The 112,644-nt window shown below is 39.0% G+C and overlaps 2 protein-coding genes across 5 annotated transcripts; both read left to right on the top strand.

Moving 5' to 3' along the window:
• Nucleotides 1-9,651: 9,651 nt before the first annotated feature.
• TBC1D15 (TBC1 domain family member 15) lies at nt 9,652-45,365 on the top strand. 4 transcript variants are annotated; one of them, XM_058804512.1, is made up of 17 exons: nt 9,654-9,711; nt 20,638-20,736; nt 20,978-21,052; nt 21,781-21,919; nt 23,700-23,910; nt 27,964-28,063; nt 29,065-29,262; nt 30,726-30,854; nt 32,349-32,452; nt 32,724-32,818; nt 34,217-34,333; nt 37,108-37,208; nt 37,889-37,988; nt 38,330-38,427; nt 42,489-42,605; nt 43,233-43,319; nt 43,994-45,365. In XM_058804512.1, the coding sequence occupies exons 1-17, from the start codon at nt 9,688-9,690 to the stop codon at nt 44,198-44,200; spliced, it is 2,001 nt and encodes a 666-aa protein (XP_058660495.1). In that variant the 5' UTR covers nt 9,654-9,687; the 3' UTR covers nt 44,201-45,365. The 4 variants fall into 4 exon arrangements, with proteins under 4 accessions (XP_058660496.1, XP_058660497.1, XP_058660495.1 ...); XM_058804515.1 differs by lacking the exon at nt 9,654-9,711 and adding an exon at nt 10,323-10,820; XM_058804513.1 differs by lacking the exon at nt 30,726-30,854 and having other exon boundaries at nt 9,652-9,711.
• Nucleotides 45,366-54,614: 9,249 nt separating this feature from the next.
• Nucleotides 54,615-104,400, top strand: TPH2 (tryptophan hydroxylase 2). The gene is made up of 11 exons (XM_058805426.1): nt 54,615-54,719; nt 57,524-57,676; nt 59,849-60,032; nt 60,141-60,241; nt 63,127-63,194; nt 69,423-69,619; nt 71,358-71,493; nt 75,948-76,074; nt 95,675-95,770; nt 103,825-103,958; nt 104,051-104,400. The coding sequence occupies exons 1-11, from the start codon at nt 54,615-54,617 to the stop codon at nt 104,223-104,225; spliced, it is 1,476 nt and encodes a 491-aa protein (XP_058661409.1). The 3' UTR covers nt 104,226-104,400.
• The last annotated feature ends 8,244 nt before the right edge of the window (nt 104,401-112,644 follow it).

The following is a 112,644-nucleotide window of genomic DNA, read 5'->3' as shown; positions in this document are numbered from 1 at the left end:
ATCGTACTCAGGACTTCTGATAGCACTTCTTGGGTTGTTCCTACTTCTGTGAAATACTGTTCTTCCTTCATTAAAGAGAATGCAACTAACTTTGAGCAGGCTTTCAGGCACAATACTAACCTGCTTAAAATATTTTTAATTAGAATATGCTAATTTATTAACTATTTACATTTCACTGACTTTGTTAATCTTAGTCTGCATCGTATCCTAGGAGTTTTTCTTGAGAAGTTGGGAAGTACATCATGCCATGAGGATAACTTTCACTGCAGTTGTGTCAAGGAGTTGCAGATGATGACCAAGATCCTTTGCACTACTTGCTGTGCAAGCTCAACAAGGTCCTCAAACTAGCTCACTAGCTCTTAACAGTGCTAGGCACTTGCTTCTGATATTCTTTGGAGGATTCTGCTCAACACCAGGTTTTTCCTTCCATACAGGCTGAGCCTGTGCATCTCAATGATGTAGCTGTCTAATAAATTTAGGCTTTTTCTATCAAATAACAATGTATACTCTGCTCCTGCGTTTTTTGGGGCTGTCATTGGCCCCTGTATTGAGCAGAATGAGATGGAAATGATTTTGAGAGTTGTAGAGAATATGTAATGTTTCTTGTCTTGAGATGGCTTGAAAAGTGAGAGTCCATGAAAAATTCAACATTATGACAAAGTATTATTCTGCCCAAGATAACAGAAAATAGTTTGACTCAGATAAATTTTTGCTGTAATATGTTCAAAATGATAAATTGCTCTACTTCTAAAGTGAAAACTTATTTCAAGCTGATCTCTCTAGTCTTAATTTTTTTTTTAGGTTTACTTAACTTGGCCAAAGCCTTAAATTGAGTGCCATTTATACAGCCGTAAACTAAACTTTGATTGTTGGGAAGAACAGCATACTTGTTCATATTCCGCTGGCCGGTTTAGATCTAAGATTGTGTTTATTCAATACCAGGTGTTAAAAGATAGATTAAAACTATTTTTCAGTCTATTTCCACTGCTTTGTGCATTCAGGCAAGTAACATGGATGTGATGCAGCTGCAGGGTCACTGTGAAAAGGGGACTTCTCTTTCTTTTCCTGCTTCTTGGCTGCATTGATCTGTGTTGCTAAATTCCTCCTACAGGAAACAGTGCTGTGCAAGAAAGGAAGTGCACGTTTGCTCCTTGCTTCTCTAGCTCCTGAAGACAGGCACTATAGCAGTAATACCCAGTACCTCTCACTTTGATGACCCTTTTTTTCCCTCAAGTGGAGCTTTTCTTACATCTTGACAAATCATTCTTTTTGTGTATCTAGTCTCACCGAGCCCTTCAAAGGATTTTAATACTTTATTGTCGTTTACCTAAAAGATGTTTAATTTGAAAGCATGACAAGGAAGGATAATGAGTAGCAATTTTGCAGCAGTCTTCCCTGACAATTGGCCATATCCCATCTCTAAAACAACGAAGAGAGAATATTCAAAGTTTAATAGTGAGTCCTTGCTCTGTATCTGACTCCTGATTCTTGAATATTAGAAGTGACTTATAAGAAATCTCAGTTGAGAGGATTTGAGAGAGCAAGGACTTCCTCATGAGATGCAAATTATTGATACCATGATTCAAACTCATGGTTTTTTTTGAACTGTTGAAATTGTTAAATTGCAGATCCTTCTTCAGGTTAACCATCACTCCATTCTGAAAAGTCAACAAATTTGGGACTTGCAGTGGAAGAGAACCAAGTATTTTCTTTTTCAGAACAGGAAACTTTAAACTGACTAATCAAGCCTGTATTAGTAAAAAGAGAAAAACCATTTGATACCTAAATCTATAAGTGCTGTCAGTGCTATTTGACCATACAGGCATTATAATCATTGTCTTACTAGATTTTTCTCATCAGATAAGCTCATTAAGCTTATCAGTCATACTCAAATAGAAGCAAAACATTAGCAGGGCAAATCCAATGCTGAAAAGGATGCAGCATTTTTAAAGTTGAGTAACTTAACATTGTCAAATGTTACAAGAATAATCTATTTGGCATTTGTGGATAAAAGAAATTTTGTTAAAACATACTAAAAATATCTTGCAGAGGCTTCACGAATGTTAACTTTCCCAGTGCATTTCTGCATTTCTGGAGTTCTTAAATACATCTTGATATATTTTATATACCAGTGCATTTACAAGAAGATAGTCCTGTGATAAATTAATGCCAAATGGTCAATTAACTATAAAAACAAGGTTTCTTTTGTTATGACTGCTGCTTGATCAATGCTCATATTGAAAGTGAAAATGCATAGAAATGGATCAATAGGGGGGAAAAAGTGTACTGAAAATCAATGCAGAAAGAAAATATTGTCACTTCTTACATTTACAGAATGTTACAGAATTTGAAATTTGATGACAGTGTATAATAAAGCGGCACTGAAAGTTATTGGAAATTGGGGGCAGTGACTGAGACCAGAGGTTTTTTTATGTTATATGTTATATAATATTTCTGAACTCACCTGAGCATGATGTGTCAAAAGATGGCTTTAAGATGTCAAACCAGGCTCACTGAGGTTACTGTAAATTATCCTGGCATATACCCCAGAGATTGTAGTGTGAGCATATCCCAGTAAAATAAAGCTTTGACTCTCAACACTGGTCTTTGGCATCTCAGAACAGAGGAAGGAGCAGTTGCTGTTGAACCACATTTATGTTTAATACTAGCCTCAGGGATGCTGCCTCTGTGCAGCAAAACAAAGTCAAACATGGAACCAAGGCTAGGGTGGGGATTTTCCACTGTAACGTGCTGCTGTCCTGTCTCCACCATGAGTGCTCGTTCATGCTTCCCTAGTGAAAACTGCTAGCTGGCTGATGCTGTGGATTTGAAGTGGGTGGACAATGTGAGTGAGAACAGCAAGCAACAGGAAAAGCACAGCAAGATGACAGCAATTGGCATGTTTCTGCTTTAGCTGTTCTTAGCCCTTTCACTTGCAGTTCTAAGAAGTCAGCAATTACATCCTACTGTCTTCTTGTCACAGAATCACTGAATCGGTCAGGTTGGAAGGGACCACAGTGGGTCATCTGGTCCAGCCTCCCTGCTCAAGCAGGATCATACTAGAGTACATTACAGGGAATTGTCCAGCCAGTTCTTTAGTATCTCCAGTAAGGGAGTCTCCACAACCTCTCTCAAAAAAGGTGTATTTTCTAGTAAGTGGGAATTTTTTTGTTGTTGTTCAAGAAACTAAAATCCAGAGTTTTTTAGAATAAATGTAATTCCTTCACAATTTGTTTTTCAAAATATGTCAGCATTTCTCTAAAGGGGCTATATTAAGTAGTGAAGAGCAAGTGTACTTGTAGTTACACCCTGTAATCAGAGTCCTAGGGTCAGTATTTCAAATAGCAAGAGGCAGCACAGTATCTGATATACCTCTGAAGTCCATCTACTCTCCCACTGTTTTGTGATGTAGAGTAATTGCAAAACAATCCTCAGCTGTAAACTGTGTCCATCCTGAAGTTGGATTGGGGCTTAAAATGGCTCCAATCAATGGCCTGCAAGGAATCCTTTCAGCATGTGAAAACTGCAGTGTTTAGCACTATGTGCACCTTTTCTTTTTCAGATACTTAGGGATTTCAGCCTGTATGGGAAATTAAGTGATCTCTGAAGATGATAATGGTAGCAAATTAAGATCAAGAAGTAAACATTGACTGCCCTTACACTAAAACAATTGTTCTCTTACTTATCTGCTCTTTCCAGGAAATGTTGTTTGTTGCTATTATGATGTATATGTAGAAGTGACCCGTGCTGCATTCCTAGGTCTGGCAATACTGGTGTGCCAATGGCAAACAACAGATCAGTTTCTGTTTAGTCATCGCTGTCGGATAGCTTCCAGCTACCCTCTGTGGAGGCTGATGCAATCATGAATTTCTCATTGCATGACAAATGCAGAGCATTCATGTTAGTATCTGCTCTGCTTCTTTTGTATTTACAAGCCCCACAGTTTTATACCCCACTGAGAGAAAAAAGCTATTGTAAAGTGATGGTTGGTTACACCAACCACAATGTTTTCTTATGTGACAACATAAGAAAACATTTCTATATGTTTTGGGTTGATTCATATTCTGGAATTGTATCGATACACAGATAAAAAATCAGGTTCACAAACATGAACTCAGTGCTGTGCTTAAGGATATTCAAAATGTGATGCTGCAAATGCTTCAAGAAATCTCATCACCCAGCATACATGCCTTCATGTCTTGTTACATCTCCATGCCTTCACACTGTAAATACAAATAAATGCCACTGGGGTATGGTATTTCCTTCCTTTTAATTTTGGTCTCTGTATACTTAGTCTCCATTCTTGTCTAACGTTGTTGCAGAAGGTAGCTAAGCATGGAACAGTGCTCTATCTTCATGCTCTACTTGTTCAGGTTAGTGGGCTTTTTATGTTTTCTTTGAGGAACAGGTTAGAAAGGCTATCCTATCTTTAGCTCTCAGTTTCTGCTTTGAGGTAGAAACAATTGGTAAGTAGAGAAGGTCCTAAGTGGTCCCAGAGGCTACATTTTCTGGCAAATAAATTAGGCCAGAGTGCATAAGGAGCTCTGGCCTTGAGAGCAGATGGCACAATGCAGCTTTAATCCAGGTGCTTTAGTCCTCTTCTGCCCTTTAAATCATATTTACATGCTGCCAGCTTGCAGTGGCTGTGCTGTCCCCACCCCATCTCTATGTATTAGCCTGAGAAACCGTAAGTGGTATGGTCCATAATTACATAAAAGAGCAAACTAATAATAAAGTGCAAAGGCTGACTCTACCCCAGGGGCTTTCTTGGTTGACCTGTATGGATGTGGTCAGGGACTGATCTCTTTCCTTCTCTCCTAATTGTGGAATAGAATGGGAGGAATTTTTAAAAATCTTTTCCTCTTGCATGGGGAAAATAAGAGCATTTCACAGGTAAATCCTTGGATATTTCATTTATTGTCTACAGTACAACTAATGCTGAGGAAGGGTACCTCTTGAAATATGAGGAACTTGAAAAGCCTAGTCTGCAGCTCTTTCCTGGGTGACTTGCTGCATCCAGAGTCCAGGACAGCACCCCATTCACTATCTCATTGTGGTCTGTGATAAACTGGAATAGCCTAGAAAAATTGTGGGTTGCATCTGTCCATGCAAGGCTTGGAATACATCCATTTCCTATGAGAAGAAATAAAGATCAAAGGGAAAGATATTTTTGGTACTGTTTTTCTTTGTTCCTCTGCTGAGGGGTTGTTTGTACAAATTAAGCCTGTGATGGAAGGACTTGACAGAATCCGCACTTGTCTTGTGTGGGCCAGGTTTTCATGTGGTTGAGCATGTGGGCAGCTGACACTTCTGAATACAGCAAAGTATCTTGGAACTCTGCTGAAATAGCTGTGTGAACAACAACAATAGCAGCTGCTGCAGCTTTTGGCACAGCAGTAATAGCTATGCTTGCAGCTGTGACAGCAACAGAAGCCACGGGAAAGCCAGGAACACTCTGGCTGCACACTCAGTGCTGGCTGCTGTGCTGTGACCACCTTTTATGTGACAGAAGTGTTAGAGCAGATGGTTAATTAAAATCCAACAAAGAGTGGGCCCCCAGGCTACAGATACCCTCCTCCTTAGACTCCCATCTGTGTAGTGTGTGAAAGGTTGGACTTCAGCACAGAGCTACAGAGTGTCCCATTATTTCCTTAAGGGGCTTATGGAGGAGGGAGAGGGAACTGCTAGCACCATGTCAGCCCATGGAACTTGCTGTTGTGTATCATTCAGGTTTGCAAAGTACAATAATGTAACTCACCAATAATGTAGGCTGGGAAGCAGCCTTGCACAAAGGTATCTGAGTGTCAAAAACTCTGCACAACAAATCAATCTTGAGCCAGAAAATAAAGCCATCCTGGGCTCCTTCAGGAAGAATACTGCCAGCAAGGTGAGGGGTGATGATACTTCCTCAGCCCTCATGAGAGAGTTCTGGAATGCTGGGTCTAGTGCTGGATTCCCTGGTAGAATGGAGACACTGACAGTCTGGAGTGAGACCTTTGAAGGGCAATCAAAGGCAATTAGGAGACTGGACCATCTGTCATACAAAGAGACGCTGACAGATGTGAGACTGTTGTCTCTAGAAGGCTCAGAGGATCTTTTCAATATCTAAATATAGATTATGAGAGGAAATAAAGAAGGCACTGGTATCTTTAGTGGTATTCAATGACAAAATGGACTCAAACCAAAATACAAGAAATTCCATTTAAGCATAAGAAAAACCTTTGGCATTCCAAAAGCAACCAAACACTGATGAAAGAGCTTGACCGAGGAGGCTGTGGTTATGTATATTCTTGAAGATTCTCAAACCTCAAACTTTATAAAGCTCTGAGCAATCATTTGGGGTTTGCTCTGGGCAGAAGGGTTGGATTAGATGAACTCTAAAGATTCCTGCCAACTTCAACCTTTCAGCAGTCCTTTGATAGAGCAGCCTGATAACAAAGAGAAATTTTGCTCAAGTAACAATATACACATTGTTATACAATGAAAATTTGCTACAAGGGAGAAGGCCCAAGATGGATGTCTAGAAGATTGGGTAAGTAGCTAGAAGATGGTCATATATATCTCATGGAGTTGATTGGTCTGTGGGACTGATTTATCTGAAACATACTGGCCTTCTTGACACTGAGGTAATGGTGACTGGCACGCTAAGAGCAGCACAAATGGGATTTATCTTTTAATTTTTTACTTAGTTGACAGCTCCAGGAACGTCAGCTTGAGGAAAAAGCCTTTCACACAACTTGTTCGCAAATTTTACAAATAATAGGCAAAGTCTAGCACTGAGCTGACTTGACAGAAGCAGGACCTTTGGCAGTGAGTGAGAGTGGGTGGCAATTGCCCTCAAAATGAATAATGGCATTTTATCTTGGGCCCTGTAGAAGGGTGGGAGTGGGTAGATGAACAGGAGGAATTAAGATGAGAGGGTTAAAATAATATGGGCTGGATGAATGACTAAGACATTCTGCAGAAGTCTGGATGTATCAAAATGGCATGAGTCACTGTCAGCAAACAGAATGTTACAAGAGAAAATATTTAGCTGTGTGGATAGATGGGGAAAGCTGTGATTTAGTGCTGTTGTACTAGAAAATGCCAGCAAGGGAGTTGGGTAAAGCATGTAAAGACAGAGTTCAGAGAGTTCTCTAAGACTAAGGCATCAACCAAGCTGTGGGCCCTGGAGACATATGGTTATTGATATTGAAGAGGGAGATGACTGCCAAGAGAATCTGGAGGAAAATAAAACCATTTTGTCTGTTAGCTATCTGCAATGATAAAAAGAGATTTTAATTTGGATCAGAATTAATGGCTATGGTAGAAATATGGCAATGAGTCATGAGATAAATATGTATTTATTGATGCAATTTCCTACCAAGAAACAAAGGCTTTGATTCAATATGCTAATGATCAAGTTCAAGAGACAGGAGAACTAGAAACTGGCAATCATGCTAGTAAAGAGAGCAGACCTCAAGGAGTCATTGTAGACTGTGGCTTGACTAACAGAGTTGAAATCTGAATCTCAATTTTGAGCTTCTCCTAGGAAAGAAACCTTGACAAAGCGGTTTCATTGAAGAGGCAGAACAAGGGGATGCAATGGAACCAATCAAAGGAAGTCCTCAGTGTTCATTGCAAATTTCAGGGAGGTTAGAGATGAAAAGGAAGTGCAGAGGGAACAGGATTACAGATGGTGTGAAAGTAATGTATGGTTATATTGCAAGGAGTAAGAAATAAAGGGTAGGAAAAGGAAAGGATGAAAAGGAACACATGGGATACCAAGTGTTCCAACCAAATGAGATTAAACCAATATGGAAGATAGGTAAAACACTTGCACCCCTCAAAGCAATTAATTTATGGTGATGTGTGATGCATTTTTAGTGTAGCCTTCTCCCTTGTACTCATCATGACATTGTGTTCTTAAACAAAAGGACCCCCAAAGTTAGGTGTCCGTTTTTGCTACACTTTCCAGACCTAGAGATTACTACAAGAACTTGTGATCTGTGTTTTTATTCAATTTTCTCATCTTTATGCATGTTTATATACAGAGAGTCACAACAGGCTTTTCCAGCTTTGAAGCAGATCAGTATTTGTCTTGAAATTTGGAAATCTGGTTTTCCAAGGTAAGTAGGGTATGGGTATTAATCTAACTAAATGGGGTTTTAATTCAAAAAGTCAGAAGGGAATTATAATGCCACTTTATGACAGAAATAAAACCCCCCAACCAACCCACTCCAAAACTCAAATTACCTTTGCTCCTTCAGAGAAGCAAATCACTTCCCTGCACACATCTCAAATAAACACTATTTGGGGATATACTGTTTGCTCAAAATGTTTTATGATATTGTTGGAATATAACCAATGTGTTAAAAACCATCTTTATTATGTTTCAGACATTATGTGAAAGCCAATTTTTTAAAAGTAATACCACACATAATATACTTTTCCAGATAAAGAAGACCAATCAAAATCCATTTACTTTTGCAGAATTCTTTCAGGCTTTATAAATTTGTACATGTATGAGAGCTGAATATTTGCTAAGATGGATGAGATTGTAATTAAGATCTACTTTTGTAGAACCTTCTAGAACCTTCCAGTACCTAAAGGGGGTCTGCAAGATAGCTGGAGAGAGACTGTTTGCAAGGGAATGGACCAGTAAGACAAGGGGGAACGGCTTCAAGCAGGCAGAGGGTGTGTTCAGAACAGATATTAGAGAGAAATTCTTCGCTGTGTGGGTGGTGAGGTGCTGGGACAAGTTGTAAAGAGGAGTTCTGGATGTCCATCCCTGGCAGTGCTCAAGGCCAGGCTGGATGGGGCTTTGAGCAACCTGGTCCAGTGGAAGGTGTCCCTGGCCATGAGAGGGTTGGAACTAGATGATGTTTAAGGTCCCTTCCAACCCAAACTATTCTATGATTCTGTGACTGGACAACAGCGTAAAGAGAAAGAAAATAGTTTGAGAGAGTATGATGTGTGCTTTATATCAACTATATAACGTTGCTCAAATTACAATTGCAATCTCAGGGAGCTCTGAAAAAGGGTGAGAGTGGAAAAAAGAAAAAAAAAAATAAAAAGAGCAACAATCCCCTTTCCTCCTCGCCGCGCTGTGGAGCGGTCACCGCTGCCCCGGCCGCCGCGGGGCCCGCGGCTGCACACTGGGCAACCTCCCGGAGGGCTGCGGCCGGGACAGGGATTCAACAGGAGCGACGAGACCGCGGCCACCGTCGGGAACAGCACAGCGCAGCCAGCCCTCGCTCCCTGTCCCGGCCGCAGCCTTTGGCACGGCACGGCACGGCGCAGCACAGCGCCAGCCCTCGCTCCCTGTCCCGGCCGCAGCCTGTGACACAGCGCAGCCCCAGCCCTCGCTCCCTGTCCCGGGCCGCAGCCTGTGACACAGCGCAGCCCCAGCCCTCGCTCCCTGTCCGGGCCGCAGCCTGTGACACAGCGCAGCCCCAGCCCTCGCTCCCTGTCCCGGCCGCAGCCTGTGACACAGCACGACGCAGCCCCAGCCCTCGCTCCCTGTCCCGGGCCGCAGCCTGTGACACAGCGCAGCCCCAGCCCTCGCTCCCTGTCCCGCCCGCAGCCTTTCCCGGGTCTGGGCTCCGCGCCGTGCGCATGCGCGGCTCGCAGCAGTGACGCTGTTGTTGTGGCGCGGCGGGGAAGCACGTGAGGAGTGCGACGTCACCATAAACACTCGTGGGCAACATGGCGGCGCCGCCGAGCGGCAAGGTAACGGGGGCGGGCGGTGGCGGGGCCGGCCTCTCCCCCCGCGGGACGCGCCGTGTCGGGCGCTGGGTCGTCCCAGCTGGCGGGAGTCGCGGGGGAGGGGGGGTTGGGCCGCTGAATGGCCGGGCGCCTTTTCCCCTGCCTGTGGGTGTCGCCTCCCGGGGCCGCGTCTCCGGGTGCCGTCCTGGCCCCGGGCGGACCCAGCCGGGCGCTGGCAGCGGCCGCGGACCCTCTGCGCCGGAGGCGGTCGCGGCCTCGGGCGGGACTCGGGCCCTTCCCGCACCTGCCGGCCGGGCAGCGCCCCGCGCCTCCGCGGCAGCTCGGCCCCGGCCCTGGCCCCGGGGTGGCGGGAGGCCGCTCTCCGCAGGACAGGGCAGCCCCGCGGCCGCGCTGGCTCCCCGCCTGAGGCTGAGGAACGCCGCTTGTCCCGTCTACGTGTCCGAGCGTCCCGGAGGCGCTCAGGGACGGTAGCGGCCTTTTCCCCGGCCTGCGCGCTGGTAGCGGGTGGGAAGCTGCCCCCGGCGTGCGTACAAAGCCCTGTCAGTCCCATAGTTTAGTAGTTTAAAAATTTTGGTGCGCCGCGGATTCTTGCCGAGCGTTCTGGAGCGAAACATTATTGCTTGACAGGGACTGAGCTCGCGGGAGGGGGAGGTACAAGCAACACCCACTGTTTCCCTCCGCCCCCGCCAACACATACGAATTGTGTCTGTATTGGTTTTTTTGTAAAAATAGTTTTATTTCATTACTCTTTCTTATGAAAGCGTTGCTTTGCAGCGCGGTGTTCTCGAGCACGTGGATCCTTTCTTTAGGATTTAAAATCTCGGTGCGGTGTCCGATTGTATGTAGCAGCCATGGTGAGCGTGTGATAGTGTGCGGTTTCACTGTTCCAGCCCGGGCCAGAAGATGATGGTTTCAGTTCACGCTGATCTCGGCGCAAGAGAACACCCGTAATTAGCCACGTCTGCGCTTCCCCGCGGGTGCTGAGGAGTGCCCTTCGCTATAGCACCAAAATTCCGTCCGGGTGTTGAAAGCAGATCCGTTTCAATCAGAATTGTTGGAGCAGGCAATTTGTGCAGCTCGAATTTTTTTTAAATGTTCTTTACTGCTGTTAGGTGTGTAAATATAAAGATAGCCGTAGTGTTCTCCCAGCTGTTTCTAGCTATGCACATCCACTTTTTATGTATACAGAAAAGTTCCTTTTTTAGTTTTACCCATTTTAATATCAATACAGAAGTTTATTGGATGAAGGGAAATATTTTAATTTTTTTGGTAAATATTTAAATGTTTTAATTTTTCAGGTTGTTTTTGGTTTTCCACTTAGGCTTTTATCGGGATCTTCTTCAGGATGTCTCTCGTGAAAGCAGCTGTATTGTGATGGATTATATGAGATGCTAGAATGATTGTGGATTAGTTGTTTATAAATTTGCTGTGTATTCATTGTTCCTTTCCAAGAGCCATGTTTGCCTGAGATTAAATCTCCAAGATGTTGCAAAACTGTTTTAGTTATGCCACGTCCACAGTCCTAATGCAATTTGTTAATGCAACTCTAATTCAGTAACATTCTTTGCTGTGTCTCTTTTAACACAGAGGAAAAATGACAGTTGTGTTTTCTCAAATTTCATGAAGTGGCTGGGCTGGTTTGACATTTCACTGCTCTCAGGAGCAGTTCCATCCTTCTCTGTATTTCCCCACCTGTGTGTTGCACTGTTGCTTTCTTGGATACTGTACTCATTTGATCTGTCAGTAATTAGATGTAGCAAGCTGAAATAATACATACAACTGTGCTTACTTTTGTCTGGGTTAGTTTTCTGTTGGGAGCACATTGGACCACAAATTGTTCCTTTGAGTGGCTGCAGGATTTTGGGAGGGCTTACAAACTAATGAAATTTCACTCCAGGTAGAATAAATGCAGTGTAGGTTGGTACAGACCCAGCATTCTCACTTCAGGCCTTTTGCACTTCAGTGTCTGCACAAGCTGTGGATGTCATAAGTTAACTGCAGTGTTCCTTCTGGCTCTGCAATATGTTATAATGGGGTGTTTCAGGTGGTGGCCTTCTCAAGGATTAGTAGGCATTAGTTTGTGGAGTACTTTATTCTCATGTGGCAGATCTTATCACATGAAAGTAATGTATTTTAATGAATGTGCTCTTTTCTGCAAAATATTACACAAAGTGGTTCCCATGGAAAGCTCATGCCATGCCAGTGGATTAAGCAGCTGGGATAACCTGCATTGTTTCAGCTTTCACAAAAACTTGTTTCAGCAAGCCATAAAAGATTGTGGTTTCTATTGCATTTTTACCCTGTTTGCCTTTCTCTTCTCTATTTTTTGGGCTTGGGGGGGGGGGGGGGGCTTTTGTTTGTTTTTTTGTTTTCTTTGTTTTTATTTTTAATTTTATTTCCCAGACCTTATTAATATCAGTAGATTCAGAATCCTGCTGTTTCATGTAGTCTCTGGTTTCTGCTCCATACAATAATGGGATATGAATTATAAATGTGATTATCTCATGTACTACTTTACTTGGACTTTTGTCCTGTGATTTTTTTTTCTTGCTGGAACTTCTCATGAGGTTCTTATCAGTGTTTTTCTTTATATGGATAGTTAACTCTGTTCAGGAAAAGTTACTGCTGTTGAATTCTGGAGTCATGACTCATTCTTTATAAATGACTGTCTGCCCTAGAACAGTGTGAACTTCAGTTTTTTGCCCTTTCTTAGAGTTGCCAGTTTTTTTCTGGAAGTAACTTGGTAATAAGGTCATTTGTTTTCAGAGCTTTTGGCTTTATGCAAACAGGTATATTTATATATTATACTTTATGAAAACAGGTACATTTTCTCTCTTTTTGTTGCTTAGCAAATGGCAGTTTATTGTATTCAGAGAACCTATTCTGGATTCACCCTTATAACAGAAAACCACGTCAGAAAATGAGCTAAAAAGTTGAGAAGTGCAAGCTTCAATTTCAGTCTGTCAGTATACAGCTGACTATTGCAGCTGATCTAAAGACAGTAATGATACTTTTTTAATGTTCTTGGAGTTCAGAGTATCTTCAGCACATGGGCGATTAAATCTTTCTCAGGTTACCAATTGACACATGGGCTGTCAGATAAGTTATTTTTCACTTGCTTGTGCTCTTGCTCTTGGAGTTAAAGTTTCAGAGTGTTAACTGGCCAAACATCTGAGCTTTGTCTCTAAGCTCAGATGTCTGGCCAGTTCAGCAACTAGAAGTGTCCAAGGAGCACTGCAGCTATTGCTAAATAGTGGTGTTAGTGCTGTATGTTTGGGGAGGGGATTTGTGTTTACTGTGGAAGTTTTTTTGGTTTTTTTTTTTTTTTTTAAATTTGGAATGTTCAAACTAACTTTGCATCTTTTAGGTATTTTGTTGACAAAGACACAGTGAGTTATTTTAGGTGTATACCTATTCTGTGGGATAGGCAATGTCTTGCTCCACCTTCTACTAGTTAAATGTGAGTGCACAAAACTCCTGTACTGTGCATTGTTGTGCCACTTTATTAAACATTTGATTTAAACATTTGTTATATCTTTTTCAGCCTTTATAATTTACAATGAATACAATCATAATTCTTTTTTATTATACTGTACTTTGTGGGTTTTCTTTGTGAACAGAAGACTATCTCTCTTGAATTTATTTAAGGCTTTATTATGCTTGAATGTATAGCAGTTCAGTGATATTTCTGAAATTTCTATATTTTCTTTCTTTTTTCTATTCATTAAGGATTTCTCTTTGCAGAACTGCTTACAATGGGACCCGTGGGTTACTACCTGAAGCTCTTGCTCTCTCAGACTTATATTTTCACTGAACAGACTTATATTTTCACTGATACCCTGCTGTTGTTGCATGAGTAGCAGAAATACTTGTGGTTCAAGAAATCTTCAGAGCACGAGGCAGAGCTTGAAATATGTAGTGTGGTCAAGTAGGAGACTTTTCTTATGTAGTTCCTGGTGTTGAGAGCTTTCTCGTATTTGTCACAACATGAGCAACATTTGTGGGGCTCTGTCCCTCACCACCCCTTCCCTACTTAGAAATTGGGCATCTTTAAGACTAGCAGGTGTGAAATTTTACTTTCTTGGGAAAAAAGTTGAGCCACAGGCTCAGCAAACAAAAGGCATGCAAGATTCAACAAGGCCAAATGTGGGGCAGTCCCAAGCACAAGTACAGTCTGGGTGACGAATGGATTGAGGTGAGCTCAGGGAGAAAAACTTGAGGGTGTTTGTGGGTGAAGAGCTCAGTATCATTCAAATGTCCACCTGCAGCTCGGCCAACTGTGTTTTGGGCCATATCAAAGGCAGTGTGGTCAGCAGATCATGGGAGAGGATTTTCCCCCTCTCCTGTGCCCTCATAGGACACCACGTGGACGCTGTGTCCATCTCTGGAGTCCCCACCATAGGCATAGATCCAGTGTAATAAAGAGGGCTATGAAGATGGTCAGAGAGCTGGAGCACCTCTCCTATGAAGGAAGGCTGAGAGAGTGGGGGTTTTTCAGTCTGGAGAAGAGGAGGCTCCGGGGACACCCTGGAGCACCCTCCAGTACATAAAGGGGGCTTACAAGAGAGCTGGAGAGGGATTTTTTCCAGAGGAATGTAGTGATAGGATGAGGGGTCATAGCCTTCAGCTGAAGGGGGAGCATAGGTTTACATTGGGTATCAGGAAGAAGTTCTTTGCTCTGAGTGTGGTGAGACCCTGAAGCAGATTGCCCAGAGAGGTTGCCTGCTCCCTATATCTGGAAGTATTCAAGACCAGGCTGGATGGGGCTGTGAGTAACCTGGTCTAGTGGAATGTTGCCTGCCCATTGTGGGGGTCTTGCAGCTAGGTGATCTTTAGGGTCCCTTCCAACGCAAACCATTCTGTGATTTGCATTTTATTACAAGCTGAATGCCAGATATTGTAGCATGTCTTCTGTGGAGCAGAAGAGTAAGTTGACCAAGTTAATGTTGCCTGGATGCTTTGTAGGACACTCTAATGTGTTGGCACCTAGTCCTTGGAAACAGACTCCACATGCAGCAGGTACATCACTGTGCCCAGTGACACCTTAGCAGTGGATATGTGAGTAAGCTTTGGGCAAACATCAGCTTTTCCAAAGAGGAAGATGGAAATTCAAGCAGTATAATTATATTATATTCAATATCATGTAATTTATATTGAATTATATTTCTTTTTACTTAATGCACAGTTCTAAACTAAGATGCTTTCTTTTGTGGGTGTGATGTCACTTAGGCCAACCATTCTCTGAATTGAATTAATTTTATTGGCCTGTAATTGTTTCCTTACAGTGTAACATTTTTTGTTTGTTTTCTTTCCATCAGAATCTGAAAATAAGGTGCTGCACAGCTGCTGTATCTGTTGTTGATGTTTGTGGACAGAGCCATTTTTCCTTAATTTGAAGTTTGCAGAACATTGAGACTTTTCTGCTCAGTCACTTTCTATGAGCATTCCCATTTGCTGTTTCAGCTGTTGAACCCTTGGTGAGGTCCTCTACCTGATTCCCTAACATGAGGCAAAAAATGAAGTAACTGCTATTGAAAAGTTGTTAATACCAGTATTTACACTGTGCCATAATTAGTTACTCCAGAGCAGTGGCTCATTGACTATGTAAGAGCTTCAAACTGTGTCTGTTATGAGATGCTGGATGGCATTTTGGCAGAGTAGTGCTGGCCTTGAGCTGTACTTGGTGGCAGAAAAGGGGAGTGAGTGGAACACACTCTCCAAGAACACAGGGTGAGAATATGAAGTGTCTGAGACATGGGACAAACTGGCTGGGAGAGTTGCAGCTTCTCCTTCTGTCAACTGTTCTGTGTTTGACAGGTTGTTGGCATGTTACAGACCTAGGAACAGGAGATACAACAATCAGTACAGGTGGTGACAGCCAATACTTAGGTGCTCAGCACAGGGAGGGTGGAAAATACATGGGTGAGGATGGCAGGACCATCCTGTTCTGTGGCAGCCCCAGATCTTAGCTCTCCTTTTATTTGTTGTCTGTACTTCATTGTCTTAGGGTGCAATGTTGTCATCTTTCACTAGCGGGTAGCACAGGGCTGTAAATTGCTATCAAATGGCAAGCATTAAATCACAAGGCTTTGCTTGTATTCTCTCATATATTGTTGGTGGTGCTGTAGCATCCCAAGGCCTTCTGCTCATACAGGTTTTTAGCAATAAAAATGCTACAGACATTGCCTGTTTGCTGCTCAGTGTAAACAGAACAAAAAAAATATGGAGATATGCATTGTCCATGCTGTGTCCTTATGTTATTAAGAATGATACCATTTATTTCTCAGAAAATGTTACTGGGGCAATGGTGGGACTTCAGAAACCTATTTTTTGCTGGACACAGACTATAAATACTTGAAGAGTTTTCCAGAACCTTAACTAGCATATGCCATGACATGTAAACTGAGCCTACATCCTGCTGCTTCCATCTGTTTTTTTTTAATAGTAGGTGGGTAGGCAGCTATTGCTTTGTGCAGCTTTCCTGAATTTTCTGCTGTGGTTCCCTGTTTCTATAGACCCTCACTCAGGATACGAGTTGGAATAGCTGTTGTCTCTGTGTGGAACAGTGCTTTCAATGACTGATCAGATGAATTGTGAATTTGCCTTTAACCTCTGTAGCACCCATGGAAAAAAAGAATCAGGTGAAAGTGGCTCACTAGCATTTGGAAACTTGCATCAACTTTCAGCTTTTGGTGGGATTCTGAAACAGACAGGCAATGGGTGTAGTTTTCGTTCAGTAGAACTGGACAAATAAATATGCTGTGAATTGTGCTTGTACGCTGCCAGCATGGACTGCTTTATAAGCAGGAAAGACTTATGCTCATAAGCTTCTCGGGTACATCTTATTTCAAACTTGAAACTTTAGGATTATTAAAAAGTGATACTTAAATCACACTAACTTTTTTCCTACTGTCTCCATGATTTTCTTAGAGAAAAAAGTTGCCAGCTGAATGCTTTTACAGTCTTAAGTTGCCTGAAGTAATGCTTATGATTTGAAGTATTTTAGGAACTTAAGGATACCAAGGATGGATAAATCTGGTCTGCACAGAACTAGCTTTAAGCTAGTAAAATGTCTGAAAATCTTTCAGTAATTTCAGTGTATAGCCACAAGATATAATTAAAATTTGTTTGAAATCAAGTTATTTTCAAAGTTGTGTAGCTCCTGTCACATTACATCTTCATTTGCTTTGGTTGCATTGGTGTGTGCTTTTGATAAGCACTCTTCTTTTTTTCACTTGTGTTTTTGTTGTGGAACCAACAGAGTCTGGCTTTCATGTAGGTAATAACATCTAAACCTGTGACATATGCTTCTCTGTGGGCAGTTCAGTAGATGTTTGCAAACAGGTACAGAAGAGAACAGAACAATCACTGTTTAAATCTGTAGTGAGGTCTGTCATTGGTGGACAGCTGTTTTGGCCTCGAGCATTTGAGCAACACAAGCGGCTTTTCTTCCCTGAGGTTCTGTTTCAGTGGATGGACTGCAGAACACAGAATTCTTATTAGCTGCATGGGTGGAAGGGCTGTAATTCTGGGGAATCCTAGGAACATGTCAACTTATCTAGTGACCTGTGGTATGCACTTATTAACATCAACTTGTCTTTTTTTTATGATGATGGGCTTAGTGATTTTGTGTAGATTTAGGGGAAGAGTGATGGCTCTAATCATATGAAAACGAACCAAAAGATTGAGTCTCCACCTTCTTCTTACCTCTGTAAAGGAGCCCATGTGAAATATGGAAGAGCCCATATGTAAAATAATAAATAGTGCAAAACCAAGGTGAGCCAGCAGTGTGTTTTCCTGTCTTGTAATACAAAAAGCATAATGGACTAACTGAGCAGATAATATTCTTTAAAATTGAATTCTCTTGAATTCTTTCACACAGTGGGTAATGAGGCCTTCCTAGTTCACTAAAGGCTAAAGATTATCAAGATTTCATGCAGTTAAGGTTGCTTTCCTGCGCCGAGGGCATTGACAGGTAGTACTGAAGCAGATTTGGGTTGGGTTTGGAGGGGTTATAGTTACTTCAACAGCTAATGAGGGGCATCAGTCTCATTATCTTGCCCTGCCTGTATATAGTTCCTTCTGTTCTCTCCATACGTAGCAGGATCTCACTATGCAGTTGTTGCATGCAGACCTTACACAAGTCCCTGGTATTTTACTGATGCTTCAGGTAATCCTCTAACATCTGCTGCCTTTTTGCATGTTCTGCAGTAACCTACTGCTTAGGCAAGAGTCAGTGTGTGAAGCCATTAGTTACTTTTGAAATCTGTTTTCCTGAATGCTTAAGAGGTCCACGTGTGCTGACTCACCAGGCGTTTCCCTGAGCATTGGGCTGCAGAGGCCCTGGGCAAAAACCTTTGTAGGCTACATGGTGTGTGAGATTGAGCTGCTAAGTGTAGTAGTGGTTGTCTGCTGGTGGATGGGGTTTTAGTCAAATCTAGCTATTGGTATACTGTCTTTCAGTTTGATACTTTCCTTAGTACTAATTACTTGTACCTGTAGATTAACATTACTTTTCCTCTTTAAATTGATTTTGAATAGCTTGTCAGTGTTGCAGTACCAGAAAACAAAAATCTGTAACAAACTGTAAAGTACTGTAAGAATACTTAATGGCATTTTTGAATTTTCAGCTTGCTAAGAACACTGTGTGAAATATAGCCACTCAATGTAGCTAATTTTCAGGTGCTGCCACTATAGAATTACATTCCCAAACTCAGTTTGTTCAAATGCATTTATGGAGTTACCTTACAAAGTAGTGCTGAATAGAGTGGCTCAGGATTTTGAAGAATTCAATATGGTAACTCCCAAAATGTTTTGCAGAGGGATTAACTGAAAAAACGTCTAGATACTCTTTTGTACAATAATGTTATCTCTTTCTTCAAATTAGTTACAGTTCTAGTTAGCAGTTGGAAAAAGTCAGTAAGTACATCATACTTGTGATTGGAAAAGAAGAATCTCAGCAGCTTGGCCTTCTGGCCTTTCAAACTTGTAGAAGATTTTCTCTTAAATAATAGTATGAGGGGAATAAGGTGCTTTGTGACAAGTCCTCTGTTTTACAGACACAGTCTGAAATTCTGAGCGTGTGCTTTGGGTTTTTTGGTGGAGCATGGCACAGGGAGCTGGAGCTGTTACAAAGAGCAGTGTAAGATTTTTCAGTTGCATGACAACTGTAGCATTAGAAACACATTTTCTTTTTCCATGAAAGGAAGTGTTTGTCCTTCTGAGAGATTAATGGACAAAAGAATAATAAAACCAGTTATTAGATGGCATACCTTCTAGACTGAGAAGGTATACTTTATGATACATTTTTGGCAGAAGTGCACTGCTACCAGTATAACTCTGATACAAATAGATTTTATTTTTTCTTTCTGGAGCAGCTGTCCAAAGGGTTGATGACTGATTCATATTTCTGACTAGTTTTCATGATAGATCAGGTCCAAATAGCTAGAAGGTAAAATTTAAATAAACATCGAGGTTGCCTTGTTTGAACAGAACTGAATTTGAAAACAGATAATTGCACCAGTGATGATCTGCATTTTGTTTTATTCTTTGCAGAATTCTGGTTATTTCTTTTGTATCATGTTGGACAGTAATTAGGGTGGGGTTTTTTGATAGAAAAGAGAAAAAAACTGTAATGGAGAACAGGAAGGAAGACTTCCAATATTTGAAAGGCAATGATGTTAATAGTCCTTCAAGCAGGAGATGTGCTAAGTGACCTTTAGAGATTTCTTCCAAGTGATATTTCTGCTTTACTAGAGCACTTCTGAAATTTCTTGCTTGTGTTAAAGGTAGAGAAATTGCAGCAAAACTAAAACAGAAAGGATGAATTAGGTAAATTTTATGGCTCTTTTTAAGCCATGTTTTCTCATCTAGCTAGTTAAGCTTGCACACCTAACCTTTTGAAACAGACAGGCAAAAATAACCTTTTAGTTTACTGGCCTGACTACAAGTGTCATGATTTTAGAAAGCAGATAAATGAGAAAAATAGCTCCTGTTATTTTAGAACCAAAGAAATACATTATCTGTCTCTGAATAGTTTAAAATTTCTAAGCTTTGCCTTTAAAAATATGTTTCTGAAGGCAGTGTTTGGAGTTTGGTGTGAAAATGAAAATGGTTCTCAAACAATTACTGTTACTGTTTGATTTATTTCACTTTCACAAAATTGAAGGGACTTTTCACTCTTAGACCTGTGTAAAATAGGATCCATTTACAGTCATTATAGAGCTTTTAAGAGTATGTGTATGTAGCTTTCAAAAGGCTGCTAAATTTTGACAGCCAAGTGTTCTTTGATTTTCTTTTAATTTTTTTTTTTGAGAGCATGATCAGAATACTGTGAAGGGTTTTGCAAATGCTTGAATGCAAAAGTTATGTGGGCCATGTGCACTCCTACAAGCCCTTCTTATCCAACTGTTACATATTCTGCCTTTCAGATAGAATCTTTGCCACTGGCCCTGAATTTAATTTCAGGGTATATTTTTTTATTTCTCTGGAGTTCATATTTTTACAGTATTTTGCACTAATTTAAATTAGTTTTATAATTTCAACATGCTTAATGGCAGGTGGCAGAAAGGCAGGCTATATAAGAAAGCCTTTTAATGTTTTAAAAACTGTATAGGACTTTCACTGAACCTGTACCTGCTGATTTAAAAATAATTAGGTATTGAATACATTTTCTTGTGGTGTTTTAACAAAGTAGTACTAGTCAGTATGTTGCTTAGGGAGTAAGTTTGATCAGTTTATTGTTTCTTGATTTAGGTAAGTGAAAGACTGGGATCTTGGACTCTTTGTAACAAAATCCCTAACAAGACAGAAGTGTTTATTTCAACTTCTCTCAGCGAGTCAAAATGATAATGAGTACAATAGGGGGATAAACAATTTAAAGGATTTTAAAACATTGTTTTTTAAATTTCATTACTCATTTTGTTATAGGTTGTATATGAGCAAGAAGGAGTTTTCATTCACTCCTCCTGTGGAAAAAATGATGACCAGGACAACTTGATAGCAGGAATACTGCGTGTCATAGAAAAGGTATGTACATAATACACTTAATGAACTGTTGTATTTGTTGGCAAAACACATATAACAAGTTTGGCAAATCTTAAATGCCTTTTTAAAGTGTAGGATTTTGTACATGAACAAACATCACATTGTGTTTGACATTGTCATCATCTCTATGTATATGTAAATTCTAACGTAGACACACGGTGACTATATATGCCAATAAATACTTTGCTGTGTGGTGTTGAATTTTTTGTGATTTGTATTGTAGGAAAATGAAGTGGTAGTGGACTGGAGACCACTGGATGAGACTTTGGATACTTCTAATATCCTCTGTGCTGGAAAGGTTTGTTTGTTAGCTATCAGTGTTCTTCATTATGTTTCTCTAGGGATTTTATTTTGTGTTAACTAATGTATAGGTGATTTCATAACTGGAAGCAAAGCTTATTTATTATTGGTAGTAATAGCTATATGTAGGAATCTTATTTGCAGACTGCTGGCCAGTTCAGGTTATTAGAATATATGTGTAGGTTGACTGTGTTTAGTTTTTACTTGGTTCACAAATAAAATAGTAGAGGACTAACTATGAATAGTGAAGACCAAATGAGTGTAAATATATCACCACCAGTCCCTCTGCATCTACTGTGTTGTAGTTTGGTGATTCACTCTTCATAGTTAGACACAAAAGTGAGAGGTGCTGTTCTAATGCAAAATAAAAATAGAAGTCTGTGGGGGTTCCAAGATACAGTGATATGTGGTATTTAATCAGTATTAAGAGTATGAGACTAAAAAAGATTCAAGTTTTACACTTAAATGAATAATTTGTTATGCTCATAAAGTCTGCAAGAGAGGCAAAGATATTTTAGGATGTTGGAATTTACTAAGTAAAACCACATAGTCTTAGTCATAAGTCCAAATTTCCTGTGTTGAACTGTATTATGTTTCTGAGGATTTCAATAAATTTTCTTTTAATCTACAAAATAGAGATGCTGATTCTTCAGGTTGAATCAGAGAAACCAGTTCAATTTTCATGTCTTGTGTTTTTTGATAGTTGCTTTTGTTGTTTTATCTCAGGATTCCAGTTCTGTTGTGGAGTGGACTCAAACTCCGAAGGAAAAATGTTCCCGAGGAGCAGATCGTCCGAGTAGTTATGAAGCAGAATGGGACATGGTCACCACAGTCTCTTTTAAGAAGAAACCTCATTCAAATGGAGGTACTTAAAAACAATATGGAGGGTATTTTTATGTGTACAGTGTTTTAGTTTTCTTCCATGATGGTAACTTGTAACTAAAGAATTGCCTTTAAGAATAGCCTTTTTGAAAGGCTGGGATTCATTTGTGGGAAGAGATGAATCTCTGGGTGTGGAAAAAAATTCACAAGTGGAATAGCTGTCATCAGCCTCTGTTTTTTTCCTTAATTTGGTAGAGAATTGTATTGAAAAAGAACATTAAATCTAACTTCTTGCTTCATCATTAGATGTAGTAGCAGTTTTATCTGCACTTGCATTCTTTAAAACAAGTGGAATTCAAACTAGGTGTCATGATAGAAATGAAAATGGAAAAATAAGTGGTTTGCTACTCAAATGCCTTTCCATACTGCAGCAGCAGGGGGAGATGGAATGTGCAGTTATGACATTCATGGGTCTTTAATATGGTCTTTTTTACGTGGGCAAAATAATTCTATAGCTACAACATTTTTGTTATAGTGTCTCAGTAGACATGTTGAAAAACAAGTTGTGATGAAAGAACAGTGATTCTTGAGTAATCTTTTTTTCTCTGATTCTCACATAGTGTTTCTTCTTTAATAATACTTGTTTTCCATGTAGTATTTCACATCCTGTAACTGGGGATTATTGTGCTTGTTTTACCATCTTTATAATGGTTTTAAATGTCATATCTGTCATCTACAGGGTTTGGATGTCAGATTATGAATGCTTTTGAGTAAAACACAGTCCTTGGCTTTTATATATACACACACATACACACACACACAGCATCTCTGTTGGGTAAATATGGTTTACCACATCACTAGTTTGTATTGAATTTTCATCTCCAGTCAGCAGGGCATGCCTTCATCCATAGTGACTGTCACTGAGGATTACTTTGATTATGCTCTTTGCCACTTCTTGCTTATTTCCAATTGCCGTAATTTGATGGGAGCAGGCCAGGGGGTGTCCCAAATTCCTTCTGGACATGCTGGCAATTTTGTGCCCTCTGGTAAAGTACACTTTAATCCCATCTCCTTGAATATATGGAGTTTTGCACAGCATGTATGCAAGTTTGCACACTACTGGAGGAAAGGGTGAGGGGGAGATTTCCAAATCCTTTACCCTTACTTCAGCAGTAGCCTTACATGGCATGTGGCTAGTAACTGTGGGTAATATATAGGTTACAGGATTGTAGCACATATGATGTTTAGTTTGGGTAAGTAGTCCTACCTGGTGGAGGTGCAGGTTGGATTTAGCTTACTGCTGGAATTTGATACAGCAGATGTACATTTAACTGCTTGATCACTTCTGTTGTAGTATCACAGAGTATCTTGAGTTGCAGGTAACCCACAGGGATCATTAAAGTCCAGCTCTTGGCCCTGCACAGGCCAACCCCAAGAATCCCACCATGTACCTGAGAGTGTTGTCAAAAATGCTTCTTGAACTCTTGTTAAGTTTAAGCATTAAACTTAAACATTAAACTTCCCTGGGAGCTTGTTCCGGTGCCCAACCATCCTCTGGGTGAAAAACCTTTTTCTATAAACTGTAGGTACAGTTTTAGAGGAGTAGCCTGATGGACTTGGTCACTGTTTTACAAGTCCGTAGAAGACAAGGAGGCTCAAAGGAAAATGCAGAAATAGTAGTTACAGTGTGTATTTTATTATTAGAACCAGTGCTGGTGTTTATGTTTTGAGTTTGTTTTTTAGGAACAGTGACAGATATCATGTATTTATAGTTGCTAACACTGAAAGTCAAACTGAAATAATGTGCTAATTTTGTTTTTAAGATGCTACAACTCATGCAAACAGAGAAAGCAAGTGGTCGTTCCTGTTCAGTTTGACAGATCTGAAATCAATCAAACAAAACAAAGAAGGCATGGGATGGTCTTATTTGGTGTTCTGTCTGAAGGATGATGTGAAACTTCCAGCTCTTCATTTTCATCATGGAGATAGCAAATCATTGATTAAATGTCTTGAAAAGCATGTTGCACTGAATGAGTAAGTATCAGACAACTCTTAGTTCTGTAAAATACAGATTATTGGTTTACTTAAACCACGTAATGAATTTCAGAGTAATACTTCCTGATTGTTATTCCATTCCTTTTTTATTAGTAGAAATAGTTTTCAACATGACTGAAACTGTGGTTTCACATATGCATTTGGGATGTAAGCTGAAGTTTAAAAATTATTGGATTGATTTATGAAGTATTTTAGAATCTGAAGTGTTACTAGCTCCGAATGCCTCAGTTGCTCCCTCTAGTGGATGCAGAAGCTTGTTACGAACATGCAGTGTAAAAGTTAAATCCTTCATGAGCTACTCTATAAAATGGGATAATTTGTGTTGCAATTTGACATGCTCTCCTTTGTGCAAAATATGCACGAGTATTAATGTGAATGTGCAAGGTAAGTTACAGTACTGTCAGCTAAATCAATTAGTATATAAATGTTTTCCCCCACAGTTCTGTTCCCTTGTAATTTCTTGCCTGGTCAGTGTTTCACTTTTCACTCTTGATCTTTACCACACAAATCCACTATCTGGGTGTAAATATAGTTAAGATCCTATCGTTCTGTTAAATAATTTGGTGTTGTTATGTAGTTATATTGTGCTACCACCCAAGGTTTTTACTAGGATAGCCTTTTTGATCAGTATGCATGAGTGTAGAATAAAATAAAATTTTCTGCGCTCACCATGTAGGCATAAATATAGTTGAAGCAGCCAACAGGTAAATAAGGTTAGATAGAATATGAAGAAAAAAATGTGCTATAACACGATACCTATAACAGCTGTAATATTAGTGTAGCATGTAATCTGTTTTAACAGTGTTTTGCTGTTGTGACTTGCAGCATAATAGTGTGATGACAGATTTGAAGGTGGATAGTGAAATGGCTGTAAGAATTCTTACAGAGGGCTCTTCTTACATTAGTAGCATCACTGGGGCCAGAGATGCCTTCAACAACTAGAGCAGGCTGATGCTGAGTAATACTAAGGAAAATTTTGCTGGAGAGCAAGTCAGTAGGACATGAGTGGTTGTATATTTATGGAATTGATTTGTGAGAGGCTTTGTGATAATCAGAAATTTTCAGCTGCTTGGAGAAGGTAGCATGGTCAGTGTGTCCAGTTGGTGGAATGCCACTGGCTGTAGCATTGTATGTGAGCTTTGTAAAGGGAAAAGTCAGGAAGAGCAAAGGAGGGGCTAGTAGGGGGACAAGATGAACTTGTAAATAGGAATATTCTCTGTAAAACTATAGATAAGAAAATCCTGAATCAAAACGTCATCTTAAATCCTGAAGGTTTTTTTTCTCTAGGTTCCCTTCCTTAAACATCCTCATTTAATTTCATAATTTCCTAGCCTCTGCAGGAATAGGGAAACATTGTTGTCCTGCCATCCCACTCTTCCTTTTTCCCCAAGGAAACTGTTCCTTTTTGAGCATACTGTGTTTAGTTATTTGCGGATACCTTCTGACTGGTAAGCTGGAGCAGGTTTTTAGGAGCAACTGATGTAGCAAACTCTGGAAAAAGACTGTGTTCTATGGTGAGTTACAGAAAGCTTTATATCAGATCTATGTAATCTGTTACCTGTGGACTGCAGCAACATATTTGAAATTTTCTAACTGATTTCTAGGATAAAACAGCAAAACTTGAGATGATGTTCAAGCTTGGAGGATGAGCTGTACTGCTGTATTGTATTGCCACCTTGAACAGTTGTAAGCATTAACGAATGCAAGAGCAGATACTTCAGGGACTTTGAAATAAAAAGCGATAATAGCTACAGAAATTCAGTTTGGATGGCCTTAAGCATTGACCTGAGCAGGAATATTGAGTTTTAGTTTTCTTATTCAGTTAAGATGTCTTCTGTCACCAAATTCTCTCCTGTTGCTTGGTCATGAATTATGACCATTATTGTTTTCTAAGGAAAGAGAAAAGAACAAATAGGCCATCCAAGTTATGGAAATGACAGAGTCAGTCTGTATGTTTCTGTTGTTTCCTAATGGTTATTCATTCTTTAGTACATAATGTATCTCAGCTCACAACCTCATTTAGTAAAAGATGTTTACTCAGCTGTCTGGATGCCACAAGCAAATATTTGTCAGTGTAATTACTTGTTATCACAACTTGTATTTCATAAACATGGGATATTGATATTGATATTAAGGCAGAAATTTTAGCTTATGTATGTATTATCTTTATGTTATTGGCATTTTTTTATGTTCCTATTACCTCAAAAGATTTTGTTCTTCTCTAACACCATTCTTTATAAATACCATGTCATTGCTGAAATCAGCATGAAGCAGCTAAATTTATACAAAATAGTTGTACTTTGTTGTCCTTAGGATTAGGTGCCTTCTAGTTTAATTACACTAGTCTAATATTGAGAAAATATCATGTGCACAGATGACACTTTCTAAGTCACAGGACTATGAGGAAGTTTCAGAAAATGTGTAGCTCGCAAATTTTTGAACATTACCTAATATGTTGATACACATCAGGTAATGTTCAAAAATTACATATCAGTCCCCCTGACTGTCCAGAAAGTGTGTTTAATTAAAAGGGAGGTGTGGTACAAAGTTTTAATTATTTTAGTTAAGAGAAACATAATGCATGACTCAGCCTTTGTCCCTGTGCTGCTCTTTAGAAAAAGCCAGTTGAGTTTCATTAACTGTTGGTGCCTCAGAACTATGACTGTGAGGTCTGGCTGTCTCAAAAGAAGATCTCATGTTGCATTTCATATCCGTCAGTGTTTACAGTGTCCTGTCCTGTTGGAATGGGAAGGAGATAAGGCTTATTAAATTTCTTATCTTTGACTTTAATAACATGGCAGATGATGCAGGTGCTAATAAAAAGAAAAGTAATTTTTCTTTCAAAAACTAGAAATAGTGGATTTAAACTTTGTGAGAGAGCAATAGAGAGGTATTTTATAAATGTAAGTCTGTGCAATGAATTAGGGTCAGTTGGCAAAGTGCTTGGCTTTCTCTTGCCTGGATACAAACTCTGAGGCTTGAATGTCAGCCTGCTTTCTGAGCTGTTCTCTCTTCTGTCACCTACTGAGCAGTAAATTGGTGATTCAGCAGCTGCTTAAGGAAGTAATGGGGTGCCTGTGCTGAAGAAGGGGGCAAAATGGGATGTTGCAGGGGGAGTAGGTGTTAGAGCAAAAGAACAGATTCATTACTGGGAGCAGCATGGTTTCAGTGCCTTTGTTGTTCACTATTTTCATCTGCCTGTGGAACCCTATTGAGTAGCAAATGTGTTGAGCAGGAGTGTACAAATACAGTGAGTTAGACCAAGTCAGGTTTGTATTCATTGAGCTTCTGGAGTCTACACAGAAATATATTTGCAGGGCTGTACTGAGATGGTTCTGTTTTGCAGTACAATGGCTCTGGTGTCTTTTAAGCTCCTATCAGTATGAATCTTAGAATAATTCTGACAGGATCTCTTGTAGTACTATTGATTAGAAATTTGTTGATGTACTTTCATACATTGAAAAGCACTTTGTATTCCTTAATGTAATGTTTTACAGGGTGCTACAATGTAAGATTTAGTGACTGGTAGAAAGAATTCCTTAACTGTATGGGTGACATAGGCTCTTTTCACTTCCTCTATTATGTTAAGGGAGTTTCAGCATATATTGTGTTGAGGCTGGCTATGTCTCACTACATTTCCTGTGTCACATTTTTTTGTCCATTGTCAAAACTAGAAAAATGTACTGAAGAAAATTTTGTCACCTACATACATGTAAATGGAGTTATCTTCCAGAGTAATTTCTCAAAAAGTTTTCTAAAGCTTCATTTTTCAGGGAATGAAATAGTACAATTCAGAATTAATATGAAAATAACACAGTCTTTTGAAAAATGAAGGTTCTGTTTTATGTAGAGTTAGATGTCTACGTTGTGCCAAGGACTGATCTTGCATCATATGAATGATCTTGCATAATAAAAAATCTTTTTATTTTTTGCACAAAGCCTGAAATGTGACTTCATAAAACCAGTAAATGTTCTGAGGACTTAACAGAAAAAACATTTGCACCCAGACACCCTTTTTAAATTTTATTGCAGATCTCCACATGATGAACGGGTTCTTCTTGTGAAGACTCAGAAGTCACTGTCTCAGTCTTTTGAAAATCTCTTTGATGAACCATCATATGGCTTATTACAAGTATGTATTATCTTCACATTTTTTATTCTGAAGACATGTATTGAAAAAATGCACCCTTCCATGTCACAGGAACATTTGCTGAGTAATGATTTAATGCCATTGTAGAAGCATTAACTATATCCTAAACCAAATGCTTACTATAGAAAGTACACTTAATTGTATGTTGTTTTCTGTGATGTAATAACTTCTTAACTTTCCTGTGGAGTTATTTCAAACCTATTCAAGTTCATGTTCTCTGTGATTCAGACATTTGCCTTAGTATTAGTGAGGAAAGGAAATACTTTAGGAGTTATCACAACATATTAATGATAATTTTCTAAGTTTTCCTTGACTAAGTATTCTTTTTATTGATATTTTCTGAGGCTTTTGAAAAGATAATAGAAATACAGCAGCAAAGAGAACAGTGTTGGCTAAAAATATGGGGTTTTTTAATACTACAGTGGCTTATCATTTGGTGGAGCTTATGGACTTGTGAAAGTCAGGAGCAAAACTTGGGTGACTAAAATGAGGCCAGAGGGTTGATCCACTGATGTGTTGAATTAAAGAAATTCTTCATTAATTAATTGCGTTAGTTTCTGGATTTAGTTGTCAAATAAAAATTTGTGTGAAATTCCTAGCAGAGTACATGATTGTTCAGACTGTTTTTTCTGTGAGGATGGAGAAATTGGGTGTAAGGTTTCTGTTTTGTGCCATGAATCACTGACAGCAAACAGTGGATCTGATCCACTTCTACGTGTAGGTCAGGCTTACTGAGAACACTGCTATCCAATCTTTCACATCAATTAGCAGTATTATCTTCATACTTAAGATGTGTTTTTTGATCATGTGATGACTGTTCTGTATTACTACCAATACATGAAACTTAAATAATTTTGAGATCTACAGTACCTTTCCTGATGTTTTTCTTTGAGTACAAGAATTACAAGTATATGTATATATATAAAACAAATATATTAATAACACAGATGTTTGTGTTTTTCTTGTTTTCCATGTTCTAACAGAAATGGAAGAAAGATCCATACGTAGTCACAATGGGAAAATTTTCCAAAGTCACAAACTATATCGTTGGTACTTTACGTTCAAGCGATCAGTCAAATCAGAGGCGACCACCATCAGAAATGGCAGACTTTTTCAATGACACCATTCCAGGGCTGAAGATAAATCAGCAGGAAGAGCCAGGATTTGAAGTCATTACACGAGTGAGTCTATAAATTAATGATATGGATGCGCTGTTTGTTTTTATGCGCTCCTTTAAAAGAATGGTAGGACTTGAAGCATGATGAGTTATACTGTTTATGCAATTGTGGCATATTACCATTTATTCTCAGGAGTTAAGATCATCATCAGTTACTTTTGAATATTTCATTTTTATGCCTGCAAATGCGAGTTTTCTTTGAAGGGAAGTTTGTAATTAATGAAATGGTGACTATAGTTATGTTAGAGGCACTACCTTAAAAGGTGACTGATTTTATGTTCAGTGTTTCCTCTGAGGTCAATTAGACCTCCGTTAAGTAAAATTGGAGCATGCAGGCTAATAACCAACTTTCTTGGCTAATCGCTCCTAACATCTCAGTTTCTTTTGAGATTAAAAAAAAAATTTAATTGGATGATTAATGTCTAGGGTGTTTAAATTACAGATATATGCATGATTTGAATGAAAGCTAGAATGAACTTATAATTGGATCATGAATCACTGTGGACACCTTTTGGAGTCTTTTACAGATATATGGAAAAGGTTTATTTTTAAATGCTTGTGATTATTATTTGAGAAGCTTACAAATTTTTAAAACATTAAACTGTTTTATATGGGGGATTTTTTGAGTTCAAGCTAGTGTTAATATCTCAGCAGTAGCTGCATGAACAATATAATTCTAAGAAGTTGCTGCCTAGCACTTAATTTGTCAATGAGAAAAAGTGTAACCAATGCTATATATGGAAATTGACATTGACCTATATGTCTTAATCTGACAAATGCCTTGGACTTATAAAGAGTTGAAATACAAATTGATTTGGGGGTTCCTATCATAAAAATGTTTTTAGAAAGTAACAATTTGCTTTCTGCTGAATTCTCTTGTACATAGAATTTCGGAACTGAGAGACTAAGCACAAACTGAAACTTTTCATGGGTGTTATAAATTCTGAAAGTTCATACATCCTTGGTATTTTTAAGAGGCTGTGTACCAAAACTGATCTTTCCAGTCACATTGTGCAGTCTATGTAGGGATAGCATCTCTAAACCCAAGCTGGTTGTCAGGTCTCTTGTAAGATGCACTCGTGTATCAGGAATGTGTTTTTGAGGTGAAGCTCCCAATTGTCCTTGTTTGCTGTGTTGCATTAGTTCATGGGATGCTAGCTCAGAGGTGTTTGTGGAATTAGAAGGTTATTTAAAATACACATACATCCTCCAAAATCTGAAATATTAACATGTATAGTCAGGTCCTCAGCACTGAGTGTTTTACTCTAAAGATCTGCTTGTGTTGGCCCACTCTGCTTGCTCACGTGGATGCAGCCTTAGATCCTTAGAGGTGCTGAGGTATGTGCATGTGGAAATGCAATTGCACTGACTATTAGAAACTGGCAGGCTTAGTACCATTTGTGCAGTTGTTTGCAACTACTGAAGCACTTCATTGGGATTCATATAAGGCCTTTGTGTGTGTTTCAGATCGACCTAGGGAAACAGCCTGAAGTTAGTAGAAGAGAGCCTGTGTCAGCTGAAGAATGGGCTAAGAATATGGACTCTGAAGGAAGAATTTTAGATGTTGACTACATAAAACGATTGATATTCAAAGGGGTAACTAGTTTTTCTAAATTCAGCAAGACCGGTGGCTTGATTCTGGCTTTTTCTTTCCTTCCCAAACTGTGGATATGCTGTTTTCATTAACTTGTAATGTTTCATGCAGAACTTTGAGCATGACCCAGACTGTCTTTATTGGGAGACTTCATAAAGCATGGTTTCATGCCAGTCAAATCCCTCAGCAGTCTTGCAGCTATATGAAGTGCTCTACAAGGAGAGAGATCTTGTTGTGGCTGACTAAAGGAAATGAGTTGGAAATACAGAAGCTTAAGTGATAAAACAAATGAAAGTGACTTTCAGGAAAAGACCAGTATTTCAGTGTTAGGATATTTGGTTTATTCTTTTCTCTTAGCATGTTTTTTCCAATCCTTCTCTAGCAGAAGCTTCTGGTTTTGCCCAGCTGTTTGCTGGGATTTGACCCTGTTTAGCAGAGCAGTGCTAAATACTTTTGCTGGTATTTTTAATTGAACTGAGGGGTTTTGCAATATGAATGTGAATTTAGTCTCAGGGATGGAAATATTGAAAACTAATTTTGTCCTGTAGTTTTTCTGCCTAATGTTACTTCAGTATTTCTATATTTTGGTGGGAATGCAGCTGCCTTCATGCATTCATTTTGTGCCTGCTGATGTATGTTTCTTAGTGCAAGCAGAAGTAGAGTATGATAGCACTGTTCCTTAATGTTTTTGTGCCCGATGTGCTCAATTAAGGACCCTTCCACAATAATGAAAATTACTACAAACCTTTTCTTCTGTAGCCCACTTTCCTATCAATCTCTGCCCATTAACAGGGGACTGAGTGCCCTATTTTATTTATGACTCAAGATCCCCAAAGTGGGGACTCTCATAGCAAAAGTTCCTTATTCTTATGACTGTACTACAGGAGTTACAAGAAACTCTTGATGAGAGCAGGATATGACTCAGCTCCATATATTTTTGTCATCTGAAAATGTTGAGCATTACTTGGGAATATTTCTGACAAGCAGGCTTTTTGAATGGATACTAGTATTTTTGACTGAAAGATTAATTGAAGGTTGGCTATGTGAGATGAAAATATTTCTTTAAAAAAAATAAATGGAGGACTAGTCCTCAAGGTCACTTTATGGCAAGACCAGAAATTTTGCAACTGTGACCAGAACCAGCATTATATTTTTATACATTTTTATAGGTACTTTTTTTACTTCTTAAAGTTTGTGATGCCTTGTAAGTTCTTTATTTTTAGCAGTGAAGCAAAAATATAGGAAGAAAATTATTTTCTAAAGTTTCTTTTCTTACCTAAGTGTGGATCCAGTGCTTCCACAGTATTCTGTGTAGTCATTCTCTTTTCCTCCTGCTTCCTCCCAGTGTGAGACCTAGGTAGCACGTGAGACTTGGCTACAATGTAAAAAGAAACCAACTTGAAGTTGCTACTTTGGGAAGTGTTATATCAATCTAGGAATATTTCCTCACAGTATGATAATAGTTTTGTTGATGCATCATACCCATTTTTCCCTAGGGTCTCTGCCATACTTTAAGAAAAGAGGCATGGAAATTTCTTTTGGGATATTTTCCTTGGAATAGCACTAAAGAAGAGAGAGCAAATCTGCAAAAAAGGAAAACGTGAGTACAGTGACTTTTTTCTTACAAAAGAAATTTTAAAGGTGCATCTTTTTTAAGACATAGTGATGGTAGAAAGCCGTTTGAAAGACAGCTGCTAAAACTGTTGAATGCAAGAACCTGTGACATTTTCTTAAAAATTGTTTTACTAAAAACATTACATAAACAGTGTTGTTATTCCATTTATCTCAAAGAAGACATGGAATGAATGAATGCTTAAATTAAAAAAAAGGAAATGTGGATGTTTGGTTTCAAAATTGTCGTTCTTCTTCAGGGATGAATATTTCAGGATGAAACTGCAGTGGAAATCTGTCAGTGAGGAACAGGAAAAGCGAAACTCAAGATTAAGAGATTACCGGAGTCTTATAGGTAAATTCATGTTTAGACACATACCTAAATGCACACACACTTTTAAAAGCTTATGTGAAATTGAAGAGCCTGCATGAAGAGGCACTAAAAATGAAATGTTACTCTTTTCAGAGGTGTCTAAACTTGGTTATATACTTAATATTAAAACTTTCTCAAGTAGAGTGACTCAGAGCTTTACATATTAGTGTTACAAACTGATTTTTGGCTGGATTTTTAAACTTCCTTTACTCAATAACAAAAGACTCTTCATTTTGTGTTATATCATAATGTGTTTCTGCTGGAAATGTTTTTAAAATAAGGACATACAATAAGAATGTGAAAATGTGTCTGTTCATATTTTATAATTTCTTATAGGGATTTGTGTATGTGGATTCTCATTTGTGGGGTTTTACACCTACTTCTAAAAATTTCATCAAATTATGTTGAGTATTAGCAGTTTGTATTCTCATTTCTCTTTGGTAGTGAGATTTGGGCACCAGTGTTGTGGATTACTAAATATTTTTTCAGGAGTCAGGCCAAGATTTCTTTGTTATTCTGAGAGAAAGACTAAACTTATTTCAGGCAGTTATTCAACAAGCAAGCTGAAAGGGTCAAAGTAGTCTTTTTCTTGGTAGACTAATAAACTATATTTTTAGAGAATGATAACAGAAAAAAATGTATTCTGAGTTTAAAAAAGGCCAGGTGTTTGTTTCTGTTGAGACAATTATTTTAATTTTTAAGCATTTGAAATGTATGTGACAGTATTAGAGTTATGTAGTAAAATAGATTAAAATCTACAAAATACTCCTTTTATCAAATTGCATTCAAAAATTTTGCAAAATTTCAAAATATATTGGTCTTGAATATCACCTTATTATGGAGTATGCTGTGTGCTTGGTGTGTTTCAGACATCAAAACTACCTGATGAAAGAGGCAGTTTCATCTGCTCTGAGTTACAGGAGCTTGTTACACAGTATTTATAAAATGCTGTTATGAACTGTCACAGTGTCTTTGAGATGATCATGTGGGAACGTTCCAGCTATGGATTATGCTGTCGCATCAGTATTCATAAATGGCATTGTAGAGTTAGCTCACATAAAATTGTTTTTAATCCTCTTAAATCTAAAACATTTTTGCTGAATTATAATCAGGATTTTTTCCATAAAATGTATTATCAAAGAAGAGGCAGAAAGCTTTAAAATTTGTTTGTAAGCAAATACTTTCATTGGAGATAGGAAGGATTTTATTTATTTTAAAACATTCTTTATTTTGAAATGACATTCAGTTATGCTAAACACTTCAAAGCTTTGCAACAGTGTTTGAGGAAGAAATCATCAGCTTAGATATTCTGAATTAATTTGATACTGTCTTTGTACAACTGGTTTTGAAAGTGTTTTTAAATCTGGACTGTTTTCTTAGAAAAAGATGTTAACAGGACAGATCGAACAAATAAGTTCTATGAAGGTGAAGATAATCCAGGACTGATTTTACTTCATGATATTTTGATGACCTATTGCATGTATGACTTTGACTTAGGTAAGTTGTGTCCCTCTGAATGTAAAAGCCTTCTTGGCTTGTGACATGCAGCTTTGCTTATGCAAAGTCCTGTTAATAGAATTGAACTTGTATTGATTGTGGTGCTTTTTGTACATGTTTTAAAAAAGATGTAATAGTTTGTAGTGTTCAATAATGTAGATAACTTTGTTCAGTTTTTCTTTCTCTTTTCAATTTGGTGTCTGTCTTAGGCATCTGAACTCATCAATTGTGGTGGGATTGGAAATTAAGTGGTAGTTTGTCTTCACCACAGACCTACTGTTGTGGGGCTCTTTTGCTGTTTTTGGGGTTTTTGTGGTTTAGTTTTTTGGGACTTAACTTTTTAAAAAGAATTGAAGCAGTCTTGCTTTTCAGAGTTTTAAATGGGTTTGGGTCTTTGGAGCTTGAGTGTTATATATGTTTTTAAGACTGATAATATCATAAAAATGATAAGCCAGCTGCCACTGCTGTAATTAAAGCTCAGCGTGCTGAACCAGCTGTTTGTAAACATGGTGTTCTTGTGAATGCTGGTTCTTGAGAAGTGCACTTAGCAGTTTGTCAAAAATTACATTTTAGTGCATGCATCTGCTGCAGAGAGAAGAGCATATAACATCTTTCTTTAATTGCACTGTTAATGTGATGGCTAAGTCTTGGTTTCTGGTTAATTGTCTTGGGAGGGAGGGAAAAGATACTTGCAGTTGGTACCCCCTTCACCCCTGGCAGGACATTTGGCTGTTGTATACTTCGGAGGTTTTTTGTGTATTCTGTATCAGAAAAGTTTTGGGATTCTAAAAGCCCACTTTGTGCCAGATTTTGAAAACAAAACGTAAGATTAAAATTTTAACCTGTAGTAAACATGCTGCAGGGCTGTAGTTCTTGTCAGTTTTCATTCTCTCTGAAAGAGAGTCTTGATCTTTGGCTTGAAAAAAGAGAAAATTGAAACTGATAGTTAAAACATGTAGCTCTGTTTCATCTCTTTCCACATTTCAACAGTCATTAATGCACAGTGACATTATAGGTGACCGTAAACCAGATTCACCACCCACTCTGTTAAAAACATGGTTGGGATGGCTTAAATGCGCATGCTGCATAAGTCTTTTGTTTTATAAACAAGCAGGAATAATGGAAATACAGTAAATTTGACATAGTACTGTCCAAGGCTTCAACACATTGGTGCAGTGCTGCTCTTAATCTTTTGACAGCAGCTTTAGAGGGGTCTGAATAATGCCACAAGCTGCTATATAGGGGAGGGGACAGAACAGCTGTTAATAGAATATTTTTCTCAATTAATTCCTTAAGTCTGCATTAATGAAATTTGCTTTATCATTAAATGGACTTTTAAAGTGTCTTAGAATTTTCTCTGCATTTATTCTTGGCTAGCTGTAGTATTTCATATGTGGGAACAAATCTTTTTTCTTTTGACCTTTTAATTATTTACCTGTTTGTTATTACTTACTCTATTTTTCTTCTCACACCTGCTCCATATTTTCAGTTACTGACTCTAAACCTCTTTTCAGTTACAGAGTTGTAATTACATCATTAAGAAATAAAGTCAGCCAACTGAGAAATGTTATGTTGAACCAATCATTGATGATAGATACACACATTAATTGTGTTCTCTTATTGAGGGAGGTCAGCAGCAATGGGGCAATAGATAAGCTAACACTAGCATCAGTGGTAATTGGAAGAGTTGGGAAGAAGGGGAAAAAACTACCTGTAGAAATCATTATGCTCTACTTAAATGGACTGTCAATTACAAACAAGAAAGCTGGAAGAACTATTTAAAACCTAAAAATTTGAAAAACTTTTTTTATAAAACTAAAATTGTATAGCTGTTTGTAAAAATGATATGCTTTAGTAGGCATTTCATTCTCCAGTTAAATGAAAGCTTTTCTTGAAATCGTGTGAGTACTTTTTAGGTGGTATGAACTTTTTTCACCAGTTCTAGGCACAAAACATAAAAGCATGTCCTTGAATCAGATCTAGACATGTGTTGCTTTTGTGCTTCTTGCAAGCAATACTTGACTAATTAATTACTATTAGTTCTCACTTTGATAGGTTAAATTCTTCATTGTTGTCTGCTTGGTTACACAGATGGTCTTAGGCTTGGGTGTATTTAAAGTACTGTCCAAGCAGAACAGTCCCAACTTCCTTAAATAAAGGAATCTTTAAAGCATATTCAGTGGCAGAAAAAAAAGAAGTGTAAAATGCAAATTGTCGTCATAAGGACTGTTGCATTATGTTTTTCTGGAGTTGCAACTCAATATCTCTTTAAATGAATTTGAGTAGAAAATCTTCATTAAGGGAGTGGGTGGGGCAGTGCAAAGATACTCAAAATTTTTAAATGTGTAGACGAAAGTAATCAAGTACAAATAGAAAGGAAATCATATACAAGTTTGTATTTGTGATAGTGCAAGGTAGAGACTTAATCTTAAAAATATCTATATATGCTCCTGAATTCTAAATAGGAGCATTTTTACTAAAAATATGTTGTGTACAAACTCAGTTTGTACATCTTTTAACAGCTATTGGAACAATGTGTTTGCTTTATGTTCTCTTTAGTTTGGCAGAAATGGCTTGTAGATCTTATCAGATCTACAGGATGTTGGTGCCTATTAATACAAATTTATCTTTACTGGTTGAATTGGAGAATTATAGTATCTGCATGTGCTAGTATTTGTTTCACTCAGTCATTCATCACACTTGAAAAATTACTGTTTAAATGCTGAGTTGAAATTTCTTTTTGCTTTTCCCCCCTCTGATTTTTCTCCATCAAGGTTATGTGCAGGGGATGAGCGACTTGCTGTCACCTGTCTTGTATGTTATGGAGAATGAAGTAGATGCCTTTTGGTGCTTTGTATCATACATGGATCAAATGGTAAAATAAGGCTTTTTTTAGCTCACATAAACAGATAAGCTACAGATAGTATTTGGGGTTAATTTTACTTTATAAACTTCACTGGGTTTTTTGAATTCTTATAAAGCAGTCATTTTATGTTTTAAGTCAATATGCTTTTGTTGATTGATGTTGTGGTGGGTTTGCAATAGTATTGTTGTACAGTACAGGCATATTTGGCTCCTTAAGAATTCCAGAGTTACCATCACAGACAAATTTGTATTTATCAGGAGTCCTCAAGCATGATTTTGTTCACAATAATGATTTCATTATATACCTGCCTTTTGGGTTTTGTTAAATGCAGTTTAGACTTCCCACAATCTGAAGCTTTTATGAGTTGTGCATGTGGCAAAAGACTGTGTGACTGATAGGAAAGTAAAAGAGAATATTTTTTTGTTAATTTGTTAACAGAGCTTAATCAGATTTAAACTATCATTTACTGCATACGAAAATGTTAGCAAAGAAATACAGTTCAGTGCTTCAGTTAAACTTCTCAGTAAAAGGCAGACATTTCATTAGACAGAAGTACAGTTAAATATCTATATATTAAATACCTAAAGGGAGAGAACCACTGTTGCAATAACAAAACTTCTTTTGAAATAGCTTCAAATCTCAAAATTGAGTTAATAAAAGTGACAGTGCTAATGTTTTATTCCATACAGCATCAGAATTTTGAAGAACAGATGCAGGGTATGAAGACACAACTTATTCAGCTGAGTCACTTGCTTCGTTTACTAGACAGTGGATTTTGCAGTTATTTAGGTAGGTGTATTATTTATGCACAGTAACTGAAACAGCTTCCTGCATTCTGTTCCTCACAAGTGTAAATATAATTCCAATACTATGTGAATATATAATGAATATAACTTTATAATGCCTAAAATTTTTAAATAATTACTCCATGCTTATTGAAAAGACAGGGTCATCCTGTTACCAATTTTAAAAATATGCTGTACTCTTACAAATATCTTGATTCTAAAAAGGTCCCGCCATCTTAAAAATTAGTGGTGTAAGCATGTACCTGTAAAGTGTAGGGGTTTTTTTTTTCACCTGTTGTCTGAACCAAATTTGATGCTTCTGAAATGTCACATTCTTATTCCTAGAATCTCAAGACTCAGGCTACCTTTATTTTTGCTTCCGGTGGCTTCTTATCAGATTTAAAAGGGAATTTAGTTTTCAAGATATTCTTCGACTCTGGGAGGTAAGGAAATATTTCATCATACAAACTCCAGCAGTTTTGGACTTTAGAACAAAAAGCATGGATCATTTTGGAAAATGTTTACTACTCTGATAAATTAAAAAAAAAAATAAATAAAGGATTTAGTACAATGACCTGAGGACAAATGAGCATTTCTTATCTTTTTAACCTAAAAACAACTTGTGAAATTTATGAAAAAATACTTATTGGAGCTGGTTTGGATAAATTGGCTGTAAAAAAATTCTAGGACAGGAGCCCTCAACTGATACTCTTAAGTGAAAGTAGTAAGTGGAGGGTAGCAGTTAACTGTTAATGGAAAACAACTCACGATAAAAGAAAGAGCATTTGTTTGATTAATTCGTGGTATTGGTGATTCTTTATAGATTAGGTTGAATGAAGCACTGTCAGGGTAGTTTTTAGTTAGCCAAAAGCCATGAAGAGGATGATGTCAGAAGATTATTAATCTTGATGATAAGGCCTTGTGATGCCACACAACATTATGTAAAACATCAAAATGTTGAAGTTCTGAATATTGTGGGTTAATGAGATGTTTTTTTGATTTAGGTGATCTTGGGATCAGATGAAATAATTAAGATTTACCAATAGTTTATATTTAATTTTTCATTCTGGGAAAATTGAGAAGTCTGTCAACAGTTCAGGTTTATTGTTGAAAATGTGGGCACAATAGTCACTGAGAACTCAGAGGAACAGAATAAATGTTCAGATGAATGGAGGGAGTATTTTATAGGACATAACAGCATATGTACTGAGGAACAGAGGGGTAATGAAAAGAACAGGGCTGAGATGCATAAAGTTTGTACTGTAATGAAAAATAATGTTGTTTCTGGTGTGATGAAAAATAATGTTGATACTTTTATTCACTTTTTCCACTAATGAAAAAGGAGTCACATAAAGAGGAGGACCAGTATTTAAACTGTCTAAAGTAAATCTTTTTAGCTTTTTTATCATCAGTTGGTGGAATTTACTAGCATAGAGTATTGAGGTGGTATTTCAACCAGAGGACAAAAAAGTTTATGGATAATGTTCATAAAGAAGGAAACCAATATGTAAAAAATAGAAGAATTCTCTTATTCAAAGGTATAAATGATAATGATTTGGGAGGGGAGATGCACTCATCGCTTCTCCCCAGTATTATGTTGTTTTCTCAGTATTATTTAGAGACTAATTTTTCTTTTTAAGTAGATGACAACAGTATTTTTATTTACAGTTTATAGTCCCAGGCTAGCATGTTTTTATCACCTCTGCTTTAAGGCATATATATGTGTACATTCAGGAAAGAAACACACTATATTTCTCTCTCAAGTATTTTTTTTCCTCTCTTAGGAAGATGGTGGAAACTTTTTGATATATGATAGTCTTGTAGGTTTCTTATCGCACATCATAATGTAAGTTTACTACAAGTATTCAATTTCCTTGCTAGGAGATAGGGAATGGGAAAGGGAGTATCTTGTTTTCCTTTTTAAAACAAAGTAATTAAGGCATTATTTTAATGTTTTTATGTGCAGGCTAGAGTCACCTTTGATCAGTCCATCTTACAGTGGGTTGTTTTTTCTCCAGTGCATAGCCATGCAGCTCCACTGGTATCAATGAAGTATGTGGGATTTGCAAAGGCAAGCTATAGACAGAGGAGGCCTTTTCCCTTTATAGAGAAATTAACTACTTTTTTTGGTATTTGGCTGAGCAGACCTCATGTCCAGTTTTGTAATAGCACATGAATTGAGGGAATCCATTTGAAGGCAACGTTATCCTATAACATACTCTTGCAGACCGTAGGATGGGATGAAGGAGAGGTACCATCTGAGATTCCAGTCCAAGGTTCCAGGACTTCTGGGGCTTTTTCTGTCTAATCTGCTAATTTCAGGATTCTTCTGGATCTCTATTTCTGTCCTGTGACTCGTATGAACCACTTAGTAAGCATCAGACACTTTTTCCCTGTCCCCACTGGCTTCATGACTTGTAGTGTTTTATCACAAAAAAAAAGGAATGAAAAAGATTCTTCACTTGTCTGGTTTCTCCCATCTCCATTCACCTTGGAAATGAGAGATATTGGTTCTTATAATCTGGAGTAGAGGCTAACTCCCAGCCTTTGCATTTCCTGAGCAAGAGTCATAACCATTGTGGTAGAAAACGTGATTGTTTCATTGCTGTGTGACAGAGTTGTGTGTGATAGAGAGGTGACATTCCACCATGTGTGGATAAGCTGAGACATGTTATGTGAGTGCAGTTATTTCCTATGTTACATGCAATGCCTTTTGTGTGTGGGTTAAACTGCTCTGGGTTAACTTTAGCACATTTTAGTAGAGCCTCTCAAACACAACCCAGATAGCCTATTGACCCACTTCCTAGCTGTCCCAAAATTGAAAGTAGGTCAGTCCCTCCTTGACACTGGAGAGACAGGCAATATCATCTGGTAATTCCAGCCAGTTCTTCATCTTTTGTTTGCACAGTGGGTGGTTTAGAAGGAACCCAGAAGAAAGGTTTTGTAACAAAATTACAACTAATTCATATCTAGCTTTAGTGTTATTCTAGTATCAGTTGCTAACATAAAGCCAGAATGAGTTGGTAATAAGTTACTTTACATACTTTGGTTACAATTCATGGCTGCTGAGGTAGTGCTGGGACAAACGAGTCATTAATTGTGTAGCTGTATCAGAAAGAAAAAAGGAAAAAAAGTTACTGCTCTTTATTTTTATATTTTTAGTTTCATACTTATAGTTTAAATGCCACTTTTTCTTCCATCCTTGCAGCATGTTGTGATGCTGCTGTTACACATTTACATATGTAACCTTCAGTGCATGCTCTGCTCCAGACTTTGGAAGGTTTATCAGAAACGGTAGCAAACTGTATTGATTTTTTTTGGCAGCAACTTGATATTAAAGCAAATCAATGCACAACTGTGTAGGCAGACTGTGTTTGGTAGATTACAGGCATTTTCATTCAATTTTTTATCAGCTTCCTTGCATTCTAATCTTTCTACTGGAGTGAGAGAATGCTTTAACATAATATTTAACATAATAAGATGCGAAATTTAATTTATGAACTGGATCTTAATTGAAAGAGTCAAGTTTAATTGCACTCTATTTTGGGTGAACTTTCTCTTTGGATATCTTTGGTATTTATGCAACTTGGTTTACAGGTTACATGTACTAGTAATGAAAGTTCTAGTATAAGCTCTTGCTCAGCTATAAGGCTTTATTCCATCAATAATGATGAAAAAAGTTTTTTGCTAATGAAGTAAAAAATTTTCAGCAGTCTGATTTCTTACCTGCCTTTTTTGAGAGTAAATACATTGTTTTAAATCCATTTATCTCTCAGGGCATTTGTGCAAGCAGACTTTTGCTTCTTTCTGGTTTTGTTCACAAAATTGTTCTCCTACTTTCTGCCCACCATACATGTTCTTTTCAAATACTTTTTAAAAAGGTTTTTGTGAATGTACTAAAATAGGGTATTAGTACTGAGATTACGCATATCAGTCCCAGTGAACTCAGGAATAATTGTGTCCTCCATGGGACCAAAAGCTGATGTGTCTTCAGCTGGAAGGGAATACCCCCCCCCCGCCCAGTACCTGTATGTACATGTCTTCAGGAGTGGAAACAACTTTAGTACCCTATTTATAAACATTACAGCCTTTTTAGCTGTTGCTGGGCATGACACTCTTCTACCAATTCACACTTAATGCAGATACTTTGCATTAAAAAAACTAATTATTGCAGATACTCTAAGCAAATAATTTGTTAGCTTCACTTACTTCTCTTTCACATGAGCAGAGGCAGAGCCCACATTCACAAGACCACAAGCTCAAGCAGTTTAGTAGGATATAGTGGACAATGGCTTAAGAAGCAGATAAGCATTTAGTGACTCAGACTTGCAGTTACCTCTAAAGGGCCAAAAGTAAAATTCCAAATAATTTTACAAATACTTAGTTGCTTTCAAAACCAGCTTATTCTTAGTTAAATGATTTCACTGGAGGATTTATATTCTAAGAACTACTCTTCAGCAGAAAAGTATGAGCATTTCAAATGTGGGGTTTTATATTTTAACAGGTCATGTGGACGGAATTGCCTTGTCAGAATTTTCATCTTCTCCTTTGTTGTGCTATCCTAGAATCTGAAAAACAGCAAATAATGGACAAGCACTATGGCTTTAATGAAATATTAAAGGTACGAAATTCTTATGCATTATTGTGCTGGTTTTGGCTGCAGTAGAATTGTCTTCCCAGTGGCTAGTATGGGGCTCTCTTTTGGGTACTAAGTTAAAATATTACTTAACTTTTTAGTTAACTGTGCGGTATGATTGTGGTTTGTACTGGGGGAGGGAAAGGTGCATACCATTTTCTGAAGGGTTAAGTGTCTATCCTGCAGGCTTTCAAAATGGTTTATTGGATGTCTGTGTTTAGTGATAAGATCATTAATAGATCAGAAATGGTTCTGTCCTCAGATGAGTTATTATATTTAATACTAACCTTTGCTTTATCTTCTATGATCTACTTTATCATCTCTGAAAATGTGGGCTGCAGGGGGAAGTATGTAGGAGGGCCAGATAGTTTGTCACATTTATAGGCAGTATGGATTCCTCTTGCAGACCTTGGATGCTGGTGAAAAGCAGCTGTCCCATACTGTATCTTTGAGTAGCCATTTCTCAAAGCTTATAGACTATGTCTAGCATTTCATAGCTTGAGAGGCAGGTTAATAAGGTGATACTTACTAGCAGTGCAGTGCAGTATTAATGTATTTTGGGTGAAACAAAGTTATAATTTATCTCACTATAACTTGTGAATCTATTTTTAGCATATCAATGAACTGTCTATGAAAATCGATGTGGAATATATACTCTGCAAAGCAGAAGCAATTTCTATGCAGATGATGAATTGCAAGGTAAAGATATCTATCTACTGTGAATGTTTATAGACAGGAAAAGTATGTAGTTAGCTGTAAGTGTTCATGTATGACCTGTGAAAGAACTGAATGTCGGGGTACAGTAAAGCATGTTGGGTAGCTGTGCAGTGCCTATGTTTGAGAAGTCTGTAAGTAAGAATAATTGATTTTATAGAGTAATACTGTTCACTGGGAGAAAGTTGAATTGTGGTTTTTGGTTGTGATTTCTCAACTCTCACTAGGTAACCTCACTCCAAGAAATCTGATGTTTGGTGAGCTTGAGAAAAACTAGTTGAAAGGTGCATTGCATTGAAAGCATGCCAGACTTGTTAGGCAAAAACTAGTGGATCATTCAATAAAACTAATTTCAATAACATGAAGTGTAATTGTAATAGTTGATTAGACTTCAACTTTTGTAATGAAGATTGTATTAATCAGGAATCAATTCCTGAGTGTTTTCCCTTTGCTGTCTTCTTGAAAAGCAGCTACAGAAAATGTTAACTCTAATGGAAGTATTGCTGAGAGAGATGCTTTCAGTGCAGTTAAATTCAGATGAATGATTTCTCACATGAATGAGTCCTGGGAATGAAGGATGGACAGAGGGGACTTTGTTGTTAACTTTTTGCATTTAATTACAGTGATTTTTAGTATTTCCCCTGTCGCTTCCTTTCTAGGAATTGCCTCAAACAGTCAGTGAGATCCTGGGGATAGAGAACAGTTCGGTAACACCGGATTCAGATACTGGAGAGGATGAAAGCGCAGCTGAGTTGAGTTGTCCCCCGTCACTCTATCAGAGTATCTCAACCCCTGTGATTGCTGCCAACGGGACGAGGGACGGCGCTCAACAGGCGGCTGAGACCCAGGGCCTGGCACCTGCCTAATTACCCTTGGTCCCCTTGGAGAGAGACTTTCACTGAGCACATTTTGTTCAAGCACTTGAGAGATGGATATTTAAATTTGGTGTTGATTAAGCTTTAAGGTTGTAAAGAAAATCTGTACTGTAATGCTTTTGCATTAAAGCTTTACAACATGACTCAACTATTTTTGTAGTTTCTTCTACCAAAATAGCCTTTTGTTTTCAATAACATTCCTTAATATTTTTGTAGCCAAGTGCATTTTCTTTTTGCTGGTAAACTGGAAATGGATGGTGATTAAGAATGAAAGAAATTTCTGTATTTACTGAGCTTTCACACATATTGATTTAAGACAGTGTGAGCTCTTTGATTTAAGCAGATTCACAATATGCCAGCTGAAGCTGCTGTACAAAATTTTCAAGCTGAAGTGATGCTGATGTGCTAAAGGAGGATTCTTTTGTAAATGGATTTTCCCTATCTCAAATGTTTACAAAATACTTCTAAGTATTTGTTGCTGGTTGAATGTAGATTTGAAATGGACATTCATACTTGCACAGTTTAATGTCCAAATACTGAATTTTGTGTAATTGGGAGTGGATGAACAGTATATTTTTACATTAACATATCTTCACTTTATATATACATATATATATTTACACACATACACACACTATATACACAATTGTTTGTGAATACTAAAAAGGATAGTTGTATTTTCAATATCTAAATAAACTTGACTGTTCATTCATATGAATCAGTTTGACCAAATTAATGCACAGCTCCAACCTGGGCTCTTTTTCAAAACTTTTCTAACTGAAGCTAACTTTCATGTGAATACATTCTGTCCTACGCTCGATGTAATTTTGCAATTGATACCTTGCAAACTTTACTAATGTTCATACTTGTTAATATATTAACTGATCAATTAACCACTTACACTGTTTTTATGGCAACATTATTTGGAGAATTGATAAGCAGGTTATAAAAAAGCCAACCAACAAACCACACACCAAAATAGTAATCACAATTAACATGAATGCATTTTTTTGTATCTGCAAAAGGCAGTGAGTTTATTCCATGCCATGCTGATGTCCTTTGACGTTATGTGAAATTTAACATAACTGATTAAGTGTATTCATTATTTGGTAACTATTGTACATATATATAATAAAAGTCAAAGCTGATTTAGTGTTTTTAATTAAATCATATTTAGAGAAAAAAATCTAGTTGTCTGGTTGTTAATGTAAGAACATGAGACAGAGGGGAGAGCTAGTGCTTAGTCCATGGATATGACATATTTTGTTGGTAATGGAGGGCTGTGGGGTTTCTGCTTGTTAGTACAGAGCAAAACACGCCTTTCCTCTCTAGGTAGTTGAAGTGTGGGGTATAGCAAGGCTTTCTTTTCTTGTGGAGCAGTTTACTTTTACAAATGTTATTTGTGCCATCTTAAGCAAATACAAGTAGTACAATAGGCTTTCATAGATAAATCAAGTTGTTAAAATAATTTGGAAGTTGATTCAACTTCTCTCACCAGTTGTCAGCAAACACTGGACAGCTGAATCAGTTCAGATTTTGGTTTTAATATCGTCAATGTGCTATCTCTCATCAGTTAATAAGAACTTGAGTCCTATGCCATGAAAGTCAAGGATGCACAGCTCAGTGTTATCTGTAGCCTTTCATTTCCTGCCCAGGAAATTACTGTGAAGCATCATGCCTTTGTTCCTTGGTGAGCATTGTACTTCTTGGCAGTTAATTTAATGTGACATAGAATACAGAAAGGCATTAGAACTTAGATATTCAACACTTTGGTTCAAAGATATTAAGCAAGTTAGTTTCAGTATTTTTTGGAGCACCTAGTTCACTTTGAAGTGTACTTGCAAAATGTTTTTCATCAAAAATTATGTTCAGTGCAGCTACGGTAGGAGGAGAGAAATGTCTATGACAGGAATGCAGTGGGCAAGCTGTCAGTTAACTGTGCATGGTTCTTAGTTATTTAGGATGTGCATCCACAAGAAAACTATTCAAGATACTAAGATCTTGAAGAATGCCATAACTGACTGAACACGAATAGTCAAAGGTTTGGGAAAGACATATTTAAGTGGAATTCTGTGGTTTCTTAGAATTATAGCTATGGCTGCTAAGAAAATCTACCAGCCCATAAAGTAAAGTTTGCCTTTCCTTTTTGGGTATAATTGTTCATCTTTTCCCTTTGTATTCAGCAGTTAGATGTCAAAGATGAGAAGGTTGCTTGTGAGCTAACAGTGAGCAGCTGCTGTGGAGGGCACAGGGTAGGTAGGCTTGCTCAGCTTCCCAGCAATAAGATAAAAGGCCTCTTGCAGTATTCATTATCTGTAGTTTCCTTCCTGCTGACAGGCAGCCTTGCAAAGAGTTGCAGGAGGAACCTCATCCTTCACCAAGCTATTCCTGATTGTTTTAGTCTCAGTGGAGACTTCAAAAACACTGTGAGAAACTTTAATCAGGATCATGATGGCTAAAATGCTTTGGGTTGACAGTTCAGAATGTTTAAATTTATTTTGTATTTGAATAACTTAGATTGCTTAGAATTAATAAATGTGAACTAAACCAGAACACAGTTTGGCCACAGTTGTCAGACCATAAAAGACGCAATACTGGTTTAATTCTTGCAAACCTGTTTTGTTTTTTAATACTTGACACTTGAAGATAATTATCTTCAGTGGATGAGGTTTAAAACTTGATATTTTTTAGTCACAGCAGTTTTCCAGTGTTATCTGTTCCAAGGTAAAATTATATTGATGAAGTTCTTTCAAATACATTTTTTTCTTATTTCACCTTTTTGGGAAATCTTATTAGTTTTGAAATTACATTCTTGAAGTTATTTTCTACTATTTGTGGGAAAGATGGTAGCTTACAAAACAGAGAAATGGTAATAGCTCACAAAATGGAGGTGGAAGTTTCTTGGAAATGTGGACTAATGTGAATGTTTATGAAATGGTTTTGATACTGGGAAGTTATAAACTGTAAAAAGATGACCCTAAGTTACCCACAGTTATCACTTAAAGCTTCAGTTAGATTGAATAGTGCCTGTCCTGTTCAGCTAGTGACTGTGTTGGCACCCAGTGAATGTTGTAACCATTGGCCTTCAGTCCTGTCTTGGGTTTGGAGGTTTTGTGTTGGTTGTTGCAGGCAATCTTCATAAGGAATTCAAGGCTATATATATGTTACAACAGGTCCTGATTGCTTTGAGAATCAGATGTAGAAATACTGTAATAATTTAGCTACAGATCAAAACAAAACCACTGCTAATACATTGTATTAGCAATGTTTTTGTTTTGATCTGTAGTTTAATTCAAATTAAGGTGTTAGTGTTCAATGGAGCCCAGTTTTGTTGCTAATAAGATTTTTCTTAAAACCTTTAAATTTTTATAGTGGCCAGTTTTAAAATGCTGCTGGTGCCTCATTAATTATTCTCTTTAGTTTTTCCTTACACATTACTTGACAAAATTCCTTGGCCCCAGTCAGCCAAACAGTGAGGAACTGGTTTCCTCATTACTTTCAAATACATTCTTGAATGCCAAATTAAAGCTCCACTGTTGAAACTTTTCAGAAACCTGTAAGTGTTCTTCTAGCTTCAACTTGTTGAGATAATATTTTCGTTCAAAATATGTGAGGCACTTGTTCCTCACTTGTCTAAATCATTTTTTGTTACAAGACAGTTGCCTAACTTGAAAAGAATATTTTATTTTAAATAATTTAGCATTAAGAATTTGGATTATGAACTAGTTTTGGTATGACTAGCATGATTTGTGCATACTGCTGTGATGCTAATGAAGCCATACCAAGTATGGACCTGAATTTCTGTAGGTGGAAGCTATGTTTTCCTCAAAACATTCGCTGTTGGACAGCAGAGATGACAATGCTGAAGAGGTTAGCAATGTTTTAAAAGTGCATCTGTGAATTGATTAATGTTACAAATATAATTGGAAAAAAGCAATTAAGTGGGCTGAGTAAGGATTAATAATTTGCTTATGTGTTAAATGTTCCTCTGACTTGATTTTAGTAATTGCATTGATGCAACATAAAATTGAAGTTTGGGCTGCAGAAGAGTGACTGATAAAAGTTTTAGCTGTGGCTGGCTAAATATCTTAAAATATAATTTTCAAATTTTTTTTTTTTTCTGAGTATTTGTTCAGTGGCCGGTGCCATCTCTGTGTGAAAGAAGCATGGTGACAGAAGTCAGTGCTTGTTCTTACAAGAAAAATTTAATGAGCTGCTGTATGGTAGCTGAGTTTAAAGCTGGAAATCCTAACCCTTGGTTCTATCTGTGCAATTACGTCTAGCTTGGTAGTTGGTGTGACCATGAGCTTTGTATGTGAGCGCTGATAAGGTGATGAGACACAGATACATAACTGAGCACTTAACAGACAGATTCCATATATGTGTGATACTATATTTGATTTAAAGAAGCTTTCAAATGGTTTTGGGTTTTTTTATGGTGTTAAAAGATAAGATGTGCTTCATGTTTAGTGGGACTTCAAAATGTGCTATTCAAATAAGTGATATTATTGCAATGCAGGCCTTGTATAAACTAAGCTTGAAATTAAATTTTCATTCAACTGAGGATTTTATTCTTAAACATTTTTAGAGAATGTGCTATTTTTTCATGTTAAATCACAATATCTTTGGCCGAAATTGAATTTTTCTGATGAATTGCAAACAAAAGATATATTGTAGGATGTCAATTTTTACCTCATCCAAAATCAATTTCACAGTTGAATCAAATATATATTTCAGACTTTCTGTGTAATTCAAATAGATGAATTCTAGTAATTCCATTCTTCTAGATGGGGTTCTTTTTTGAAAGAATTCAATTATAGTATATATTTTGATTATACAGGCTCATGCCTCATACCCTACCTTAACATTGGCTCTTAGACTGTTTCTGCAGGTGTTTCTTGTTATTAACCAACCCCTGCAGAGCCCTGTGTGCAGGGCTGAAACTGCTGCCCAGGCTAGAGCAGTTCAGCAAAAGGTGGTCACTTGTGTCCTCTCAGAGTGTTGCAGCTGACCCTGGCCAGCCGCCATGCACTCACCCAGCCCCTTGCCTTGTCCCCTCTTCAATGGGATGGGGAGAAAATAAAAGGAAGGCAGGAAGGCTCATGGACTGAGGCAATGAAAGTGTAACAGGAAAAGCAAATGCTGCTCCCACAAGGAAAGCACAAAGAGGATTTCATGCACTACTGGCCATCAGCAGGCAGGTGTTGATGCACCTCCTGGAGAGCAAGATCTCACCACAGGTTCCTTGGAAAGATAAAGGCCATGATCATGAATGAAATACCATGACCTGCTTCCTCCTCCCTTCCCTGAGCTGTTATTACAGAGCACAATGGCATGTGATGTGGGATGTGCCTTTGGGTCAGCTGTCCTGGCTGTGACTGCTCTGGGGCTCGTGCCCACCCCTGGGAAGCAGCCAGAGAACCTCAGCACTGTGCAGTGGTCAGCAGCAGCTAAACCCTGCTGTGTTACCACACTGACCCAGGCACAAACCAAACACATCACCATACAGGCTGCTATGAGGAGACTGAACTCCATCCCGGCCTGACCCCTTGGGTGTGATGATTCTTGATGATGAGTGAGATCAGGTTAGGAAAAACTCCTTGCTATATTGAAGAGGACACTTTTTAAGCACCCATCCAGATCTGGTGCAAAAAAGTCGTACTACATACAACTGGTGTGGAGATGTTCTGTTTTGCTTGCCAAAACTCAGTGAGATGCAACACTAGATTTTTTCCAAAGCACTCTTGGTGTATGAATTGGTCCAGATGACCTTTAGGTTCCAACAGTACATGCTACTTTTGGGCATTGGTCTGGAGAGCTTCTACCCACTCCTCTGGCTTTACTGCTCCAGTAAGTGATGCAGGAGAACAAGGAAGTCTTTAAAGTCCAAAATATTGGGTTCAGGGACTTAATAATTCCTCAAGCAACAAACAGTACTACTATTGCGACCAAAAGTGGCAATCCCAGCTCTTTGTGCTCTGCCCTGGGCTGCTGCACCTTTTATGCCATTGTGATTAACTTGTGCAGCATATGGTGAACCACATAAAGGAGCTGATAAATTTCAGGCCAAAATTATCTTAGCCAGATAGATCATACCACGTTTTATCATCATGTGGTGAATGCCTTGAATGCCTGTATATATGCATACAACAAGTTTGTTAAAATTCCAGATTTGTCATATTGCAAGGCATTTTTAAAAACTTGTCAATAATTGACTAGCTACAGTATCTCCTGTTGGAAGGTATGTCTTGTGCTGGATGCCTGTCTAATCCATTTGCAGGATACCTTTGGAGATCCTGCACTCTATCATGCAAACAAGTTTCAGGTGTTTGTGGATTTCCAGCGCAGATAGAGTGATTGCATGCAGCTGGAGACTTTCTGTAACTTCTGACTTCCCTCACATGAGGTCAGCCTTCCCTGGGATTGTGCAGCTGCTTATCTGCAAGCAGCCCTCTCTGCCACAGCATTTGTTTAAATTTTGTAACCATTACAGCATTTGTGAGGTAGGTACAGTCTGGGACTTTACAGCTGGACTCTAAGTGCTCTACTAAATAGTTTAGGTGTGAAGGCAGGTACTTGAGGCTCTCCTGTTCTCTGCACCCTTTCATTTAACTGAACCCACCCCTTTGTATGATTTGTTACTTTCATCTGCACCTGTTTTCCTTATCTCTCTTGTGAGAATGAGAAATTATGCCAAAGGCTGCACTACCATCAAGATGAATGACGTGCATTGTTTTGCCTTGGTCTACAGGACTGTCATAAGAGGAAATGAAATTTACTTGACTCAATTTGTTCTCATCAAATCTGTCCTGACTGTTTAATCATCTGTTATCTTCTGGATCGTTACAAATAATTTTGGTACTTCTGTTTTCTCAAACAAATGAAATTAGACTGGTCTGTAATTCTTCAGCCCTTCTTCCTCCCCATCATCTTCTTGGAGATTGACATAATTTTGGCCTTTTCCCAGTCTTTTGTCGCTTGTTCTTCCCCATAGTTCTTAAAACAGTTATTGATGGCAGAGGTTTAATGAGTCTCCTCTGTAAGTGGTTTCTGTGCTCTCATTTGCTATGATCAGACTCATCATGAGTATTCTTCAACATTGTTTCATGCTGTTAAAAGCAAAGAGCTTATCTCTCTGCCCTTGCTATTAGTTATGATAGACATCTGGCCACAGTTGATTCTTTACCAAAGACTGATGTAAAAAAAGTACCTTGAATACCTAGCTAATTTTAAGGGCTTTCTTTGTTTTGTCCTTTCATTGTGTTCACTGGTCTGATAGTTCACTTCTTATAGCTGTTGCTGCAGTAAATTTTTTTAAAGTTGCTTTTGATGTCCTATATTAATGACTTTGAATTTTGTACCACAGCTTTCATCTATGTGCTATTCTACCTGTATTTGGTAGCTTGGTCCTTGTTTGCATCTCCTATAAGCTCCTCTTCTGAATTGAAGCTAATGATGAACTAAGGACTTATGCTACTACTAGTAAAAGTGTAGTAGAAGATGGCACTTCCTCTGTAATGAAATAGTTTCCTGATTAAACTATGTTTTCACTGGAACAGGGAAAGAACTGTCTTTCTGCTCTAGGTTCCCTCTTCTTGGTTCTTGTAATAACTGAATTTATTGAAATCCTTTTCCTTTTTTCTCCTGAAGTAGTTTCTGCCTTTTTCTCAGAACCTTTTTTTGCTGAAAATTGTGAATTTGCTTCATGTTCATTATATCATCTATGTTCCCAGGTATTCCTCGCCAGTTTATCTTTTGGTAGATATCCTTGCCCAATGGTTGATAGTTGGTTAAAATCCCCTCAGTGTTAAAAGAGGATAGTTTTGATGGTTGCTTGAAAATCCATATCTTCATGACTTAAAAATTAAGTGTACATCGTCATCATAGATTTTTCAGCAGACCTAGATTGCTCAGAGAGTTGGACTTAGGAGTGTGTGTGTGTGTGTATCTCTAGTAAACAGAAAGAGGCTGTACATCTTTCTTTGTTGAAAAGTCTCCTTTGGTTAGTCCACTTGTCAGTTGTTTCACAAAGTCCTTGTTTTACTAACAAAATTGTGATTTGAAAGGTATTGGGACTTCTATTTTCTGCTTGTGTCAACATCTCTTACATTAATAATCAGCACATCTGTTCTCTGCCCTGCCTTTTTGATCTGAGAGTGAATAATGGTGGTTACATTTTAGATCCTTGTGGAGGCCATCTTTCTCTATGCTTTTTTGATACCTTTTCATAACTTCATTTCTTTCTCTGTTCTGCCCCATGATGACTTGAGAGTTCTTTTTCCTGCTGTAGTGTGCCTTGAGACAAAGACTTGGTGATCTGGGAGAGCCAGGGCTAAATTTGAATCGGTTTTTGGGCAATACTAGCTTCTCTTCCCTGTTAATTTCACCTTCCAGTTAATCAAGCTATGGTAAATGGTACAGTTATTTTTAAGGAAAATATGCTGAAATATGGCAGTTGATATCTCTGGTGGGGATAAAATGACGCAAACATTGAAAACATCTCACGGACTTTCTTCAGATTTCAATTTTCACTTGAGAATTCTGCAAATTTTTAAGCTTAAAAAGTGCATAGCTGAGGACTTCAGGCAACAGTGACTCTGCTATCTCATGAGAGAGAAAAAAAGAAAGTGTGTGTAAAGTAAAGAGGACCTTGCAGTTTCTGAATTCTGATTATAGGTGATGAGGTACCTTTTAGTAACAAGAGAAAGTTTATCCATTTCTTACTGTCAGCATTAACTCTGTTTCCCAAGATGAAATAGCACTGCTGAGTGACACTACATGCTCTAGAGCAGGTACTTTTGAATAGTTGCTTTAACAAAATTTCTAGTTTAGCAATATACCCAGAGCCATATACCAGAACAAAGAAGAAATAAACATTTTCAGTCCATAAATGTTTTTTAATCTGGTGCTGATATGGCAAAGTCCACCTACCAAGTACAAGTTGCCAAAAAAGAGCTCCCTTCTAGGGGGAAGAATCTCTCTGTGGAACACATGGGCAGACAGCATGGGTAAAACAGCTGGAGTCCTCCTACCTGTTATTAACAGATATTAACACAATGCACCTTTGGTTGTTTTGCATTCAGGAGTCTTGCTGAAGAGGTTGTGGGGGACAAAACCTTTGCTGTGCTCTGGTTACTGCACGGAGGGGCAACAATAACAAGGCTCCAGAGCAGCAGGGTCATTGATTCGTGTGACGCCCCAGCTGCAGAGCCAGGATCTAACATCAGATAAAATCATGCTCGGTCCTGCCCGTAGGTGGAAAGGCAGCCCAGTCATGTTTGGTTTTGTCACTGGGGCATTCAGAAAGTGCTAAGCAACCTCCCTCATAAATTGTTCAACTGCAAGAACTGTGTCTGTGTATCTCACGCACAGCAGATAGGAATATCAAAGTCCAAAGACACCAGCTTGCTCTCCTATCATCAAAAGTAATGAGAAAACAGGACAGGGAACATCTCTTGATAACTTAGGATATGAGACTGAGCTAATAATACGTGTGGCCATGTGCAGCCAGCTGTTGCATTCAGCTAGTTTGCCTCTCTTTTGGGAGGCTCAGGGCAAGTCACCGATGGTGCTTTCCAAGGGGAAGTGGTAAGTTTCCCCTGCCTGGCATGTTGGAACTGAGAAAACTGAGCAGGTATTTGAGGGAAACTGACATAGTTCTCCCAATTCAGACGTGCTGTTCAGTGCTACATGCTGTTAGGTAACCTCTGTATTCTAAGGATGTCGTGGAGAGGTTTTGGAAGATGAAAGAAATGAGGAGGAGCTGGGATGGCAGGTGACGGTGGCACGTCACAAAATTAATGTTACAATGAAAGAGAAGTTAGAAATCCTAAATTTTGCAAGTAAATTTGGGAGATAGGGTTCCTTTAACCCTGCAGTCAAGTTATAGTTTCAGCTGTTGCCTTCTGCTCACTTAAACGGAGCGAGATGGATTTCTACACCAGAGCATTTCTCGCTATCTCCGCACAACTCCGCTGTGCTGAAGCTCAGCTCCGGCAGTTCTCTGCCGTGCTGTCCCCACTCTCTCGAACCTGTTGCTCCCGGGGCCGTGAGCCGTGCCGTGCCTTGGTGCCGCGGCGGAGGCGCAGGCCGGCCCGGCAGGCGCAGGTGTGAGGGGAGGGCGCAGGAGCAGCCCCAGGGCGGGTGGGGACGGCGGCTCCGCTGGGACCTGCCCGAGCCGCTGCCGGCGTGAGGCGGCGGGGTCGCTCCCCGCGCTGCGCTGTCCCGCCGTCCCGCCCCGGCTGCTGAGGTGAGCGGGGACCGTGGGCGTCCGCCTGCCGGCGGCTCTCGTCACCCGGAGACGGGTCCCCATATCGTGCTTCCATCAGCCCGGCGGGGGCGTATAAAGGCAGCGGGCGCGGCGAGGCGGGCAGAGCGCGGCGCTGCCCCCGCCGCCGCCGGCCCCATGCAGCCCGCCATGATGATGTTCTCCAGCAAGTACTGGGCGCGCCGGGGCTTCTCGCTGGACTCGGCCCTGCCGGAGGAGCGCCCCGCCGCCGGCAGCCTCGCCGTAAGTGCCGGGGCCGGGACGGGCGGGTCGGGTTCCGCCGGGGGCCGGGTTCCGCCGGGGGCCGGGTTCCGCCGGGGCCGCTGCTGGGCGGGCAGCCGTGCGTGCCCCTCGCTTCACGGACCGGTCAGCGGTCCCTGGGCAGCAGCAGGGGCCCGTGAAACTAACTCTGCTGTCGAATCGGGCCCCGTTCTAAACGTTGCCTTAAAAGTGTCATAAGTAACAGAAAAAGTTTCATGACCGATAGAAACCTTACTGCAGAAATGAACCGTATTGCTACTGGAATAATAGAAAAAAGCATCGGGTCCAGGTCAGATGGTTTTAAATGCTTGGATTTTTGAAAGCCCTTGTACACATCAGCAGGGACTGCCTTTTCAGGGCTCTCGTAGGGCTCACAGCACGGTCTGTGAAGCGTTTTTGGCAAGACACCAATGCCGTGCACCCACTCTGCGCTGGTGCCGGTGGATTTGCTGCTGTGCTCCCGCTTCTGCCGGCGGGCAGGGCTGCAGGGACACGTGGGGACATCGTGCCAGGGCACTGCGTGAGGTGGAATCGCCGTGTAGGAGATAGAAATGGTTCCCTGCAAGGTGATGACATGGGTGCAACAGGTGCTTGGGTGGTTTCAAGCATGGGACAAACTTTTGTGTGCTAACAGGTAAACGGATATGTGATTAAATAAAGCAACCTGCTCTGAATACATGAAATATTTAGGATTATAAAGACTGTGACTCCAATAAAATTTTGCAACAGATGAAGATTTTTATCACTTGGGTAAAACCAGCAGAGTACAGGGGTTTGTACCAGTTTAAAATTGGCCGACTCTCCATAGTAAAATGTGAAATATCCCTATTTCTACATGCTCAGTTTCTATTAAAAACATTGAAGTAAAGGAAATAAATTTGTTTTACTGTATTTATGTTTGAGTTACTTTCTTCACTGAGTTCTACTGTAAATGACTTCTTTTCCTGAGGACTTCCACTTGCTCCAGATAATTAATTTTAATTAGGAAAGTTGTCTGTTAGGCATTGTTTAATTATGAAGTGTACTAAAAGTGTACTAATGAACGTGGCTAATAAAATTCAAGTTCATCCTCTTCTACTGGGCTCATAGCAAATAGGTGTTCATTTTAGTTTTCAAATTCTTGAGAGGGTCTTTCAGTCATCACTTTGGGTAATGCTCTCTTGAGAGTATCAGGGAACCTGTGATGGGCTTGGAAAGTGCTGAGTGCCTTTGTTTTCCAGAGGAACTGACAGTATTGAGATTCTGGAAAAACCACAGATGCTGTAAAAGCAGCACCTTTGTCACTTCATCTGGAGGTTGTGTGCTTGATGTATGTGAAAAGGACTTATCCAAATCCTAGATATTACTGAAGTTAAAACAAAAGTGACCTTCCCCATAACTATCCCTGGGCACGCTTCCTACGATATCAGGTAGGAGCAGACTCATATAAGTTCAATTGCCAGAAAATAAACATGTGTGAAGCCATTCATATATCATTCTGCAGAAAAATTGGCTTTCCAGATTGTTTCCTTGCGTTCTATTAAATGGTGAGAAAAGACCACAGGGACTTAGCATGTCCTGTACCTGTTGTAAATGTGGCTGATTTCACCTGTGCCATGTAAAGAGTGTTAAAGATCTGTTTAAAAAGCTGAAATTTCTGGTTATTTTCTGTAAGCTGCTTTAGAATTTACTGAAGTACAATTTAATCCATTTGAAACATTGAAATAGTATATGTTTTTAATGTATATCTGCATATTTTTTATGGATTATAACAAAGCAGTTAGCATCTCACTGGAGACTTAATTTCTTCAGGAGTAACAGCCTAAGTATTGGAAAATGCAGGGTGCTTTTTGAAAATCATGGTCAATGTTATAAAAATTGTCTATAAAGGCTGTACTGTTGGAATTTCAACAAGATTTAAGCTGATAAAATAACATTTTTTGGAAAATGATGACTAAAATTTCGCTTAAAACAGTCTTGGACTCACAAATTCTAAGAATGTAAGAGTGGCCAAGGATTTTGCAATTTTCTGTGTTTTTTGAGCTCCTCAGCTAACTCATCTTTTTCACAATGAGAGCAATCAGGCATTGGAATAATCTCCTGAAAGAAGGAGTGGATTCCTCAGCACTGGACAGTTATAAGATGTGGCATGACAAGGGTCATCTTGACCAGACCATGCTTTTGCCAAGAAAAGTTGGACCAGCTGATCCTTGAGGTCCCTTCCAACTTGGTAGTCTGTTGCAGTCTAAGCATTTCTGTTATCATTTGTATAATCAGCAGAGGTTTTGTTTTCTAGGATGAATTGCATTACATGATAACGTTAATTGTACTATGATGGAGAATGTGAAATTTTGGCTTTAAATATAACAATGGTCAATACAAAAGTACAGACCAGGGCACATCTTCATAAATTGACTGGTACAGGTTAGGAAGGATAGCATCCCTGTGATTTTGCAGCAATATTCAGGTTTCAATAACTGATCTGCAGGCTTTGCCAGTAATTCAGACTGTCCTCATTTGCTTCACATGTACTTCTAATGATAGCATTGCCCAAATAATGCCATCATATATGTATCCCATTTATGCTTTTTCTTAGGCTTTTAAAATTTTTTTGTATGGCCTCTTATACAATCTTCTCTAGCAGCTGCCTTTAACCTGATTCTGATTTCAAGTAAACACACAACCTTTTCTTTCAAATGAAGCCAGGATGAGTTCTGTTCAGCTATTTTTAAACAAAAATTTCTCTTGTGGGAAATTTCTCTTGCCTATTTTCATCTGAGATGACCTTGTTTTTTATCTGTTTGTAGCTAAACAGATCGAGTTCTGGGAAAAATGAGGAGAAGAAAGGGAATAAGGGAAATGGGAAAGGTGAATCTGCATCTGAAGGTGGAAAGACAGCTGTGGTGTTTTCCTTGAAGAATGAAGTTGGTGGATTGGTGAAAGCTCTCAGACTCTTCCAGGTAATGCTCACAGATCATTTATGCTGGCTGGACTGAGGACAGCTACTGAGGTCAGGCTCTTTGTTGATATCAATCTAATGGACCGTGGCAGGAGGAATAGAGCGCAGCTACACTTGCTCTGCAGAACTAAATAAAAGTAACTTAAAATTTTATGGATCATTGAACAAAGCATTTTGGGCTTGTGAAAGATTTGACAGTGATGCTGATTTTCACATGGTTCACTTTATGTTTCTGACGTGGTTCTCAACACTGTAAATTAGATTTGAAGTTGTCTGTGCAGGCCACAATGAAAGGAGAAACTCTCAGAGAGCACTTTGGAATCTAATACAATCAGGTGATGCTGGTGGCAGCCTTGGTTGGTCTTGAAATTAGAGAGACCTTTAAGTGTTTGCAGGGTCAGGGTTTTATGTGTTTAACTGGGATGCAAAGTGTGAGGTATTGGTTCCCACATACATCTCCATGCAATCAGTGCTTGTCAGTCAGACTCCTGGTCAGAATGCTTGGAGATGTGTCTGAGCATGATAAAAGTTGTAAGTTGTTCAGTCTGTGCAGTGATGAGAACGTTAGGAGGTGGCTTGGAGCCTGCCTCTCAGGCCAAACCATCAGAGGCATGTAAGTGTGGGACCACTGGGTGCTACCACCCTCACTCACAGCAGCTGCCTCTGGGAGCAGGTTCCCAAGGCTGCTGTAGGTTACACATGTAGATTCTCCAGCCAAGAAAAAGACGAGAGTTTGACCCACAGGAGGGAGCCTGCCAGGAAGCAGGGTGTTTGACAAAAAGAGGGGAAACCTAAGTGAGTCAACAGAAGTTGCAATAGGAGCTGTGTTTTCATGCAGCTGTTCTCTAAGGGTTAAGTGTCCAGGTGCAGCTCTGGCTAAAATGCTGGTATGGGTTCATAGCTGAAATTCTGGATTTAAACATCTGCTTAAACCCCTTCCTGGGAATAAGCATAGAATGCACTCTGGAAGATGTGGCAGGGATCTCCACCCCCATCCATGTAGTCACTGAATGATTTCAGTATTGCAGGAGGGAGTGCAGGGTTTTGTTCTCAACTTAACTTAGGGAAAACAAAATTGAATTTGTTATGTTGCTACGCTGCATACACATTTATGGAGCATGCTAGTGAAAGAGCTATGTCTGTATATCCAGAAGTGTAAAAACAGACACTGCTTGTTGGCTCTGCCAGAGGACACCTCCACCTGCAATGGACATTTATGTAAAATACAGCAGGCAATTGGAAATACAGACATGAATTTCTTCCCATTTGGAAGTCAACAAATGTTTTATTGGCTTCACTGAGTAAGTGCAAGAATAATTGTGAAAAGTAACGGATAGTTTCTGTCTAGCAAGGAAAAGGAAAAATCAGAGTCCATAGGAGGTCACTAATGTTAAGAACAGCCATCTAATCCAACCTCCTGTTTTGAAGCAAGGCTGTCGCTCTAGATCAGGTCAGCCATGGCACATCATGGTTATCTGTCTCTGTCTGATACCCTTGGCAGACCAGTAGTTGCGGTGGGAAAGAGACCCCATAGGAAAATTTTCATGCTAGAAGTATTTACACTGTGATGTTTGTTGCATGATTTGTGTTTGATAGGGACATTGAAATAGAGAATAAATTGAGTTAGATTTTAATTATATTGCTGTTAACAATTGCTGTTATTGATAATTGCATAGTAGATAGGTGAGGATTGATATGTGTCTATTCTCATAAATATATTTTCTTCCTCATGTAGTTAGGTACATCAAGTAGTATGTTTAATAACATCTGTTTAAAGAAGCACATTCAATTGTATTTAACATTATTATTATGCAAATTTCTAATTAAAATTGCATTAGAATTTAATATTTATAGCAAAGATAAATATAAATTTGCATTAAATTAAAAAAAGTGTTATACTGTCCTCTATAAGAGATTGTTTTTGTAGACAAAATGAAATCGTTACTTGGTTTTCTTCATTAAAAATAATAATTTTATTTTTACTTTCCATGTAAGTTTTTTTTTTTTTGTCATCAATATTTAGTATGTGTCACTAACTAATCCTGTAAATAGAAAAAGGGAGTACTTTCAATAATAAGGCCTTTTAATAACTGGAAAAACTTTCCTGAGGAATGTGCCAGTATTGCTCTTCTATGTATGTCTGTATTTCATTTGCTGTTTCATCTTTCCACAGGAAAAACATGTGAGTATGGTTCATATTGAATCACGAAAATCAAAGAGAAGGAATTCAGAGGTGGAAATTTTTGTGGACTGTGACTGCAGTAAGAAAGAATTTAATGAACTGATCCAGTTGCTCAAGTTTCAAACTAATATAGTATCTCTCAATCCACCAGAAAACATCTGGACTGATGAAGAAGGCAAGGCTGTTTGTGTACCACTTGGTTTAGATGCTGACAGATGTTTTGCACAGGTATCTCCATGATCTTACACTCCAGTGCATTCAATTTGCATTCTGTCTCCTGCAGATCTCGATTGTGTCCCTTGGTTCCCCAGGAAGATCTCTGAGTTAGACAAATGCTCTCAGAGAGTTCTGATGTATGGATCTGAGCTGGATGCTGATCACCCTGTAAGTGTAATACAAAATTGTCCTGCAGATGATTTGTTGGGTTATTTGCCAGTCCAGTAAAAAGCCTATTGACTGCTGATTGTTTTCAGAAGATGAGGACTGGTTTCTCTTTGGTAGTTTCAGTGAATTTATTTTCCTTTTCTGTAGAAAGATGCACAAAATTCAGGTCCTCCACTAAACTTATTCATTGTTTAGCAAATATATCCTTGTACAGCTTGCATTAAAAAAACAAAAGATGTAATTTGTTGATAGAAAGATTTCAAACTTTAGAATTTAGATCTATATGACCTTCAGTTCTGCCAGAAGTAGCTCTTGGGTAAGAATTGCTATTGTCAATCGAGAAGAAAGAATTATGAAGGAATTATTTGGCACTCAGGTGGTAATTACAAGATTAAACAGAGAAACATGTTCCTGTTTTTGGTGAATGCAGCAAATGGGAAGGTGTCTCTCATTGTTTCTCAAAATCTCCTGACTTTGGTGGCAGGAGACAAGCCTGCATGCACAAATGGTATCTGTAGTAGTGTCAAATGCTCAATGAAAAAGACAGAAAAAAGGGGTTTGTCATTGTTTTATTTCTTTTCACTAATGGCTATAAATGTTTAACCTCAGAGTCTTTAGATGGCAGATGATTGCAAGCATTTGTGTTAAAATACTTTCCCTTTCTAAAAATCCAAGTTTCTACCTCAGAATGACTTGACTGAAAGATACTGGTGGTAGACAGTTATATTAATTCCTAAAATAGGCTGGATTAAACTGGTACTGTCAGAAATTTCCAGCTGAAAGGAAGTAGGCAGCGAACTAAGATATCTGACCATAAGACTGTCTTGTAATAGAACCAGATTAAACTCTAGCTGTAGATGTTAGTTTCCTTTGTTTTTTGTTGCACACATTTTGTGCTGTGGTGGGAGCTCAGGCACAGATCCTCACCCCTGTGCACACAAGCCAAATGGAAACCATCACAAAGATCCATGGCAGCCCCACTGCCATGATGTCACCTGTCCACACACCAGCCACAATCATCATCATCATCATCATCATCATCATCATCATCACCTTGCTGGTTCTCAGCCTCCTCTATCACATGGTAGCCCTTCCCATACTGAGGGCCCATAGTCAGGGAGCACATTCCTGAATCCTGGTTTCTGCCGTGTACCTTTTGATGACAAACTGGGATTTAATTCACATTTTCTCCAAAAGGAAAAGACTGTTGATTATCTTCAACCATTTACCATAATTCGGTTCAAACAGAGGTTGTAGAGACAGCTCATTCCAGCTTTGAGTTTATGGCTCTGACAGGCCATTACATGCTGTTTTATGTTCTGAGCTGGTACCTTTATTAAATACTTGAGCGCTCTGCTGAAAATTTGCCTACCGTTTTACAGAAAACAAAAAAAGACATTTGCATTATATGAATATATATTTTACACTTGGGAGGACTCTTACAAACACAATTTACACACCATTCGTTACCCTATGCAGCATGCTAGGTGTTGGAAATGGGGTAAGACCCTTAAATCTGTGACTGGCCTTTGAAAGGCCACTCCAGTTTCCTGCCCTGTTCCTTAGCAGCAGCATGTATGTGCCAGCGGACCAAAGAGAATTATCCTGTTACAGAACCTGTAAGGATAGCACCAATTCAACAGCTTAGCCTTAACCCACTCCATAATTGTTAATGATTTCAATCTCAGTTTCATTACACTTGACAGGTTTTTAAGTCCCCTGTGCTGTCTTCCATCACTTCCCAGGTCTCTTGAATGGTCTTCAGCTGAGTAACAACATTTGCCTCAATAGGTATTAAGGAGACAAAGAGGCTCCCCCAGATTACAGCAACTTTTTGCAAGTCAAATAAGCTTTTCTGTGCAGGAGTGGAGGTTTGAAGGCTTTCTGTAGTCCTGTGAAATCCTCCCATACTCTGTCCCAGCAGCACAGCTTTGGTTATGGGACAGTAAAATGTCTCCTGAGTTTTATGGAAGCTCATACAAGTATTTCAAATCAAGCAATGTTATCTTTTAATTTGTTTCGGTGTTTTGCATGTCTATGTGAGCACTAAGGAAGAAAGACATTTTAATTTTCAGCATTTTAATTTTCAGGGGGAATCTTAAATGCACTTTCTGGGCTACTAACTGGGTAACATAGATAACTCTAATTCTTTTTTGTCTTCAAGGGGTTGGCAGTTCTACTTTGAAAATAGTTTACTCTTCTTGTAGTTGAAACCTGAAGTATCTTTATATTTTATGGATATAGAAGAGATCTTGTTCCAATTTTGAGTAGCTCAAAGAGCTGTAACTGGTCAGCATGTATGTGTTATACAACTCTTTTTGCTCTTAATATGGAAAAGGTGTGAACCTACTGTAGTCCATGAGGTAGAGCCCCTCCCTTTGTAACTCAAACTGGTGCTGGGGGCTGATGGTTCAGTTCCCAATGTGTTGGTTAAGATGGCAACTGCTGAAAAAAGAATCTTCAAAATGAGTTGCATATGATCTTTAGATGCTCGATTCTAGTGAAGAAAGATTATAGAGTGCATGTAGATTATTGTGCTATCCACCTGTGTGTAGATCTCAGTTCAGGTCATAGAAAACATGAGTGAAATAAAATGACAGGAAAAAAGTTTTGCTTTTCAACATCTTGAATGAATGAATGACTGTACTTATGCACAAAACTCTCTTGAAAGAACTCCTGTGGAACTCTGTTGAAGAAAAAAAAAGAAAAAAAAGAAAAAAAGAAAAAAAAGAAAAATCCTTATTTTCTCTTGCAGTCCAGTAGACAGTGTAAATCAAAATACAATGCAATTAAGTACTAAAGAAACATTTCAATGATTTATTTTATAATTCTTACAGCTAATTTTATGTTCTTATTGTAAATTACTCTCTTCTTCCTTGCTTAAGGGATTTAAAGACAATGTCTATCGACAGAGAAGAAAGTACTTTGTGGATGTTGCCATGAGCTATAAATAGTAAGTACTGGCATAATTCTTCCCTATGCTGCTGACTAGTTAGAATTCATGCTCTACTTAATTCTGTAGGATGAAGTTTAACAGTAGACAAACTCATCCTTTAAACTTTGACTAGTTTAGTGTAGGCTATAAATTATGAACCTGATGCTTGGAATCCCCTTTTATTTTTGTTACAGCTACAGGCAAATGAAGCATTTGAAAAGGAAGCACTCTCTCTTTTAGCATTTTATTCCCAGCAGCTTAAACTTTGGAAAATATTTTACGGATATTTGCATGCCTTACTGACAAGCTGATGCACTGCTAAATCACACATATCTAGCATCCCTACATAGTTGGAAGAGCTCACTAAACCCCAAAATAATTATTTTATTTTGATGCATGTGCTATATTGGGCTGAGGCCAATTGCATGAGGTTCAACAGACCAGGTGCCAGGTCCTGCACTTTGGTCTCAACAACCTGCAGTGCTGCAGGCTGGGAGAAAATTGACTGAAAGCTGCTCAGTGGAAAAGGATCTGGAGGTGCTGGTCAGCAGCATCTGACCATGAGCCAGCAGTGTATCCAGGGGGCCAAGAAGGCCAATGACATCCTGGCCTTTATCAGAAATGCTGTGTTCAGCAGGACCAGGGCAGGGATTCTCCCCGTGTACTCAGCACTGGTGCAGCCACACCTTCAGTGCTGTGTCCAGTTTTTGGCCCCTCACTGTAAAAAGGACACTGAGGTGCTGGAGTGTATCCAGAGAATGGCAATAGAGATGGTGAAGGGGCTGGAACTCAGGTCTGATGAGGAGTGGCTGAGGGAGCTCAAGGAAGACCTTATTACTCTACAAGTGCCTGTAAGAAGGTTGTGTGAGGTGGGGGCTGGCCTCTTCTCTCAGATAATAAGTGACAGGATGAGAAGAAATGGCATCAAGCTGCACAGGGGTTTAGACTGGTTATTAGGAAACTTTTTTATTGAAAGGGTGGTTAGGCATTGGAGTAGGCTGCCCAGGGAAGTAGTGGGATTACTACCCCTGGAAGTGTTCAAAAGGTGTTTGGATGTGGCATTTTGGGACAAGGTTTAGTGGTGAACATAGTAGCATTGGGTTAACAGTTACACTTGGCAATCTTAGAGGTCTTTTCCAACCTTAGAATTTTGTCATTCTATGATTCTACTGGATGCTGCAAAATGCCATTTATCGGTTTTGCCAATATAGCTCTAAATTTCTTTGAATTTAGTCAGTGCATTTCTGTGTAGTTAAGAGAAGCTGGTGGCTTGTCTGCACAAGTACACTGCAAGTGTTTTCTCATTCTGTTTTTTTCCCCCCATTTCAAGTCAGTATTTTCAATCTGCTACAGTCTCTGGAAGTTAGGAAACTTGCTGTTCTACCTACAAACACCTACTGTGTTGCAATTTTCTTGTCACAGAAGCACTCAACTAGTTCTAATCCTACTTTAGGTTTTATTTGCAACAGGTTTAAACCCTCATTCTCAAGGGAAAGAACATATTAATTTCATGCTCTTTTCCATTTTCTTTTCTACACTTCTTTAGGTTTTTCATTTTTTCTCCTTTGAGATTTCTACCTACGTGGTTTAAGAATATGAAACGTGCAATTTTTTTCCCCACTTATAGGAGGCACATCCTGTCAGGAATCAAGTCAAAACTGAATTTCTGAAGGTTTTTCAGTATAGGGCTATTATACAGCCTGCAGGAGGCTGGGAGGACAGAAGGATTAAGTCTGCTTTTGACCATATAATTCTGATTATATTTTTCCTCTACTGTTGTCCCAAGGCAGTCATTAAGCTATGACCAGTCTTACACACGTGTAGGTGCCAGTGTTCTTTCCCCTTTCTGCCCACAGTGGTATTTGTTTAGCTGGGTGCTCACAGCATGCATCCAGCACACTGAGCTGCTGCCTGCTGGGGCAGGTGTTTATTAGTAGAGAAGCTCTCTAGGCTGCCCAGGTAAGCCCTGAGTCTAGCCAGCTTTCAAATAAATTGAGATAGCTTTTTTGTTAGAATGTTTGTTTAAAGCTGATTGATTTATTATCTTTCTTTTAGTCTAATGCTTGCAGTGAAGTCAGTGCTTCTTGTCATTTACTGCAGTGTGAAATGTCAAGTGGATACCTGTGGGTGAGGGCAGGCTGTGTGTGCTCTTAGGCTCTTTCAGTAAGTGGGATAGCTCTCCATTTATCCATGATGGTGGCAGTACTGCTGTGCATTTCACAGCTGCTAACTTGCTGGTAAGATCTTCCTTCCTTCTCCCTCTCAGCTGCCTAAGTGCTGGAAAGGTGATGCAGCTGGCTTACTAAGCAGTAGTTGGTCTTTTGCTTCAAAGTGTGGCCTTTTTTTCCTGAAACCAGAAGAGAAACACCTTTTTGCAAAACAACAGAAAGTAATCCTGCATATTTCCAGAAAATTAAACAAATCAAGGAAAGGAAAACCTTTTCCTTCTTTAGATTTTGAAGGCTTAAAAAAATTTTTGCAGGCATGTTACAAAAATGACACAGTCCAAACCAGAGGTTATTTGAGGACCAGATCTTATACTTCAGCAAAACTTGTCAAATATACTCCTTCATTCCACTCATCTTTTCAAACCTTTAAAAGATTGGAAACTTGTCCTATTATTATAAGAAGAAAGAGAAGAAGAGGCTTCAAATACTCTTAGACAGGCACCAGAAAAACTGGGAGACCAGTGCTTAGGGCAGTTATCTAACATGTGTCAAAATCTCATTCATACTTCAGGTCTCCTGCACTGGTTATCCTCACCCCCAGGGATGTGCTGTGTCTACTGGTCTGTACAGTCAGTCTGTCTCTGGGTATCCATGGAGAGACAGCCCAGGGACACAGCCTCAGTATCTTGTTGCAGCACAGCCCAAACCATGCTGAGGAAAGGCAAATCAGCTCAGGGAAAGCTGTGCTGCTACAGCTGGGCTGTTTCTGCTACCCACACTGGAGAGCTGAGAGTTACTATAGGTGTCTTGACACTACATCAAAGTCTTGTGACACTCTCTTCTGGTGTCTAATGACTATTTACTTATTTCCACAAAAAGAACAGCTCTTTTACAAGGGCTGGCCTCCTTGTGGATAAACATCTCTCAGTGTCTTCCAGGCAAGTGGCTTTCCTAATCACTTACTGAGGCTCGATATGTTTCTGCTTTTCATTTTCCATTGTAAAAAAACCAACAACCCACTTTTGTTTCTTTAAAAAACCCCAGAGATCTGGCTGCAAGGAATTGGCTCCATAAAAAGTTGAGTTGAAAATCCCAGATCAGCATTTCCTTTATGAATTTCTACTGTTCTATAGTGGTAGATACTTTGCTTTGCTTGAACATGAAGGGGTGTCTGTAATGAAGAGAGAGAGAGAAAAGCATTACCAAGTGAACTTGAAGGAGCAGGTGTTTGCTGGAGCTGGCTGTTAAGGCAAAAGACATGTTAATAGAGCACAGCAGTGAAGATCAGCTGTGTGAAATAAATGGACCAAAAAAGCCATAAAAAAACATATTCCTCCCTCCTTCACTTAGCTTCTATCCTAAAGAGAGTGAAAATGCGTTAATCTTGCTAATTAGTCCTTTGAGACTGATTAGGGTTTGAAAAAGTGTTGCGAAAATTAAATCTGTAGGAAACATACGATGTTTAAGAGGGAATTAATAATATGAGTTGATAGCTCATGACCGTGGCAAAATGGAAAGACCCTATTTTAATAAGGAGAAATAAAAATTCAGGTTAGGTTAGCTTGTAGAGTCATCTTAACTACAAGGAAACTGGCTATGCAGATTGGCCATTTCCATGATTTATTGAAATGTATGAGTGCGAGGTGGGTCTTGCATGTTGAAATAAGAAGGTAAGAAACATCAAGTTTGGAGAGGTGAGGGAAAAATGCATAGATCCTCCCACAAGTCTGGCTGTCTTGATTCTCTCTATAAAGAAAGCAGTATCATGATCAGCTGGAAATAAGATCAGCTCTCCCAGGCATGAAACCTATTAAGGAATTAATGTTCAGTGAGCCTTACTTCAGTACTAGTGAATTAATTGGAACAATAACTAAGTTATAAACCTTTTAGTGAGCAGTGAGTAAGCTTCAGATCCTTGATTGTGTTTATGCCTTTCTAGTGACAGGCTAGATAGAAACATGAGCTTTTCAACTGGTAAAACATATCTTCCTGCTTGATGTGCCAGTGCTGACCCATACTGGTAGTATCCACAGTAGAGATCAGGCCTAAGGAGAAGGGATGAGGCTGGGTATTCTGGTAGAAGCAAATGGATGGAGTAGCAACCTGCTGGTATCTGTTGTGTACAGTACAATTCAGAATAGCTGTGCTATGTTTTCCATGCACTGGCAGGCAGCTTAAGGCTGATGAACTGTTAAGGGGGAAGACAGACACTAGACCTGAAGGACTCTCTCCCACTGCAGGATGGGCACAGACCCAGTGCAGCTCCTGTGGATGAGAAATACTTCACTAAAAGTGTTGCAATTCTTGTCATGTCTGCAAAAGTGGCTGACAGGGAACTAGTGCATGTATTGGATATTCAGCAGTCCCTACCAAGTACGAGCACCTCATACAAAGTTGCCTTTGACTGACAGATAACTGCCATGGATCAAAATCCTTTGATATCATGAAAGGCAAGGGGATTAAATGGTAAGTTTTCAATAAAGATGAGGGGACAACTACAATGAATGTAGGGCAGATGATCCTCTCTTGTGCAGGTAGGGACTGCATAGCAGCCATCAAATGTGACATGAGGGCTTATTCCTTGTTACCTCGTACAGTGGAGACAGGATTATGAATTGCGCAGCAGCTGCCAGCAAGAGGCCAGCACTGTGGTTCTCCTGCTGCAATGGAGCTGCCCGTGCCTGATGTGCCTGTTCAGCTGCTGTCTGTGGTGATGAGGGAGCTGTCTGTGGTACTGGGGGAGCTGTCTGTGGTACTGAGAGAGCTGTCTGTGGTGCTGGGGGAGCTGTCTGTGGTACTGGGAAAGCTGTCTGTGGTGCTGGGAAAGCTGTCTGTGGTGCTGAGAGAGCTGTCTGTGGTGCTGAGAGAGCTGTCTCTGGTGCTGGGGGAGCTGTCTGTGGTGCTGGGGGAGCTGTCTGTGGTGCTGAGGGAGCTGTCTGTGGTACTGGGGGAGCTGCAGCACTGGGCAGGGAGTGCCCACATTGCCAGCCCTGTGGCAGGAGAGTGAGAGATAAGGACTGATGGAGCGGAGGCAGATGCTGTGAATCCCTCTGCCAATCTGTATGTTGTTACAGTGCCAGAGAAGATGCCTGAGGAGAAGGCAGACTGCGAAGATTACACATTCTAGATTGTGAATATTAATTCCAGAGGAGCACTAAAACATTTCAAGGGGCAATTAATGACATGAGGTGATGGCCCATGGCATGTCATGGGAAATTCCTTACAGCTAAATACAAGGCAGTGCAAGTTGGAAGGATCTCTTAGCAATGTTCACACTATCAGTCAGTTTTGAATTAATTGTAGCTACTCAAGGCAAATCTTGGCTGTCAGATTTGCAGGTATCCTGGAAGGCTCCTGCTTTCCAATGTCTGTACATCTGTGTAAGCAAGAAGAAGCAGAAGAACAAGGCAGAATCAAAACAAAAGGAGAGATGTATTTAAAGTTTTCCTCTAGGCTGAGCTGCTGGCTCTGAGATGAGCTTTCTCCTAATATAATCCTGCATGAATTCAGGGTTCTAAACATATCTGGATATGTAAGCAACTGTCTAAGCAATAAATACGCATTTTTAAAATTGGATCCGTACATTTCTAAGCATCTATGTAATTGCCTAATCTTGACCCAGCATTTGATGCCGTGTGAATATTATGTATTTTAAAGAATGGATAGAAAATGCAGTCTGTGGAAGGTCTTACTCAATCTACATGTTAGACTGAATCAGGATCTACAGCATTCCACTTGCAAAGGTACCAGTGGCAGTAAGTGGAGAAATATTAGTCTGGTATAGGAGCATGGTATATAAGAAATCCATGTTTCTACTATGACACGTAAAAAGATTAAGAAGCAATGAGATTGCTTAGAGAGAAACTATTCTTAAGGAAATGATAGAATGCGTATATTGTAACATGAAGAAATAATTCAATGGAAGAAGCGCCAAGATGTCAATTAAAAATAGTTCAAATAGTTTTAATAGTGTCATTTGCCTTTATTTAAATAATACTTTTTGTGGAAATATTGATATTTACAATCTGCCTACAGTCTGCTTGTATTCGGATGTATTTTGTACTTTTTTTTCCAATAGTGGTCAACCCATTCCAAGAGTGGAGTACACAGCTGAAGAAGTTAAAACTTGGGGAGTGGTATTTAGGGAACTCAGTAAACTCTATCCCACCCATGCTTGTCGTGAATATTTAAAAAACTTTCCTCTGCTGAGCAAGTACTGTGGATACAGAGAAGATAATGTGCCTCAATTGGAAGATGTTTCTATTTTTCTTAAAGGTAAGATTCATATTTGGTTTATCAATTGATATGGTTTCATGAAAACACTTTTTTGTTAGTATGGAGTACAAAGCACATTGAGTGAAAAGACTCAGAGCACCGTCAGTGGCCTTCAGTTTAGACTGAAGTATCATTCTGGTTTTGGTGTTCTCTGTGGAAGTGTTTTTGGAGTCAAGACAGTTTTATGTAGATATTTGCAAGTATGAAACGGAGAGAAATTAATCAGCTGCACATGTGAAAGCATGATGTTATCTTGTACAGGGCAAAACCCCTTCGGTTTGGTGGAAAGAAAACCTGAGTTAGTGACAGATGGGGGCTTCTCATAACTGCACTGGGCATCTCCCAAATATCCAGGCAGGAAAAAGGGGGAGCCAAATGCCAAGATAACTGAATTTAAAGAGGAGGGCAGGTTTGACACACTGTTGTGTAGCCTGATGAATATGAAGCTTTCCTGAGTGCTCGAGACCTCATGAAGCTAATCCTTTTATTTGTATGTGAAAAAGATGTGTTGGACACAGTAGGTGATGTGGTGCTTCTCTTTCATTTTTTAAGGATCAGTGTATTATATGTTTAAGTTCAAAAATAAATTCTTATTTTTAATTTGTAAATTGGAATGTAAATGTAAATTTGTAATGGAAATGCTGCCCATATGGGCAATGTGGTAGACATGGAGATGTTTTTAGCTCTGGAGGAAAAGCCACCAAAGAGTTAATTTAAGAGTTTAATTTCTCCTCAAAGGTCCCTTCAGCTACATATATTTGTTTCTTAAACTTTTTACTCAGGAACTAAAATATTATAAAGGCAGGTGTTTGAAAAAAAAAAATAAACCAACTTATGTGCTAGTTAGAGAATAATTAGCCAAGCATTTTATCCAAGTATATATATATGGACAAGCTAAAGGAAGTAAAGAATTTATAACGAGAAGCTTACTTTCCTCAGCCTGCACTTCATCCATAATTCTTGTCTGTGAAAACCTGCATTTGCTAATAGGTGACTCATCATTCTTTAAATTTGATTGTGTCCTTCTGGGTCTCTCATGTATTGTGTTACAGTCGCTAAGGAATGATACCAAATTGTACAGATTTTTTCTCCCTAGCTAGAAATTCAAAATCTCACACTTGTTTCAGAAATATGTTTTCAGACTACATAAAACAGGTAGTAGTACCTGTTGCAGAAAAATTTGAAACATTGTCCTGTAAAAACTTTGAAAGAATAAAGAATTAATTTTTGAGAGAAACATACATTTTGAAGTCACTGAATCTGAAACTGTTTCACTCTGGGACTAATCTGAAAAAAGAACACTGTTAAATATTTCAATGAGGATCTTAAATATAAAAATCAGTATTTTATTGACACAAACATACTTGTTTTAATCCTATTCTATTCTGTTAGTTTTTAAACATATTTTGCATATTTTCCAATATGGAAACTTCTCTCCCATTTGGTACCAGACAAAAATTTTTGTTCTTAAAATTTTAAGGACATCACTTATGGTACCTCAGCATTTTTTTCTAGACAAAGATATTCAGACCAACTTTGAAATACCTCAAGCTGTTTTCATTATACATATGCTAGCAATGCAAAATACTTCTTGCATGTAATAATTGAAAATTATGTCTGGTGATCATCAAGATTCTTTGTGTCACGCTTCTGGTAGAATAATTAACAACAGATCTGTCACCAGAAAGTGATACAAAGATCAATGTAATGTGGCCTTTTATTATCTCTCTCCCTTCAGAGAGGTCTGGCTTCACAGTGAGACCAGTTGCTGGATACCTGTCTCCCCGTGACTTTTTAGCTGGCTTAGCCTACCGTGTGTTTCACTGCACGCAGTACATCCGGCACGGCTCTGATCCCCTCTACACACCGGAACCGTAAGTGCTGCCTTTGCTCTAGCACTGAAAAAACATACTCACCACTTTCTGAAAGGAACCAACTCAATCTGGCAAGATTGAAAAGAGGAACCTTTTTACAAAATGTGAAATTCTTCTTACACTGTTGATGACAAAATCCTGCACATCGGCGAACCAGAATTTAATTCAAAGACTTTTTTGTTGACTTTTTACAAGGGTCTTAAATAACTGGATTATTTATACAGTGGGTCAGAAATACTATTTCAATTAAATTTCAGTGGAAAATGGAGTTTTCACCTAAAAATTTTAAAAAAGTGTCTACAATTTTATTTTCTGCTGGGACAGCTAGAAAGAAGTAGTGAAAAAACCCAAAACCCTGAATATTTTGAAAAAAATCTGCTTTCAGAATTTTAATTTGATCTTCTGTCTTCCCATTTTTATTTATTTGGAGCAGGTTGCACAGCTGAACTTCATTTCTCTCCTATAACACAACACAAGCAAGACATGGAGCACTATTCTCTTACCAAGAGAGAATATTAGATATGTTACAGGGAAATTATGTCAGAAATAAGAAACACTTTAATTATAACTTTTATGGAACAGCATTGCAGCTTTTCCAAAACACAACATTGCAAGTTAGTATGAAATATTTTGGTATATGGTCTTTTGATTAAAAGTGGGGAAAAAGAAGATCAAAGAGATTGTAGCTCTTGTCTTGTGTTATATATGTTGTCCTGTGCAGTAATAGCAGAACAGTACCTGTCATTTAGATAATGTGGAGGTAGTTTTACCAAAGGTATCTTCTGATCCTGTAACCATAGGAGTGACATTTTTTGCAGTGAATCATTCATCAGGCAGTTAGCATGAGATTGTAGCTGTGGTTTATTCCGCTTGGACTACTTGTTTGATTTTTTCCAAATTTACACAAAGGATTAATACATATATATTCAGCTCCAGTACTGTAAACATTTGGACTTGTGCCTAAGTTTGATTTCATGAATTGACTGCCAAAACCATGGAGTAATATTTTTGGACATAAAAGGTTTAATGGCGCTGCATACTAAGCTGTATCTAAAAACGTGGTAGCTTTATTCTGGCAGGAGTCACCAGATGGTGCTGTTAGACACTTCTCTACTTTTCTCCTCAGCATCTGAACGTGGCAAAGAACTTGCCGTGCAGAAATGCTCTGTGGCTAGCTTTGTGTGCGCGTTTCTTTTGGAAAGGAGCTGGTGATCCCTGAAGGAATTCAGTCACTTCTATAATCTCTGTAATTAGAACTTAAATCTCTTAAATTTGTAGGAAAATTGATAGAATGGAAAATTTTGAAAGGAGGGCTTGGATGGAAGGAAGGGCTGAACTTCTTCAGGTCTATTTAAAAACATCTGTAGATATTAAAAAAAAAATGATGCAAGGGAAGTACCAGGCTTTGCATCGATGATTTCCTCTCTGTGGGAAGCCAGTGTTTCAGGCTGCAGCATGTACCAGTGTTCAACAAAAAAATGATGATGTTTATTAACTTAGTACAAACTAGAAGAACATTTTCATCTACTGATAAGAGATTTAGGTACATAACTCCAACAGGATAAAGGCAATAACATCTTCCAGGAAGCAATTACTTGTATCTGTGCTTTTTGTGATGTTCTCTGGTTCATTGATTTGTGTATTTGAGAGCCCTGCAATTTTCAGGATGCTGCTTATGCTCAGAATTATGCAGTAGATCACAGCTGATCCTTAGTAGTAATGGCAGCTGCTTCTTGGGTAGCTTTTCTGATCATACTGTCTGGGAAGTCGCTGATTAATAATAACAGTTGAATTAGAATGAAGATTTTTATTCCTTATTTGGGCTGAACTTAAAAATACAGGTTATAGTCTCAACCTACTGGTTCACATTAGTTGAGTAACGTGTACTGACTACCAGGAACTCCATAGGAAAATTTTGACAATGCCTTTTAAAATCTGTTTAGGTTTCTTTACATAACATAGAACACACAGTGTTACCAGAAGTGTAGAGTGAAAGCGTAGTGCTTTTTTAAATCAATGCCAAAATTAAATTGACTTGACTGGGGACAGCTCTTCATCTTCTGCAGTAACTGCAATGCCCTGAGATCTTCTGGTTGATATATGGGGCCATAATGAGCTTTGCTGCCGGTCCTGGCTGGTGAATGCTGCATTTCAATGATATAAACCAGGTAAAAAGGCTCCCTTTGACTTCAGTGGGCTTTCCGTCAGATTTAACACCCGGGCTACAGAGCTAGATACAAATTAGAGAGTTCATTTGGTTTGATCTGTATCACTACCATGTGCATTTTAAAACATATTTCTTCCTGATTTTAATTATGTTTCTACTACATTCACAGAGCTATGTAGATTTCTTCTGCTGTACTAACTAATTTACTTCAAGAAAAATCTTTTGCTGTGAAAAGTGCATTACAAATATCTTATTTTCTCTGAGCAACGTGTGTGAATAAATTAAAGGAACTTAATTATTTTCAGAATAAGACAAAATAAAAGAATCAGCTTTGGTAGTTAAGCAAAGAATTATATTGTTTAGACTATCTATAAAGGACCAGACTGGCAGGGAAGTCTAAAAGACTCCAATGACAATCCCAAGTACTGGTTCATGTTTCTGCCTGAGAGATTTTGTGGTTTTGGGGTTTTTTTGTTCATATTCTTTTTGCTTTAAGCTCCCCTCTTTGTAACTACACATTCAAAATACTACTTTGCATAGCTTTAATGGAAGAATCTACAAACTAAAGGCATGAGAGAAATATCTTCTGCCTCCTCATTCTTTTCCCCTTGCCAAGAGAGACAAGTTAATGGAATTAGGCTTTGTCTGTTCTCATTTTGTCTGCAAGAGTGGACATAACAAAGGCCATGTGTCCCAATGCAGAACTGGGAATAAGTCATCTTTGCTTATTTCTTTCTGGGGCTTGTGGCTTCAGCACAGGAAAATAGAGAGGCAGGCACTAGCTCAGGTGTCACTAGCAGTGATGCTGCTGTAGAAACCTGCCTGCAGATGAGTGTGCTTACCTGGAGCCAGGAACTTGGAGCCAGCTTCATTGTTTGCTTCTGCTTGAACTACTGATACAAAGCTAAGTATAGCTGAACTGGTGGAGTGTAGCACAGATGCTCAGCAATTACTGTCAGCCTGCTTGGTGGAAGTAAGAATTGGTGCGCTGGGCTTCCACAGAATGGGCTTTGTGACCTGTTTTTATGTTGGAAGTTGATGGTAGGAGAAATCAGGTCCCTCCAGTGAATTGCTTGGTGCTGTGAAGTGGTGTGTCTGTCAGACTGCAAACTACATTTCCCAACTGTCCTTTGCATTGTTAGTGACCTAAATCTTGTAGGAGAATACAGAAAAAATTGTTGTGATTGGAATGGAATTAATTAAAGAATTAATTAATTAGCTTTGATGATTATCCAGTCAAGTGATGCAAACCACCAACTTCTATTTACTACTATTATTGGTTCAGACTTCTTGGTGACAATACTGAGTAAGAAGACTTTAAATTATATAGAGGGTTGTTTTTCTGTTCATGATTTATCCGAAATGTCATATTCTGTGACTTTTCAAACAAAAATAGTTTATAAAAGACAAATTGGATGATTTTGGGTAGAAGGCAGAAAACTCGATGTTTTCTCCCTGCCTTTAAAGCATTTGTTTACAGCTTAGGATAAAAACAAAACAAAACAAAAACCAGAGGTATGTCTTGAAAGAGACAAAAGCAAAGGAAATGTCAGATTGGATTTTTAAAGTGAACTTTACTACCAAGTCCATTATTTCCTGTGAACAAATGCAGCAAAACTTTCAAAATTGTTTGAAAGCTTTTGTAGATGATGCATGTGCACTTCCGTTAGCAGTTTTTGGTACACTTATGTCTGCACTTTGTCATGACTAACAATGCACTTACAGATGTGAACAGCTGTTCTTTTTGAAATGATTTGGATTCTCTGCTTTTTCTGAAATCTGCTTGCTGAAAAGTAGACTGCATAACAAAAGTACCCGGTAATTGCAGTAGGATTTCATGACTAAGTGAGAAATTAGGCACACAGAACCCTCTGTAAATACTGCCCCATATTTCTGGGGACAAGTGGAAAAATGTTTGATGTGGAGTGCTACCCAATTACAGAAAGGAATGGACAAGAGGAAGAGGGAATGTGCTGGATTTTGATTTATGTAGACAGAAAAGCTGAAAACTGTACTTGTGGGACAGCTGGCTTTCCTGTGGGCAGTTCAGTCTTCATGTCACCAAGTCTGAAAGATTGTAGTGATCAGGCTCTTCCACTCAATCTGGAAATGATGAGCAAAGCATGGAACAGCTGGGGTTAAATGGTGTATAATCTACCCTGTAAAAACCATGTTTCATTGTAAGGTAGGAGTCAGACCCCTGTAAAATGCCTTATGTTAAATTAATTATGGAATTATTATGGTATTAATTTCTGTAATGACTCTCTTTTCATTTCCATTTCCTTAGGGATACATGCCATGAACTCTTGGGACATGTGCCTCTACTTGCTGATCCCAAATTTGCACAGTTTTCACAAGAGATAGGACTTGCTTCACTGGGAGCATCTGATGAAGATGTTCAGAAGTTAGCCACTGTGAGTCAAAATCTTTTTGTGCCATGGTCTCTCATCTCTCCTCCTTTTTAGCCGATGAACTGATTTGCATTGTCATATTAGAGCTGACTACATTTTCAGGTTCCAGATGACTGTGGTTTGACAATCACAGAGCTTTAGGTGTTTTTAAAAAGACCAAAGCTGATCACACTAAGTAATCTGTTTCAATTTTTATTTTCCATAATCACCAATTTTCAGGGCTAGCTGAGATGAAATTTTTCTGCTTTAAGGTGCTGGAAATGAGTAAGAAAGGTAAACTTGGAAAAAAAACAAACCGTAAAACATTTTGATGTGTGCTCTGATCTCTAGACTGTTAGCTCCTCCACAGGTGGCCACTTTAGCTCTTGGCACTGATATTTCTGTACTCACTGTTCAGTTTTGCAGCTCTTAATTGTATTCCAGTGTGTGATGGATTTTAAGATGACATTGCATCCTTGCCTGCTGCTCCCCTTGGAGAATATGTAGTTACTGAGCCAAGGTTGTGCAGCAGTAGATCTAGATCAAGACCAAGCGCCTCAGCCAGCAGCTGGGAGATGGATTCTCTCTTGCATCAAGTGAGCCACAAGCCAGCAGGCAGTGTGGGCTGTCTGTGTGTTAAAGCTGTTAGGTGCTGCTGAGACTGGAGCCTTCATGACCTTTGGGAGAGGAACCCTGTCAAGCTGTGATGACTCTCTGCCCCTGAGCACCTGTCAGCCTTGCTCTATTGCCATATTCCAGTAACTGGGATGTAACTCTTTGCATCCTGACATGGATTAGTGACCACTGGTCTTTACCACTTGCTTTGTTCAGTTGTTTTGACTTACTGTATATTTCCTTTGGTGGTTCCTGTTAAAATGAATGTGGCAAATAATTTAAAGAATGATATTGGATTTAAAAACTCCTTATTTATAATGCTCCACATTTAAACATTTTATCTTCTGAAAAATTCTGTGAGATCGAGCAGGAGAATTGGTTACTTTAAAATCTTGCAGCATACTGCTGCTCTTCTATACAAGTACAGTGGGGATTTAAAGGCTTGGAAAGAATTGTTGGATATGGAGTCAAATTAGGTTCAATTAAACTGCAGAAGTTTTGGTGCACAGTCTTAGAAGAGGCTTGCACTCCTATCTGCTAAAAAAGGTGTTTGTACCCCTTTGTTTGATTTGAATCCTGTTTGATTTGAATCTTCTTGGTCCTTCCAGAAGAAGCCACTAAATTTAATCAAACTGTGTTCAGTCCTTAGTTAGACAGGCTCTGTGTCTTGATCATGGCCAGCTCCTCTCATACAATTCCGTGTGTGTTCCTTGTTTTTCTAATGGATGTCTGTGGAGAAGACACTGTTGTTTGTATGGAGGAATCATGAAAGCTGAGTGCGTATTTCCACATGTACTTGGGTGGGACTCAGTAGGAAACTGACCCACCTTGCCATGCAGTCTCAGGAGAAGCTACCTAACTGGCTGTCCCTGTAAGTATTTTGAGGAAAGTGGTATGCCCAAATATTTCAGCCCAAAATAACCTCGGATGACATGGGCCTGTTGCAGTGGAAAATGTTGGTACTGGCCTGTTTGGGTAGAGATATTAATATAAAGTGGCCTCTGAATATTATATAAATGCTTGTACTCCTCCCCCTCACAGAAGTTCCCAGTTATGACTGACTTGTCATCTGAACAATGAGCTGCTCCTGAATCATAAAGCAAAAAATAAAAGAAGACAGCTGAATCACTTTCCCTTATCACACTGAGAATCTGATATCTGAGTGAAAGCTGATTTCTCCCCCCATGCTGGAAATAGCTCTTTCAGGTGGAAGAAACATTTAGAAAGAGTCTGGCAATGTTTTTCTTTGTAGGAGCACAATGAGGTGCTGTGCTCCCCTGGGGCAGATGCTTGACAAATGTGGAGATGTTACTTGCCCTAAAATGTGCAATGTAAACAGCCAACTTGAGTGCAAGTAGAAAGAATACCTCTCAGTGGTGAGGGTGAGGAGGCCAAGAAATTCATTCAGCTGGGCACCAAATGTCACCTGAGGTGCCATTGACTAACTTTTGCAGCATTCAGTCCCATTTCCATCCTAGATAAAAACCAGACGCAGCAAGCTGAGAAATGCCAGCCAAGACTCTTAACACAGAAAAGCATTGCAGGTTCCAGAGAGGTGACTTCAAAGTAAATAGAGAAAGGAATGGAGAGAGAGTATGCATATTAATGAGCTTGAATCAATATGCCCAAAGCAAGCTTGCCATTAGCCTGACCTGTTTCAAAAGATAGTGACATTAAGTGCTGAGCCATTACAGGGAGGACAATTGCATTAGGAAGAGAGGAAAACACCTCTTAGGAATTCAGACCAGAAAGAGAAGAATTATTACAGGTGATTTCATAATCTTTTGCTCCATTCTGCTCTCAAAAAGACACCGTGTATCAGCTTTGATAGATCTGCTCTTTGTGCCCTGCCATGAGCTGCAAAGGAAATGCCTGATATTTTTGTCCCTGCAGGGCTGACACACTGGATGTAGAGCAAGCTGGAGCCTAGTGCCTGGGCAGACTAGAAGTGTTTTGTAAATTGCAATTAGTCATGTCTGTGCAGCCCCATGGAGGGTAGGAATTAAATGGGAGAGCATTGCAGGGGCCCTGGTGCTGGCCAGCTGGAGGGAGAAGAGTGGCTGCAGGGGAAAAGAGCCGAAAAGGCAGTATGCAAGTCCCCTTCATCCTCTTGGGGTCTTGTAGTCAGATGTGGGAAAGAATAAAGGAATTGTTTCTGCTTTGTCATGAGAGTGGAATACTGAAAGAGCCGAAAGACTGTCTTTGTAGCGGTTTGTTGAGAGATTCCATTTTCATTTACAATCTTTTAGGAGAGTAAGAAAGAGGAAAGACACAGACAAAAAAAGGTGATGGAGATTATGTTACTGAAACAAAGCAAAATATTTGCACCAGCCACTTCTTTTCATGGGGTGTGATATGATGCAGTTCCTGGTTGAGGAAATACAATATTGGCCATACATGTCTTGGTTCTAATTATTATCATCATTGTTACTCATATCTTGTCCTGTTCTGATTGATTTTCTAAAACTGCTTTTGAGCTGATTTTTCAGCATGTCTGGTCTTTGTATTTTCACATAGTACAGAAATAAAAAGGCTGTCTTTTCTGCTTTCCCATCAACCCATAAACTGTAGAAAGGACTTGACATGAGGTGTTTCAACTAATTTATATAGTATATCATTTACAACATTTAACAGCACATAACATAAGATTTTTTCAGGAAAATTATACCAAAAAAATGCATCTAGATTTACATTTTAGTGTTAACTTGTAATTTGTGGACTTGGGCGCTGTCTTAGTAAAGCTGCAAGTTGCTAAGCAGGAGCCTGCCTATCTTGCTAATGGCAGAAATCACTCCTGACTCCTGCTAAGTTGTTTCAACACAGCTCAGGTTGCCCTTTCAAGATGCAGTATGTATAGGATGTCCTTGTGCAGGTGAAATTCAGTGGGTGGCAGTTCAGAAAAGGAGTTAGCAGAGTGTCTTTTTCATGTGGTTCGTCACCAAATCTTTCCGCCTAAGAATTTGGTCATTAGGGCCTAATTAGGTGCACTAAGTTTTTTCCCAGTCATTTCTCACTGGAAGTTACATTTAAACATTCAGTTCTTTAGAACTGTAAAACTTCCACCTTTTCATCTTTCTTGATAATATTTGATCTCATATTTTAACAGCATGGGACAGTAGAAATCAAGACATTTCTTTAGTTCTGGCTGTCCTTTACACGGAGAACCACAAAAATTGCTTTTAAATTTGAAGGAATTTTATGTGATTAGATCTTGTAAATGTATTTCAGGCTTGTTATGAATCTAAAAATTTACCTTGCCTGGATGGTGACTGAGGCCAACAGTTCATTTCTAAAGCTAAATTTAATTTATCAGTGTATGTATCACAAAAAAATTGTTTTAAAGTTATATACTGGCTTAAAAACAGCATTTAGAACCACCTCTCTGGGTTGTGGTAATTCCTGTGACTTTACCTGCCTGTCTTCCCTCAGAATTTTCTGGTCTTGTTGACATCATTCAAGTCCTTTTCCCACACTGAAGATCTGACACATAATTCAGAACAATTCTCCATTATGTTTGCTGAGGAGATAACCAGAATGGAAGAAACGGGAGCATTTCAGATAAAGGCTGAATAGCATTTGGTAACTTAGGGAAGACTCAACATTCGTGGTCTCACTAGATAGAATAGCCTCTTGTCTTCACAAATAACAGATTAGATTTCCCATAGGGGCTATTTAGTACTGCTAGGCTGAAAGTACATTTTGTGAACTGGCTTGCTGTGCTGTCTTCCTCCATGGATGAGCAAATGGAGCTGAGAGGAAAATTTGAGATTTCGAACATTTCCACTGTACATCTAAAAAATCAAGACTGCCTGTGTGTTTCTCATTTGTAGTTGTGAAATGATTCATAGGGCACTAACCATCATTGTAATTCTGTGACCAGTTCCCCTGCTGAAGCTATTCTGATGTATAAAAACAGTTATGTATTGGCCAACTGAAACCTGGTATAATAACCCAGAAGCTATGGCAGTCACTGAGCATATTGAAATTTAACATTCAAATCTCTGCTTAGTCTTTTCTGTATCCCAGTTGCATGCCCTGTATGTGTGACAGATGCCAAGAGTGGGCACAGTGAGTACCTTAAATCCAGTGATGGCATAATGGAGTTTCTTGCAAAAGTGTTACTTCCAGCCATACCTGTACTTAGTGAATAAAAGAGCAGAAGAGCGGCTGGGATTGAATACAACTTAAAACTACTTGAGTAAATTTTGATGTGCTTACAGGAGACATATGAAATTACTCTGATTTGGGCTGCATGTCACTTAAGGGAGATGAATCAATTCCCAGGGTAAAAGCTAGGACAATAAAGCTGAAATCAGGTATGATAGATTACATGTAGACAGACATTGTCCTATTATGCTATGATCTGTACTGTTCATCAGTAGGTGGCTTGGACAATGTTTCTGTTCCTGACTTCAACCAGGCAAAACCACCTGTATAAAGATGCATTTGGAAATCGCCCAAGTGTGAAACCTGAAACTTTAACAAGGAACAGAAGCAGATGAAATTTTGTGGCTTTCTTGACCATTATAAAGTCAGAGAGGTGTGTTTGAATCAGGAGTAAAGCATAACTTATTAATGAATTACTTTCTTTGGTGAGGTGCTGCTGGTCTCACTGACTGCTGCTCTAAAACCGTTCTGTAATTTGTGGGCTCGCTCTGAAAAATGTTCTAAAGGAATTAATGCAAAGTAATGGTCTCCATTTTTAAGGATTTGTTTCAGCAATGCTTTTCAATAAAGTAGCTGAAGCACTGAATTGAAGTCCTTCCTACGTTATGCATAATCAAAGAGGTGAGCAGAGAAGATAGTACATATGTTACAAAAGAGGACTAAGGGGGAAGAAAAACAACTGTAGATCCCAGGGATCAATATTTAATATTTTAGAATACTGCAGTGGTCTCTTGGAGTGCATTTTTACAGTGATTCTGTCAGACATTTGTGGCCCAAGAAGAAAAATATCAGCAGAGATAGTTAACTAGCTTTAAACTAGCACTCCAGATTGAAGACTTCCATTCCTGGAATTGGGAGCTAATGCTCAATATTTTCTGCAGGATTTGTGGCAGTCTGCTAAGGCCTTTTTTCTGGGTATGGAGAGTCTGTTTCCAGGTTTGTGTCTGTAGGAATTGCTGTGCTGGTCAGGGCCATGGCTGGTGACTGGTGCCCATCATAAACAGCTGCTTAGGGGTGATGGAAGAACAGGATGAGCACATCTGATTATTTTCCAGTGTTTTCCAAGACTCTCACCAATCAGGAACTTGAAGAGCTCTTCTCACAAATGTGGCTTCTATGTATCTAATTATCTTGAAAGGATTTTTGTCCAGAGACAGCTGTTTATGTTTGAAGACACACACATTTTTAGTACCATTTGCAGTAACTTTGCCAATGAACTCTATGGCTCTACTGGTGAGCTGTCTGGTGAGCTGTCTCATTTTGTTGCTTTTAACCTGATTCCTACTAGGTTTTTTGTATATGAAGAGAGAATGGTCAAATCATCCATGGAGGTTTTCTGTATGCCATCATGACTACAGAACATATTTTCTCGCTTAGCTCTCTCTTTTCCTGGATAGGAAACCAATTGTTTGTTTAGTCACTCCTCATGCTATTGAGGATGTTATTCCTCCCCCAAATCCTTTCCAGCTGGAACTGGAAAAGGGAAAGGATACATCAGTCACTAGAGTTTTGATTAGGAGTAGCGCTGTGGAGTCAAGTCAGTTTTGGACGTGCTTGCTGTTGAAGTGGGGACCTTTTGTATGATAGGAAGGCTGGACCTGGTGTTGTAGAGTTGACACAAGTTGTTGCTTAGGATGAAAGAAATAGGCTGGATGCAGAAGGAAAGTAGGATTCAGTGGATCCATCTTGCATCACTGTACAAGGATATGAGTTCCTCCAGTATGTGATCAGAAAGGAGTAGGTCAACATAGGATGCGTTACTCTTGGAAAGAAACATCTCATGCTTTATGCTGAGTCCCTGAAAGCTGAGAAGATGAAAGAGGGCTAACTTGTTGTTACAAGGGTGCTCAGTTGGTCAAGTCAGGAACCTTTTTCTTGTAAGGATCTCATGTTGCCCTGACAGAGAAAATTTTGTGCTCACAAATAACTAGAAACAGTGTTGTTCTGTAAAGTACTAATAAATATGTATCCTTGGACCCAGCCCTGTAATGAGGAAGCTAGATGCAAGAGAGAGCTAATTTGACTTAATTGGGAGCAGGGAAGAAATTAGAAACTTTACTGTAGAAATAATATAGTTCATTTTAGACAGGATGTGATTTATGAAGATCAAGCCCTAAGCAGTTAGAAACGCTAAAGATAAAGGCCCTATTAAAATAACAAATTGCAGCCAGAGACTGGGTTTGCTTTTATTTCTTGTAGCATTTTGTTTCCAAAAGTGGTTAGATCATAATCTGTGAGGTTACTGAACTGCAAATGCAAATTTTCATGCACACAAGTAATATATTTTGACATAGAGGTTAACAAGAGAATGGTGCAAATTTCACACAGCACTGGCTTGCTAATTACGTTTGTTTATTTTCAGAAGCAACTTCATTTTCATTAAGAAATTGCAGATTCTGCAATAGTAATCTTTGCCAGTAGTTCAATAGCTCACACTCTGAACATTTGCTCTGCTACAGTAGTAATGAAAGTGAGCCTGAAAAATAGCTTAGAAAAAATGGTGGAATTTAGGAGTGCATGCATGTGGCGAGCATCTTCCAATTCAGCGTTGGATCCAGTTGAGAAAGGCTGAGGAATGGTTGAAAGGAGTCTATGAATTTTTATAAGATCTTTTGCATATTTGTTTTCTCTTTTGACCTAGAGTTGATAATGTATTAGCAAAAAGATATAAAGTGTCTTTTGTAGAACATATGTAACCAGGAAAAAAGGAAGTATCCAGCATAAGCTTCCAGTGAGCAACAATAAGACAAACATTTTGAGTAACAACTACTAGCAAATCAATCATAAGTTACAGGAATAAAGGTTTAAATATCAGGGGGAAAGGAGCAATAAAGGAAAGGTTTGTAATATATTGCTGCTGCTGTTCCTGACTTGTCCCTGTGCTTTCACCAGTATGCAGAAGGAAAGTGAGAATCCTGGGCTCTGTGTAGGCATTGTTCACACTGTAACACATTATTTAAGGCATTAGTACAAGACATGGACACCCTCTAGCAGCAGCACACAGGTATATGGGGAAGTAAAGGAGCTCAGCATGTGGCAGCTCATTTCAGCCATGTCTAGGTCTTGCTTAGGACTGAGGGAATGTCTATGCTGTCGGTGCAGCACTGGCATGTGGCTTTACCCATGCTTTCCATGGAGCCAGAGCTGCGGAGGAGTGCTGGGCAAAAGTAGCTTTGGTGATTGCAGGGAGGGTCTCTTAGGAGCAGCTCCCTGAATGCAGCTCTCTGGTTACCTGGCTGGGACCCACAGTGGTGTTGGGATGGGCCAGATCCAGGCTCCCTTAGCTCAGGGATATGTGCATCCTGTGCATTGTGCTGTGCAACCATGGCTGCTGGCCTGCATACCCAACCCTCATTTCAGGGGTCAGTGACCCCATCAGGAGAAGGAAGCTGGGAGATTCTGCACTCAGGTAGAAACCAAAACAGTTATGTGTAATCACAGAGCCAAAGTATCACAGAATGTGTTGGGTTGGGAGGGACCACAATGGATCATCTGGTCCAACCTCCCTGCTCAAGATGGGTCATCCTGGATTACATTGCACAAAGTTGTGTTCCAGATGGTTTTTGAATGTGTCCCATGCAGGGAGACTCCATGACCTCTCTAGGCAATGTGGTTCAGTGCATGGTTAACCCTACAGTGAAGTTCTCCCTCATATTCAGGTGGAACTTCCTGTGCATCAGTTTCTGCCCATTGCCTCTTCTCCTATTGCTGGGCACCACTGAGAGGAGCCTGGAAACCTCCTCTTGACACCCTGCCTTCAGATACTGACAGACATTGATGAGGTCCCATCTCAGCCATTTCCTTTCAAGGCTGAACAGGCCCAGCTCCCTCAGTCTCTCCTCATAACAGAGATGCACTTGAGCCCCTGAGTTATCTTCAAAGCCTTTGCTGAACTTGCTCCAGGAACTCCATCTCTCTCTCTTATGCTGGGAACCCAAAACTGGACACAGCACTCCAGATGCTGCCTCACTGATGTCCTCAAACTATTCTTTTTATTTTCTGGGATATTTCAGTAAGTAATTTTGCTTCCAAAAGGACATTCATACATATAGCTATTATTCATAACCCAAATAGTACCATATGGAAAGAGTCTTAAACTACATACCTGTACAGAGCTGAACAGATGCCAGCTTAATGTTCACAACCACAGGACTGGACATACCTCATGTGTTCAGTCTAATTATCTCACCCAGCATGTTTGAGTGCTTTCTTTGTACGCACAGATTAAAGCATGGAAGTAAGACAAAACATTTCTGGCATCCGTAACTATGCCAGGGGCTTTATTCCTTAATGCTGCAACTTCAGAAGCGGCTCTTATGCCTGTCGTCACCTTTCTATCAAATGGTATCGAAGTGCTGGATGGAATATGGTCCCATAAATTTTTAATTGAGATACTTTTGGGTGATCTACCAAAATAATTTTGCAAGTATAGCTTAATTTTATATTTATAAGTCCAATGTTGCTGCTACAGAGGGCCAGGGGGCAAGTTTGCCATTGCTTTCAATAAGCTAGGTCTGTGAGCTAAATGCTAACCTCATTTCCACATGTACTATCTCTTAGAAGATGTAGAGTTGTACACATGCAAATGAAAGTAGAATTTGCTGCTGTAAAATTAATTTTTATCATTTACTTTCCAAAACATCTTATTTAGAAATGAGGGTTTCTGCGAGGATTGAATTGATTCTGCAGGACGCATGATTTTGCAGTTGTGTCTCTTCCTTTGTCCAAACTTGTGTGGTACAGCATGCAACAAATTCTGTTAGCTACTTCTTAGAGCTAGCAGGCCTTCTGAGCTTATTGCATAAAGGTTTTTGCTTTATTTGTGGATGATTTTTGAAAGTTGAAGCAAGTACTCTAAACCTGAAAGCATTGTTGAAGCCAAAGACAAGGTTACAGAGAATGGCCTTGTGACTGTCAATTTTGGTTGTTTTGGTTTGATTCCAGCTGTGGCTGAAATTGTTGCAGTGCAAGGTCAACAGAATTTCAACATGGTGGTGCTCTTTCAGGCACCTTTGAACAAATCCTGCACTGTCTTATTCTCTTAATTTGCTTTTGCATCAGACATAGCATTAGTTTAGACTGAAGAACCTTGTTGTCAGCTGTAAGTTTTATATATTTTTTACCTTATAGACATTCATAAAGATGGCATCTAATAGCACTAGATAAAGCAGTTTGAGCTCAGTGCTTTTTCAAGACATGCTCGAAAGAGTAGGTATTCACAGATTATGATTATTTCCCTGTAAATTGTACTACTCTTCTTTTTCCCGTAGAGATTTTTGTTCCCTACCTTGAATCAGTGGGCTGTAATTGTAATAATTATATAGTTTGACTACATAAAAGTAGCTAAAATTACAGTTTAACAAGACATTTTCCATCTCTCAAATGTAAACACCTTTATAGGATTAATTTTTCATCTTTGAATAAGCGTATTAGCTTATATACAGATATATACTATATATCTGCAATTAATTTAGGATCTATAACAGCACAGAATTCTTCCATATCCATGGGAATCTGATCACTAGTGACAATTTTGGAGTGATCTTCACATTTGGTAAGTCACTTCCAGACCAAAAACTACTGTAAATTACTTTGACTTTGGTACAGTGAATAGCCACAACCTGCTCACAGGTATTTGCTCAGTATATTTTTTCCACCTTGCTGAATATATGTTCATGTGATTTGCTTTGTGTTTACACACTGATGGCAAGTAAGTCAGTAGTGACTCAGTTGACTACTATGTGGTTATGATAGATTCATTTTATATGCCCTCACCACTGAAAATCAGAGTTCTGCAAGAAGGTGCTCAACTATACTTGAAAAAGATTTTGTTTGGGGCTGTGAAAAACATCTTCAATTTGGATATATTTTTAGTAGCAAAATTAATAGATATTTAAAATTTCCTGAGCTGCTTTTCTTCTTTGATCTGTCTGTCAGCTTGACATGAATAGAACTTACACTTTTGTGCTTATGCCTACTATCTTTTTTGCTTCTTTTTTGCAAAGCAGGTTGAGTTAATGCATTAAGAGTCACAAAAGCTTTTGGGAGTCCCTTAGCATTTATGTGATTAAAAGAACATTGAGTTCAAATGCAGTGTTGCTGTTAGAAACTGTGATGTTTGAAAACAAGTCAGCTATTAAATCAGTTTTCAGTAAATAGGTACAGTAACTTAATTTTATTTTTAAAATGTTTAGAAAATTAATGTGGATGGTAGTAATTTTGGAATGAAATCCTACCTCTTTTTTGCTCTTCAGAAATAAATTTGAAATTAATGACTGTGAAGAAATAATGCATTTTCCCCTTGAAATTAGAATTTTAAAACTTCACTGGTCAGTTGTTCCTGTCTCTTCTCTCAATACATTTTTGCCCCCCCCAGTTACAGAACTTGAAAAAGGTCTGACATCCTTTCAGCCCCAGGAGGCTGCTCCCCTTTCTGAAGATATAGCCTTCCCTCATTAGTAGGAACATTAGGAGTTTTGCAGCAGATCCTGTACCCAAGAAGCTCATACCCCTCCTTGGCTAAAATGACATGGGAGGCTCAGTGGCTCTCCTGCATCACTCCCTGCAGCACAACTGTCACAGGCAGTAATTGGGCTGGCAATTAGCGAGGACACAGCCTGCTTCAGGGGATGGCATCGGGAGAAGCCCCACACCAGCCCGGTGCCCTCCCCAAGGGGACGCCTGTTAGAGGGGACACCGGGGATCTGTCTCTGGGCTGGCCCAGGGTGGCTTCTAAAGAGGCCTCACAGCTCAGAGTAATGAATTCTGACAGTGCACTGGCACAGGGCAGTGGTTCAGTAAACTCTCTGCTTATAAAAAAAGTGAGGGTAGCCTGTGCTGTGATTAGTTGCTTCACCTTTGCGACTTGATAATCTCTGGATTTACTTTGCCAGTCTGTCTAAAGCTTCTCCCAGGATAAGCACAAGAGAATCCTCTGCCAGTTTTCCCCTTTTGTGGTTTCCTTGGAGCATTGCAGCATTTTCAAAAGGATGAACTCTCCCTCCCCATCCTAAAGAGTATTTCATGGAGTGCTGCAAGTTTATGCTTTCTCTTCTGAGTTGCCTGCTTAGCATGCTTGCTGTGGAGTGGAAAATGGCCTTTTTAGAGAAGGACAAAAAATGTTGGACTGGGGCTGAGGTCTACAAGTAACTGTGGTAAATATGTCCTGAGAACTGAGCTAGGCTTCTGTAGAGCTTCTGGCTCTGGATGCTGGGGGAAGAAAAATGTCTGAGGTGGTTCTTGTGTATTCTCTGGCTATTCTTCTAAGCAAGGCAGTTCACAATTTGGGGCAACAGTCCTAGGGTCATTGGCCCATAAAACGAGTATGCTGTCAGGCAAAGGACTGACAAATGAGCTCTTTGTATGTGTATTTGTTTCAAATTTTCTCTCACTTTTGTGATGCCTCCTGTCACTGTTCAAGTCCCTGGCTCTTTGCTGGAGGAATCATACTCTCCAAGTTGTAGCATAAGCCACAAGGCTGAGGAGAACACTGTGGAGTGCTAGCCCTGGCCCCTGCATCCTAACAAATCAGGGCTGTACTTGCTTTGTTTGTGTTAGTGCCAAGTCCTCATCTGTAAGAGTAGCAGGAAAAAGAGGGGTAAAATAGGAATGGAAAAGTGGTAAAGATAGTCCCTTCTTGCAGCCTGTGAATTTTGAAGGATCTTAATGAACCAATGTGTCATATGAGGCAGCACAGACTGAAGAGTGTGAACAGCTGTGATATGCTCAGCTTTTTATTTTTTAAATTCACTTTTGGAGGACCCCATCTCATGTAGTCCCAGCTAACATGTCAAAACCCCTCACTGTCCCTGTTATGTTACCTGTGTGAAATCTCTGGATGACTGGAATTTGAACCAGCAGCTTGAAAAAGAAATGAGCGAATACTCTCTTCAGCTGAAATAGGAGCACTGATTGTGAATTCATGTTATATGTTGTAAAATACAGTGGAAAGGAAATGGCTCATTATTGCACATCATTTTTTCTTAATAACTCCACATGAAATTAATAAACCTTAAACCCCCATGTTTTAGAAGTTGTTCTAGATAAGAATCTAATGACAGGGAAGGAGAAATAGGAAGGGCAAAGCATTAGGGCTTCAATGACTTATGGTTAACAATTATCTAAGCAGCAGTTTCTAGTTTCAGTGATCTCATCTTCTTAGCTGCATACTAAGCTTCAGCACTGTTAGTTAATTATGTTGAAAAAACCTAGGAGTTCTTTTTCTGGCAGTGTTGAGCAAGTGTGCTTTTTGTGGCACTGGTTTTTTGCACCATCTCTGTGACCACTAGCTTTGGTTGGAAGGGAATTGCTGCCTTGCCAGGAAACACCAGATTTTCTGCATAAGTTCCTGATTCTTCACCCTCAAAGAGCTCCAGGGATTTTGACTGAGATAAAATGAGTGGGCTGGACAGACATCATCTTTGCACAGAGCAAACCTAAGTTCAGATTATTCTGAAGTAATTCAAACATGGAGTGGGATATTATGTGACTTCAGCTATGTGGGAAGTAACTTTTGCAACAGCAGAAAAATCCCAGAAGTGCTTCATCCTCCTCCTCTCTCTCTGCTTGCTCTTTAGAGCAGCAAGAGGGCCTCCTTAATGTGAGAATGAACAACAGAAATATTCTCTCAAGAGACACAAAATTATTAGTAGGAGTGATCTCCAGGTCTTATTCTGGAAGTCATATTGCACCTGTAAAGTTGGCAGCTGCCATACACATTGTCTTGTCTTGGCTGGGCTCCCCAGTGTTGGAGGTATAGTGTTGCCTTGTTACTTGTGCTGCTTGAGGTCAGTACATTTTCTGCTCCCTAAAAAATGCATGATGGTGATTTTATTTTGGTTACCATTATGAGTTTTTCTGCAGAAACTCCTGAAAAAACAAGCATAATTTCAAAATATTCACAAGGGGTTAAGCCTCCCAGAGCTCACTATAGGCCATGCTTTCTCTGAGTATGTCAAGCCTTGCATTAGAGGAATTTGCACGTAGTGATGCTGTGTGCTGTGACTGTCAGAAATGCGAAGGCTGGTGTGTGTGTCCCAGAGTGCTCTAATGAGCAGCACCACATCTACTCAAACTATTGTTTAGAAAGAGATTGTTCCAAGCATTCACCCTTAGTGAAAGGTCTGAATGCGAAGAAGCGAGATGAGGGGGAAAAGAAGGCTATTGTTAAATATATTCACTTTGTGATCCCTCAAGGAAACCTCATTTCACTGAGCTTAAATGCTTTTCAAAGTGGCAGACTAAAAAAAAAAAATTCTTCAAGAAGGTAAATCTGAAGAATTAAACTTTGTTTTTTTATTTAGAAATGCTGTTGGTTGTGAATAGGGTCACTGCCTTTGTTGGAGGTAAGTGAATCACCTATAATGAGACTTGGCTATCGAATTTTACTCCTCTGCTTTTGATCTATTCACAAGCTCATCATGAGATTTATTTGTTGTTCAAAAATCTCCCTGCATTTCTGCTCAATAATGTTCCCGCATGAATAGCTGTCAAATAGCTGCTATTGCTTGAGGTCTGAGCTCCAACACTGGGCTGTATTGGCCAGTTGCCTGGGTTACCTTTGTTACATCTATCTGTTTCTTGTAGTAGAGCATTCCTGATACTAGTCAACACACTGAATTTTGAATAATTCAGTCAAATGTGAAATGCCAGCTGTGTTTTGGTTTATTTTTTTGTGACTATTGATATTTTTGAGATTGAAAAATAAACAACTATTCAAAAATTTATTTGCACCAGCTCTGAATGAAGAAAGAAAGCACAAATGAGAGTCACATATATTTCTGAGTTGGGAGTTGCTTGCAATTTGAGCACCTTTCACAGGGGGAATGAAAACACTTTTATTTCATTAATTCTTAGGATTAATTTCTAACAATGGGATTTTTAAAAGTCTTTCAGTGGTATATAATTATTTATTTATGAGATAATTACAGCTATATGAGAGATTTAATCTCTAGGTGAATATTTTTAGAGCAAAAATACCAAAGGACTCCTAAAGAAAAAGGAATTAATCTCTGCATATTGTGAACATATCACATGCATTTGAATTGAGTGGTACAGTCAAATATCCTTTGAAATCTGACATCCTGTAGAAACAAGGTAAATATATTTTCTTAAGGGTATTTATTTGGCGTTGGTCTTTCAAGTACTTACATATATTAATAGTTCTATTGTCTTCAGGGCAACTAATTTTATATACATATAAAGTGATTGCTTGTGCTATTACACATCAGTTTGGAGCTGTAGGCCCATGATGTTGGCAGTTCATGTAGTGGTGAGTCTTCTGCCCATGTACCAGGACTGCAGTCGTGCAATTACACGAATCTCTCATTCTTCCCCACTTGTGGCACAAGGGAGCACAAGTGAATTAGCTCTTTACATGCTTGGTGTTCTCAGGACTCATCCTGGCAACATTTTCATAAGGTACTTTCAGAAAACAGATAAAATCTCATGCTATACTTTTTGCTGAAAATTGCCAAGTGATGTAAGTATCAGTCTCCAGCTATACCATAAGAAAATGAAGCAAAGTGGAATGGCTTGAAAGGCCTTTTTATGAACAAGTCAGATTTTCTACTGACTCTGGGACACTAGGACTCAACACTATGCACAAGTTTTTTGCACAGATCCCAGGAGGGAGATTCTCAAATGCAAAAGGATGTGGTGTGAGAAGGGATTTTCAAAGGCTTAGAAACCAGACAGGTGAGGAGAATTGAGCCTATCAGACCTTTTTTCCTGCCTTTGAAAATATCGAAGCACCCTCGAATAACAATTTTTTCTGTTAGCTGTCATAGCTGTCACTGATTTTTTCTTTTTCTTATGGTAGTCCAGTTTATAATGCAGGGCAGTATCTGAATACAAAGAGACACTATGTTTACCCTGGAGACCAGGTTTGGAGTTTGCCAGCGCTTGACGTTCTCTATATCTTTCCTATCAATAGCAGGACAACTGATCTGACTCCTTAAATCACATATACACTTGGCCAGACGAGGTACCCCAGTATCTTGTCTGTGACCCAGGCAATTGCAGACGTCTGCAGGACAGCATATGTCGAAAGCCATATTGTGGTATTTTCCTGATATACTGCTTTACTTGCCAATGACTTTTGATTCAAGGGCTCTGAAAGAAGAAATCTGCTATATTAGTATTTTATAGCCCTTAATTGGGTTTTCTTCCATGCATCTGTTGAATAATTTTGAACCCATTAGATAATGTTTCATGAGCATGACTGTAAAGTATCTCATATATTTTTGAATAAATAAGAGAAATATAATTAAATGATACTGAAGACAGTCTTGTGCTCCTGGCACAGTGTTGATTGATGTCACTTGGTATAAAAATTATTTCTAATCTCTCATTTGGTATTTTGATTCTTCATCTCATTTTGCTGATTTGACTAACAGAGCAGCATTTTACTGTAAGGCTCTTTGAGAACTTTAGCATTTATACAACATGGAAAGCCACATTTTCTACTTCAAGAGCCTATCTATAATTGTAGCAAACACATACTTCACCCCAAAGGTGAAGTGGAGCTGAAAGTAAAGTACAGATATTGCTGTGGTTTGTAGAGGAACCAAATATCTGGGGCCACGGTCTAGGGAGTATGCCAGAGACAAGTCCAAGATTTCAAATCAGACCGGGAGAGCCTGGACCATCCTGTTTGTGCCTGCACCAGCCTACATGTAACAGCAGTGTAATAATCAAATTTGTCTTCAGGTGAGGCTTCAAAAGATGTATTCATCTCAACAGCCACTGCTTTGTTCAGTCATTCCCACTCCAGGGCACTTATCCTGTGTGAAATATAGAATATCACAATTGTAGTTTACCATATAAAGAGACGTTTACTGGGGTATCTATATGTCTGGTCAATAAAAAGTGTCGCTTTACAGTTAATATTTAAACTCCTTATCAGTTTGCCTCGATGTTTGTAGGCTTGAGAACACAACTTACCAAAGCCTGCAAACTCTAGTGCACTGAGCCACTTTTGCAGGTGCGAGTAGACCTGTGGGGGGAATCATGTACTGCTGAGTACCGATCTGAAGATGGCAGCATTGGGTGAGCTTTGCACTTTCTTGGCTAAGCAGGGCACTCTTAAATACTAAATTGTAGTTGTTGCATGTGGCAAATTTATAAATCAGCTTCTAATTTGAAAGGCTTTTCTTAATGCTGCAGTTTGATATCACAAGTTAGTAGTAGGCAGACACATTGCCATTTCTGTGTTTTATTTTAGTTAGTTATACTGAGAGTACAAGTCTTATAAATAGTAAATATTGGCTCTCACCAGCAAGCCCTAGTTCAAAAATATGACTCCCTTTTATTACAGTAACAATTATAATATTTTTTGAACCAATGCAAAAGAAGCTCCCTCTTTAAGTACTGTCTATCCATCAGGGAGGAAGCGGAATCAAGTCCTACCTCTCTCGTGGGTACTGCTCACCCTGGACAGCAGGAATTGCTCTCACCAGTGCCACCAGTGTTGGCTCCTCTGCCTTCTGTGCTTTCCAGCCCCCAGAGTGCACATCCTCAGAGTTGTGGAGAATGTTTTTGCTCCTTCCCTCTGCTGGCCCTATAGATTGCTAAATGAGCATTTGACTTTCTCCTGGGAGCAGCATGACATTGGTTTGGTCTTCTTCAGCCTAAGAAAGGTCAACAGTAGAGGTGCCCCACATGTGAGCACTAAGTGCAGCTCTTACGGATCTAAAACATACAAACACCAGACTCCTTTTTAGCTGCTGTTGGTTTTAAAAATGTAAATGAGCATGATCACTGTGTTTTATCAGGAGTCTAATCCTGCTGTATGTCTGTCAGAATGTTAATGTTTGTAGCATAAGAACTACTACCTGATAGATTCCTTTATGGAACCCTGAGGGAGAGGGGACGAATTCAAAGATACTAGTGGGATTTAAGTGTAAAGCTGAGTAGTTAGTTTCTAGCTGTGTCAGCATGTATACAAGCAGGACTGTGGCCTACTGATAGCTGTTCTGGCAAAATACTTAGGCAGGGAAGCGAAATTTGTACTCTCTGTGAGAGGTCTCTCAGCTTCGCTCACTACTTCTGTGATGCCTTTGTCATTTTGTCTTATTGGCTGTTTGTCCCTGAGACAGTATTTTTAGAAACCTGTTGTCTTGCCTACCTTCTAAGTGGTGATAGCAGCTGATGTACTGAAAAATTTATGCCAGCTTGATTTCCCTGAGTCAATATCAAAGCCAGAGGTGGAAATTTGATTTTTTTGGGTTTGTTTCTTTTGTTTTATTTGATGATGTTGTGCTTTCACCTTCCTTTATGGATATCTCTGCATTTGGCTACTGTGATGGAATCAGGCTTGAGATGTTTGAAGTCGCTGCTGTTGGTTCCTTCTTCTCAGCTGACTGAGCAGGTTTGGATCAGACATGGGGCTCATCAGTTTTTATTCTTTTTTTATTATACCCTTCTGCATAGTGCTATGCTGTATGAATCACTAGCTGTACAGAAACTTTTATGAGGCTAAGCAATTAATAATTTTTGAATTTCTAAAGATTGGTTGAATTTAAAAGAGCTGTTAATTTGGAGTCTTCTATATTTAATATGAAACCCAGTTGGGATTAAGGAGGACGTGAATGGAAAAACACCAACATTGTATTAGGATGTATTCTGAAGTTACTTAAAAAGATTAAAATTTACAACAAAATATTGGGTAATTTCTTATCCTAAATTTATATCTCCTGCAAAGACATATAAATCTTCTAGGTACAGGGGAGTTATGCCTCTTTGTGCAAAGCCTGAAATTGTCAGATGATGTAATAAACACAAACATATATAGGAATATGTATATATATATATATATATGTGCAATATTTTTGTATAACTTAGATCTCAACTTCCTAAAACCTTCATATGTTTACAATATGGAAGAGTTACCATCTTAATCTCAAATGTTTGATCTAATATCAAAAAGCATGTGATGTGTTGTGAAAAACAAAGTAAAATCCAGTACCATAAGAGCAGAAATTACTGTGATCTTTAGCATTTAGTGGACAGTAGGCTGTCAGTACTTCTTATGGTCTTCCTAACATTTAACTTTGTTAGCTGGGTACAGCAAAATTAGATACAATACTGTAATGTTGATTTAACAGATCTCTTTTTGCAGCTTGTCATCACTTTTACAGGTCAGATACATTACCAGATGGAATGTAGACCTAAAAAACAATGTTATTGTTCAAATGAATTCATTGATCAAGTGAATTCATTTGACTGAATATAATTATCTTTCTGCAATTTAAGAAGCCAAATGCCATATTCATTCTTTATTTATGACAGAATAAAATCTAGTGAAGACTAAGGCCTCAACTCAGGAAGGCTCTTAGGCACATACATATAAGTAAATTAATTTTAATTCAACTTAAGTATGTTTCAGACTTTAAAGTGATATCAGCTTGAGCTTAAAACTAAGTGCTTTGAACTACATCTTAGAGATCTTCAAATGCTCCTAGACAGTCAGACCAACTGCCTTGCAGGATTCTGTTTTGAGGCATCTCATTTATTTCTGAAGGTTTCAAAAACCTCTGTAGGTTACTATCGGTACCTTTGATACCTAAAATTATCTTGCTTGTCTGTTCCTAACTGGCCATTCCTGTGAACTGCTTGTGTACCCAGACAAAGAACAAAATACCAAATTTTTGTGCAAAGCTTCCTTACTGCTGATCATGACATTTACATTACTTAGCAGCAACAATACACGTTATCTGAGATTATGTTCAAAGTAGGTAATTCTAAAGAAGTGGGACAGGCAAGTGAATATGGTATGATTGCTATTGCTGAAGTGCCTGTTTGCAACTATACTATTTGTACTGAATATCTGTATATTTTACAGTGCTATTTCTTTACCATTGAATTTGGCCTTTGCAAGCAAGAAGGACAACTGCGTGCTTATGGGGCAGGACTTCTGTCTTCTATTGGAGAGTTAAAGGTATGTATCTTTAAAGCATAGTAAAATTTTAATCTTAACAAAAAAATAGGTGTATATAAATATATTGACTTTCAAATAACAGTTAAAATTCTCAAGATAAAAAGCTTGTATTTAAAATACGGTATTGACCTAAAAGCTTTGTTTGAAATATCAGCTGGCACTTGAAGCATGAAATGGACTTGTAAGGCCCAAAGTACCAAAGCAACCATAAACTAAAAAACTGATTTCTGTTTGAATTTTTATTTCTTGTCAAAGGGGGCTCAAGGGTTCTAGCAGGTAAGAGTGCCTTGGGCTCTAAAACCTTTGTTTGGATGAGGAGCACGTATTTTTAATACCCACAAAAAAGTGCTAGAAATCAGACATGATTCTGTTCTAAGTAATCCAGTGTACCTGAGTGGATTCATTATTGATATGAAAAGAACAGCATTCATTAAGGTCCTGATATGATTAATCATATTTAAAATTAAGGAATGCATATGAACTCACATTGAACTTGCCTATGTCACAATACATAGAGCCCTATTCTTTTAAGGGTGAAAGTGTTTAACCTTGCATGGTGTGAGTAGTTGAAGTGGATAATTTATTGCCTTTTAATGCCTAGAAAACACGGGGAACGGGCAAAAGGTATTTTGTCACAGCTGTAGTATGTTGGGACATAATACATCTCTCAGCAAGAGGGAAGGGAAGGGTAAAGAGAGGGAGGAGTATCATCTTCAGAGACCCAAATGAACTCTCACTGGCTTTGCAGGTAAACATTTGGACTTAGAAGGCACATATGGAAGAGTATTGAAAACTATTTTGCAGCATTGTTTATTTGAGTTTCCACATCTTCCCACCCTCCAGGGCTGGCTTTCAGTGAGCTACTTGGCAATTTAATAGAAGTATCTCAGTCTCTTTCTGCTATTTGTTTTACCTGTAACTGTGAATATCTGGGGTGAAGCTCATTAGTAAAACTGCTATACTTCCAGTAGTAAAAAATGTTGAAGAAATTTACCTTCTCTAGTGCTTTTTCTTTGATTGCATTAGAGTTGCTCTCAGTTCTGTGCATACTTCAGCCACCGAAACATTCCATATCTGCCTGGCAATATTTTATACTCACAGTGCAAAGTTGTTTGAATGAAAAGAGATGAAGATGCCCCACTTGTTTTCCTTTGGCTCAGCAACATTCAGTGCTAAGCCCCAAACTCTGCAGGATTCTCTAAAGAATCAGACCTTTTATTTAAACTAACAGTTAAGGTTGCTATGTGATGACCCTGAAAATACCTACCATATAATTTACAAAATCTAAGGGCATAAAAAAGAAGAAATGAATAATCAAGAACATAATAAATCTTCTACCATCAATGTCATAAACAAATGCATTATTCTTGTCAAGTGTGCATATTTGGTACCACACATTTGTGACCCCAGACCTGGGTTCTTTGCTCAGCAGTAAACTCAGACTATAAACACAAAAAATAATCATTTTGAAAAGCAATGCTAAAAGCTAAATAATCTGCACATTAACCGACTGCATTGACCTGCTGCAGTGTTATGGCCAGTTATATATCATAATAATTTTGCTCTAAGTCAATAATATTATATACTTTTCTGTTACACTACATATATATTTTGTAGATATGACGCCAGAAGGGACTACTAGATCATCTGATTTGACCTCTTGTGTATCATAAGGTACTAAATTTCATCAGATCTTGCATATACTGATCTTAAGTTAGAAATTTCAGTTACTGATAAACTAAGCACTTTTGTGCTGTGGGAACAGAACAGCAGCATACCAAAAGCAGACATAGTCTCCATGAAGGGACTGATAAGGTGAAAAATATTGAAAAGTCTGTGGAAATATGCTCCAGGGTAGAAAGCAAGGTAAAAGTTAAGGAAAAAAATTTAAAAAACGACTAAGTTTTCTGATAAAATGACCATGGGAGAAGCCATTTCTGGACTGCAATCCTGGCATGAATGTGCTTCTTGTCAGCAAAATATTATCAGGGAGGTGTTTGGGAAGGAGAATGTCTGGGCACCCATGACTTTGGTGCACAGCCTTGCATCAAGCCATTGTCACTTCCTCCTGTTTTTTGAGAAAACAATCTCCCTTCTAGCTTCTACTGGGAGGGCAATTTTCTTCCTTGACCTGAAGGAAGGTCATGCTAATAGACTGTTGTTGAGATCCCGATTGTAACTGAAATCCTTATTGATGGCAGCAATTGCTCTGAAAATGATGAGAACAATGCTGGCTATTTCAGCATTGGTGAGTGGGGAGGAGGAAACTCAGTGTGCATGGCCATGACATATCCCTGTCATGTGTGCAACACTCATACTTCTCACAGGCGTCAGAGTGAAGACATCCTTTCGGAAATAACTTCTGCCATGCTTTAGATGGGGACGGCTGTGGCCCATCGAAGCTCAAATACTTATGTATCCCTCCCACTAGGAAGGCAGATCTTGAAATGTTGAGTTTTGCTAACTTGAGTTTAGAGTCATAGGTTAGGTTGGAAAAGTTCTCTAAGATGATCAAGTCCAATTTTTAACCCAGCACTGCCACATATGCCACTAGGTTATGCCCTCAAGTGCCATATCCACACATCATTTAAATACTTCCAGGGATGGTAACTCAACCACTTTCCTGGGCAGCCTACTCCAATGTTTGGCAACCATTTTGGTGAAGAAATATTTCTTAATGTCCCATCTAAACCTCCCCTGGCACAACTTGAAGACATTTCCACTTCTCCTGTCACTTTTCACTTGGGACAAGAGACCAACCCCTACCTGGTTACAGTCTCCTGGTAGGTAACTATAGAGAGTGAAAAGGTCTCCCCTGAGATCCCTTTTCTCCAGGCTAAACAAACCCTGTTCCCTCAGCTGCTCCTCATCATTGTGCTCCAGACCCTTCCCCAGCTCCACTACCCTTCTCTGGACACCCTCCAGAGCCTCAATGTCTTTCTTTGTGTGAGAGGCCCAAAACTGGACAAGGACTTAAGGTATGGCGTCACCAGTGCTGAGGGTCACTGCCCTGCTCCTGCTGGCCACGCTATTGCAGATACAGACCAGGATGCCCATTGGCCTTCTTGGTCACTTGGGCATACTGCTGGTTCATGTTCAGCTATTGACTAGCCCCCTCGTGTCCTTTTCTGATGGGCCACTTTCCAGCCACTCCTTGCTGCTTGGGCTTGATGGCACCCAAGTGCAGAACCTGGCACTTGGGCTTGTTGAACCTCAACCACTGGCCTCCGTCCATTGATCCATCCTGTCCAGATCCTCTGCAGAGCCTTCCTGTTCTCCATTAGAACAATGCTCCTGCCCAAATTGGTGTTCTCAGCAAATTTACTGAGGCTGCCCTTGAGACTGCACAGGCATATTTTATTAATGTCCTTTTGCGAGCAAGAAGAAAAGCCTTTCTCCAGCTTCTGTCCCTATCAGCTCTCTTTTCAATGCAGCAATATGCACAGGAAATAAAATGGTGGCCAATTTTATGTATAATTAGTATACATGAGTCTGTTTGCAGGGCAGAAATGGCAAGCAATATTTGGGTTGTTTGGAGGACTGAATGGCTTGTTCAGTCATCCCTGTTTCTGTACTACACTGCTCCACTTCACAAATCTGGTCAACAGTTCCAGTAACAAATTAAAAAAAAAACAGCTAGAGAAATGTGTGCACCAGCCCATCACTATAGGATTCCCATGAAATCTTTTTCCCCACTCAGTATTTAGAGCTAAAATTTCAGATAATGAAAAATGCATCTCCTTATGTGCATGCTATGAAAGCATCAAGTGAAAAAAAAAATTAAAAGCACAACAAAATAAGGAGAAAGAGAAGATTAAAAATGAAGCCTGGGGGGAATAGAATAATACATTAAGTAGTTATAAAATGTTCTGCCCAATATAGTCAGGTTAACTCTAGCTAACACTATTACACAGTATGTATTTGGGACTTAGAGATAAGGTGGAAATAATGTACATTTCAATTATTAAAACTGTTTCTAAAAAGCAGTTCAAATGTCTTTGGAAACTTTAATCCATTTAATTTGTATGATGCTCTCTTGAACTCTTTCATTAAAGGAGTCTCCTTTCAACTTCAGTTGGCTGCAGATCAAGTCATACATCCCTGTTGTATGCTTCTATACTGAACAGAGAGGTAGACTTAAAATCTCTCTATAAATTTTTAAAGTCTAGTACAGTATCCAATTGTACTTTTTAATGATAATTTAAGAAGTGCCAGCATTGGACTTCATAAAAAAAAAATTAAAATGCAAATTTTGGCTCTGTTTTCTAAAGAGGATGAAGAAGACAACTCCTGGATCCCAGGTGTTAATTTTTAGAATCTTTCAATAGAGAGATTTTCCATATTTTTCTAGAATTTCTATAAAATTACACAATTGAACAAAATTTTCTGGTAATAGAGGACACTGTCAGATTCACAACACATTTTGTAGACAAGCAGGAAAACATTTAAGAGCAGGTTTTTCAAGACTCTATGCACTCCCCCTGGGAAAACAAGATGATAAAATCAGTACTGGCACTCACACAGCTTCTCACCTGTGTTCCTATTCTGCCCTCCTGTACTTCTCAGACAGTGCAGTATTTATAACTCATCTCAAGTTTTCCCCTTGCTAGCTGAAGATTTTACTTTTTGGGTTTTGTTTCATTTATTTTCTTTCTCAAACCTGAAAAGCTCTGAGTTGTATTATTGCAATCCATTTTTATACTCAAAGGAGGAATTACAAGACCAAACTCTTTTTTCATGTGTCAGTGATAGTGGTCACTTAGGAAATGATTCATAGTTGTGCAGTGTAAATGCCTCGTGCCATCTGACATGCCCTAGCATTTCTGACCAGCCATCACTGCAGAAATGTGTAAAAGGCTTCTTTAGATCCTGTGCTGTATCTTCCATTCTCAGTACAATACATCAGGCAGCCTAGGCCTTAAGCACCTGTTGTTAGGCACCTCAATCACTCTTTGAAGCTTTCATCTGGCAGGAAGTGGAGGCATTTCTTTATTGTTATGCTTATTTTCAGTACACATGATTGTCTACTTCTTAATCTGTCTGATAGTGCTACTTTTCCTGAGAATCAGTGATGATTCATTTCAAAGTTTCACTCCAAATTTTTATTTCTTGAACTGAAGAAGACTTATCAATAGTATTACTAGCATTAGCAGTACAGTCTGTATGAATGGGCTGTTAGAGACTGTTACCACAGATCCACATGATGGTGAGGTGCCCTATTTTACCAAAAGCTATTTTTCATGAGTGCTAGCCCTAACATCTCATTGGAGGTGGATAACATAGAGGTTTCTCATGGAGAAATACATATTGGGTACTTATTCATTTGAGTTCACTAAAGAACTGAGTGTCCAACCAAACCATAAGTGAGTAGCATGTATTTAAAAAACACAGGCTGGAAGCTGAAAGCTTTTGGACTCACCAGATAATTTTTTTTTGTTGAGATTATGTACTTCAAACTGATGAGATTGCCAAGGACCAGCATTTTACAGCACTGTAAAGTTTCTGATAAATGCTCTGGTCAGCTTTGAGTTGGTGTCTTGACCATTCTAGTTCACATGAGATTATGGTCTCCCTGAAGGTTTGTCTGTAGGCTCATTTCAATTGCTGATCTCTGGCATTACTGGCATCAGAATATCACCTCAGTTGCAGATGTTACAGATGCCAGGCTGTGCAATTTGAAGATGCCATCCAGACTTGCAAAGATGGAAACATTGCTTTGGTAGCCAAGACAATTCCTACTTGATCTAAGAGCCAAAAGAACTTGGAGGGGAGACAGGGATCTTGGGTGCGAATTCACCAGAATTTACATCTTTTTTTTCCTGTAATCCTAAGAATAACTGATCTGTTGTCACCTAATTTTGAAGGCATGTCTGAATACTTTACCCTTGGTTTCCAGGGCGCACATATGTTGCTGTCCTCATGTTCCACTCTCTGCAGAATTGCTTTGTGAAACAGCAGCTCTGTTCATGTATAACTAAACTGGGATCCAGAAAGAATCAGTCATTTCATATGGATTATCTAAGGAGAATAACTAGAAAGGCTTTCTCAGGGGTCATCCCCTGTGATAGCATCAGCTTTTCCTTCTCTTTAAAGTTTCTCCTTTTATAAAATTAGGGTTCAGTGACTAGAACAGTTGTTCACAATGTTGGATCCACAGGCTGGATCCCTTCTTGATGCTGATAACTTCAGTCCCAATGACTAGACCTGGCCCATCAGAGGCCATTAGTAAGTAGAGAAGTTAATAGCATCCCCCTTTCTGTTGAACCTTTCACAGTACAGCAAAGAATCCATGAGCCAGAAGTAGTCAGTTCCTACGGAATCATGGCCTGTATCATCATCTTCATTCCCTGCAAGGAATCAACCTCACTCAGTCCACTCAGGTTTTGAAACTTTGTGCTTTGGACACCTGAGCCACCAAGTCTCACCTGGAAGCACAAAGGCACCTTAAGAGGAGATTTTTATCTATAGATACCCTCCCAGGGAATCTGTTATAATTCTAAGTGAGAAAAGGCAAATTCATTTTGAGAAAAGGAGGTAAATGCCCTAATTTATAAGCATTCAATGACATGGTTCTGCAAAGAGAAAGTGACAACAGGGATATAGACAGGGGCCTAATAAGGTGAGTCTGTTCCTGCAGTCCTTTTAGAAGAGGATGATGGTTGAGAGACCATTGTTTATATTTGTTTTCAAACCTGTTTGACTAATGGCTGGCTAGAAACAGCAAACCTTGTGAGAAGGAAAATATACATGTACTAAAGAAAGTTAATTCCCTGACATCTTAAGATTCAATGCATTAATTTTTCATGTATTTATTTTTGGAGAGAGAGGAGGTGGGAGGAAGAGGCTCTCGTTCCAGTTTTCTGTCCTGCTATTTGGAGACTTCAGGTTGAGAGTTAGTGTGATATTTTCAGAGCCTTTCACAGGGATTTAGGAATGAGTATAAGCAAGAGCAAGGATAAAAGTTGTGAATACCTTAAGGTTAATACTTTACTCCACTATAAAGAACATCCATGCAGATGGAAAGTAAAGAAATCAGAGATACCTTCGGACTTCAGGGATCTGCTTCCTCCCTGTCATTTCTTTATGCTTTTCATTCACATCTTCACTCTATATAGGTATCAAGGGACTAAAGAAGGTTGAAAGGTGACCTAAATATGCTCTGCTTTTTTACCTTATACTTCTGTAACAGAGGACTGAGAATGAAAATATGTGTGTTCTAGAAGATAAGATAGATGCAAAAGCCAACCCAAGTATTCAAGTTGAAAGGGGAGTGAGAAAACATTTTCCTGGAAAATGTCTCAGTACCTGATTTTCAGTTCTGAACCTCTCTTTTCTAGTGACTTGTGAAAGTCATATAAAGAGAAAGGCTGATCAGAAATCTCTGCTCTGGGTAGCATTTGCCTTATCTGCCCAATGTCTCTTGTACTTATCTATATCTGTTTAGTTATTTTTTCTTTGCAGTACTATGTGAAGCATTATTGCTCAGGTTGTGTGGCAGAATTGTAATGTATTTCATTGTCTTGCAATACATTGTCATTATTGAATGGGTTTTCAGATATGTAGTTTCACTTTTACTGTCAGCAAAATACTATATGATTTTAACTTGAAAATGTAAAGTACAGATTACATGAATGGTTTAGTCAGACCCAATTTACCCACCAAGATGAAGATGAATTCTGCTAGTTAAATGAGATTTTGGGGACAATATATGTTTGTATTTCTATAGATAATTTTTCAAAAATGGTTATTTGATGATTTTTCTTTTTCCATCTGAACATTTACATCTGTGTATGTTCATGGCAGGTGCATTTCTAACACCCTCTTTATTATTTTATTATTAAGGGGAAAAACCATCTCCCATAGTAAGAGCCTTTTAAAAAACAAATTCTGTTGACTGTTTAAACGGAAAAAATGCTATATGTAAAACAAGATGAGCTACCAATTAGTGGGAAACATATAGGACAGTGATATAAAAGCTGTATATATGAGCAGCTGATGTAGATACACAGCATAATCAAAATCCAGTTTAACAGATCCTGTGGTATATTTTGCAGCATGCTCTCTCTGACAAGGCCAATGTGAAAACATTTGATCCAAAGACAACCTGTTTGCAAGAATGCCTTATCACTACTTTCCAGGAAGTTTACTTTGTTTCAGAGAGTTTTGAAGAGGCCAAAGAAAAGATGAGGTAAATTATTTTCCCTGACTCAAAAATCTAATTTTCTCTCCTTTAGTGGCTGGGAAAAAAAAAGGAAGTTAATTTTCTTTTTTTCCTTTCAGGGACTTCGCCAAATCAATCAATCGTCCCTTCTCTGTGTATTTCAATCCATATACGCAAAGCATTGAGATTCTGAAGGATACCAGGAGTATAGAAAATGTTGTCCAGGACCTCCGCAGTGATCTAAACACTGTATGTGATGCTTTAAGCAAAATGAACAGATATTTAGGGATTTGATATGTTTGGCACTGTGATTTGCTGTCAGTTGCTCTTTCTGTAGCTAGTTACATGAGATGGCTAATTTATCAGAGCCATCAGTTTTCCCTTTACAGCTTGGCCTGTGGCTTGCATTATTGTGTAGCTCTGTCTAACTGTAATGTGCAGACAAACCAAGGCAATGCTAATTTGTAAATGAAACATGGAATGTGGCAGAATGTAATCATCAATTCTTCAGCACAATGTCATGTAAAAGTATGCCATTAAAAAACTTTCCTGGCAACAGTTTGGTTTCCACAAAATGGTTCTCTTCAATATTTAAGAAATGGTGTTGCTGATTTCATTAGACCTGAGTTTATTTCTTCATTATCCCTTCCCTTCCATAAGAATCCGGAAAAAAATTGTTTGCCACATTTTAATTTTCTCTGTAAGAAAACATTATTTCTTTCTCTAATGGTAAAGACATATATCTGTTACAGAACTTTGTCTCTTGTGACTGAACAATACAATTTGTGTACCAGTAGCTACCAGAGATTAGGAAGGATATGTATTGGTACTAAGAGGTCTGTGAAGATTATACATAATGAGAACCCACAACTGAGAAATGTTCAATGTGGCTGAGCAATTGCAAGACACTAAAAAAAAAGAAACCTCTGACAGTTCATGTAGAAAGGTAGTTGTAGTTCACACGTGTTACCTGTGACAGTCCTGAGAGTGCTTCCTCTGAGATTGCTATCTGGAAATAAGAGATTAAGCACTTGTTTTAACATCACTGTTACATGTGAATCCAAGGTCCTTCTACATCCTTGTATGTCTTCTGCATTCCCTTGTGTCTTGAACTTAATTCCTCTTGTGTTTCAGGCATAGTTTGCCTTCCCTCATTATTCTACACTCAACCTTGACTTGGCCATGCTTGACTGGGTCTACACTGTGCCAGTATCAGAACATATAAAAGGGTGAATAAGGAAGTTGTTATTTAATTATGGCTAAGATGATTTTCAGTTACTAGAGTATTTGTGGAGTGATTAAATCATAGGAACACCCAAGCTGCCTTGCTTGTATCAGACGGATGCAGGTAATGCCTGACTTAATAAACTCTAAGCTGGCAAGCTCTGACAGAAGTACAAGCTCTGTCTGGGGAGCACAGTGCAGAAATATTTGAGCCGGTTCTTATCTGGAAGTAATAATTATGCATGTCTTTCCTTTATCTGGGTTATTCTATTCTCCTATTAGCCAAGATAATGGAGAGTTGACTATATTGTGTGGACCCTTCTTAATGGAAACCACATGGCTTATGCAGATCATGTCAATAAGGGTGAAAGTGTCACAGCTTGTCTACATATATGGAAAATAGGTAACTATTGAAGCTGCTCTCCCAGCTGAAAGAGTCGTGCAGAGACTCTTAAATATTGCTAGCAATTTCAGCATTAAAAAGGCACCACTTGATAGTACCAGCATATCCTTAAATAACAGGCAAGCTATACGGATAATTTTCACAGGGATGTCTGCCACCTCCTCAAAGATAACTGTGAGATAACAGAAAAGGCTTTTTTCTGTGGATGGTCCCTGCTGCATTCTAATGCTGCTGTTAATAGGGTGTAGAAAAATCTACTTTTAGATTCAACAGTGACTGCCCGTTGGTACAAACGAAGAGCTGATGAGTTATCCCATGGGGATCAGCATGCTGGAGGAGTTTTTAACCTCCCAACATTAGTGCTGACTGTTAGCTAGCCCTTAACACAGAGGAATTACTCTCAACCTTAGCAGGAAACTTTCTCCCTCTTTCTTTCCATGGAATCAGATGAACCCCTTGTAGCCCTTTCTGGAGAAAATGGACTGTACTGAGATTTGCTTTAACCAGTCTGAAAAAAATCATTGTGCAAGAAATAGTAACTCTTACTTAGTTCAAGAACTGGCAAGGTATTGTTGCTTGCTTAAGTAAAATAAAGCCACAATAAGCAACAAAGATTCAAAGCTTGCAAAGTTACCAAGGCTTTCCCTTGAATCAGAATTATGCAAGAAAACTTTAAATACTTATAATATCTGGATTTATATTTGACTTTTCTGAATAGCTTAAAATAAGGATTTCATAGCAGTAAAACAATAGAAGCATATCTTTGTTTTGTTTTGTGCTGTTAGCAAGTAAATCTCATTATGGATTAGGGAGAAACCCTTGAAATCCAATAGTCATTCTAGGACTAATGATGGCAAGGAAACTGCCTACAGTGAAGATATAATGTCAATGACACAGAACATTGTCGAAAGATAATGGGCTCCCACTGCTAGATATATGCTTAATCCAATGATTTTATTTCTATTATATAACATGATTAAAAATAAATTAACTATAATGGGCCAAGGAATAACAGTGATTTAGAGAGACAATCACTCATTGTTCTTACATAGCAAAGCTGCCATTTTACAGGCTGCAGAGCAAACTGGCTTTGGGCTTCAGCCAGTCAGGAGCCAGGACTGGGAAGGAATGCTTTAAAAAGTGCACTGTTGCATTTTTATGAATCACATAGTTTCAGCTTAGCTGAAATTCTTCTCTGTGGTTTTTATTAGCAAATTAAGATCAGCCATGCAGCAATCTCCTTGGATGACAAGCTCATTTAGGCATAATGAGGGAATTATTGACAGTTATCAAATTACACTAACGTTTTATTTGGAAAAGGCCATATTTATATATGGTACTTGTTTAGCTTTAGTGAGCTGGACTCTGGAAATTGGACTTCTGGCTTAGTCTCATTTATTTCCTGTGTAATTCTGAACTGATGCTTTATGGGTCTGAGATATATGCACTTGCTTTGCCTGCACAGAGTAAATGGGCCCGAGCTTAATGAATGTAAACGGTTGCAGTGTTTACTACCATGCAAAGCCTAAAATGAAAAACAACACTCGGAGACATGACAGCAAATACAAATACCAAGTTTCATTTGCAAACCAAGACATGGTTCATGCATTTCATTTAATTTGCTCAGTAAAGGGGGTGGAATGCAGAAGGTGTTAACATAAAATATTGCGTTTTCCCTCTCCACTATTCAAGATCTGTTGGGAATCTTGTTTTAAGTTTGGCCCTAAAAAGCACTTTCGTGAAATAAGGTATCTTTTCCTTTCCTCTTGTTAGGATATCCTAATGTGATGGAAAAAATTCCAGAAATTTATTGTACTGTAGTAAGTATTTAGTGATGTGCTATAATGGATTATGGAAAAAAGTTTCACGTCTTTGAAAGGAAAGCCTGGCTCAGAGGGCTTAAGATGCTGAAGGCTTTCACCTACAGGCTGCTGGTACAAATCCAGTCCAGTCAGCAGTTACTGAAAGCTATCACCAGCCAGCAGCAGCTTGGCTTCTCTGTGATCAACTGGGAGGCTGTGATTGCATAGTTTGGAGTAGAGGAGACTGAGGGGAGATGCAGTAACCTTTTTCAAACAAATAGAAATAGCTGCAAAATGGAAGGGACAAGCTGTTCTCCAGCTTCAAGAATGAATGGACTTAAATTGCAGGAAAGGAGCATTCAGTTATATAACAGTGAAATGTGGGGGACATGGTCTGGGGAGGCTGCAGAGCCTCCACAATTTTTCAAGAGAACAGTTTAGGCTGCTGTCTCTCAGGAGAGAGGCTGGCACACTCAGTCCCATCTTGAGACCAGAGGAGAGGCCATACAATGTCTTGAAGTCCCAGCCTGGAAAAGGCTTCAGACAGCTCAGAAGAGCAGTAATGACCAATAGCCACCACTGTGGAGTATTTATATGTCAACCTCCTTCAGTCTTTGACCAGCCCTAAAGAGTGGCTCTTCATCTTTCTGTCTTTCCTTAGGGAATGAATAGGATCCATGGTCTGAGTGTAGCCCTATATATGATCACTGTGGTGCTCTATTTCAAGTTCATCAGCCATTTGGGAGAGCTCTGTGTGTGACTCACCTGCTAGTTACAGCTGCCAGAGGCAGAAGACCAAGAGTGAGCAACCAACATTTGTAGTTTTTACAAACAAGGTTTAAAGCTGCTCATCTTCATAAGCTCATTCTGTCTGTGCCTGAATTTGTCAGGAACACTGTTTTCCCTTGAACACTCTGGAGAACTTGGAGCTCTTCCAAGCTGCTGAACTTGAGTGCTCCAGCCAGACATCAGCCTTGTGTCTTGGTGGAAGCTGGACACAGAGCAGGATGCTCTTCCCTAAGTACCCTGATTGCCAAGGAAAAGAAACCCACTGCTCTAGTCCAGAAGGGAACTTTGGTCTAGCCCCTGCTGTAGTTTCCCAGGGAACTTGGGGATTGCACCTGCTGTCCAGCCTAGTGTCTCATTAAGAGCTAGGTAAGAATCAGTGCAATGCTCTTCTACTCAGGAAACGAGCTTTCTCAGCCTGGAAACTTTTCATCTTGTTTTATCAGAACAGTCTGTGTCTTTTTAGAATTATGACAGCTTCCCTTGTATCTCAGTAGGACCCATGATCATGTTTCCAGATCATTTGTGAAGGGAGTAATTCTGCAATATTTATATAATGGTTATGCTCCGTGGTATCAGTCACTCCAGCTCTGGAGATGTTTCATGGACAAATTCTTGCCTTCTCAGTGAAGAGTTGGACAACAATGACAGATTCCTCTTGCGGGCTTCAAAGTGTGTTTGAGACAGGATTCTAAGAGAAAAGTCTTGGTTATACTAGAAATTATTAGCTATTAAAAATATACATCTCAGGAAATAAGTTACTAGAAATGAGTACCTCCAGTTGTCATACCAAAGGCTGTAGAGATGTCCATGGCATTCTTATTGGCAATTTCCTGTAATTTAAATGATCTTGAAGGCTAAACAATGAAATCCTCAGTTGAAATGCTCTATGAAATCTCTGTTGATATATTTTGTATGTGGTTCTCTAGAAAAGGTACATAGACAAAAAAAATCAGAATTTAGTAATATCTATTCAAAACAACTATATTTACTTTAAAAAGACCCTCCAACACCTTCGAGTAAGAATTCATATTTCCTTGCCAACTGCTGAGATGTTAAGGTAAGACTGAAAATAAGTGCTGGCATTTACTTGGAATTTGGGCCACATGGGACTATTCAGGTGGAGTAAGTGTGAAATGGGTTATACAGTCCCATATTTTGAGATGCAAGAGGGTGATGGATATTCTGGTGGACATTTTTTTAATGTAATCAGAAATCTCAAATGTCCAGAAAAAATAATGGAGAGGAAGCTGCCATTGCCACACTCCATCTTTGGAGGTAAGGAGTTGAGTTTGTGAAGCAGTAGGAGGGAGATTTCAGTCCACGTTAAACTGGCCCATGACCTGAAACACAACCCAAATGTGCCTACATCACTGGCTCTGTGTGAGCTCCTGTGTGAGTACAATCCTGATAACAGAACAGCAATAAAGCACCCTAGAGCCAAACAGCCCTGTTTTCCCACATGAGAAAATGTGGGTGATTTGAGACCAGCATGACACAAATAAAATCACTTTTATTTCTTATAAAATGTTTTAGAATATGGTACTATTTCATTTTTGATAAGAATTATAAAGAGATATGTTAATTATGAAATGGTTGATGCTCTTTTCTGCCTTGAACTTTTCTAGCTGTCACCAAACTCCCTACCCAGTCTTGCTCCTTTACGTGAAAGTAGAGTAATGCTGAAGATGTGATGCTGCATTTCCCAGGGCTTTACAATTGATGGCTACGCCTAGTGCTACCCTCCTTCAGCACCCTCCTTGCAGTGAATTGCAAACCTCAGAGATGTGAATAAGGTCAGTTAATGGTAAATGAGTTTAAGGTTATACACACAGTGGATTTGCCACTCCAGCAGAATTTCTCAGGAGGAACTATTTGGTTGAGTTCCCTTTTAATGATTACCCCTCTAGATCATTTGAAGGTGGAGTTTTGAAAAAGCAAGCGTCTCTCATCAGATAGGAACCAAAATCTCAACTGCTGCAAAGCCAGCACATGTTCCAAGAGATGTTTTAGTGCCAGCATCAGTCAGTTCAATTGGAATTTGCTCAAAATAGATTTTCTAGTTGCTGAATTGAAAAGCTACATTTTACCTGCAGGTCTCAATCCAGCCACTGTTTTCTGAGACAGATCCATGTCTGCTGGAACAGGAGCTAGTGCTGTTAAGTCAAACATGCAAAGCCTGTTCCTTACTTAATTTGCAGGCATTTTAAAAAAGAAAATGTTGTCTTCAGAATAAAAATGCAGTACACAGAAGGTGAAGAAGCAACACGGGCTGCTGTTTTCTGAGATGTCATTCACTGCTCCTTCCCAATGCTGGTCATCACAGTTCATGCACCCAAGGGAAGACTTGGCCTGAGCTAATTGACAGGGGCAGGAGTTACAAAGCTGTCTTAATCCCAGAGAAGAGTTCCTGCTCTGAGCTGCTCCTGAGGCCTCAGAAGGCCACTGCTTGTCTTCTGTGACTTGTTTGTACAGAGTAACTCCTCAGGCTTTGTCTGTGGGTGTCTCTGTAGTGGGATCACTTAACACATACTGTCATATGTACAGGGAAGGTAGTAGAGAGAGGTTGGAAAGTTCCAAGAATTTTATTCCATAGCTCTTCTTTTCAAATAATTTCATACCTGGCTAATGCTTTTTAAAAAAACAAGCAAAATAGAGGCCCACCAGCACCATCCATCTATGCCCCCTTCCCACTGTGGTCCTTGGGCAGGTGCTCTGAAGGGCATCATTCTTCACTGTCCCTTCTCTTCTCTGAGGCCAGTAGTGGATCAGAAGGGCTGTGTGAGCTGTCCCTGCTGTGCCCACCCAGGGTGTTTCCCTGGTGGGACATCGCTGTGCGGAGCTGGGTGGCCTTGTGCAGCTCCATGGGGGAGTTACATGAGCACAGTGTGGTGGTGCACAGCTCTGGGTGGTAAGCCCAGCCTCACTGCTGGAGTGAACTTTTCCAGGGTACTCAGGGTGCTCAGTGGGGCCAACACAATCTCCCTTGCCCCATTTCAAAGGCAGAACTGCTTTAAATAAGCAGTTGCTTAGGAAGCCTAACACTTGGGACTGTTAAAAAAAAGCCAGTGGTGCCCTCAGACTTATAAAGAAAGGGCATGGGCAACTGTGTGGTACCTATAGGCAAATACTGATTTTCTCATCACAATGTCATCACAAAATCTAGCATACAGATGATGTGGGATTCATGTGGATTCAGTTTTGTTACACTGTCTCTCAAAAAACTCAGGAGAAACAAAAGGCGGTCTGTTTGCAGCTGGACAGGCATAGGGACCTCTATTTAATTCTCTGTTTTCTTGCCATTACCTTATTTCCAGTGGGGAGGAAGAGCACTGTACTCATGAATGCTATGTAAAAGCTGGAGCATTTTCACTGAGTGATAGCTTGGTCTGTCAAAGTTAGGAATGAAAACATGGTTAGAGGCAACAAATTAAACCTCAAATGTAATGCCTCTGATTTGCAGAAGGGAAAGGGGAAGTGCTAAGTGAATATAGGAAATTGCAGCATTAGGCATTGTGAGAGCAATTCTTTCCATCCTTGTAGCTAATGGACTGAACAGAAAGTGAACAATTTATTTCATACAATGATTCACCAACACTTTGACAGGGTTTCCAATTCTGAGCTCAGTTTCATGTTCAGCTCCCTGTTTACTAGTGAAATAGTACAATTATCTGTCTACCTCTTACACTTTGTAAGCAGGCAAGGCTGCAAGATCTGAAAAGAATAAAAATAACTGTATAAATCCTGAATGTTTAAGGCTGGAGAGAAGGGAAATGAAGCAAGTGTTATCTTTCCTGCAGTCTATTGGAACATTCCTCTAAAAATAAAGTTAAATTCCCAGGGAAAATAGGTCCAAAAGAAAAATGCCAATGGAACTTGGTTTTCAATTTCTATTTAATGTTTCACCCATCTAGGTTTGTGAAAGGAAATCACAAAATATTTCTCGTTTGAGTCCACTTGTCAAATTGTCGATAGTAAAGTAGCCAGAACTGTTACAGCTGAATTGGTCACATAAAACTCTGGTGAAAAAGGGATGCTTCTCCCAGAGGCATTTAGTAAATGTGCTAAGCTGCTTTACAAGACAGGATGACATTTTTCTGCCTTTAACCCCAGTTTTATTGAGAATAGAAATCACTTGGACTATGAGGAGTTTCAGTTTTTAACCTCAAAATGTTTGTGAGCCAGCCCTGGCTGCATACCTCTTGCTCATGGGATCAATGTGCTTGAATGGAGCAGCCTCCCAGAAGAGCATAATTAGTTACTTCTTAAGTTTGATTATTTATGATCTATCAGTGTTTATCAAGGCTATTTGGAAGAATATTCTGGAGAAATATATTTTCAAAGTCCCAAAATACGAATTCAGTAGAGCTTTTAAAATCCAGTCAGTGAAAAGGGGTTGGTGAAAAAAGATAATGGCCATAAAAATGAGTATAAAAGCTATTAATAAGGATTACAAGGTGAAAGTTTGAGGATTTAGGAGTCTTATTTCAAATTGCAT

Source organism: Ammospiza caudacuta, chromosome 5, assembly GCF_027887145.1.
Source record: "Ammospiza caudacuta isolate bAmmCau1 chromosome 5, bAmmCau1.pri, whole genome shotgun sequence".
Classification (NCBI taxonomy): domain Eukaryota; kingdom Metazoa; phylum Chordata; class Aves; order Passeriformes; family Passerellidae; genus Ammospiza; species Ammospiza caudacuta.
Note: the sequence above shows the minus strand (reverse complement) of the source record. Positions and strands in the feature narration are given on the sequence as shown.

Excerpts from the sequence above, each read along its gene's own strand:
- TPH2 (XM_058805426.1), top strand. The coding sequence starts at position 54,615 with ATGCAGCCCGCCATGATGATGTTCTCCAGCAAGTACTGGGCGCGCCGG. Across the intron at positions 54,720-57,523 it reads CCGCCGCCGGCAGCCTCGCC|CTAAACAGATCGAGTTCTGG; the intron begins GTAAGTGCCGGG and ends ATCTGTTTGTAG. Across the intron at positions 95,771-103,824 it reads CTTCTATTGGAGAGTTAAAG|CATGCTCTCTCTGACAAGGC; the intron begins GTATGTATCTTT and ends TATATTTTGCAG.
- TBC1D15 (XM_058804512.1), top strand. The coding sequence starts at position 9,688 with ATGGCGGCGCCGCCGAGCGGCAAG. Across the intron at positions 32,453-32,723 it reads AATCTGCAAAAAAGGAAAAC|GGATGAATATTTCAGGATGA; the intron begins GTGAGTACAGTG and ends GTTCTTCTTCAG. Across the intron at positions 37,209-37,888 it reads TATCATACATGGATCAAATG|CATCAGAATTTTGAAGAACA; the intron begins GTAAAATAAGGC and ends TATTCCATACAG.